This window comes from Patella vulgata, chromosome 9, assembly GCF_932274485.2.
Source record: "Patella vulgata chromosome 9, xgPatVulg1.2, whole genome shotgun sequence".
Taxonomy (NCBI): domain Eukaryota; kingdom Metazoa; phylum Mollusca; class Gastropoda; family Patellidae; genus Patella; species Patella vulgata.
The window spans coordinates 13,492,033-13,624,866 of record NC_065887.2 but is presented as its reverse complement, the minus strand read 5'-3'; the positions used below and the strand labels follow the sequence as shown (position 1 = coordinate 13,624,866).

Sequence of the window (132,834 nt, the reverse complement as noted above, 5' to 3'; positions counted from 1 at the left end):
CCCAAAAAGGCCAAGTTAGGGTGGCCCATGCACCTACTGAAATACAGTCAACCGCTGATAGTTCGAGACTACCACTGAAGCGTGCACATTCGCCGTGTCGAGGCCAACTTTCTGACAGTATGATACTATAAATAGCCATGGCACGTGCAATTCTCTACAAATCTATCAACTATTACAGCCGTAAAAAATTTATTGTTGACGATTTTGAATAGCAGTAAAATTAAGCTTCTTGGTTATTACAGCAGATTTAGAAATTACGTTCGTTTCATTTTTTAAATCGCTTTATCATTAACTGTACCGTTCAGAGCAGCATCTTTTGGTTTAGTACAAATAATATCTCTGAAGCACTCGGGTTAGACAGGAACATGATACTAGCAGTAGTTTCATTTTACTTTTACAAGCTTCTTAAAACAATTGTTGAGCTAGCTAACGTGCTCATGTCTAAATTCAATTTCTTGTTCTAGCTTTCTGTTATGTTTCGTAAAAAAGTAGTCTTGATTATCCCGACCTGTCAATCAGCCCTTGAATGGTCGATAGACTGGTTAAGCGAGACTAATTTCAAAACAAGGGCACGTAACCTATTTTTTACTCAAGAGTGTCTGGATGTTATGGACGACACATGGAACCAGTTTTCAGTCTATTATTTATAGATGATTAATGGTCATAGCTTATTAAGTACAACATGATCGTTTATTTAGTGACTATAATTGTGTGAAACTGATTTGAGGCTTGGCATATATATAAATATTGTGGCGAAATTGTCGAGATATATGGAGATATTTATTTATGGTGGGTCACCCTACTTGCCAAGTAGCCAAAGTGTGGATCGGGTGAACATAAACCTCATACATAGCCTACAGGGCCGGTTTTTTGGTACTTATGACCAATTTAAAAATATTCCAGGCAATCCCTATGGCGAAGTATAATCTACCATTGAACCAGTATTCTCTAAGGTTAAACACTTCAATATGTACTAACAGTAACTGGTGCCAACAATAGAAATAGTTCCACTGCTGACGCCTTCCCTCTTGCCACACTGATCCGCAGTGAATATTTGCTAGGCCGCTACAATCACTGATAAGGATGACATCGATGCGGCTTAATGAGCCAGAAATATTAACTTTTTTCCTGCGACAAATTAAATTCTAAAACATTTTTTTTATGTATTGGAAAAATAAATAAAGGCGGACAAAACACACATATTATAAGTCTGTAAAGTGGGCGTCTGTTCCAAAGTAATTCTTATTAATTTCACCCGCAAAAAGTTGTAACATAAAATGGTGCGCGAATCTATAGAGATCAAATTTGTACGGAGTGAGCTCCCTTTAATGCACATGATTCAATCGACGAAGCTTACAGGGGTCATTGGGAATATTCTAGGCAGCGTTTGTCAACTGTATGAATCTATCGTTTCTAAAAGTTTACCTTGTTAGAAAAAGCAAACTATATAAACAGAAGAGCCAAGATTCAATAATTTGACAAACATTTAAAAAAAAAAAAAATGCGTTAAAACATTTATAAAGGATAATACATTATAGGCACTGGGGCTTAAAGCTTGTATTATATAACGTAGGCCCGTAGCCAGAGGGGGGGGGGGGATTCCTTACCATAGCTGTAAATACCTTCTGTAGACTGTGCCGGGTGTGCCCCCACCCACACCCCTAAAAACTTCACTGCTCCTCAGAAGCTAACAAGCTGGCAACGGGCCTGATATAGCGGCGGATCTAATACCAGAATCCATTCTTCAGAATACATCCATAGTAACGGCTATTTGGTTTTCGTTCGATGATCACATTTTATTTTGCAAAAATACCCCTTCACTATTCGGATGTTTCAGAATTGGATGCCAAGACAAATATAAGCTAATCAAAATGTCAAAATTGATTGTTTTCATTATGAGAAATACAATTCAACTATTTTTTTTTTTATTTAGAATTTTTTTCTACAATTTAAACCCAGAGGCACACATTCGATCGCTACAATTGATCACAAATGAATTTTATAATCTAAATATAAATAAGTATTGATTGTGTTCTGTTTTAAACAAAATGAAGTATTGATTTGCATTGTTTCGATTAGTGAAGGGGGTAGTTGACTCAATGCCATTAAATATGTGTTTTGGGGGATTAAGCGGAATTCGATCAACATATTGTATTTTCATTTTCGGATATCTCATTCATTCGCTTTAGACATAGGCCTATGAGTTTTTTAAAAATGTTTTTCCATTTTTTTATCTTTAAAGTAGTTAAGTCTCTAACTCAATATCATCCTAAGTCATCGACATTGAAAACACGAGTTATTTGTCAATTTAAATCAACATTGATGTTGTGATCTTAAAGGGTAAATATGGACCTCTGATATCCAATATTTAAGACAAAATAAACATTTTACCATTGGTACACGAATCGTGTACCATAATGCGTTTCAGTGCCATTTGTAACAAGGGACTCGAAGGACGAGGCTAAACATGTTCCACAAGTCATGTCAAACGGTGACGGCATATTCTTATCTGGAGAGTATGCGCAATAAATACTACCGGTTTAGACTGGAATAACCAGACTTCTGGAGTATTTCGCCGAAGATAACTGATTTGAAATTAGAGTAAAAACGATTGAATGTAAATCAGTTTAAATACATTCACATTACATTATTATATGCGTTGCTACCCATTTGTGTCAATTCCTAGCACGATCTAAAGGAGGGAACATTTTGGCCCTATATTTATTCTAGTTCCCGTCCCATAGTACTGAGGTACCGGTTTTTATAAACGGATATGCATATTTACCTAATAACAATCTTTACAATTGTTGTATCGTCCAGGGGGGTTGGGTGGCTGAATGGTAAGCGTGCGCGCGCTGTATCATAAAGTCTGTCATTGAGTCGACTGGCGTGGTTTCGAATCCCCGGTTGTACGTGACAAGGAATAGGGTCGTCTGTCCAAGCTCGTGGGTTTTCTCCGGGTCCTCCGGTTTCCTCCCACTGCTAAAGATCCCTACGCGCAAGCGAATTATTGAAATAAAATTAAACCATATGTTAGTCCCGAAATGACCTAGTTTGTGTTGAGTGGACGTTAAACTCTCTCTCTCTCTGTATCGTCCAAGATGCAAGCCTGTCTTGTTTTGCAAAATATTGACAGAATAAAACAATAAAGAAAAAATAGAACAGACTAAATTTAATGATTTAGAAAAGACAATATATTTAAATTATATTTTCTTTCATAAAACTTCTTATAAATCCATAAAAATAGTTATATAAATCCATAAAAAAATATCTCCTTTCTGGGAACATTTACTAAAATAACCATCAGCGAAACACGTCGGTTCGTGACACGGGCTGTAATCTATATTTTATGTTCAATGGTCATGATTGATATTTACATCTCACTTCTGTTGTGTCGTCATAACAAACAATATCTAAGACAAAACATTTTTTAAGGAACTACACCTCGCCACAAAACCAGACAAACAAAAAAACCAGAGAAATTAAATGGTTGTTTAACGTTCTACTTCTCTGCATCGAACGGGAAAATGAAGATGGGAATACGTCATGCAGTGTGCTATGGGGAAATTTTTGCCCGGACAGTGGCATTTCTGCCAACTCTTCGTCGAATTCCAACCGTCCTGGATTCTTTTACGACCTTGATTTTCCATCCTACATCACTGATAAGTGGAAATCACTCTGTAAAACCACGAGGAACGTTCATGGCCAACATTAGGCCATCGAAGTCAAGAAACGTCTTGCAGCAGGCACCCATCGGTTTGGGTGATGGGGGTTGGGTTGTCTAAATTGTACCAAATACTCTCTCTCTTCCTCTCTCTCTCTCTCTCAAAATGAGATTATGAATCTCTAAATTACATTTCTCGTGACAACAAACATCTGAAACATCTCTCTCTCTCTCTCTCTCTCTCTCTCTCAAAATGACATAATGAATCTTTAAATTACATTTCTCGTGACAACAAACATCTGAAACATCTCTCTCTCTCCCTCTCTTTCTCTCCCTCTCTCTCTCCCCAAAATTAGATAATGAATCTTTAAATTACATTTCTCGTGACAACAAACATCTGAAACATCTCTCTCTCTCTCTCTCTCTCTCTCTCTCTCCCCCCCCCAAAATGAGATAATGAATCTTTAAATTACATTTCTCGTGACAACAAACATCTGAAACATCTCTCTCTCACTCTCTCACTCTCTCTTTCTCTCTCTCTCTCCCCAAAATAAGATAATGAATCTTTAAATTACATTTCTCGTGACAACAAACATCTGAAACATGTATAAAGAGAGTAATGTTACAACGTTAGATTGATTGCCTATAAAAAATATAACCCACATAAACAAACAGTCCGATTATTGAAATATCCTTTTCAAGAAAACCGACCTCATTCTTTTGATAAGAAACCAACAGTAATTATTTTCATCCATCAAATCGTTAATTAATCATTAATGTTTGTTCGCGTCTTAGAAGCAAGCGTAAATCATTTTTAATTGTAAATATTGGAAGGCAAGCTAATCGATTTGTCATCAGAAATCGATTATCTCTATTCCCGTTTTTTACAAAAGATATCGATAGGAAATAGATTTTGGAGAAAATTTGTTTGTATAAATTGTACCGTATATAATAATATAACAATTAGAGGATATCTTCATATCTGGTTCACCTCTTCATCAAGATGGTTCTGTTTCAGTATGTCTTGGCTATTTTCAGTGCTGGTTTAGGTAAGTCCTTATGCCATACGTTTTCAGTACCGTTAAATAATCAGCCTATTTCCGTTGCGTGCAGAGACTTGGCGATGCCCGAAGCCAACACCATGGGTATATCACCACTTGCACCAAGACTCGAGTATAGTATAGAACATATTTTGAAATGTGAGAAAGACAGATGGCAGGTTGCTTCTGCGAAAAGATTAACAGCGATAATTTCTAATTTAAAAAAAACTTAATTTTTCTCCTTGTTCGGATGTTAAAATGTAGCCTATGTGTCTAAAAACTGTATCAATCATGATATATAACATCTGGTATAAATTTGGTGGTTGTAAACACTCGGGTTTACTGTCTGGTCCATGCTGTAAAGATATAAGGGAGAGAGAGAGAAATGAGGTTTAACGTCCACTCGACACAAACTAGGTCATTTCGGGACTAACATACGGTTCAATTTATTTCAATAATTCGCTTGCACGTAGGGGTCTTTAGCAGTGGGAGGAAACCGGAGGACCCGGAGAAAACCCACGAGGTTGAACAGGCGACCCTACTCCTTGCCATGTACAACCGGGGATTCGAAACCACGCCAGCTGACTCAATGACAGACTTTATGAAACGATATGTGTGTTTTCATGTACGAACAAACTCACTAAAGTTTCTGATCGTCTTGAATTTGTAATCCCTCGCAAAATACAATATTGTGGAAGTTGACTCTCTAATCGTAATATCAATCCACAAATGGTTCAGTTCCGTTCAGTATGATCCAATCAGGCAGTAGAAATCATATATTATAGCTGTTTATCATGCCCCAGGCAATAGAAATCATACCCCTTTATTATAACCCAGGCAATAAATGAAATGAAATGAAATGGGGTTTAACGTCCTACTGTTCTGCTCCTATGCTGGGCTAATGAAGACGGGCATACGCCATATAGTGTGCGATGAGGGAAATTTTGCCCGGGCAGCAGCACTATCGCCTACTCTTATATCGAATTCCAACTGACAAGGGATCCTTTACGTGCATTCCAATGTATACACGGGGCCTCGGTTTTTCGTCCTATCCGAAGGACTAGACAGCTGTCCTTGTCAGGCCCTCCGTCCTGCATCACTGACAAGGGGGAACCACGCCGGAAAATCTGGATGAACTTTCTCGGTCAATGCAGGGATCGAACACACGACCTTCGGGCTAGCGAGCCAGCGTCTTACCCACTTAGCCACGTGGTCCCCCACCCAGGCAAGAGAAGTCATAGCTGTTTATCATGGCCCACGCAATAGAAATCATACCTGTTTATCATGGCCCGGGCGGTAGAAAGCATATACCTTTGTATCATGGCCCAGTCAGTAGAAATCATACCTTTTTATCATGCCCCGGGTAGTAGTAATCATGGTCCAGACAGTAGAAATCATACCTGTTTTGTCATTTTATTCAAATATGTATTACTGTTTGTTTTTTGGGGTTTTTTTTCAGTTTCTGGACAATACGCCCCGATTCATTTCTGGCCTTTGGATAATGTAACCTATGGGTTTGATATGGTCCCATTTATACCGTTGATGTGGGAAATAGCTCAATATGACGTATGTTTTGAGTTCGGTGATGGACACCCTAGCACAACCAATGAAGCTACGAAATTTGGGGGTGCAGATACATCCTATTTGGATTTCAGAATGTTCCAACGATATTTTCAAACGACGTTTACGTTCGCCTTCTTAGTATTTGTCGAGGAGTTCTCGTCTGGTACAATTCTTCACCTTACCGGAGATTGTGCATTGAAAGCCGTCTGCAACATGAGCCTAGTGCTGGTAGACGACAAACTTCAGTTCACTATATGGGATTCCTCAATTGGCCTTTGCGCAAGCCTTCAAAGCAGCCACGTTTTTTCAACAGCGACCTGGAATTACGTCGCTATAAAAAGATCCACAACGGAAACGACCTTAATTTTAAACAACCTATCCGAATCAGTCCCTGATAGTTGTTCCAGACCGGCTAGTGACTTTGGTCAATCGATTCTCCGTCTGGGAGGCAGCATTGATAATGTTGACGACAGGTTTCGAGGTAGAATGCAATGTGTGGCATTTTTAGAGAGTTATGCTGATTTCGCAACAGAAATGTCTGACTTACTGATCGAATGTAACAAAGCACGAATTCCCCAGTCAGGTATGTAGTCATTCTTTTAGAATTATTGCGAATGTGTGCTCATGTGTATGAGGTTTGCCCCCGGGAAAAATATAGCACTACGCAACAAATATTTAGAAAATCTTAGGGTGGTGGTGGTGGTGGTGGTGGTGTGTGTGTGTGTGTGGGGGGGGCGACATTGTTCCGATTCTAACAGTCAACAGTCATCGGGGGGCCTGCCCAGGAACAGCGTCTAGTTTGTTTGTATGAGAGGAGCAGATAGCAAATATCCTCCATAGCACAATGCATGACCTATGCAAACACAGATCCTATTTCGCAGGGTAAGAGAAAAAAGTTAAGGTCCACTGCAGATTTTCTCCTTATGTCGCGAGATGTAAATATGATTAGGGGACGTGATTGTTGACGGGGTTAGGGTTAGCGCTAGCCCTGTCTACATCTCGTGACCTATGACCAAATCTGCAGTCGGCTTTAACTTTTAGACCTGACACTTCGTGTAGTGGATATTATAGATAGTATAAAAAACGAAACGAAATATTAATCTTTATCTAAATTAGATTAATGTTTCAACTTTCAGATTCGTTCATGTGTAATATTGACGACCATCTACCATCTAAGTCCAGGATGTTTGGACTGAAAGGCGCCGACAAACGACCATCAGTCAACGCTCCACCACTACTAATCCTCACATCAACCACGTTCGTGTCATGCGCGACCGAGTGTTTCCGTTCTGAAACTTGCAAGGCAATCATTATTAATACGTCAGTCACCAACAATAATTGTGAACTTTATGATTTTGTAGAAACTCATGCCTTAATTCCATCCCCGGGAGCTCAGTATTTCGCGATAACCAATATTTTATAAAATAGTGAAACACGTATAGAACTCTAATGATAAAATAGTGAAACAGGTATAGAACTCTAATGATAAAACAGTGAAACAAGTATAGAATTCTAATGATAAAATAGCGAAACAGGTATAGAACTATAATGATAAAACAGCGAAACAAGTATAGAACTCTAATGATAAAATTCAAATTAATTTATTTTATAAATAGTGATAAGAATTGTGACCTGTAATGTGTCACAATTAATTTATGGTCGGACGGACGGACGTCCAGGGGCGACGACAATATCCGTCCACATGAAAATTATGGATAAATTAAATTTTGACGAAACCGGTCTTAATAATTAATCACCGACAAGAACCAACAAAAGCGTTTTTTAGTCAAACTTCAATTATCCATGATTTATTCAATTGTTGATAAAATCATTTAAATTTTGGATATGATATGTAGAATATGCGTATCTATAACGTAACTTTTCCTTGTCAGTTTTTGTCAGTGATTAGTAGCACACGTGTTCATTCAGGTCAATGTAGATAAATAATTATATAAGCACAGACTTCTATTTTGCACTTACTTCTTTCACAGAAAGTTTTGAGCAATATACCTAGATTCCCAGAAAGTAAAAAAAAACCCACCCTTTCCTCCTGTTAACAAATATATGATAATTGTATCATTCAGTGTTTTGTGGAAGAGAGAGATAGTAGTATCAATCGTAAATAAATGACAAACGTGACGTTTGTACCGAGCACTTATGGACTGATTCGTTCACTTATATCCGTCATAACAAATAATACAAATAATTTAACAGGCTATATCTATCCACACGGTATATTAAATTCGTATTCTAAATTTCCAATGTATCACTTGTTTTTTGTTTTTTTCACACGACATTTATTTAATTGAAACACCCCGTGCATAATCTGAAGTTGATTAAGGAATTGTGGGGACCACCATACACTACTCAGAACTCCTGATGGGCTGTGGTTGGAAGGATTAATCCTTTACTGAATACGTATAATACTAACCGGATAATTCACAAAACTCTATTTTCTAAGAACCCTTGTTCCTATAGAGGATGCTAGTAAAAATCAAATTGGGAATCTATAACAATTTCATACCCGTGATATAAAATTATTAATATCGATGCTAGTCCGGTGAGTCCCACGTATATGACATAATATGGGTCAACAGTGCGCTTTGAGGCGATGAATCCTCGGCCTCGCAGCTACAAGTTAGCCATTAGCTGTAGCAGGGCCTTCATTTAAAGGAAGTGCATCTGTTGTTGCCACGGCCCCTGTGTTCCTCCGACGTACCGTAGATAGAACTTTCTTACTGTATATCGTTGACATGACGAAAATCGTTATGGATATCGCTGCTTCAGAAAGAGTAAGATAGCAAAACCACAATGGCGAGAATTTTTCCATGAAATATCCCAAAACAATAGGGTTACAGAGTCTGCCGGTAGCTGATCCCATTAACATAATGGATGACATCTTTCCGCTTACTGAAACAATTGACTTATTAATCCACGCCACACCGATTGGAAATAAGACACCTATAATAAAACCACACGCTGCTACACAAATCCACACCCCAATATGTCCAGAATAAATAGAACTTATTGTCAAACCTGCAATTGATAATAAAAGTATTGCCAGTGAGCCGAATAACAGAAGCGTTGGACTCAACAAGTCTGCGAAGAAAATACCTAGAGCACGCACGATCACGTACATCCCGAAAAACAAGGAGGATAACTGCGCACCTTGGGTCTTGGACCAATTCAACTGTTTAACCACAAAGGTCATGAGAAATGATGAAAAGGCGTCTTCTATTGAGTTGTTGAAAACGAAAGTGAGTATGATGATTATAATAGCTATGATATAATGACGTATAGGTAACTCTCGAACAGCCTCCTGATCTGGAGAAGTTCTCTTTGTAGGTTGGAGTTTCCTTTTTCTGAAAGTCTGATAAAGCAGCGGAAATGACGTTATAAAGGCTAAGGCGCCAGAAATGGCATATGCGTAATGGAGTCGGATTTCGAAGTCTGGAGTCTCTGTTGAGTTACTGCACGCTGAGTCATTGAGGGTGAAATTCGCGCTTAATTCGTACGGCGGAGAGCTGTGTCCAAATGACTCTGTTGAATCTGCAGGGGTAGAGACATTAACATTAGTTCCATTACTACACAGCACATGTGTTGAATTCAAGACACGGTTCACCAGTTCTTTGGGTACCAAAAACGGTTCCGTGACTAGAGGTCCAAACACAGCTCCAATTGAAAATCCAAGGTTGTTTAAGAACAAATATGGCTGACTTTCTAGATCCCACATTCGAACAACTTCGGCGTTAGAACCTGAAAATAAAATGAGAGTATGTCTATATTTTCCATTTTTTCAAAAACGCATCAAAGCAAAATAATGTTAGCAAACGAAATTGAAGTTGGGTGGACAATTTCGTCCAAAGACGATGTTCTGTAGATGTGTAATTTACACGAAACTTTTATTTTATTGTCAGGTGGCAACATTAAAAGCAAATTTGTCGCTGGGAAACGGGTTTTAGTTTCATAGGATCAAACACCAGCCTCAAACCTGTTTAGTCTTTTTGAATAGTTTATATTTGGTTTGTTTCTATGCGTTTGTTAAGGTCGCGGTTGTTGTTCGGTAAGTCGACTTTGACAGCCAGATGTCTCCTCTCTCTCTGAACCTTACGTCCGCGATCCAGGCAAAATCTCTTCAATGGAATTGCGCTGGCAACCATAGAAACAGTCGGTGGCTCAGTTACCAGGAGGTCATTTTCCGGTATCGTTCGAGAAAGTTCGTGATTTTTCTGCCTGGTTTGTACTTATCAGTGGCACAGGGCGAGCTGGCAAAGAATGAGCGAGTGTGTATTCGAGGAGGAAGAATAGTCGGAAACTCCGGGTACGGGACAATTCGTCCCGGGACAACTTGTCTCCTGACAATTCGTTCCCTAGGACTATTCGTACCCGGATAATTAGTCCCCTAGGAGTAGTCGTCCCAAGATAATTCGTCCTTAGAAAATCCGTCCCCTAGGTATATTCGTCCCCTAATTATGATCAAAACTGAGATTTAGAATAAAAAGTAAAGATTAATTCAGTTTTTGATAATGAAACTACCAGTAATTTTGTTCAGGGACAAACTGTCCTAGGGGACGAATTGTCCTAGGGGTCAAATTGTCCATGGGGACGAATTGTCCGGGGGGACGAATAGTCCTAGGGACTAATAGTCCTGATACGAATTGTACGGGGACGAATTGTCCTTAGGGACGAGTTGTCTGGAGATGAATTGTCCGGGGACGAATGTTCAGGGACGAATTGTTCAGCGACGAATTGTCCTAGAGTCGGAAATTCCACTGTCCGGGCATAATTGTCCACATAGCTATTTTCGTCTTAATTAGCATAATTGGTGCAGACGATATAGGACGTCAAACCCCGTTTCATTTCCTTTTAAATTCCTGCGTATTAATATATATATTTTAACAAAAGAAACTAAAACTTACTGGCATCAAAGCCTCCCTTAAAGAAGGCATTACAGAACCAAGCTACTAACATGGCTTCGTAAGCTGTACAATATGGAATGATGACAACAGTAACTGACATGCCGAGTACGGTCAGGTAGAGTAGAAGATTTCTATTAAACTTGTCGTACAATCCACCAAACACTAAAGCCCCGACTACACCACCCACTGCATATGCAGTGAAGAAGAAGGAAGCGGATTCTAAGGATGTATTAGTTATCAGTCGAATATCCAGAAAGGCTGCTCCCTTTTGGGCCGATATAAAGCCCTGAAATAAAGGTATAAAAACATGGATTAATATAAGCAGTTTTAATAACCATCAGTTAAATATTTTGGGCAATAAAGTGTCTTTATAATATCTTTGTATATGTCTGTATCAATTGTAATTTCGGTTCCAACCTGGCTTCTTTTAATTTTTAAAAAACTATCTTTAAATAGTTGATTTTGAAAAATCACACTAATTATCCGAGAATGAGACATTCCATAGAATTTTGGTGTAAAACTTGGTTTTTGGACGCAATAAACAACTGATTTCTCAGAAATGATATCAAAGACTTTATATAAAAAGAGCTTTTTATTTTGTAAATCAAAATTTTGTCATTTGATACTCCCAATGGCAGGCAGGTTTATAGTTGTCAACACTCATGATCTAATTAAACAATTTATATCACAGTAATCTACTCAGGTGGGACATATTGTTTAGATAAGCATACCAAGCAATTAAATGTCAGTGAACCCAACACAACACAAACATCCAAAATTTAGCCCTTGTTCTGGATCTGGTCTACAGACTGCAATAGGTGCACGATAACGAACATTTAAGTGGTTTGGAGGTGGGGGGGCAGTTTGTCGTCCCATCTGATCTACTAGGCGCTGTTCATGCACCATTGACAAGGGAAAAACACTTTATCGTACATTCCGCCCATTTATAACCACCTTGTATCATCATCAGTCAACAGGGTCCTCGTGTCTTCACCAGTAACAGTATAGTAACCCAAAAATGACAAAATATAACCAAAAATATGTTAATAAGCAAGCAAAATGGCCCTTTTGCGGCGAGTTGTTAAGTGTAGGAGATAATCGTCTAATAGATTTTTTTTGCTCGCTTCGCTTGAGGTCAAATAAATGAGCCACATACAAAACAAAACTTATAGAAACGATGCTATGTTAGAATGTAATGTAAGTCAACTGTGTATCTATTGTTATTATAATTTATGTAATAACACGATTATAAAGACTGAACCCGCTTGTGATGTATGTACATTAGGGGACCTTGTAAAGCATCTATAGAACGAAAAAGATGTTAAATTGTAATAACACTTTAATTATTATAATGTGTACTAACACATTAAAACAATGTTGTAATTAACATGTCCGAATAAAATGAAATGAAATGAAATGAAATGGGGTTTAACGTCCTACTGTTTTGCTCCGAACTGGGCTAATGAAGACGGGCATACGCCATACAGTGTGCTATGAGGGAAATTTTTCCCGGACAGCGGCACTACGGCCTACTCTTATATCGAATTCCAACTGTCAAGGGATCTTTTACGTGCACGCCAATGTGTACACGGGACCTCGGTTTTTCGTCTCATCCGAATGACTAGACAGCTGTCCTTGTCAGGCCCTCCGTCCTGCATCACTGACAAGGGGGAACCACGCCGGAAAATCGGGATGAACTTTCTCGGCCAATGCAGGGATCGAACACCCGACCTCCAGGCTAGCGAGCTAGCGTCTTACCCACTTAGCCACCGTGATCCCCTGTCCGAATAAAGATTTAATATTGAGAAAATGACTATACACAACCAAAACGCACCTATTCACCAGTATTTGTTTTTCTTGATGTCTGATGTAAAATTGACTAAATAAAAGGTCAGTTGAGGGCAATCAAATACAAACTTTTAACATACGATAAAATATTGAGATAAAAGATTATCATAGGTAAAAATCGATTTAATGTGTGTTGTGAATGTGTATTGTAGATGTATATTATGAATGTGTCTTGTAAACGTTTATTGTGAATTATGTATTTTGAATGTGTAAACTGATGTGTATTGTGAATGTGTCTTGTGAACATGTATTGTTGATGTGTATTGTGAATTATGTATTTTGAATATGTATTATTGATGTGTATTGTGAATTATGTATTGTGAATGTGTGTTGTTGGTGTGTATTGTGAATGTGTGTTGTTGGTGTGTATTGTGAATGCGTATCGTGAATGTATATTGTGGATTATGCATTGTGAACGTGTATTGTAAATGTGTATTGTTGATGTATATTGTGAATGTGTGAAATGATGTGTATTGTTGATGTATATTGTGAATGTGTAAAATGATGTGTATTGTTGATGTATATTGTGAATGTGTGAAATGATGTTTATCACCCAATAATACATTCTACAGTAGATATCGCTTGTGTGATATATTTCATAATCTACTGCGATATCTCCTAAGAGATATCGTTTTACATGAATTTGATTGGTCAGTTGAAAAGGAACTCCTTTTTATTATTTTCAAAGAACAGTTCATTTCTTATTAAAAGTAACCTTTTTTTTATTAAAAATGAACTATTGTTATTCAATTAACCTTGATGGAAACACTCGGTCAATAAAAAGGACTTTGCAATGGTAGAATTGCTGTCAAAAAATGATGTATCACTACGCCGTAATGTTCAGTAAAAGTTAAATCTACAGCAAAGAATTATATTTATCTATTTGTGCATGTAAGAAGGGATTGGGTGATAAATAAAATCTCCTACTCGTCTTTTTTGATCAAAAAATATCAACACTCGTTGATAAAGTAAAAAAAAAATCGGCAGAGCCTCGTTTTTTCTTACTTTATCAACTTGTGTTGATATTTTTTGATATCAAAAAAGACTGGTAGGAGATTCTCTATATATTGTAAATATGTGTTGTTTGTTGTGATTGTGGGTGTATATTGTACATTTCTATTGTCATATCCTGCGACAACGGGGAACCACGGTCGAAAACCCTGAATAACCTTCTCAGTCAGCATCGGTATATAGACCGGCATGTCCAGTCAAACGTTGCTCCCACTTTATAATCCATAACCCAATTCGATCATCATCATGTTAGTTATCTTTATCTATTGTCACCAGTATATTATTATTGTAAAGTTCTGAAAATAACATCTCACAAACATCTACGTGTAATCCTTATTGATACATGTATTGATATATAAAAGATTGATTTGAAAAGAAATATATCAATCTCCTCTTTCAAAACATTTCACAAACCGCTGCGATCAAAATAAAATTATTTATTTTGAAAGTCCCGAGGGTAAAATAAAACAAAATAACGTTACCATGGCAATATTAGCTACGAGTAGATATATTGTTTGCTTCAGACGGGTTCGATAGCCCGCGTCTGCCCATCTTTCAAACGGAGATTTTCTTGGGCAAGCCACCATGTTGAATTCTAGAAAAAAAAGACAAAAATAAAATAATTATGATGAATGAAGATGGGATGTTGCAGCCCAGCCCCCCCCCCTTTTAGTCTGAATTTACGATCGTGGTTGGAAGACCTAAGAAGTCCTAAAGCCCCCCCCCCCCCCGCGTCTTTTTATTTCATTGCTTTTTATGTCCTCAAAGCATTTTTTAAAAAAATTATCATTGAAATATAGTTAGTAATATGACAATTATGAATTAAATATTCATCAGAGTATGACTAAGGTTGTGTGTGTGTGGGTGGGAGGTGGGCCGTTGGCTTAGTGAGCAAGGTGTCGGCGAGGTTTTCTGATCCTGGTGTTGGAAAAGACAGTTCCTCGGGATGTCGGACGCCTGTCAAGGTATAGTGTCTAGTCGTTTGGGTGGGACGAAAAGACAACGTCAAGTAGTGTCATGCATGTAGAAGAACCATTAGGCTAAAGCTAGAATTCGAAATAGATGTAAGCCGGCTGTTCAAATATTAAATTTATTTTACACACAAACCCGTTTTAGGTAATAAGTAAGGGTTGTAAACGGTATTATGGCTAATGTTTGTTTCTATTGAAAGGGGTAAACATAATTGATGTAGGTCAAAATAAAGTATTGAATGGCCCTGGGTATTATTTGGATAATTGGGGCAATCTTTGTGTAACCCTATCAGTTTAAACGGCAAGTCACTGTTTATTGACATGTCATCGTATTACACCTGTATCGACTGAACGAAAAGGGTCATTGCCTTGTATAATCTTTGTCGCTGCTATCAAAAGGAAAGTCGCTGTTTATTGACATAATATCATAAAGTGTAACACTCGTAGCGTCTAAACGGAAAGGGGCCACTCCCTTATATAATCGTCGCCACACACTGCTATCGAAAATCACGACTTTGTCACCTCTAACTACGGGGATATGGCTGCGAATTTCTATTTCTGGCCTCCCATTCTCGCTCTATACGCTCGAATAGCCCTAAATCACGGCTGGGAGCGGATGTTACCCAGCTAACGAACGAACTTGTTTAAACTTTATCAGTATCACTGAGACATATCTATATTATTAAATTTTTATTTAGAAAAAATTAAAGGGCCAATCTCGATGATATTTTGGAGAATAAAAATGCTTCATTTTGTGTAAAAAGACCATAAAATCCTCTACCCTGGGGCCGAGCAACTAACTCAATATATGTGATACGTTGTAGAAAAAAAACGTAAAATCGCCTGTCTTCTTCTGGAAATGTAGACCGGAGTCCCAAGCTGTATTATACGGTGTCTGGATAAAACCAGACATTTATTTTATAAAAATAACGTGTAGGTGAAATTTACCATTCGTTATCAAGTACAGCACATGGGTCACGCACTGTACAAAACTCAAAAGGAATGGCATTAGATTATCAGGTCACCCAACGAAAAATTGACCCGAAAACTTAGAAGGGTTACGTGTCCGGATAAACGGTTTTGACGTTCACGTCCAAACGACTTGATATTTCGAACTGAAACTTTGAGACAACGCCAATTTCACACGTACAAGGATTATTTATTTCTGAGACTGTTCAAATCGGGATGGAACCTTTACATGGCTGTCGGCACCGACAAATTGGCACTCAAAATCTGCTTTATCAATAGACGTAAATTATAATTCATCAACATAATTTATAATCCGGGAGAAATGAGGTTTAACGTCCACTCGACACAAACTAGGTCATGTCGGGACTAACATATGGTTTAATTTTGTTTCAATAATTCGCTTGCGCGTAAGGGTCTTTAGTAGTGAGAGGAAATCGGAGGAACCAGAGAAAACCACGAGGTTGGAAAGGCGACCCTAATCCTTGTCACGTACAACCGGAGAATCGACACCACTCTAGTTGACTTAATGACAGACCTTATGATACAGCACCCACGTGTTAACCATTCGGCCATCCCCTCGCACAACCCCCCCCCCCCGCACCCAAACAACTAAAGACCACTACGCTGATGCTTATTATTGAATTATAATCGAACTATGTTAATCCCGAAATGACCTAGTTTACGTCAAGTTGACAATAAACCCCATTTCTCTCGCTTTCTCTCTCTAATTAACAGTAGGACGTTAAACCGGTTACCCCATTTCATTTCATTTCATTTTTCTCTAATTAATAATCCAAACATGTCGCAAAGTTTATAGTCTATAAATCAATTTAGAATATACGTTACTAAAAGCCCACTGTTTATCCCCTCAATAACGTCACTAAACAAACGTTATTTCAGAAGCCAACTAATTTAAGAATTACAGTTTTCAAACATTGGGAAATGTGGAGATTTGTAGGGTTCAATTGTATTAACTCGGCGCAAAGACTAGGCGTTTTTGTTTATAACAATATTGCTACTTTCATTTTAAAACAAGAGAAAACCTAAAGACGCCAAAAAACTGAAGTTAACAGACCGTACACTCGAAACCTCTCAATATTAAATCTATGATCCATGGCCAGGAAAACGTGGATTGATGAATTACGTCAAATTAAGTCTGGAATATTTAAATATTCTTACCTTTATAATTATAGTACACGTTGAACTTTGTATTCAAGTGTCTGGTTAGGATCAACTGTGGTTGACTACTAATTTATTCCAAATAGGTGACGTTTGATAGACTAATACCCCATTGTTGTGATTTGTCTAAATTTAACATCGCTCCCTTCACAAGATTTTGAGTTGTATGTTCAGTTGTATTTCAGCGAATCCATCTTTTGTGTTGCTTCATATTCACAATATTTTGGCTTTCCGGGTTTGTAGATTTAAAATGGTGGATATACCCCCAAAGCAACATTGTTTGCGATATCACCTATTGTTGACGTAGACCAGTAAGCATCAACACAAGGCAACTTCACAAACGGCCTGTCCTTTGAGAACCTCGTCCGATGTCATGAAAGGTTTGTGTGTAACTCCTGAATCCACAGTCGACATTAATATACAACCATCCGCGCAACCATGCGTAAATGTCCCGACGCCCTTACCGGTTGTTAAAACATTTAAATACATTGCTACAACACCTACCCTGTTGCGACTGAGTGCTCTTTTATTATTAACAAGCATGGACTTTGCTCATAAAGCTGAAAGGAATGAATACAAGCTTGGCATATATCTTTGTGTGACCTACTTTTGGCAGTTTTGACAGGTAGGGACACAATGTTCTGGATTTCCATTTGTATTCAGATGTAATTTGGTTGTATTGAATTCTTTATGAATTTATTTGACTTGAATTAGAACAATGTAATTCATACAAAGGTGTCTCAACGTTGCGCTAGATAATATTAACTGTGACGCATTTGACACCGATATTATCGGGTCATCAAGTGCAGAAAGCATGTTTTTATTTCGTGTTCCTCCTTTCTTTTAGTAGGGAGCCACGGGCTCGCGGTGGCTGAGTGTGTAAAGCGTTGGCCGTGAAAATACCTCGACTTTGTTTTGTTTGGTGTTCCTCCCTTCTTTTAATAGGGACCCACGGGCCCACGGGGGCTCAGTGAGTTTGACATTAGTCGTGAAAATACCAAGTGCGGAAAGAATGTTTTTATTTCGTGTTCCTTTCTTCTTTTAATAGGGAGCCACGGTGACTCAGTGTGTATGACTTTAGTCGTGAAAATAGCTCGACTTTATTTCTATTTCGTGTTCCTCCCTTCTTTTAATAAGGTTCAGTTAAAAGCCTGATTAAATAAATAGGTAACCTATATACCATTGGCGGCACGTTAAAGATCCACTGAAAGAAAACCTAATACTTCAGACAGGTCAGGCCGAGGCCCACTTTCCGTGTATGTGTTTACGCATTCGATTTTTTGTATTTCCATGTGTACATAAAAGTCTCTAAGAGGTTTGGAGAATTCCACGTAAATGACGTCATAAGTGAATCTGCAACAAGATTGGTTGACTGACTTGCTGGAAGAGACCCCGTGTTTGTAGGCGCAAGAAAGTAAACACCCGGTGCACTTCGCGCGAGAAAAAACGCCGCAAAAATGCGTATTTTTCTGCGTACGTTTTGCCCCGCGAAAAAAAAACCGGTCAAATGCAAATGTAATGGGGGCCTAGTCTTCTCACGTACAGACCACGCCCCTTGACCCAATGACAGACCTTATCTAAAGGGCACGCATTAAATCACTTGGTCACTAACCTCCACGTATATATGAAAGAAATAAACTGACCATAAGTGAGTTTGTTTTCCATGTTGGCCGAGAAAGTGTAACACTATTTTATTAGTGATAACAGATATCAGTTTAGTAAATATATCATTTATTTACATCAGGTATATAAAACAGCTACATAAATACAACAGGAACTAACCTACACCGGGAATATAAACGATAACATGGTACATTTAGACAACCATTCCGTCCTCCTGCGACGGCAGCTGCTACACTCGGGTGAGTCCATACGCCGGTCTCTGCTCCTTTGCTCCTCTCCTCCTCCCGTCTCTCCGTCTCTTTCCTCATCCCCGCTCCTCCTGGTTATATAGCCTCCGACAATAGGGAAAATAGATAAGACTCATTATCATAGATATATAAGGAATTGTCTATTGATCACGTCATGGTATGATTACTGAACAGTCCGTATTCCTTTGAAGTCATGCGAAGCTTGTACACAGATCATATTATGTACTTTGTAAATGACATATGGGATTAATTACATGTTTAATTAGAACGTGGCTAACAGAGTTGAAAAGTCGATATCATCTATTATCAAAACAAGCTGGGGTTGGTAAGTTCACAGAATCCAAATAATAGTTCGTATGTCACAAAAGTTCCTTAGAATCGTGATAAAAATCATATCGTAGCACCTGAATCGAAATACGTATCGTATCGTGACTGCAGTGGCAATACCCAGAACTAGACTCGTTTCCTCTTGCCATTGGAGCAAGACGGAGTGCCTGGTAAGGACAGTGTCTAGTAGTTCCGAATGGGATGAAATTGACGTGTACATAAAAGAAAAATCTAGTACCACATACTACTCTACTACTGTTGTCCGGGCAAAATATCTCTGATAGTACACTGCAAAGCGGAGATCCATCTCAATTTTCCCTATTGCTGACGAACAGTAGAACGTTAAACCCAATTTCATTTGAATAAACCTGGGAATTATCTTTGAAATTGTTTTTTAAATACCTGGAAACATTGAATATGTAGAACAGAACAATGATCTTGGAAACGGTATAAAACCTAGAATAGTCTATAAACGTACAAATCGTTATTCATAACGTCCTATTTTTCTGCATAATTAATAATACAAGATTAAAAGATACATAAATATTAATATACATTATAACCTCTGGTGCTTTTTAAAGAGTTTAGTGAAAGCTCATACAAAATGAATTACTCTTAGTAGGCTAGTGCTTGAATTCTTAAGATATGCTTAATTGCTAGTCTATGGTTACAAAAATTGAATAACATATATATATATATATATATATATATATATGTCTTTTTACATGGATGATAAATGAAGCGATGCCATATTGGATGAATAAAATGAGAATAATGTAGAAATTAATCACCCTTTTAGTATGTTGTTCAGTCATGATGTACATAGAATAACAATATTAAAATAACATTATTATACACTTTTCCAGTTTGACTCCCACCGTATGGGATGTACAGAACAATCATATACAGAGATACCCTTAAAAATATATTTTATGCAAGAGCTAAATCTGTCTATTGCAGGTCTTTCTTTAGGCCTGAAATGTTATCTTAATTAATAATTAGACTTTAATTAACTTATCCAGACCATAATCAACTCTCGATGTCATCGCTAGCCTGCGATGTTTATTGGATTAGGTTCCGAATTCCTGTTCGACTTCCATTCATAATTTAATCATTAAATGGATAATCGAGACTATGGTTTTTATCGTACAGGCTTTAGTAATGATGATCGAGGCTAGGCCGAAAATTCAATCGCTAAAATCTCAGTTCAGGGTGGATCAATTTGACTGAAATTATCTGCAAATTCCTTTTACTTTATCTAGTTTTTTTTTAACTATTGTAGTGAGAACTGCCAGCTCTTTATCTAATCTCCCATTATGTATCTTTAAATAGCAAATGGTGTCTGTGTCTCTAATCTTAATGCTATGCAATTACAGCATTTTGCACAGTTCCCACCTCAGACCCCCAATGTTTTTTGCAGAACTATCATTCCGTTCAATTTCACGGACACTCATTATTTCATATATTTTATACGTAATAAACTTACAGATTTGATAACAAAATGGCGACCTTGGCCACTGTTGACCAGACTCTTTGTATATTATATGACTGTGGGACAAAGTTATTGGGCGATTTGTCTTAAACCTGGAGAGCTTGCGTTGTTCAGGACCAGTTATTCAAAATAAATCAATCATACCACTGGTATGCGTTTAATGGCGATGGCATGGACAATTCTTCAGAAACCCTTATTTATGATATAATAAACCTATATAATCCCCCACAAAGAACAGTTCATATGGCATCGTTTTAGGCGTTATGGTGCTTTTCGTATTTTGATTTCTTGATCTGAACCCCGGATTGTCGGTTAATACGGTCTCTCTTCTTTCGTTATTTTACATTAAACTAGTAACTTTTGGAAAATGAGTCTCCTGGGTTAAGTCATTTCAGATGTCGTTGGGGCGCCATTTAAGGACAACTCGTCTAGAGTTTTCTCGTCCACTGTGATCACAATCTCCGTGTTTCTCCGGCGTACCTTAGCTAATATCTCCCGACCGTATATCGACGCCATTACTACTATTGCTACGGACAACCCGGCTTCAATAAGAGATATATAGCAAAACCACAAAGGTGAGAATTCCTCCATGAAATATCCCAACACAATAGGGTTACAAAATTTACCAACAGCTGACCCTAGTAACATAAAGGAGGAGATCTTTCCGCTCACTGAAATTATTGTTTTGTTAATCCAGGCGATAGCAACCGGAAATAAAATTCCCATAAGAAACCCGCATATCCCTGTAAAAATCCACACTCCAATAAGGGCTGAATAAATGGAACTTAGGGTTATGCCAGCTATAGTCAATACCAGTGCCAATAGCGAACCTAAAAGTAGAAGCGTCGGGCTTAACACGTCTGCGCAGAAGAAACCGACAGCTCGAACAATTACGTACATCCCGAAATACACGGATGATAACTGCGCTCCCTGGGTCTTGGACCAGTTCAACTGTTTAACCGCAAATGTCATGAGAAATGATGCGTAGGCATCTTCTATTGTGCTGTTGAAAACGAAAGTGGAAATTACTATTATTATGGCCACGATATAATGACGCATCGGCAGTTCTCGTACGTCTTTGTAACCAGTGGATGATTTTTCAATCTTTGTTGACTGTCTATTTCTGCAAGTCTGGAAAAGCAGTGGAAGCGATGCCACCAGGGCTAAAACGGCAGAAATAGTGTAGGCGTGATAGAGTCTGATATTGAGATCCGGAGACTCTGTGGAGTTGTTGCAAATTGAACTATTAAGCGAGAAATTCCTGCCGGATTCGTAAAACTGTTCTTCGCCAAATAATGCCTTTCTGCTGTAGTTGCTCGTGGAAATATTAACAACGTTTTCAATACACTCGACCTGTGTGTTGTTTAAAACACTTTCTACAAGATCTCTGGGTACCAAAAATGGTTCAGTCAACAAAGGTGCAAGAAAAGCTCCTACTGAAAATCCAAGGTTGACTAAAAACAAGTATGGTTGACTTTCTAGACCCCACATTCTTACAACGTCAGCACTGGCACCTGTGAAAAGAGAGAGAATGGCTATTATATTTAGACGCGGCGGGTGTAGTAGACAGGGCAGAGTATGCTCACGAATTCTGGTACTACGTCACTGTGATTGGGTTGTTTTAGTATTCCGACATATCAGTGCACCGCCATAGTTGGTGTTTACGTGACACAATGCGAAGAGGGCACGTGGTTCAGTAACCAGGTCAGATCCCGATGTTGGCCGAGAAAATTCCTCGGATTTTTCCGGCTACGTTTCGCATTGTCAGCGATGCAGTACTGCAGATCTATAGTCATTAGGGTGGTCCGAAAAACCCACGTCCCGTAGATACCATTGGCATTTAGATATCCGCTGGCAGTAGGCTGTAACGCCGATGTCTGTACAAAATTGTCCCCACAACGCATGACGTATGCCCGTCTTCATTAGTCCGGTTAGTTAAAGAAAGTAAGACGTTAAGTGACGTAAAGCCTTACTTCATTTCATCTATTAGTGTTTACAAGATGGCTGAAAAATAAACTCATACTCACTGGCATCAAGACCTCCCGTGAAGAAGGTATTACAGAACCAAGCTACTAACATGGCCTCGTAAGCTGTACAATATGGAATGATGACAACAGTAGCAGACATGCCCAGTACGGTCAGGTAGAGTAGAAGATTTCTATTAAACTTATCGTACAATCCACCAAACACTAAAGCCCCGACTACACTACCCACAGCAGAAGCAGTAAAGAAGAAGGAAGCGGATTCTAAGGATGTATTAGTTATCAGTTGAATATCCAGAAAGGCTGAACCTCTTTGGGCTATTATGAAGCCCTGAAAGTAACAAAAACAGTCGATGATACTGAATGAAATGACCACGGCTGCTGAATTAACTCCCTTAATATAAATTAACGGGTGAGAATCTTTGAACGTCGGGAGTTATACTTTAAATGAATTTGAAGGTGAAACTAAAGCGAATTTTATGGTGGATACTCTCACCCACCCACCCACTGGGACTAAAGTATATGATTGTATATAAACTGGCATCGCTAAATTAATTTTAAAATAAACAAAGAAATAATATTTGAAGATGAAACTAGAACTCGGTCTCTTCTTTTAAGATGCATTATGTAAGATTTCAATAAAGAGCTGACAGTTTTTGATATAATAGTTAAAATATAGATAATAAAAAAAAGGGAATATGTTAAAAATTTCATTCAAATTACTTCATTCTGAGCAAAATTATGGCAGTTTGAAGAATGGAGAATAGTATAGTCTCGAGTGTCATTACTACCATTGCTAGAATAGTAAACAAAGTTTTGATTATCCATTTTTTATTTAAAGTATTAACCGACGATCGAGTATAAATCCGTTGAAAATCACAACCATCCGTCTCTTTAGAGAGTTGATTATGGGCTTGGCATGTGAATAAATGTATAATTAATGATTTATATAACATGTGAGGTCAAACGATAGATTTGAAATGGGCAGATTTAGCACTTACATAATGCATCTTTAACATATTGCCGATATTTCCGAAAAATCGAAGACATTAGAGCCAAACCAATGCCTAAATATATTGCCGATATATCCATGATTTACAACTCCGTAGAAATAAAATCACACAACAGGCATTGACTGTTTGCATGCATAGATAGTTTACTTCACACTGTGGGGCATTAACAACTGATAAATTAGGAATGATATCAATATGTCTGCACTTTTATTTCTAAGATATCAACTAATTTCAAAAGTACAAGGCTTTTGGTTGAAACTGTAAAGTAGTTACAAGAATCAATGCGAGATTCTTCAGTGTAGAATGATCGGTAAACACCATACTAATCCCAAAGAAATAGTGAATATAAAAGGTTACCAAGGCAATATAAGCCACAAGAAGATATAGGGTTGGCACCAGGCGGGTTCGATATCCGGGTTCTCTCCATCTTTTACATAAAGATGATTTTCTTGGTGAATCAGCCATTTTCAAACCAGGTTTCCTGAAATAGTGAAGATAAAGAAAGTTAATGATAAAAATGTGGAATAATAATGACGGACCCAGAATTTTTACGTGCAAGATTTGTGATAAAGGGACCAATTAAAGGCGGGTACTACCCCTCCGACCCCACCCTAAAGACAGAATAAATTTACACAAACGTGTGAAAGTAGTTAAACCGCACATTATGTATCAAAGTATTTTGGGTTCCAGTAAGTTTTGGGGAATTAAGTGGGAATGGTTCAAAATGTTTTGGAGTCCAGGTGTTGACCGAGAGCATTTCCCGGGTGTTCCAGCGTTCTTTTATCTGCACGCCAACGTGGGGCCTCGGTTGTTTGTTCAATTCTAACGACTACACCATTCTTTGCCAGACCCCAATCCTGCAAGTGTACGTCGGTACGGTCGAAGATTTCTGACCACTACTGTTTTAGGCTATGGTCACTGTGGCCTTTTCACTAACAGTGCAATGGGGCGCATATTCTGCCCAATGTCCTCACAGGGACACAAATGCAAAATTGTATGTCAATACGGTGACATGCCTAGATATATTTATTTGGCACAATAATATACAACATAATAAATGACAAATGTATCTATGGTACACAATATTTTTAGCACTAATTTGGGGACTCCTAGCGGCAGCCCCCTCCCCCCACACACACACACGAACACACACGCACACACTTTTGTTCGTACCCTGCATGTATAGCATTAGAGGCATCCAGGTTTGTTCCTGTTTTGGTATCAACATTTTACAGCAGGTGTAATAATATAATTAGTATTAATGCTATATGAATTATAACGTTATATGAATATGAGAACTATTGTAACAATATTATGGCCTGGACATAATCAAGTTAAATAGCGCGTAAACCAATGGAAATTGGTAATAAATTAATACATGAAATGACTTATGGGTTGATAAACACGTTCTGTTTTCATGGCCATAAATGTATCATAATAATATTCTCTCTTGCTCATACAAATGCGCCAACGGTAATGGAATGTAAACTGCTTCCATATATAACTGCATACAAGAAACTATTGTATTGTTGTTCCTGATAAACATGCGATTTGGCTGCTGTAAATACGGAGGCCTACATAACGTGTTGTCTGAGTGAAGTCCAAGAATGGAGAATTATAAGATTATCCACGCCAGAGTTCAAACCACTAAACGTTCAACCGATATGTAGAGTACTACACAAGTTATATATCATTAGATGGACACCTGTGTTAGAAAAAAATCTACGATTTAGATTCGTCATAAGTTTTTGAATCATATGTTATACTAGCAGGATACCCGGCTTTGCCCGGAGCCTAAATTCGCCCAGAGCCCAAATTGAGTCGACTCATGACCTAAACCAGTCACGGGGTCATGCCGGTTAATTTCATACCCACGTGGATCGCGGCGACGAAGCGTGATGGCGAACATACATACATACATCTATACATACCATACATACATTCAGACATCATTGATTTTATTTCTATAGATTTCATCGTTGTATAGTCATCTTAAGGTTGCCATCTCGTTATCAATCCATATGACATATAAGTTATATCCTATCTTGACATAGTCTCAAAATAGATCATATTCAATTTATGCTATTTTCACAGTGTACAAATACGGATGATATTCAATAACAGTGGACTGTATAAAAAAAAACATCGAACACTTTAGCAACGGTTGTATTCACGGTAAAGTAAGTGGGCCCTCACGTTAATTCACGAGACTTATATGTCTATTTATATGCAAAAACGAAAGTAGAATAATATGAATATGGATATTATACTGAATAAATTAAGCAGATGTATTCAACTTAAGTATGAACAAATGAATATGTGCGTATATATTTATATCGACGAAATAGTAGGAATGTGGATAGGGATAAATCATCCGCATAAAAAGTAGCCCATGAAATATACAGTCACACTTTGAACCATTTCTTAAATCAGTTGACAACCAAAATAGCATTTGTTTGCATTTAACAACAGGCCACCATCCTATTACACGATTGACAAAAATTCGCCACTTTGAAAAATCGTGAAATACTTTTTTTGGCTAACATCGGAATCGACACCGGGGCATCCTAGTTAGCGAGCCAGTGACTTACTCACTTAGCCGCCGTGGCTCCCCATTGTGTATTAATAATATACTGATAGTGTAATGTATAAAGCAATATCGCTTACCTTTAATCTCACTAAAATTATTTACGTTCACACGTCTAAACTATGATGTGAAGTTCGTCAAAATATTGTATCCGGTGGTCCATCTGAAGAGCTATACGGATTCTGTGAAAGTGAAAGGTCAATTCCATCCATTATAAATTCTATGGGAGGGGAAAATACCAATGACTATATTATATAATAAACGTTTAGAGAGAAGATACATAGCTTAACTTGAACCGTCTTTGATATTACTCATCTGTCGAAGATAACGCACGAATGCAGAGCCGTTATTTTTAAATACTATTGTCCTTGTATAATTGTTTGCACTGAATCAAATAGCTGACTGAATGTTAATTTTACAGATTTGTTATAACCTTTTGTTTTAGACAAAATAAGCCTTATCAGATAACAACAGATCAAGGTTCAAAATTCAAATCATTTCAGTTTAGGTCAGATTTAGACATGGGCTGTGTCCCGTTGCCTGTTACGTCATTAGACCGGACTCTGATAAAGCGTACTGTACCAGATCTGGATTGAGCCCCGATAAAGCGCGCTGTACCGGATCCGGATCTGTTAAATCACTGAAGTTTAGCCAGCTGAAGCAGATATCCAAACTTTCGTTGGGAACTAGGTACGGTTTATATCACAGCCACGGGCTCACAGCCATTAGTATTAGGGTTAGGGTTTCAGATGGGAATTCCCCTATGGCATGCCGTTTTGCACCGTCCTACAAATTCTGACCCCTGCCATGTCAACACAAAGTGGCATCCATACGAGAGACTGTTCGTGTTAGTGGGGAATGCGGCTACTAAACTGTTCTTATAATAGTAAGGTAAATAAACAATAACTCGGGATCACATGAGGTCAATTGTGTTAATAAATATTGTATTCATTTTATCAACCACCCCTTTAAGCTATATCAACGGTGATGGACCTCCCAACTAATATTAAATTCAAACGCATCATTGTAGTAAGGTGCTGACTTGCTAACCAGAAGGTCTCGAGTTCTCATTCCCTCTGACAAGGTTCCTACGGTTTTTTTCGGCGAGATTTGCCCTTGTCACTGATGCAGAACAGAGGGACTGGCAAGGAACGGCGTCTAATCGTTCGGATGGGACGACAAACATTGGCGTGCGCGTAAAAGAATCATTTTTAATTGGAATTCAAAATAAGAGTAAGCCATAGCGTCGCTGTTTGGGCAAATTCCCCTCATAGCACACTGCACTGCGTATACCCAGCTTCATTATCCCGGCTGGTAACGAAAAGTAGCATACTAAACCCTAAAACATTTCCGGTCACGGGTGGCAGAACCTGTATTGGGACAAGGTCACTGACAAGAATTCAACCAAATGAGTATATTTTTGTCCATATGGGTTACGAATGCCTTTTTTTAACTCTGTAGAAGATAACTGACCTTTAAGTTCATATACATTATAGGCTTACGTGTAACATCGGACGTAGGAACACAGACGGTTCATTTTACGCCGTCGAGTTCTATTTTATATACCCATTTATTCTATATAGGTAGTATTTTGTATCCAGATATACTTCCAGTATTGAGAGCTAATTAAATCGGCCCAGGGGTTTCAAAGCCAACCCGTTCAGACGGATAAGATGAACCAGTTTAAAATGAAAAGCCTTCTCGGAGACAGGTCGCGAGCTGGGGCTTTTTGAAACGGGTTTATTAGCCTCACATTTGCGTTCAGACGCTTAAAGCGGAAATTGGAAATTTTTAAGTTATATTTTTAAAATTTATTAAAATAAAGCCTGAAAATAGATGGTATCCATAAACAGTCCTACCTTGTTAAAGAATAATTCTATTAATCCTATAATTCACTATTGTCAGCTGAGAAATTGGCAAAAATATCATTTTCCTCTTCATTTTCAAACGTTTGAATATCGCTACTCCAAGGGAAATAATTGGGAGGTAATTGTGTTATTATTTCCTGTGTAAATGAATCTTAAGTGTGAGAATGACACCTATGATCGTATAATTGTGAGTTGACAACCTATTGAGCAAAAGACAGAAATAATTACGTTTTGACTTTCTTAGAAAATTTGCAATTTCCGCTTTAAGTTAAACTGGTTTAACGATCCCCGGGTTTTTTAAACCAGTTCAACTTAAGCGTCTGAACGGGCTACAAGTTAGTGTAATAAAACAGTTCAAACAAGGACAACGTAATATTTACTGTATACGATAGTAATGATTTTAGGCAAATTGGCAAACCATTAAATTTAATTTTGATTTACTTTATATACAGTTTAAAGGACACAAGTTTTCTACTTGCAATAAGGTGGATATTGTTCTTATCATTCCTCATTTGGGTCGGAAAGTTAAGAACAAAATACAAATTCAAACTACAATATTTAAGAAACTGGTCATTAAATGACCCCATTGCATGTGTAAATCGACAATTTACTGTATAAGTAAGAATATGTAAGTAGGCCATACACATTCCAAAAGGTCTTGGCGGGGTGGGGGGGGGATAACGTCCACTCGGCACAAAGTAGGTCATTTCGGGACTAATAAATGGTTCATTTTTATATTATAACATCGCTTGCCCTTAGAGGTCTTTAGCAGTAGGAGAAAACCGGAGGACCTGCGAGAACCCACGAGGTTAGACAGGTGACCTTATTTGTGTCACGAACAAGCGGTGAATCGAAACCACGAAACATGACAAACCTTTTGATCCAACGAGCACGCGTTAAAAATTCGCCCACCCAAGCCCCCCCCCCCAAAAAAAAATGGTCTTAGTAGTAGTGGTGGATCGATAACTGAGGTTCTGGCTCGATAACGTGGAGGTCCCATGTTCAATCCGAGTGTTGACAGAGAAAGCTCACATCGAATTTTACTACGTGAATCCCCCATGTCAGTGGTGCAGAACGGAAGGCCTGACGAGTGACAGTGCATAGCTGTTCGGATCGGACGAAAACCCGGGGTTCCGTGTATGTACACGCTGTTCGGGCAGAATTTTCCTCTCAGAACACTGTAGGGCATACGCCCGTTTTCATTTCACCAAATAAAGAATTATTGATGGTACGATCGATGTCTAACATCCTCCTCGATATCTCTTACTCGTTGAGAACAAAGTTTAGTCTTCCCGAAACCAAATGGATCCGACTGAATGTAACCACAGAGAGTGATAACAAAACCCACATCATAAACTAAAAAACAGATTTTTAATACTTGAAAAACATGACATAATTAAAAAGATGAAAACCATGTGAAACATTATATTTTATTATATTCGCTGCCCGACCTTCTGCATATTGAAAATATTAACAAAACACCATCCTGAAATGAAGACAAAAACAAGAATTTTATGTTTATAAGAATTTAACTCGGTTAATGTCATGTACACTTACAATAGATGGTATCAGGTGTTCTAGAATTAGTAAGCATACCCTAAATTGAGCACGATACGCGCCACTACTTATTGTTTAAGCGATAGTTTGTACTTGGATTTCATAATCTGAATCTTCTTGGTTAACGGTAATCGGAGCGATAGCTCGTGATAATGACACGAAAATGAAATGAAATAGGGTTTAACATCCTACTGTTCTGCTCCGACTGGGATAATGAAGACGGGCATACGCCATATAGTGTACTATGAGGCAAATGTTGTCCGGACAGCGGCACTATGGCCTACTCTTATATCGAATTCCATCTGCCAAGGGATCTTTTACGTGCACGCCTATATATACACGGGAAATCGTTTTATCGGCCCATCCGAACGACTAAACAGCTGTCATTAACAGGGTCTCTATCCTGTACCACTGACAAGGGGAAACCAAGCAGGTAAATCCCTGGGGAACTTTTGCGACCAACAACAGGTTCGAACCCCGGACATAGTTATTCAGCGCCTTACTAACGAATGCACCGCGGCTCCCAGGTTGCTGATTAGACGGGAATGATTGTGTCCCTTGACCATATGTCGACCGGGTAACCGGAGAATCGTCTAGAGTGTAGTATCAAAGTCTAAGACTGACCTTTATTAAACCCGGAAGTGCCGTCCAGAAAGTATAGTTTGGTACCACCTCTTTACCAGTAGCGTGTCGTGCAAATTTATTTATAGAAACTCCAACTACCACATACACAATAACCAATACCAGAACTCTGATGATAGTAGGAGAATTCATATTAATATTAACCACCAATATATAGAGACGAATTGTAATAAAGAAGAGAATATTAATCATCAATGATTTACCACGAATTATAATTACGAACATTAATCCTAAATATTTACCAGGCATACAGACGAATTAAAATAGCGTAGTCATCACTATTTTTTACCAAGTACGTATTATACAGACCAATTATGAAAACTTACAGAACACCAATATTTTACCACGAATTATTATAACGAACATTAATTGACAATATTTTACCACGAATTATTATAAAGAACATTAATTATCAATATTTTACCACGCATACAAACGAATCATAATAACTTAGAGAACTTTATTATCGATATTCCACCACGGATTATTATAAAGAACATTAATTATCAATATTTTACCACGCATACAAACGTATCATAATAACTTAGAGAACTTTATTATCGATATTCCACCACGGATTATTATAACGTACATTAACCATGAGTATTTTACCACAATTATAATAGAGAACATTTTAAATTATCAATGATGCGTTAACACGTATACAGACAAAGTATAATTATGTAGATAACATTGGGTGCTTATAAATTACGGTTATATATGTGAGTAGTAGGAATTGAGCGAGATTTCACTGTATGCCTGGTGTTCATTTTTAGACTGATATTAAACTAATCATCTCCCCCGCACACACGAACATCTGTATTGAAAGTATATACAATATTAATCCGGGATTCCGTCGCGTAAAACGTAACTCATGTTTATAAATTGTGTACCTGGCCCCATACAAGCGACATGGTAATATCAATTACCAATTGAGGTCACTATATACTATACATTGTGTGATCAAATCAATAAATATTCATACCGCGTGCTATTATTTAACGGAGACCAGAGAGAGAGAGAGAGAGAGAGAGAGAGAGAGAGAGAAATGGGGTTTTACGTCCACTCGACACAAACTAGGTCATTTCGGGACTTACATATGGTTTAATTTTATTTCAATAATTCTCTAGCGCGTAGGGGCCTTTAGCAGTGGGAGGAAACCGGAGGATCCGGAGAAAACCCACGAGGTTGGACAGGCGACCCTTCTCCTTGTCACGTACAACCGGGGATTCGAAACCACGCCAGTTGACTCAATGACAGGCCTTATGATGCAGCACGCACGTGCTAACCATTCGGCTATCCAACCCTCCGACCAGAAATAAACTATAAAAGGTATGTTGACTTGGCATCGCAGCAATGGATAAAGTCAAAGCCAGTAACATAATAATCCAAGTGATAACTATACTTACACTATAAGTATTATAGAACCCACAGTTAAAGTAGTCGATGAACTGCCAGGTTCTGGTTTTTTAGCACATGCATATTTACTTGTTAAGGACATAAGCTAAAAATATTAAACATAATTTTTAAAAATATCACATTTAGGATACAATATTTAATGCACAGGATTAAAAAACGAAAAAATAAACATATAGAACACAGCATTTACTCATCGGTGAGATTCTTTGGATATGGGCAAACATTATTTAGCTTTTAATGCGAATATTAAAGAATTTTACCAATATGATCAAAACACAGATCCAATTTCGTTACGTTTTTATAGTTCAAAATTTCGATTTTACTTGTCTTTACTACACTTGGATCTGGAAGCGTTGTTATTTAACTCGTGTTCTGCTTGAAATGAGGGGTCAGCCAATCAAATGGTCTGTCGAATCAAGCGTTTGACCTTTTTTGCGGGAACTGTGGGTAGAAATGAAATGAAATAAATGGGGTTTAACGTCCTACTGTTCTGCTCCTAAACTTTGGCTAATGAAGACGGGCATACGCCAACAGTGTGCTATGAGGGAAATTTTGCCCGGGCAGCGGCTCTACGGCCTGCTCTTATATCGAATTCCAACTGCCAAGGGATCTTTTACGTGCACGCCAATGTGTACACGGGACCTCGGTTTTTCGTCCCATCCGAACGACTAGACAGCTGTCCTTGTCAGGCCCTCCGTCCTGCATCACTGACAAGGGGAAACCACGCCGGAAAATCTGGATGAACTTTCTCGGCCAATGCAAGGATCGAACACCCGACCTCCAGGCTAGCGAGCCAGCGTCTTACCCACTTAACCACGTGATCCCCAGGAACTGTGGGTAGACATTAGCGGCAATAGAAATCAAAACAAAGCAAAAGTAGATAAAAAAAATACATGGCGGTCGCTAATTGGTTAATCGAATGACTAACGTAATCGGGTCAAATGTCGCTTGCTTGGTACCTGACGTCATAAAACGCGAACTCCTACTATAACTTGTTAGATCTGCATGTAGTGTAGGCCATCGAAAGTATAAAAAACGAAACGAAATATAGATCTTTATTTTAATTAGATTGAGAATTTAACATTCAACATCTTACTGTTCTGCTCGGACTGGGTTAATGAAGATGGGCATACTTCATCGACGTCATCTTGGAATGGTGATATCAAAACCCGAATGCGCAAGTAACCAAGGAAAAAGCAGGTTAGATTTCACACCGATCAAAGGGAGATAACGTAGCTATAAATTCGGGAATTGCATTCATCTAGTAACGTCTAGATGTAAAACTCGCTTTCGTTGCTTCAGGAACATGATGTAAACCAAACTGGTCCTCCAGTTTAGTGAGCCAACGTTACACTCACTGAGTGATCGGGGCTCACCTTTTCATTTTACACCCTATAAGAAAATAATATATGTATTCCCATCTCTTTTAAAAGTTATCGACAAAAGAATTAATTATTGTTAAACATACATTATGCAAGAGCTAAATCTGCCTATTAATATAGACATTTATTAACACCTAAAGACCATAATGAACTCTCGAAGCCATCTTTGAATCCGATCTGCTGCTCAACACTCTTTGATGATTAAATCAAAATATGAATAATCGTATTTGAATTGGCAGAATCCTTACCCTTATTGGAATAGTGTAGCCCACAAGATGAATAACAAGATCAGTAATGCATGGGGACCTCAAAACATTTAAAGGATCGAAAAATAAAACTGACAAAAAAAACCCGAGACATTAATTTTTTTGAACCAGCAAAAAGGTATGATGGCCTACTTCGGACAAATCGTTACGGTTTATGAAAATTTAACCCAATTTGACGTCTTTAATGTTTAACATAAATTTCATCTCGTGAAAAAATATATATAATGTATACTTACATACTTTCCTGAAGCAGGTCCAGATTCACCTGCAGCTGTTAATGACCCTTCTTGACTTTCGTCACAAACCAATTCTACAACAGCTATTCTGTAATTAACCAAGGGGCTGTTAAGTACGCTTTAGATCATAAGGTCGAGTAGCGTGGTTTCGGTACCACACTAGTACGTGACAAGGGGTAGGATCGCATGCCTAACCTCGTGGATTTGTATAAGCTTTAACATCTTTAATACAAATTTAGGACTATTTTATGCAGACTAATATTCGTCGCAGTCGATGCGTGATCGAGACTATACTAAAACCAGCCAATTTGAATTGTAGTAGAAGAGTAGTTGGTTATTGAACGTCCGCTTTAACAGTAGTGATATCGCAGACAATGGTTGAAATGCTACTAGATTCACTCTTTGTACCTACCATTGTTGCTCAACAGAAATATATCAAATATTTAATTGGTTAGTCAAGGATGTTGCTACTGGTTCATTCTTAAATTTGTGCCAAAATTAATAGAAATGATCTCGAGATGTTGTCAAAGCTGGGTTGCTTTAATCTAGTTTACCTTGGTAATGTAGGATCCGGTTTACTGGTATAAGTAACTTCTAAATTTTTCTTGTCGTTTATTTGGAACGCTGCAGAATTCTGGTCACCTAGAGCGAAGTATCGTGTTTTGTCTCCGCCTTTCTGTATTTGACAAGCCTGTTTAAAAAATGGATTAAATCAACCGGTACAATACTGATACAACAATACAATGAAAAATATATTAGATACTTAAATTTCGAAAATGATATAGTGGAGGGGCTAACAATTGTCAAATGACGAGACTCCCTATAGAAAATTTTCTAAAAATTCGAGGCGAAATACGCGATGTGGAAAGGGGCCGAGATAAGAAAACAATCGACAGCAAAATCTTAGCACCAGACAGAAAATGACTCATGAAGATTGGATATAGCTAGTTTCGAATGAAAAAAGTATACAATTCATTCTTTAAATGCCCCCCAGATTGGGCATAAACCCAGTACAATCCCTATAAGCCATTCACGTAATACCCTGTATATTTCAGTCCTAATTTCGATTGGCTACTGACCCAGCTGATGAGCCTACCAGATTCCCCGATCATCGCGAATACCAAGTCTTGCGCTTTCCAGCTAAAATGTCTATCTGTGATAATCGAGTTACAAAGTTCAGGGTTCGTTCAATGTTAAGGTTTCCGTGGAGGTCGCCATGTTTGATTTGAGTGTGTTTGTGTCACAACCCCTGGACGCTATCGTTAAAGGGAGATAACGTAGCTTTAAGTTCGGGAAATACATCTCATCTAGCAAAGTCTAGATGTAAAACTCGCGGTCGTTGCTTCAGGAACATGGTGTAAACCAAGCTGGTCCTCCAGTTTAGTGAGCCAGCGTCACACTCTCTGACGCTCTATCCCAGGATTGGCCGAGAAAATTCATCTGGATTTTGTGACGTGCAGGACGAAGGATCTGACATAGACAGCTGTCTAGTCGTTCGGATGAGATATAGCCGAAAAAGGTAATGATGAAAAATATCTCGTTTAGAGTCCACGGAGCAGCGGCCTGCGAAGCCGATCGCCCAAACAAATAATGTTGATTCACGGAAAAATGTCGTTTGCTCAAAACATATTCTAGTATTCCCTATGGATCAGAGTCTCACAAAATGACTGCATATTATGGTGGTCTCACGCATGGTTTCAATCCGGCCCCGGTAATAAATACAATTTCTGTGTTTGTTTTACATGACAGGTATACACAGTGGCCTATGAAGTAAATATTTATCAATTTGTGTTGCTATATTTGTCCTCTATAATGAGTTTCATTAGTTATCTAATCGCATGTAGACCTAATTATAAAACTTACGGCAACATTAACACAGTGAGTGTCAGCTTTCTCCGTAAAATCTACACATGGATTCCATGAAAACCCATCGCCCGTTGTAGCCGTCACATCAGCAAACCTAAAACGAAACGTTTCTTCAAGTATATCGTCCCATGGAGTAATGGGATAGCTGAAACCGCGTGTGCCGTACGGGACAATATATACGTTTGGATAAAATCGTGCAAAAAGCAGAACAGTAACTTATACTTATAAGAGCTAATTCTCTATTCATTGGCACCTAGAAATGGACACAAATGGGTGGCAACGCATATAATAATGTAATATAAATGTATATAAACTGATTTACATTCAATTGTTTCTGCTGTTACTGTAATTTCTAATTAGTTATGCGTTCGGCGAAAAACTGAATGGCAGTCTTTGGCATCTGGTTACTCCAGCGAAAATTGGTAGTATTCTCCTGTGAGGTATGTTTAGCCTTATTCAACCAGTTACTTCCTTACAAATGGTCGAATGGTGTGCCAGTTAAAAAAGAATTAATTCTGTCTTAAACATTGGATAACAGACGTTTATCGTTTCACGGGAAGATAACAACACCTTTGTTGATTTAAATTAATGTCGTGTTTGCAATGTCGAAGACTGTGGATGATATTGACTTAAAGACTTGCCTCCTTTAAAGAGAGCGGGTTGGATGACCGAATGGTTAGCACGTGCGCGCTGTATCATAAGACCTGTCATTGAGTCAACTGGCGTGGTTTCGAATCCCCGGTTTCCGCCCACTGCTAAAGACCCCTACGCGCAATCGAATCATTGAAATAAAATTAAACCATATTTTAGTCCCGAAATGACCTAGTTTGTGTCGAGTAGGCGTTAAACCCATTTCTCTTTCTCTCTCTCCCTTTAAAGAGATGGTATGTAAGGTTGAGCTGGGTTGGGTTGGGGCCGGCAGACGTTTGTGTATAAATGTCAGAATAAGTAGATCAATAAAAAGGGTGGTAACTCGTGCTAATTGAAACAATCGTGTTCATCCCGACGATCTTCAGTTTTTGATACGAGACCTCGTCCATTTACAGGATATTTTCAGACATGTTGATCATATTTCTGTGATGATATTTGTCTAGTTTAACATGGAATGAGCGAAGGAGAAAGTAACAAATATGACCGACTCGGTATGATAGATGAGGTATCTGCGCCAACCCGAAATCGTGGTATGATCCTTTTCCCATTATTTGAAGAACTTACTTGTATGGTGGCCACTGGTCAAGCCTATACTTCTAGTGACCAAGGTTACTTATGTGGCACAGACCACGATTACTTACTTGCATGGTGGCCAAGCTTACTTACTTGTGTAGTGGCTAAGCCTACTTACTTAGCTTTACCGCTTGTGTCGGTCAATGGGGACAAATCAACTATTAATCCACTGTCCGTTAGACAGGAACAACTGGTCACTTTTGTACATTTTGTATAAGACACTGCCCCTTGCACTGTTATCCAGCCGGTAAATGTAGTAAATATAAAGAGAACATCACCGAACAACTCCATGTTAATTTTCGAATTGAATCAGGAGAAAACGATTAAAATATTTTGTCAAATCCTCTCGCATGGTATAATATTTTCACGATGCAAGTAAATAAATTTAAAATAACAAAGTAAACATCCCATGACCCCTGATTACCTGATAACAAGATAGTTAGGCCCAACCCACAATTGTGCAAAGATCAAATAACAATAACATTGTAACTGTGCAGGTTGAATAATATCTATCTGTTACAATTTATATCTAGAATATTTCAGATAATATTTTAATCATTTTAAAAGTAAAAGTCTTCACATTTTAATCTGTATTCATTTAAACTCTTTTCCGGCGTGGTTCCCCCTTGTCAGTGGTGCAGGACGGGGGGGGGGGCTGACAAGGACAGCTGTTTAGTCGTTCGGATGGGACGAAAAAACGAGGTCCCGTGTACACATTGGCATGCACGTAAAAGATCCCTTGATGATTGGAATTCGATATAAGAGTAGGCCGTAGTGCCGCTGTCCGGGCAAAATTTCCCTCATAGCACACTGTATGGCGTATGCCCGTCTTCATTAGCCCAGTTTGGAGCAGAACAGTAGGACGTTAAACCCCATTTCATTTAATTAAAACTCTTATGACAACGATTATTCTTTCAACCGGTTGATCGTGTATTTGCTATGAAAAGGTGACCCGCCACTCATTAAAATACAGATCTATAATTTCGTTTCGTTTTTTTATACTTTCGATAGCCTACACTACATGAAGATCTGACCAGTTGTTGTGGAAGTTCGCGTCAGAGGTCATACGAGCGGTTTTTTGGCCCTATGACGTCAGACATTTGACTAACCAATCAGCGTTGATGTTTCTAGTTGGTTATCCACATTTCCGTGCACATCACGCCAAAAACTCACCGTAACAGATCGTTTCATTGGCTAATCCCTCACATCATCCAGTACGCGGGTTATATAACAACTCTTCCAGATCCTAGTGTAGTAAAGACAAGTAAAACGAAATTTTAATCTATGAAAAACGAAACGAAGTAGGATATGTGTTTTAATCAGATTGTGCCACGGTTGAAACAATGTCATGTAATGCTGATGCCGTGTTAATTTAGTACAACTCTTTGACATGGTCTGTCTTGTGAAGAACATGTCGAGCGTATGATTAATCTATTTTAAATTATTCTATCAGTGCTTGCTTGTGGCAAACCTTATACTCCACAAATGAATAGACGTGATCTATCCGACTTAGTAGCACCCGTTACTAGTCCGTTATCCGAGACTTTTTATTAAACATTTCCAGTATTAAAGATTGGAGAACCATTCCAGATTCATAACCTGACACAGAATTACATAGATGTACCGTAAAAGGTTCTGGATCGAGATTTTTTCGCGTTCTGAGTAGGAATATCCGATAACGATTTGTCGTCTGATCGTAGAGAATGGTTTGGATGATACTCGATTTTAAAGATAACATGGAGCCGATTTGTTAATAGATCGTTAAGTTAAAGGTAATATTAAATCGTCAATCCTTTCTCAAGCACGAAGGAACCAAGTGTGGACACGTCACGCGAAAAACATTGTCGTCAACAAGGGGTAATCTTAGACTCCAGACATCAATTGATTTATGGATGCATAATTGTAATCAAATACGATCAAAGTACAGCTTTATATAAAGACTGAATAATAATCAATCAGAGTAAAAAAAAATAGTTGTGGTATTAACAGTGACGATATGAATTATAAGCTATTTTGGAAACCATGCAAATCTACAAATAACTTAATTGTCATTTCCATGTAGAATCGTCTTTTGGTGGGGTTGGTAGAGTACCTAGATTTGCTTATCATCAGTAAGAAAGATTCGCAATACAAAGCCAGCACCGAGCGTAGAGCAGAAGATTAGACACTTGTAACCAACAAAATGTTGTTAGGAAGGGGGGAGCGGTCCACAAGACCCCGTGTGTCCCATAATGTAATACTCGTAGTTTCTTGCCAAACGATGAATGTTGGCACTGCCTCACTTCCGTTCTATTTGCAGCATTATACCCGACATTCAGTAGCTGACAATGTATAAAATTCTCACGAGACAATTATGAACCACAAACGTTCAGGATATGGGCGTGGGGTCCCGAAATACCCCTTGTTGAAGCCTTGTATACGCACAAGGTTTAAACTGGAGTAATATGTGATGATATATTTAATTTTCAGCGTTTCAACGTATAGCTGAAAATAGTTGTCTGTTCGTAGGTCATGACACATGAATATTAATTAGATGTGATATGCACGTGCGTGCTTGTCTATAAGTGTGTGATGTGTCATTCTAGCTTCTGTCGTCGACTTGAAAACTACAAGTTTCAACAATGGATCAGGCGGCAATATCAAGTTTTATATCATCTAAAGTTTTAGAATCACAGTCATCTATGTTAGATAAAATAGACAATCTGATTTCAACCAAATTGAATGTATTTCAAAAACAGATTAGCGAGAATCAACGAAATCTAAGTGAATCTCAGGTAGCTCGTATTGAGCAACTAAGTCAGACGTCATATAAATTTAATAAGAAGGGGAATGAAGAGCAACACAAGGCCAACTCAAAAGTCGCCCAGAAATTGTATGAAGCCAAAGATTTACTACAAGATAATTTTGAAGGCGCGATCGCCGATGAATTGAACACCAAGATTAGCGAAGGTATAGACGTCATAAATCACCGTCAGAAACTGATCAAGTTAGCTGATAGTTCACAATATGGATGGATGGCTGCAGAAGAATATGATCTAAATAGCATCGCAGATGATACCGACGATGAAAAGAAGATCCAGAAGGCTGAATCTTCTGCCTTCCGTAAAGTCAAAGCGAAGCAGCGTCGTTTACCAAAAAATCGGTTTACGCCATATGTAGTCCACAACCAGAGATCTGAGCAACTACAGACCAACCATAGAAATTTCAAACCTGGTTTATGTTTTGCATGTGGGAAAGCCGGCCACTGGCGAAACGAATGCAGGGAAATTAATCAGGCAGCCAGCAATAACAGGGCAGATAAGATAAGTAATAGCCCAGATATTTTGGGCGAATCTCTGTTTGATTTCGCACAATTAGCCGGTAAAGTTGGCAAAAAGGGAATAGATAGCCCAGTAGGCCGTCTAAGAAAAGCTATTTTCAAATGGACGGAGATAGGTTGTAATCCTTACATTTTAGAAGTAATTAAACATGGCTATAAACTCCCTCTGCATACTGTGCCATGTTCTGTAGCTTTAAAAAACAATAAATCGGCTTTAAGCGAGCCGGATTTCGTAACCAAAGAAATTCAAAATTTACTGTTTAAAGGTTGCATTTCTGAAATATTTCATAAACCAGAAGTCATTAACCCTTTAACTGTAGCCAAAAACAAATCAAAACTTCGTCTTGTGTTAGATTGTAGACATATTAATCCCCACCTATATAAATATAAATTTAAATATGAAGACGCTACTGTTGCAAAGCAAATATTTGAGAAAGGCGATTTTGTATTTGGATACGATTTATCTTCTGCTTATCATCACATAGAAATTTATCCTGGCCATAGACGATACCTTGGGTTTTCCTGGGATTTTGGCGATGTTATTAAATACTATGTTTTTAATGTACTTCCATTTGGAATTTCTACAGCAGGATACATATTTACTAAAACGTTAAGAGAATTGATTTCCTATTGGAGAAATAAGGGGTTAAAGATAGTCATGTTTTTGGATGATGGCTTGGGAGGGGCAAATAATTTCGCCGAGGCTCGAAAAGTAAGCGACGTAGTAAGATCTGATTTAATAGAATGTGGTTTTCTCATAGCAGAGAGTAAAAGTCAGTGGTGTCCACAGCAAAACATTCAGTGGTTAGGTCTCAAATGGGATTTTTCTGAAGGGAATGTTTATGTGTCTGATTCTCGTATAGTAAAATTAATTCGGAATATCAACATGATTATCGATCAAATTGGTCAAAACGAGTTGATAAAAGTCAGAACTGTAGCAAATATAGTCGGACAAGTAATATCCATGCAGCCTGGAATTGGCAAATTAGTTCTTTTGAGAACAAGAGAATTGTACAAAGTTGTTGAGTCAAGAGCAAGTTGGAATGCTCCGGTAGTAGTTGGCCAAAGCGCCATTAGCGAGCTTAGATTTTGGCAGAACAGTTCAAATTTCGATTTTGGCATGGGTATAAAACATAATTTCGAAATCGATTATAATATCTTTTCGGATGCATCTGGGTATGGATACGGGGGATACATAAATGAGACTAACCAAGAGTTCGTGGGACATTGGTCCTTTTGTGAGAGCAATCAAAGTTCTACGTGGAGAGAACTTGAAGCCATGAAACGTGTGTTATTTTCATGTGGGCGTGACCTGGAAGGGTACACTTTGCGGTTCTATACCGACTGTAAAAACGTGGTTAATATTGTTGAGAAGGGGAGTCGTAACGAAATTCTCCAAAGTAAATCATTAGAGATAAACAAATTTTGTAGGGAAAGAGATATCAAGGTTATCCCTGTGTGGATAGCCAGGGAATGTAATCATAAAGCTGACAGACTGAGTCGACAGTCGGATAAAGACGATTGGCAAATAGATGATTTTATGTTTCACAAACTTGACAACATGTTTGGACCACATACATTTGACAGGTTTTCGAACGAATATAATGCCAAATGTTGCAAATTTAGTTCTAAAGTTTGGTGTCCATATACTAGTGGGGTTGATGCTTTTTCAACTTCTTGGTCCGGAGAAAATAATTGGCTAGTTCCACCTCCATATTTAGTATCAAACACAATAGATAAGATAATAAAAGAAAAACTGAAAGAATGTACTCTTGTAGTCCCCGTATGGATATCAGCACCGTACTGGCCTAAAATACATGATGGGAGTTCTTTTCTAAAGTATATTGTAAGTCAAGAAATGTTCAGTGCAAAGCACATTAGGAAAGGGTATGGAAAGAACGGTATTTTCGGCAGCAAGAAAGTCGAGTTTAATATGATCGCTTTAAAAATTAATTGTATGACATGATCTGATTTCAGGTTTAGGGTTAGAGGAATCTCTCAAACAAGACGTTCGAGATGCTCAGTTAAGTAACCAAACATCAGATAATGTTCAAACATTAACAAGAAGTTTAGCGCATCATTTAGTGGAATCTAAAAGCAAGAATACAGTAAAAAGTTATTACAGTGGTTTTAAACGATGGTCAGAATTTGCAGAAAAGGAGAAATTTAACGTCATTCCTGCGCAACCTATTCATGTGGCATTATATTTAACGAGTTTAATCGACAGTGGAAAATCACCATCGGTTATTCAGAATTCTATTTATTCAATTAAGTGGGCTCATTCAACGCGCAACGAGCCGGATCCAACTGGAAATAATTATGTGAAGAACCTCGTGGAATACGTTAAGAGGCATAATAGTGTATCCAAAAACAGAAAATCGATAGTAACTTCTCAACAGATAATTGAATTGTGTACAAAATATCATAATTCAAATGATTGTTTAATATTGAGAGATTTAGCCTATATTGTTTTATGCTTTAATGGTTTTCTTCGCTTTGATGAAGCCAGTTCCTTGAAATGTAGCGAAATAACATTGCATGATACATATATTTCGCTTTACATAAGAAAGAGTAAAACCGACCAATATAGACAGGGCAATACTGTTGTAATTAGTCAAGGTAATACGGCCGCTTGTCCACTAAATATAATTAATAGGTATATTCATCATTGTAATATATCTTTGACGTCGAATGATTTCTTTTTTAAACCAATGTTTCGATCGAAATTCAAATGTAGACTCGTTAATAGAAATAAACCAATCAGTTATACACGTGCGAGAGAAACCGTTATCTCTCGTCTTAAAGAGGTATGTGGACAAGAGGCCGATATTGGCCTACATTCGCTTAGGTCAGGGGGTGTATCCATGGCCGCGCAATCAAATGTAACGGAAAGATGTTTAAAGCGACATGGGCGTTGGAAAAGCGAAATAGCCAAGGACGGCTATATTGTAGATTCATTAGATAGTCGGTTACAGGTTACCCGAGAGTTACAGTTGTAGTTTTTAGAGAGAGGGAGAGAGAGAGATGGGGTTTGGCGTCCGCTCGGTGCGGACTGGGACGTTTCGGTGCTGGGATGTGGTTTTGGTTTTATTTCAGTGGTTCGCTTGCGCGTGGGGGTCTTGGGGGTGGGAGGAGGCTGGAGGACCCGGAGAAAACCCACGAGGTAGTTTTTAAGCAATAAACACAACCATTCTCACCCGTTCTTTGATTCTAAGCGTTGCGACAGGCTTAATGCATAATTTTTGTTATTTATTGTCGTAGTTGTATATGGGCGAGAACAGACAGTTTTAGTGACGATGTAAGCCGCACGATTTTGATTCCTTGGCAGAACCCTAACCAGTTAGTAAAGAATTACAATAGTCAGTTCTGGAAGGCACAGAGTTTTGAGCTAGGATTGCAGCAGTTCCTTTTGATAGATTAAATGTCACATTTCTTGTGTCTGGTCTTTCTTTCGATAAGTATTAGCATGTTGGATAAGATCCAGAATTTAACACCTTATGAACAACCTTCCAACTTCCTGATGACAATATGTTGGTTAACCCGATTTGATTTGAAGCTGTCAATGAGCCGAGAGTTATCAGCTCAAAAGTGAAGATAATTCGACCTCCTTGGAGACACCGCATAACAGCTGTTGATGACTAGGTTAACTTAGACATGCTGAAAACGTCCAGTGAGACATGATGAAAACTACTTTAGGATTGAATCTAGTTATCTATAGTTTTATTCAAGTCATTGACGAGACTCCAGTTCCTATATGGCAAAATGATGGCATTTTATCCAGACTAACATTTGTTGCCGTCAAAGTGGACATGATGAATTTACCTTGGAGTGATCGAGGCTATGATGGTATGTGCTGAACATTCGGTATTTGGAGTGCTCAAACTTCCGCAAAGCGTCGATGAATGAATCAAGGGAAGCTTCAAATTCGGTCACCAACAGATCCAATGAACGAATTCGACAAAACTCAGCAGTTGATACGTCGGATTGAGTCTGCAGTATTATGTATGTTAGACGCTCGAAAACTAACTAAACAAACTAAACATGAGATTTGTCGTCTAAATTCACATCAACATTCTTTAAATCGTCCATTAATGTGTCCTGGACAAAATGTTCTGAATCAATGTCTATTTCCATGACGGTCCTTTTTCGAACTCTCTTTAATATCATTCTTCCGTAAATCAAAATCAAAAACAGAAAAACGACGGACATGATAGCCTCGATTAGCAACAGATAACAAAACCAAAGGGCAGAGAACTCTTTGATGAAGAATCCTAATAGCACCGGGTTTGTAAGAAGACCAATTGCCCCAGCAACCAGGATGAATGAAGACACTTTTCCGTTTACTGGTATGAGCTCTTTGTCCGCGAGTGCGATTAGTGTTGGAAATAGAACTGATACAGCACTGCCTGCGACACACACAAACACCCAAATACCCGTATGTACTAAATATAGAGCACACATACATAACCCTATTAAGGCACATATTACAAAGCACAAAGCAAATAGTAAAAGTTTCGCCGGGGTAATCAAATCCACAACAAAAATGACGATAATCCGGGTCGTAACTAAACACGCCCAGAAAGCTGACGTTACTAAGGCGCCATCTTTTTTCGACCAGTCCAGTTGTTTCACAACAAAAGTCATTAGAAATGCAGAAAATGCGTCAAAGATACCGCTGTTACATATATGCATACACATAATTAACAAAATCGATATAACATAATATAATGGAGGAACGGTTCGTTGTTCTTCGGCTTTTCTCGAATTATCTACCTTGGCTAGTGTACTTTCGTCCTTAAAACTTTTTACTAAGAACGGCAATGACGCTAAACCGGCTAAAATGGCCGATATAATAAAAGCATGTTGTAATTGTATTACGTAGGCTGTGGGCTGGAATGAATTTGTTTGGTTGTTGATACAAGAAATGTTTGGTGGGTTTTCAATGGACACAAAAGTAGCGTTGCACGATACCCCTGTGTCTAATGTTTGCTTCTCTACTAAGTGTTTTGGCACAAGAAAGGGTTCTGTTACCAACGGGGAGAATAATGATCCCGTGGACAATCCTAAATGAACGATAAACATATACGGTCGAGTCTCTGACTTCCACACTCGGACAACATCGGCTGTTCCAGCTAAAAAAAAAATATGTTTAATTAAAATTCAGTAGCAACTCTCAATTTAAGTCATGCAACGTCTGGCGGTGGTTTCTCTAGTACATGTATAGGCACAAGAACGAGTTCGGTTAGCAATTGAGATACTAATACTCCTATGGGGAATCCTAAATTAACTATGAACATAAATGGCCGAGTTTCTGTACCACCTAATAGAGATAGATTGTCACTTACCAACCAGTGAAACATACGCTCACAGCAGCTAAGTCTCCGTGCAGTCAATAAGTTTGTTTGGGTCAAGAAAATCCCCAGTGTTACTTCGCTACTAAATGTTTTGGCACAAGAAATGGTTCCTTTTTCTAGTGGTGGCGAATAATTGCCCCGTAGAGAATCCTAAGGTCGACTATGTTAAAAATTGATAATAAACACACTTTACCGTATTTAAAATTATACGAAAATCGTTACAGAAAGAATTTTTCCGATCTACCGACCCTGGTTTGGTTTGCGGGGTGGGTCAAATAACCGTAAACACAGTTATTGTTTATTGCTATTTTATTGGCTATGCCCAAATACGAAATTGGCTTTTCCTAAGTTGTCCCAACACCACTATTCAGTTTTTCGAACTCTTGGAAACTAAAGACTACTTCAGCTAAACGTAGATTAATATGCTCTCGTAGATTGCAATTTCTACTCGATATAAACTAATAAGTATCAAAATAAAGCATGTGTTTTGTGGCACTTGAGAACGACCTGTAATAGACAGATTTACCTCTTGCATAATGTATGTTTAAGGAAACGATTGTAATATATATGTTAAAGAATAAAATACACACGGAGTCACGATGGCTCAGTGATAAAGGCGCTGGTCCACTAACCAGGAGGTCCCTGGTTCTATCGTCGTGTTGGCCGAGATTACCCAGTCTGAGTTCTCTCTGTCAGTGCAGGAGTGGGTGTTTTACATGCACAGGGAACCTGGGTTTTCATGTCATCCGAACGACTTATCGCTTTCTATGTCAGGAACTGTATCTGCCAAAACTGGGGTGGAACACAGGACCTCTAGTTTAGTGAGCAAGTGCCACCGTATTCCCATAATACCCCCCCCCCCCCAATAAAAGATCCTGTTGAATGGCCGTATAAATAATGACAGTGGTCTCTTACTTGTTTCTAGACCCCTCATAAAAATAAGGCACCGTGTTGAACTTACTTGTTTTTAGACCCCTCATAAAATCAAGGGACCGTGTTGAACTTACCTGTTTCTAGACCTCTCATAAAAAACCCGGTGATGAACCAGATGAATATCATGAGATGATATTGTCGACATTGTGGTACAACACCCACACATACACCCATACCAATATTAGCCAGAAATATTAATCTAGGTTTGTTGAATCTGTCATATGAAGCACCAATTACCAGCGCACCAATCAACCCACCAACAGCAGCGGAAGTAAAGAATAGAGATGCCTCTTCTACATCAGTATTAGTTAGAAGTTGGAGATCTAAAAATGAAGGTCCTCTTTGCCCGCCGATAAAACCCTAAAAAAAGCAAACATTATATCTGGGTCAGGGTCGGATTAAGACCAAAAGAGACCCTAAGCACGCAACAAATCTCACCCGTCATCCCAACAGGCATCCAAGTCACCTTCTTCAAAGGACGAACCCTAAACGATATCCTGAAAGCCAATGGTAAGCACCCTTCGAACAAACCCCTACCCCAGATACAGTGTGTCTATAAGTAGCCTTCTCCTGTCACAGCACATATATCGGTTAAACCAGACAGGTCCTTGATATAAGAATAAGCCACCACAAGCCCAAGTCCTCCATCAGTAACTCGGCTATAGCACAACACCTCCAGCCCAACCCTGGGACACAGAATCCAGTCATATAAAACCTTGGCAGCTAATCTCCCAATAGAAAAGACACTGAAAATAATGGAGGCAATACATACAAGAAAGGACAGTCCAGATCTTAATCGTGTTTTACAGGGATATTCTTGCACAACGCGTAAGACTAATTAATTTAATAATATTATGTTTTCTACTTTTCCTCATTACTGGACATTTGTGCTGTGATTTTATCCTTTGATTCGTTATTTTTATTTACTACCCTGCATAGGCGTACGAGCTGGGGGGGGGGGGCTGCCCCCCCCCCCCATTTTGGGCACCAAATGCTGGGAAAATTTGGGCACACAGTTGTATAAAAAAAATATTGTGTTCTTGAATGTGTCCAATTTAACAGCAAATTTATTATTATCATGTAACATACTAAGAACCTAACTACATTTTTTGGGCACCAACCACCACCGCCCCCCCCCCCAGTCAAAAATTTACCCGTACGCCTATGCTACCCTGTTATATTCATGATTATAAGTATTCTATTGAATCTATATCTCTATTAAATTCCCAATTATCATTTTATCATATAATTAGATGTTATTAAATAGTCATATGTAATTAAATACCAGTTATATTTAATCTAGCCTTAAACACCGTCATCATGTTATATTTATCTATTGAATATACTCTGATAATATGTCTTAATTATATTAATCACTCCCTGAATTCAGTGGCCTCATGGATCTTTAAACAAACTGGCTCCCTTTTCTTGCTTTTGTATGTTACCTATTGTGTTATAAGCCTTTGATCTACTTGTTTTTAGGTATGGGGGTTGGATGGCCGAATGGTTAGCACGTGCGCGCTGTATCATAAGGTCTGTCATTGAGTCAACTGGCGTGGTTTCGAATCCCCGATTGTACGTGACAAGGAGTAGGGTCGCCTGCCCAACCTCGCGGGGTTTTCTCCGAGTTCCCCGGTTTCCTCCCACTGCTTAAGACCCCTACGCCTGTTTCTATTTTTGTTGTTAACTCGTCCTCAAGGGGCATTGAATCTCAAGTTAGTTAACTCCCTCATCTACTCATTGTATAGTTTCATTGGTGCGTTTCATCCCTGTGATCTTGTCGTTGTCATGTATGGTTTCTACTACGTTGTTGTATTTTACTCTAGGGGGGTTGGGATGGCCTAGTGGTCACCTCTGACTTGCGGTTGTGGTTTCGATCCCTGGTGTGAGCGTAAGTGGCTTGGAAATAGTGGAGCCTTCTCAACCTCGTGGGTTTACTCCGGGTACTCCAGTTTCCCTCCCACAGGAAAGATGCGTGCGCTAAGATAATAAAAATGATAAAGCGGACGTTAAACACTAAGAACAACAATGTATTACTGTATTAGCTGTAGAATCTTTTTTGTTTAAAACTTTTGGTTGTTTATATTTGTGTTAATATAAATGACTATTTTGCTGATAGAACATTGGGCTTTAGGTTTAAGTGATTGACTTCGACTTTGATTCCAATTTTTTTTGTACATCTCTGTATCATTGTTATTGTTGTTAATTTTGTAGTTCTTATTAAAATTTCAACAACTTCTGAATTAATTACTCAAATATAAGCCTTTTGTCATGCAAACCATGGGACTTAAATCTGAAAACACTGGTAAGAAATACTCCTTGTAAATTTGGGTTCAAATATGTATGGAAATCGGCATTTATACAAGGGAAAGTTTGGATTAATTTTTTACCAATACTGAGTAGCTGATCTAGACATTTTGGGCCAAATAATTGTTGACGGTAATAATTATAAAGATCGTCGAATCTATTTGTATATTAGAACATTTAAAAAACCCCAACAACGTTTTATTGAAAGAAACCTCACACCCTATACTGATGGTAATACGGTAAATCTAGGTAGATATTTGTAGTGTAGAAACGGATTTGACCGTAAGAATATCCGTAAGGGTAATCCTATCACGGGGTCTCAATGCACACAGCGTCTTTAACGGTGTGAGATAACTCCTACAACTGCGCATGCGCTATACGATAATCACACACCAGGGATCATTCCACACCGTCACATCGGTGCTGTGTCTGAAACAATGAAATGAAATGGGGTTTAACGTCCTACTGTTCTGCACCAATCGGGTTGATAAAGACGGACCGCAACGCCATGCCATGGCCTTGAGAGAGATATTTGCGCAGACAGCGAAACTACGGCCTACTCATATTCCAACTGCCAACAGTCCTGACAAGGGGAAACCACAGCCAACTTTCTCAGCCAACAAGGTGAGCGAGTCTGAGACGTCCAGGCTAGCGAGTCAGCTTCTTACTAACAGAGCCATCGCGGCTCCTCTGAAACAAAAAAAAAACGAGCCTACCGAATTTCGGATTCTCTACGACTAATGCCGTGTTATGGGGAAATTTTGCCCGGACAGTGGCGCTGTACTGCCTACTGTTATATCGAATTCCAACTGTCAACGGTTCATACACATGCACACCAAGGGAAAACCACGCCTAAAAATCCCGAGGAACTTACTCAGACAACACGGGCAGTGAATCCGAGAGCCCAGACTATCTCCTCTGAAACAAAGAGAGAGCCTACCGAATGTTGGATTTCCTACGACCCAAACAGCTGTTCAAGTGTATTCAATTTTAATTTGTATAGCTCGTGTATAGTGGCTTGTCCCATAAAAAAACACGTGTATTACATCCATGCCGTCCTAGTTTGTGCCAAACTGTGGAAAAATCAATATCGTGGCAAAATCAATATCATTGTAGTAATTTAAGGACTATAAACGCTGTTGTTGAAAGAAATTATTGGTGGTCCCTATCCATACGGGGTACTGGGTAACCGGGTACATATTACGCGCACGCTTAATCGTCTTGGAGATTTCTTAGTGTATTCTATGAAAGATAAAAATAGCCATGTTGCGTGTAGATGTCTGGCCCTGTGACTTGCCTTCCTTCGTAACTGGTACTGGCGAGATAGTACTGGGTAACCGGGTACTTATCATGCACGCGCCTGTCTTGAAGATTTCTGTAATATAAGTTAATGTATTCTTACCAGTGAAATGAAAGATAAAAACAGCCATGTTGTGTGTAGAAGTCTGGCCCTGTAAGCTGTATTCTTCCATTTTGCCAGAAATCCACGGCCATTTTGTTTATCGTCTGCTTCTTCCACTCGTCCCTGCATTGTGAACACAATATATCGACCATCAATGTCGGTGTAGCTGCGATCGCCTTAAGTTACTTAAAGCCAGGTTAACACTGTATGTCATTTATTGCCATTATATCAATATGCTTTAACGGTTTGAAGTAGTCTATTTGCTGACAAAAAGTCGATAGTCGAGTCACTGGGAGTCCTTTAACATTTGAAAAGACACAATTCATCAAGCTATACCCAGTTGAAATCGGTAAATTGAATCCAATTTGACAGTGTAAGCAGGGCTTAAGAATTAGAACTTTAGACTTGAGCCAATATTAAGTGATAGCCATAACACTACGTAAGACTTGTGGTAATATAGCTATAGCCTATTGAAGTACTAGAATGGAGAGAGAAACTTAACTTGTAAAACGGGGCCATGCAGTAAGTTTGCGAGTACAGGTCGATATTCTTGTGTCATGTGACGTTATGCCTCTACTTATTTACTATTGCAAGGAATTTTACAAACGAAAAATAAGATGTTGCAGAATTAAAAAAAAAAAAAAATAGTTATAGTGAAATCGTTGATAATTAGTTCGCTCATATATTCTAGTTTTTTTCTCAACGGTTTAATTCATACTTGATCAATGTCAGCCCGGAGGGGTTTGAGTAATTAGCTAATTAATAAGTAAAAAATTAAGTAAAATCCCTCCCTGGGGCCACAAGTTTTGTCCTGTTCAGATGAAACTTTACATATATATTAGGTATAAAAAGATCTTAGATTCGAGTTCCATTATGGCGGATATCAGATCGACCTACTACCGTTCCGGATTTATCCCACCTGTGTTTTACACAAATGTGAAATATCAGTATGTACACTAAACAATTAGTGTTTTCCGATTCGAATAAAAATGATTATATATGTTATAGGGGTTGAGTGACCGAATGGTTAGCACGTACGCGCTATATCATAAGGTCTGTCATTGAGTCATTTTAGATCTATAAAAAGATGAAAGGAAAGGAAATGAAATGAAATGGGATTTAACGACCTACACAACTGGTGTGGTTTCGATTCGCCGGTTGTATGTGGAAAGGAGTAGGGTCGCCTGTCCAACCTCGAGGGTTTTCTCCGGGTCCTCCGGTTTCCTCCCACTGCTAAAAACCCCTACGCGCAACCGAATTATTGAAATAAAATTGAACCATGTGTTAGTCCCGAAATGACCTAGTTTGTGTCGTCTCTCTCTCTCTCTCTCTCTCTCTCTCTCTCTCTCTTTTATATATGTTGATTATGAAACGATCATGGACGAGTTCAATTTTTTTGGGTGTTATGCCCGGGTGCTGTCACCATTATGCATGATGACTGTTTTTTGTTTTGAGAAATGTAACAAAGGGGGAATTAATATATTGGTGGGCTAGACCCGAAGCTCTGTCATGTAGCTTAGCAACACAGCCATATTGATTTCTGGGATAATCAAGGCAATTGTTGAAAATTGTAGAAAAAGATGAATAATATGTTTTAAGTCCAGGAAAAGTCACCAATTAAATGTGAGTTTTGACTGTTAATTAAGTAGACCATTCTTTTTTAGAATTAAGGTTATAAGGTAAAATTTTGTAGAAAAAACTGTAAAATATCAAGTTGCCGGAAAGTTCAGCTATTTAATCTCAGTTATTTAACCTAATACCCATGCAGGTCCCTTTTACTGTGGAATACCAGACAAAACATGGTTTCAAGGGAGATAACTACAAACAATAATACATCAAAATCCTTGGAATTTGTAATATTGTTTTAATGGCATTTAGTAATTGAATTGGAATATCAAGCTTGATAATGACAAAAGGGGCCCACTCTAGAGAAGCCTAGTCGAAACGTCGCTCAGTAATAAGCAGTAATTGTATTCCATAGAATTGTGAACTGTATAATTTGTAATATGGCCAAAGATCACTAACGATTTCCCAGCACTGACTTTAATGTTAATTCTCATCTCGTAGACCGGCTCTAACTTTTTCCGAAATTTTGGTATTGTCTATTTGATCTTTACTCTGATAGGATGGGGCTTTAGATATTCTAACAAACTGTTATTAGCAATCGATTAAAATAATTTCCCAAAGGCATTTGGAACCATATATTTATTTAATCGGTTACAATCGACATATGCTCATAAATGATCGTCATTGTGGCGTCCACATCCCACAGTAACACTCCTTCTGCTAACTGGATGTTACCCCCCACCCCGACACACACACAACCACCATCTACACCTCTCTCCCTCACCCGCTCTCGCTCGCTCACTTGCCCCTCTCTCTTTCTCTCTCTCTCTCTTTCTCTCTCTCTCTGTCGTTCTCTCTTGAATTAATCAAGCATTAGTTACCAATAATATTTACGACTAAACCGAGACAGTTGTCGAATTCGGATTATCGACAAAGATCCCTGTCCGCACTTTGATTTAATTTATAATTCAACCGGGATGAAACTTTTGACCGGTAAAAGTAAGTTCTCTGAGTTACTCCAGGAATCAACAAGAATTAAACTGTTAGACGAACAAATACTAATTATATTAAACATCAGATTTGTCCTCTAATCCTAAAACAGTAACATTATCTGACTCGTCCATTAATGTGTCCTGGGCACCATGTTCTGAATTTCCATGACGGTCTTTTTTCGAACTCTCTTTAATATCTTTCTTCCGTAAATCATAATCAAAAATAGGAAAACAACGGACACGATAGCTTCACCTAGCAACAAGTAACAAAACCAAAGAGCAGAAAACTCTTTGATGAAGAAGCCTAATATCACCGGGTTGCTAAGAAGACCAATTGCCCCAGCAACCAGGATGGATGAAGAAACCTTTCCGTTTACTGGTATGAGTTCTTTGTCCGTGAGTGCGACTGTAGTAGGAAATAGAATTGATATGGCACTGCCCGCTACACATGCAAATACCCAAATACCCGTATGTACTAAATATAGAGCACTTATCCATAATCCTATTAAAGCACATATTACAAAGCACATAGCAAATAGTAAAAGTTTTGCCGGGCTAATCAAGTCCGCAACAAAAATGACGAGAATCCGAGCCGTAACTAATGATGCCCAGAACGCTGACGTTACTAAGGCGCCATCTTTTTTCGACCAGTCCATTTGTTTCACAACAAAAGTCATTAGAAATGCAGAAAATGCGTCAAAAATGCCACTGTTACATATATGCATACACATGATTAACACAATAGATATAACATAATATAATGGAGGCACATTTCGTTGTTCTTCGGATTTTCTTGAATTATCTCCCTTGGCTAAATTACTTTCATACTTAAAACTTTTTACTAAGAACGGCAATGACGTCAGAACGGCTAAAATGGCAGATATAATAAAAGCATTTTGTAATTGTATTACGTAGGCTGTGGGTTGGAATGAATTTGTTTGGTTATTGATACAAGAAATGTTTGATGGTTTTTCAATTGACAAAAAAGTCGTGTTGCATATCACAGCTATGTCTAATTTCTGCTTGTTGATACAAGAAATGTTTGAATTAAGGGTAGCATTATTTGTGACGTTGCATGTGATAACTGTGTCTTGTGATTTAATATCCGAGTTTTGATTCTCTACTAAATGTTTTGGAACAAGAAACGGTTCTGTTACCAACGGGGAGAATAATGATCCAACGGAGATCCCTAAATGGACGATAAACAGTATACGGCCGGCTCTCTGACAAGTTTTTTTTCTCAGTAAAGCTATCCTTGTCAAGCCCTCCGTCCTCCACCACTGACAAGGGGAAACTTCGCCGGAAAATCCCGAGCGAATACGAGACCTCCAGACTAGCGAGCCAGCGTCATATTCACTAAGTCACCGTGGCCCTCCGATTGTAATTGATATATATTGTCTGCCTAAAAATAATACATTCCCTCTAGCAAAAGCGATTTTCACTTGACATTGATGCTACCTCATTGCTTATTTGTGTTGTTAAAAAGTAGTGCGTCAATTTTGTTTTCAGCAGTTTGCTAAACATCTTTCAAGTCCCTTGCTAAAGAATGGTAAACTTATGTGGTGGTCATACACGAAATTCAAACCCAGTCTTCTTATAGACCATTAAAACTATAAAACTTAAAAAGTGTTTGCAAATTTGTTCAAAATTTATTTACTTAATAATATATACATCTACACCTTTAAAGCAAGCTTCTTTATTTCCAACTAAAGACAATAATTACTACCAGTATAGCTATAATAAGACAATTTTATTGTAGGTAAAGCGACATCCTTAACATCCGGTAAGAAAATCCGAAATGCGCAATATTATGAAATATGGGTTGGGGGCTCATTAAACTAAACAAAACAGCCGGTTTCTTACATGAGCTTTGTATTTAACTCAACATTATGCTCCAAATTTGAAATTAAAAAAAACGAAATGAATTAAATATGAGACTAATTCAATAATGTTGTAATATTGATCTTACTGTGAAAATAAGGCCCCCTCAGTATCCTCAATTACCGAACAACAATTTATCAGAAATAGATCGTTGAATTATACTTAAATAGAGACACCTTAATCAGCTAAGCGCAAACGGACTCTGTTAATTGGATGCCTCTTCGATATTACAGCAAACTAATCTTTTTGTGTGAAATAATTAGAAAGTAATGCTAAAATAGTGATATTCAGTTAAAAGCGTATAATGACGTCATAGCTGCATATACTGAGAAACGATAGATAGTTACGCAAAGAATTTGCATTTAATAGTTCGTCTGTTTATTAAGGTGTCGCCATTTTATTGTTTTGAAGTTTTGATAATAATTTCTAAAAGCTGGCGTCGCCCTAGTTATGTACGAGACGGTGAGCTAATAAAAAGGCCAATGGGTGGCGACTTTAGATGATTGGAAAAGATGCGTTTTCATTGTACGCTTCCGATACGCAACTAACTAGACCTAATGTTAAATTTGTCATTAAATAAAATTTAGCCAGATAAAATATAATATATGGAATCAAAAACGAATTGACATACATTAGATTGCTAATCTAAATACACAACTACCGATTGTAAGTGAAATTAAACTACCGGAAAAAAAAAATACATTTGTTGCCAAATCCAATATTTTCGTACTGATTCGTCAAGTCAAGCACATTATTTATAGTAATATATTAGTAGCCCACACCAATATACTGTGTGAGATACTTTAGTCAATATACAAATATTAGTACAGGTGCCGTTATGAATGAAACATTATTCTTTTTGTCAGACAACACGTCAATAAGTAGCGATAGCCGTGTTTACCGAGCAGCGTGTTATAACTTATAGCTGAAAGCACTTATAAACAAATAGCCAAACAGTGGTATGCAGTGGGTGATATTTATTTTCTCTTTTCAAAACTAAATGTAGGATTTTGTTAATGAGATTTTTTATGATTTTTCCGAGTTATTAGAAATATACTTTTAAGGTACCATCACATCAAACTAGTTCTCACAACTTTCTAGAAAATGCTGCCAAACGGGCTCAATAAACTGTGTCAACAGAGTGAAAATAGTACTGGTTACGACCTGTTTAAGAACGCCGTGGAAGGGTAAGGATTGGCTTGCACGGGAAGGGTGCTATAGAACTTTAAGCCTGTCCAAAATTGTCCCCGCCCTGCAATTAGACGTAGTGACAACGTACGTAAAACGAGATGGACACGAATAAAATTGCCGTACTATGAACGGAATTGTACTTCTAACTTTACTAGGGACGCGTTACGTGACGTGATGAAGCATCAATTATAGGCCAAAAGTATTTTGTTAAACATGCCTTTGGCTTGCTCAGGGATGAGGTGGGTGTGAGTCTTGGTTTTCTGGATCAATTCCCTGAATTTTGTTTTATCGTCTATAAATTATTCACCCCCCCCCCCCCCACATCAAGCATAGAGGCAGAGTGTGGAGATCTACATGGTCCAGTTTCAGGCCCCGGAGGCTGGCCTTCAGAGGACCTTGGGGATCTTTGGGCACGACTAGTAGCTGCCCGGCAGTTCTTCTGGTACGTTTCTTTGGGGGCAACTGTAGTAACACATTGTAATGTTTTGATATGCACAGCTTAAAGCGTTGAACGGGAATGAGGAATAGTAAAAACGACCTGGATTTTTTATTGACCTTGAGTCAGGATGGGATCGCAAACGCACTAGGAGCTAGTTTGAACACACCAAGAACGAGACGAGGGCGAGTTGGAATGTCCCTAAACAGGGTGGTCGGGTTACAAATTAGTTAGAACCAGTTGAGGACGTATGGGGAACGAGGAAGAACTAGTTACAAACGGGTTTAGTACGGACGGGCTTGGACTGCAACCCGTTTTTCGATTTTCTAGGGCGGGGTAGGGTGTTTTGTTTGTGAGAACTTGTTTGACTTTGTGTGGTGGGGATAAATAAGAGAAAAATAAGATTTAGTCTAAATACGTTGGAGTAATATAGCCATTTCCAATCAATACTTGGTAAATGTGCCCAGAATCCTGGCCAAGAATTTCAATTTTTTATTTCTTTTGGAAGTAGGATAACTCAACTCGTTTATACGGATTCTCCACGGGAAAAGGAGATGACTGTACTTTGTTTCTTTTCTTTGTCCTAAATAAATAAATTAAATTAAGTCATTGTTCATTTTGAATATGAAATCACAAAAATCGTAAACAATATTACAATTACAATATCTAAACCCAATCAGAGGTCAGCTCAATAACACCGGCGGTCCGGGGTTCGATCCCAGGGTTAAATCTGGATTGGTGCTCTCTCATCTGTGATGCAGGACGGTGGGACTGGCTTGGGAAAGTGTCTATTCGTTCGGATGGGTCGAACAAAACGAGGTCCAATGTGGACGTTGTAGTACAAGAAAAAGACCCCTTACAGAAAGAAATCGACGAAGAGTAGGTGGACAGGTCACTAATCTACTCCATTGCACACTGCATGCAATATGTCTGTCTTAACTATCCCGGTTTGTGCCAAATCAACCGATACTGGTGCATGTGTAATTTGGTAAGAGAAACAACAGTCATCAGTGGTGAATGAGCGATGCTTGGATCGATAGATATAACAACGATTTTCTCTTAGGAGAACATGATTTGATGCATTCTAATACTTTCCAGTGAAGAATCATATGTTTATACCGTCTTCATTAGCCCAGCTTAGGAGCAGAACAGTAGGACGTTAAACTCCATTTCATTTCATTTCATATGTTTATAGTAATATATATATATATATTATCACCCTTTCCATCGATCCAGAATGTTTTCGTCGTTGTCGAAGCGGAGAAAATATAGTATGAATGATCGAGAATATTCATTGATCTGCTTAGTTTGCATAGTCGATACATCATCCCCTGGTGTTTTAACTCGGCACTTAGCCAATATAATATCGTATACCGCTCAATGGAGCATCGAATAAACTTTTCGGAAATAACTAAAAACTGACTGCGAATCTGCGAGTTGAAATTCCAAGGCAACTGTATACATGCGCATGGAACGTTAAGACAGTTAGTAACTCCTTTAGAGCACTCACCTCCAAATTTTCAATAAGTGACCCCTTTACCGCTACTATTAACGTACCGTGTACAGACTGGGTGTGTGCGCTGTATCATGAGGCCTGTCACTGAGTCAACTGGCGTGGTTTCGAATCCCCGGTTGGACGTGACAAGGAGCAGGGTTGCCCGTCCAACCTCGTGGGTTTTCTCCGGGGCCTCCGGTTTCCTCCCACTGCTAAATACCCCTACGCGTAAGCGGATTATTGAAATAAAATTAAACAATATGTTAGTCCCGAAATGACCTAGTTTGTGTCGAGTGGACGTTAAGCCACATCCCTCTCTCTCTCTCTCTCTCTCTCTCTCTCTCTCTCAGACTGGGCTATGCGGTAATCTAAACACAGCGAAACCCTGCAAATTATATTAAACATATGTGGGAGTTATTCCCTGGGCAATTATAAATTGGGATTTATCCTTTAAGCAATCATAAACACTACTGTACAAACCTGTTTCTCTTACAGACGTAGTATATTATAAACCCAAATATAGCCACAATGACAACACAGACCACACCTGAGCTTACAGCTATTATCAAAGTATTGGGAGTGTTGTCTTCTACATCCGATTGTTCATCTTGTGACCGTGTGGTTGTGGTGGTAGTGTCTGATGAAACTGAAGTTATACGGTGAAAAATATTGAAACCATAGCAAAATTCTAACTAAAATTTTAATTAATTACACAACTAAAATCTTACTAAAGGCATAACTAAAATCGTAATTAAATCATAATTAAAAGAATAACAAAATTCAAACTAAAAGCATAACAAAATTCTAACTAAAAGCAAGAAAACCTTTGCTACCATACCTGAACAGCTAGATTCGTCGACAGAACCAATATATTGTGTTGTCCATCCAGAAGGACATTGTTTACATTCAACAGTTCCTCGTTCGTCTTGATAATAACCATGCTTACAGTCTATACACTGATTACCATTTTCATAGGTGCCTTCTGTACACACACCTGTACAAGAATATGAAAACGTTTTAGAAAACACACCATAATTGCAGGATCAAAAACACGATTTCTTAATACTGTAATGTATAATCATCCTCATAATACATCTAAATATTAACTATATTCTCATAACATACAATGAGTAGGCAACACGAAAAGTCGTTCTCCATATAAATTAATTCACTCCAATGAAAAAAATATAGTCCTGTTTTATCATGTTGTAAATTTATTTATAAAATATGTACAGTGACCCCACAGCTGTTGGTTTCGAATCAATCGAGAAGATATGAAAGAGACAAATATATTTACCACACACACCAGCTTGTCCAACAGATCCGGGTTGACACATTGTTTTACCATTAACATTTACAGATGTAGCTTTATAAACAACATCATTTACCGTCACTGTAAAATTCTCTGTTTGATTCTGTAACATCTGACCTGATAATTCTAATATTTCTATAGCTTCTACTGTAGCTTTTAGCTGTGGACTAACTGAATATATATCAATATATGGCATTATTCAGTAATTATATAGCTTCCAACTGTGGATAAATTGAATAAAGAACAAAATATGTCAATATTCAATATGACATCTAATCTAGTGGATTAACTGAAGATATTAACTAGAACTCCATACGAGTACTGAAGGCTTTCACCACACAGAAAGTTCACGTTGACCTCAGATAGCATTCTTGACGACATTTTGTAATCGAGGTTAAGCTTGAAAGCGAAGACAAATTTAGAGTTTAAGCCGAAAAACTAAAGTCGTGGTCGACAACGAAGTCAAGGTCAAAACCGGAATCGAAATGGGGTGTTCCCACTTAGCCGGCAGGCTTTGATGTCAAATTTTGCCGCTAATCCAGAGTTAATCCTAGAACAATGGTGTTATAAACTATAGACCATAACTTTTTTAAGACTAAAACTGTATTGATTTTAACAAATTTAACTTTTATTAAATAACATTAAATAGCTTAAACATATAAAAATATATTGATTTTAACAAATTTAATATTTATTAAATAACATTAAATGATTTACACATATAAAAATGCATTACAATTTACACATTTAACTTTTATTAAATAGCATTATATAATTTATAAATAAATGCCTTACAACATAACAATCATTTTACAGCCCCACTAAATAGGAAATATTTGTTCCATACCGATTTACACTTAAAGAGCCACTTAGTAACTGTGTTTTCAAATGTTCAATTCTTGTATCAAGTTGTCGATTTTTCTTAACTCGAGGCCTTTTGGTACCACCAAATAATATCTGTGAAATGGTGATTTCGACATAAGATTGTTCTTGTTTTATTAAGTTAATGAACTTGTAAATATTAGGGGAGATTAAGAGCTCATTAACGCTGAACACTAGTGAACAGTTCTTGAGTGACTACTTTTGAACAGACTATAGTTTTAAGATCAATCAAAGGATTAACAGTCTGCCGGCTAAGTGGGAACACACCATCGAAATGTATATCACCATAAAGGACAATATTGGTGTTAGTCATTGTGTGTGTGAGAGAGAGAGAGAGAGAGAGAGAGAGAGAGAGAGAGAGATGGGTTTAACGTCCACTCGACACAGTCTAGGTCATTTCGGGACTAACATATGGTTTAATTTTATTTCAATAATTCGCTTGTGCGTAGGGGTCTTTAGCAGTGGGAAGAAACCCGGAGAAAACCCACGAGGTTGGACAGGCGATCCAACTCCTTGTCACGTACAACCGGGGATTCGAAACCACGACAGTTGACTCAATGACAGGCCTTATGATACAGCGCGCACGTACTAACCATTCGGCCATCCACCCCACCCCTCTCACTAGATAAGAGAAAACGAGAAAAATAGAAAAAGTCCGTGCATTACCATGTTTTTATTAAGTATAGAATGAATAAAAACAAGAGAATGTACGGGCTATTTCTTTTTTCCTCTTTTTGCCTTATCTAGTGACATTCAATTACTTTTTTGAATTATCAAACATCCTCTTCCAGCCTCACATAACAACTCAAATATGTAACTGGTTCAAAAATTGATTGTATATTCTATGAAATATCGCCAATTTTTTGGTTTCGTGCACGTTAAAGATTTGACGTCACTAACATGTAAAAAACTTAATAATAATTACAGTTAGTCCATGCTTAAGCATCATCAGGATTTCTATCACAAGTACCATATTCGAAACTTGTGATCCCGCAACAAATTTGACTTGCTTATAAAATACCAAGCCATCGATTCGGTCTAAATGATTTCGGTTATGAGATAATTTTGACCAAGAAGCAACCATATTAATTCAAAGACTAATTATTATACAAAGAAATCAACTATTTCTGTTATAGGGTCATCAAATCCTTTTTTTGGGTAGAGGTAAACACTCATAGTTGAAATAATTTTAGTTCAAATACCGTCACTGTGAAAGAAAAAAACACTCTTGAATATGCTCTATACGTTGACAAAACGTACAGATTTGATCCACCCTTAATGCATGTTTCTCTTAACAATGAAATGCGTCGTTTTCAATTTTCGATCCCTTTGTTCTCCCGCTCCTGATATTTGGGACTGTTGTAGAATGGTTTCATACATAAGACTACCGATTAGACGGCAACGTGAAGTTGGCACGTTATTCGGGATTCGGGATTCGCGAATCCCGAATATCGTGCTGGCTCGTTATTCGGGATTCGCCAATAACGAATAACGAGCCAGCACGTTATTCGGGATTCGGGATTCGGGACTAAAAGAGAACAATCTATCTTGCATCCGACCATTTCCTCGTTGGGTGACCGATTAGCACGGAGACGACCGTTTCTAAAGCACCCTACTCGCTTGAGAAACGGTCGTCTCCGTGCTAATCGGATACAAGATAGATCGTTATGTTTTACTGGCGAATCCCGAATCCCGAATAACGAGCCAGCACGATATTCGGGATTCGCGAATCACGAATAACGAGCCAGCACGTTATTCGGGATTCGGGATTCTTCAATAAAACAGGTGATTTCTGGAAATGACTGCCCCGTGCACTCTAACAAACCAGTCAGCACCCTACTCGCTTGAGAAACGGTCGTCTCCGTGCTAATCGGTCACCCAACGTGGAAAAGGTCGGATACAAGATAGATCGTTATGTTTTAGTGGCGAATCCCGAATCCCGAATAACGTGCTGGCTCGGTATTCGTTATTGGCGAATCCCGAATAACGACCCAGCACGTTATTCTGGATTCGGGATTCGGCAATAAAACAGATGACTGCTGGAGAGGACTGCTCAGTACACTATAACGAACCAGTTAGCACCCTACTCGCATAACAAACGGTCGTCTCCGTACTTGTTGGCCGCGCAACGTTCACTTATCCCTACGGTCGGAGGTAGTGAGGAAACGTTCGGGTGGTAGGTAGGCCAGTCTGTTTTACTATCGACAATAAAACAGATGAGTGCAGGAGAGGACTGCCTAGTGCACATCAACAAAGCAGTCAACACTTTGTTCGCCCAACAAACGGTCGTCTCCTTGTTAGTCGGTCACCCAACGTTCACTTACCCCTACGGTCGGGGGTAGCGAGGAAATGTTCGGATGCAACTTAGGTCGGTCTGTTTCAGTGGCGAATCCCGAATCCCGAATAACGTGCTGGCTCGTTATTCGTTATTGGCGAATCACGAATAACGAGCCAGCACAATGTTCGGGATTCGGCAATAAAACAGGTGATTGCTGGAGATGACTGCCCCGTGCACTCTAACAAACTAATCAACAACCTACGCCCTTTAGAAACGGTCGTCTCCGTGCTAATCGGATGGTCGGATGCAAGATAGATCGTTCTCTTTTAGTGGCGAATCGTTATTCGTTATTGCCCGATTAGACTCTCTATAGAAGTTCAAAAAAAATATTTGGTTGACTTTTTGAGAAAAAGGCGCCTAAACATGCTCCAAATCGTGAAAATACACCGTTTTCAATTTTCGATCTCGCTTTTGGGGTACCTCTTATATTTTAGACTGTTTAACAAAGGTTTCATACCCAAGAATACCGATTAGACTATCTATTGAAGAAGTTAAAAAAAATTAGATGGAGTTTTCGAGAAAATGGCGTCTAAACTTCCTCGAAATCTTAAAAAACCTTACTTTTCAAAGTCACATAACGTTTTGATTTTTTAATAGAAACTTGTCACTTTAGAACCATCTGAAGGACAATTCAATTGGCTACCAAACGATATACAACTTTAACTACTCGGTGAAAACAAAATTGATACATCGTATTTTCCGCACAACCACCCATTTTTCCGAATTTTGTCAAAGTTCGGATACTTTTCTTGTCTACTTTCGGTGTTTCATTTTTTTCATTTATAGTTTAAGAACTGGATTAGACATTCGACTTCATATTCCTGAAGTTTCAGAAAAATCGTAGGCATCGTTTTAAAGTTATTAAATTTTGACTAAAACTCGAATAAAATCAATATCCGTAACATTTGTTTGATAAGCTGCTAGACCGAGATCGCCTTTTGGTAAATATTGAGTTAATATAACAGAACCGATACTATACTTGCTGGTACCATTTATCCGATAAGCTGCTAGATCTAGATCACCTTGTATTACATATTAAGTTAATATTATGGTACCAATAGAATACTTGCTGGTACCATTTGTCTGATAAGCTACAAAATCGAGATCATCTCGTGGTATATATTTAGTAAATATACTAGTACCAACAGTATACTTACTGGTAATATTTGCCTGATAAGTCCAGATCGAGATCACCTTGTGGTATATTTATATTATACTATTCAAAAAAAGTAGGGGATATTTGATTTTGGGGGCATAATACTAAAATATGCAAATGACTACGAAAAAAGTCACTATAGAACCTAACAGAAGAAACATTTCCAGTTACATGTGACGCCCAAACGCACCAATAGCTACCGCATGGAATGCAGGTGATGCTTGGGATCATCATGGGGGTCCAACCCAAGATTTGCGCGACTCTGACTTTGAATGTTACAGTCATTGTGGCATTGAATTCCAGGGTGGAAACATCAGTTTAATTGTTTTAGTGACCAGAAAACAAATTTTGATATGCGTCGGCTTACCCAAAATGAAAGGTTACGTGCCCTTGGCATGCTACAGATCGGCACAACACAGGCGGTTGTGGCGCGGACGATGAATGTTTCTCAGTCTGTCATAAGCAGGCTATGGTCCAGATACCGTAATACACAATCTGTACAGGACAGACCACGCTCAGGTCGACCAAGGGCGACAACTCAAGCCCAGGATCGATTTATCCTTACCTTGGCCTTGAGAAATCGTGTCATCACAGCAAATCAGATCAGCGCTCGTCTTCAAACAGACACTGGTGTGAGAGTGAGTGGCCAGACGATTCGGAATCGACTGCATAGGGATCACCTTCGCGCCCGACGTCCTCGCATGATCCCTTGTTTGAGAGATCATCACATCCAGGCAAGACGTCGTTGGTGTAGGGATCGTCAACACTGGGATAATCGACGCTGGAGCAATGTGATGTTTTCAGATGAGTCAAGGTTCACTGTTGATTTTTTGGACAGACGTAGGAGGGTGTGGCGTCGTCGAAACGAGCGCTTCCAAGACGTTAACGTCATCAGACATGATCGATTTGGGGGTGGTTCTGTTATGGTGTGGGGAGGCATCACTGTTGCTGGAAGAACGGCTTTACATGTTGTTGCAGGGCGTGTTACAGGCCAGCACTACCGGGACAACATCTTGGCAGTCCATGTTGTGCCGTTCGCACGACGTCATGGCCGCCGTTTCATCTTCCAGGATGACACCGCAAGATGTCACAGGGCCAGGATCGTTACAGGTTACCTCCAACAACAGAACATCACCACATTACCTTGGCCAGCACTGAGTCCCGACCTCTCCCCCATCGAGCATGTCTGGGACATGCTTGGACAGAGGTTAGGTCAACGTCAACAACGTCCTGCCAATGTCCAAGAACTTGCTGCTGCGTTGCAACAGGAATGGGACAATCTGGACCAAAATGACCTTAGACGTCTCATTAGGAGTATGCCACGTCGGATCAATGCTTGTTTGGCAAACAGAGGAGGATTTACCCGTTACTGACTTGGTTGTGATGCTGTGGTAACTTTGCTGTTTGACCCCGGGTATCATTTTACCCTTATAATGGTCAGTCTGTGCCTTACTTAGTCTAACGATCATTTGGAATAAATCGATGAATGTGAACTTCATTTCATTTTGTCATTTGTTTCTTCGTCAGTTTCATTAAGTGACTTTAATAACACTTAAAAATCAAATATCCCCTACTTTTTTTGAATAGTATATATAGTATAATAGTACTAACAGGATACTTACTGGTACCATTTGTCTGATAAGCTGCCAGGCCGAGATCACCTTCTGGCAAATCTTTGGTTAACATAATGGTAACAGCAGTATCAGCATCTCGTTTTCTTCTATTTCCTTGAGAACATTCTGGTGCTATAACTTCATACTGACATGTATTACTTCCAGCACAGGTATCTTCACGAATTTTATTGGATATCTGATTTCTGAATGCCTCACTATGTTCGCATATCGCTGGAGATGGGAAGTTAACTGTTGCTTCTATTTGGACGGATATAGACTGTGTTACCTCTGAAAATACAAAGAGATTATAAACATGTGGTCAAAAAATGTTGTTTTCGAGATCTCGGATGGTTGACAAATCGTCAAGTAAATTTTCACAGTAAAGCTTATTACAGTATAATTACGAAAATGCAAATACGCATACAAACAATGTGAATTTAATTATTGTAATCTACAATCGGTCATAGTAAACAATAATCTTTTAGGGGCATTTAGTAACTGGATAGAGCAATGAACTATAACACATACTTTTAGAAGAACAATTACTGATTTATTTAGGCGACGTATCGAAGAGTATTGTCATGGTATACATATATATATCGGATGGTCGACAAATATCTTAAAGGGACAATAACACTCTTGCTGACTTGAAAGCTCCAGAAAATAATATCTCTATCTAAGTACTAGATCTTTAAGTGTCCTACCTGTTGTGTAAATTATCCATTTCATCCTATTTTACTTGTCCAGAGGGTTCGAAAATATTTTTAAATCGAAGTTTCATTTGAAAAGGTTTACGTTAGACGTTTCAAACCATTATGTTGAATTTTTCAAAATTTTTAAATAAGGTGTGTTAAGATGAAATTTGTATCATCAATTAATTGAAATATTCTAAAATAGTACAATTTGTTGACCAGAATAAAGATTGGGACATATTATTCAGTTACAACAAGAGTGGTATTGAGTCTTTAATATGCAAAAGTATGTAATATTTTAGACAGAAGAATCTTCGAAACGTCGCCTAAATAAATCAGTAATCTTTCTTTCAAAAGTTTGTGTTTTAGTCTATTGTCATAGCAAACCTAAATATACCTGATGGTCGACAAATATCTAATATGCAAAAGTATGTAATATTTTACCATAAATATTTACTAGAATCTAATAAATATGCATGACTTGTATTTATCTAATCAATAGAAACTCCTAACTTCTGATTTATTAACTTTGGAAAGTATGTATCATCTTATGCTTTGGTACATTCGGAAATTAATAGGCAAATTAGTTCATACCTCGGTAGCCACGATGGCTCAGCAGGTAAGACATTGGCTTGCTAACCTGAAGGTAACGTGTACGATCCCGGCATTGGCCGACAGAGTTTATCTGAATTTTCCGGCATGGTTTCCTCCTTTCAGTGGTGTAGGACAGAGGGCCTGTCAAGGGATAACGTATAGTCGGAGCAGAACAGTGGGACGTTAAACCCCATTTCATTTTTTTTTCAGTTCTAAACTCAATCAATATAATAGCATACACAAATATAGACAGGCAATATGTACAAACAATATTGTGTACTAAACAATGTCCCAAAATAAGATTGATGTTCTATGTTGTTAACACTACGATAATACCTACCTGTACATGGTAATAATTTCCTCTCTGGGCGCCAAACACCATCTATACAGGTGTAATTCGGAGTTTCATCTCCATTATAAAGCGTCCCTGGCTTGCAAATCATTTCACAATCCAGTCTGGACGTCGTTCCAATACATTGAACACTGGACCCATGAGCTCTTGCTAAATCTGTAGCCTTACATTCTAGAATTGATGATATGTATAATTGATTTAACACTAACACTATTTAAAGGAGCTAAATCGCTAATATATGGGACATAGAAATTGACACAATTGGGTCGCAACCCATATAATAATGTAATATGAATGTATATAAACTGATTTACATTTAGTCGTTTCCATTATTACCCTAATTTCAAATCTGTTATGTTCGGCGAAATACGCCAGAAGTCTCAGTCGAATGGCAATCCCTAGTGTCTGGTTATTCCAGTCTACACCAGTAGTATTTATTGTGCATGCTCTCCATACATGACTTGTGGAATATGTCTAGCCTTGTTCTTCGAGTCCCATGTTACAAATGCCACTGAGACGTGTATAAATATTGCTAGAATTTTTGCTCTTATAATTAATGTTAGCATTATATTGTACTAATTAATATATCTGGCAAGTTAGTAGATTTGTACTTCAATCAAGTTAGGGAATGAGTGACAGATGGTTAAATAAAAAAAAGATTTATAATGTGGTAAAAATTCAATTCTAGGTTGATAACAGATATCTCATGGGAAGTTTCTCCAGTAAATTTCCATTACCACATAAGGGTGGGTTTCGACGTCATTTGGCTCAATTAGCCAATCTCTCTAATTATTAACATCATATTTGACCAATTGGATAATTGAACGTCAAAACATAAGCTACAAAACTATCATATTTGTGAGCAATCGCCAGATAGCAGCTTGATTCCAGAGGGGAAAAGATTTAGCAATTTCTATCAGCTGACTCGCCCATCGAGTCTGGCTGGCTAGTGTTTGAGAATGACTTTAGTATTGTAATCTATACTATGCTTGTATCTATGTATCCAGCTATGATATATAAAATATAAAAACGAACTGTTGCATTGTTATTCCTGGAAAGACAAACGTCTTAACTAACTAAGAAAACAGTAAGAAGTAAATACACAACATGAAGGAGAAGCAAAGACAGCTAGAGACAAATTCTAGACGATCACAGGGCTACTAAAATATGTAGTAAGAAAAGATGCATGTGTCGTACGTAGGATGTCGCGACCGAAATCAATGGCCCGCTTTCCACGCCTGCTACAAACGCATTATGGTACACGATTCGTGTACCAATGGTAAAATGTTTTTTGTCATAAATATTGAATATCAGAAGCCCATCTTTTCACGTTAAGATCACAATATCAATGTTGGTTTAAATTGACAAATAATTCTTGTTTTCAATGTCGAAGAATTTTTATAATATAGACTTAGCTACGTTAAAGTTTAGTAATATTATACAACCCGTGGACATTTCCATTTACACTGAAACTATTACATATTTATAGAGCAGTATCCAAACACTGGGCCATCTTTTAGTAAGACCATAATTATTTATAGAACATGATTATGCTCTAGACCTTTAATAGATCACATATAACATCATAATTCATGAGCATTGCTATATGGATCATGTGTTATACAGTCTAGCAGTTATACGTCACATCACACAACACTCCATACCCGGGGCATTAAAATATAAGTCGAGAGTAATAACACGTCACATATAACATCATATCAGGAGGTATACATTATAGACGCAATAACACGTCACATATCAGTAGCTATACATTATAGAAGTAATAACACGTCACGTATAACATCAGATTAAGAGCTATACATTCTAGAACTAATTACACGTCACATATAACATCATATAAGGAGCTATACATTATTGAAGAAATGACACGTCATATAACATCATATCAGGAGCTATACACCCTAAAAGTATAACAAAGTATATCTAGACTTACCAGGACATGTATCATTATTACATGGTTTAACTTTTGTATCATAACCTTGACACGGTTCACCATCTTCATCAGGTGAAGGATTATCACATAATCTATGTCTAGATGATGTACCTCCACCACACGTAGTACTACATTCACTCCAATATGTCCAATTTCCCCACCCACCATTTACTGGTTAATAAAGTTTAATTCATGAGTTATAAATTCATCTCCCTTAAGAAATTATTTACAAAAGAAAAAACCCATAAATACACAGTTTAACATTATAATCGTAAACTAGAACTGCGATGCAGTACCTTACTGGCGGTTTTCACCGGTGCCATGTTACCCTTGAACTTATTTCACTTCCGGTGCGAGAGAGAGAGAAATGGGGTTTAACGTCCACTCGACACAAACTCGGTCATTTCGGGACTAACATATGGTTTAATTTTATTTCAATAATTCGCTTGCGCGTAGGGGTCTTTAGCAGTGGGAGGAAACCGGAGGACCCGGAGAAAACCCACGAGGTTGGACAGGCGACCCTACTCCTTGCCACGTACAACCGGGGATTCGAAACCACGCCAGTTGACTCAATGACAGACTTTATGATACAGCGCGCGCACGCTAACCATTCAGCCATCCCCCCCCACTTCCGGTGCCACGTTACTCTTGAACGTTTGTCACTTCCGGTACCAATAAAACCGTTGAACAGATTTCCATATAAACATTGCACACGTGTTATAAAATGGACGTTTATACATTTGTTAGCGTGTGTTACATAATATGTCAAAAAAGTGATAATGACAAAATCTTTTACACACTTAACGCTAAGCTGACTTTCTAATGGGAAATTAAAATGCGAACAAAATCTTAAAAAGTGATCCTGGCAAAATTGTGTTATGAACCGTTATGATCCATGTCTACTTTTGGAATTAGTTAGTTACCTTTTACATCATGTTCCATTTCATAATTATTATCTAATATGTACTATACTATTCAAAAAAAGTAGGGGATATTTGATTTTGGGGGCATAATACTAAAATATGCAAATGACTCCGAAAAAAGTCACTATAGAACCTAACAGAAATAACAAATCCAGTTACATGTGACGCCCAAACGCACCAATAGCTACCGCATGGAATGCAGGTGATGCTTGGGAACATCATGGGGGTCCAACCCAAGATTTGCACGACTCTGACTTTGAATGTTACAGTCATTGTGGCATTGAATTCCAGGGTGGAAACATCAGTTTAATTGTTTTAGTGACCAGAAAACAAATTTTGATATGCGTCGGCTTACCCAAAATGAAAGGTTACGTGCCCTTGGCATGCTACAGATCGGCACAACACAGGCGGTTGTGGCGCGGACGATGAATGTTTCTCAGTCTGTCATAAGCAGGCTATGGTCCAGATACCGTGATACACAATCTGTACAGGACAGACCACGCTCAGGTCGACCAAGGGCGACAACTCAAGCCCAGGATCGATTTATCCGTACCTTGGCCTTGAGAAATCGTGTCATCACAGCAAATCAGATCAGCGCTCGTCTTCAAACAGACACTGGTGTGAGAGTGAGTGGCCAGACGATTCGGAATCGACTGCATAGGGGTCACCTTCGCGCCCGACGTCCTCGCGTGATCCCTTGTTTGAGAGATCATCACATTCAGGCAAGACATCGTTGGTGTAGGGATCGTCAACACTGGGATAATCGACGCTGGAGCAATGTGATGTTTTCAGATGACTCAAGGTTCACTGTTGATTTTTTGGACAGACGTAGGAGGGTGTGGCGGCGTCGAAACGAGCGCTTCCAAGACGTTAACGTCATCAGACATGATCGATTTGGGGGTGGTTCTGTTATGGTGTGGGCAGGCATCACTGTTGCTGGAAGAACGGCTTTACATGTTGTTGCAGGGCGTGTTACAGGCCAGTACTACCGGGACAACATCTTGGCAGTCCATGTTGTGCCGTTCGCACGACGTCATGGCCGCCGTTTCATCTTCCAGGATGACAACGCAAGATGTCACAGGGCCAGGATCGTTACAGGTTACCTCCAACAACAGAACATCACCACATTACCTTGGCCAGCACTGAGTCCCGACCTCTCCCCCATCGAGCATGTCTGGGACATGCTTGGACAGAGGTTACGTCAACGTCAACAACGTCCTGCCAATGTCCAAGAACTTGCTGCTGCGTTGCAACAGGAATGGGACAATCTGGACCAAAATGACCTTAGACGTCTCATTAGGAGTATGCCACGTCGGATCAATGCTTGTTTGGCAAAGAGAGGAGGATTTACCCGTTACTGACTTGGTTGTGATGCTGTGGTAACTTTGCTGTTTGACCCCGGGTATCATTTTACCCTTATAATGGTCAGTCTGTGCCTTACTTAGTCTAACGATCATTTGGAATAAATCGATGAATGTGAACTTCATTTCATTTTGTCATTTGTTTCTTCGTCAGTTTCATTAGGTGACTTTAATAACACTTAAAAATCAAATATCCCCTACTTTTTTTGAATAGTATATTTATTTGACTTGTCATCTATAACATGCTTCGGAAATCATAACAGACAAGGCACCGCTGACCGCGTGCATATGACTGTCAGGTAGTAGGCGTGGTTAAGCTGTCACGTGACTCATTAGCATATAAAAGTACGTTTGATCGGGAACTGAAAAGAAGTCATCATGCGTCTGTGGCAGTAACACCTTGCCAATAGACGGACTCGTGGGATTGGCGCGTCGGCTCGAGAGAGAGTTGGAAAGAGAGAGAGAGAGAGAGAGAGAGAGAGAGAGAGTTAGGGCTCAAGAGAGAGCCGATCACTGTAAATAGAGAATATATAATAAAGAAAAGAAAAAGTACAAGTCGTTGTTCTTCGCCACCTTTTGGCTTGCCAAAATGACATTACTTCCGGTGATAATGAAAATGTTAGACTAGTTCTATGAAATCATAAATGGCATAAGGCATCACATGATGAAAATTGTATGACAATCGAATAACAATTGACACTTTTATAGACCAAAAACCTTGAAAAGTGACTTATTTCTATTTCTCTGCAAATGTACGAGTTAGAAAACATTTTGTGGTATCTGTATGATCGGATGGGTTCATCCTTTTTGTTGATCGGAATCAAATATATATCATAATTTTAAAAACTTAACAAAACTTTATTCATTTGAATAACATACCTGTTTTGAAGGCTAAAAATACAGTTTTTGACCAAATCACGTCATTTCCGGTGACAATGAAAATGATAATTTGGTTTGACCTAGTCAAAATGGACATTAGACATCAAATAGTAAAAATCGAATAATAGTTGACTATTTTACAGACAAAATAACGCGAAAAGTGACGCATGCAAAATTGTCTTTTTCTCGACAACTGCTCATATTACAAGCTATTTTTTGCATAAATTCTCGAAATAGCCCGAAAACGAAATCGAAAACTGATCTCGATGTTTTGCGCGTCTTTCAAGGGCACATCCTTTCAGTTATACCAGATTTGAAAAAAAAAATAGTTTTTGCATAAATTCTCGAAATAGCCCGAAAACGAAATCGAAAACTGATCTCGATGTTTTGCGCGTCTTTCAAGGGCACATCCTTTCAGTTATACCAGATTTGAAAAAAAAAATATTTGCTTTCAAAAAGTGGTACCGATCTGTCAAAATATAGTTTTTGGTAAAATTACGTCACTTCCGGTGCCGACAGGAAACTTTATCGGTAACAAAAAAAAAAAACATTTTGGAAAACGGAACATAAGAATTTTGTTTTATACAAATCAAATAATAAATAATTAATCTAGGACTGAAAAACTGAATTAGCCAATGGCGGCGAACGCAAATTACTGAAACAATTTTTTTTCACATTTTGCTCCATTCAGAGGACCCTTTAATCCTGTGTAAAAAAGCTATAAGAAAATATTCATAAATAAAAAAAGTTTTTCTTTTAAAATTTAAATTTTCGAAACTTGGCGCCTAATATCTATAAAGATTTGCCAATAATCAAAAATCAAAAGTAACGTAGCTGTGTGCACTGTCTCCGGCTATGCCAAAATGTATCGAAAGTTAAAATTCGACGATTACGGCACTATTTTTTCAAAATGACAACTTCGGTGTTTTCGGACATTTTTCATTTTTGCAGAACGTCCAAAAAAGAGTTATATCCTCTAAGTCACACCCACTTTCCCAGTAAAATCAAAGACATCATCAGGATGCGACAAGCAGTTGCTGAGATCTAATCAAAACAGAAAAAACAAAAAGAATAATAATAATAATAACTAGACCTGCAAGCAGCACTGAACCGGCTTTCAGGAACCAGACAGGAGGAGTGTCATATAATAGCCCATTCATCGAGCTACAAAATCATACTTTAGTTGTTTTGATCCGGTGACACCCGACGGAGAAATCGAAATTTCACGCAAGAGTACCTATTTTTTTCAAGTATCGAAAAATGTAAGTAAAATTTGAAAATATTGAAAAACAATTGTCTTGTAAACAACGTGATTTGAATTTTTGAACGATAGAAGTCAACGACGAGGTTTCGAAATTACAAAATCAGAGATTGCTATTGTCTCGGAAATGTGATTTATCTGAAAATAGGTAAGGAATTGACGAAACTATGGCCAATTTTCAATTTCAGGACAACGTACAAAGTTCGGCCACTTCCGGTGTGCGCAGAAGTTTCAAAATAGTTGATCAAGTAGCCACCACATGATTTCAAGATAGAAAATATGGTTCCATATCGATATCTGTTTTCGATCATGGAGAAATAGGTTCCCGTGGTAAATAATAATAATAATAATAATAATAACTAGACCTGCAAGCAGCACTGAAACCGGCTTTCAGAAATCAGACAGGAAGAGTGTCATACAATAGCCCATTTGTTTTGATCCAGTGACACCCGGTGGAGAAATCGCGATTTTCGCAAGAGTAGTTATTTTTTTTACGTTTTTTTTTTCCCGACTACTTCCGTTTTGCAGATCATTGTCGGGACAGATTTTCAAAGATTGGGACCCTTTTTTGACCCTTTATATCATACTGAGGCTTTTAAATTTGGATTCACACCATACACCAACGATAGGACTCTAAGTAACCGAAGTTTAGAAAAAAATAAGAACAGTTTTCGAGATAAAAGCGTCTGAATAGGCTCCCATACACACCATGCACCAACGATAGGACTCTAAGTAACCGAAGTTTAGAAAAAAATAAGAGCAGTTTTCGAGATAAAAGCGTCTGAATAGGCTCCCAAAAGGAAAACACTAGATTTTCAGCGTCCCCTAATCTATTGCCTTAAGCATTGAAATTGTATCATTTGTATCGTCCATTATTCGGACTATCCATTGACACTTTAGTTGTTTTGATTCGGTGAAATCTGGCATAGTAATCACTCTTTTCGCAACATCACCATATTTTTTTTAACTTTTTACATTTTTTTTTTCAAAATATCGGATATTTTGTCGACTACTTCCGATTTTTGGATCATTGTCAGGATAGTTTTACCAAGATGTTTGGATACTTAACTTTCTGTACCATAAGTTTCAGAAACATCCATTGAGCTTTTATCAAAAAAAGAAAGAAAAAGAGCATTTTCAGTAATCAAACGATTTTTCAAATTTGTTCAAGAAAGGCGATAAGACTCTGGGTAAGAAAAATCACAGGTGTCGTTTTCGAGAAAAAGCGTCTCAAAAGGCTCCAAAACGGAAAATTCTATATTTTCGGCGTACCATAATTTATTTCCTAACCATCGAAATCGTATCATTTAGATTACATTAATTAATGATCACATGAAATCACCATGAGGAATCTCATGTTCAAATGTGCCATAAATGCAAAAATGTCAAAAAATCGAAAATTATATCAGCTATCTTAATATATAAACTTTTTTCAAATAAAAATAATAGAGCATTTTCCAAAATTTAACTATTTTCCGACTTTTTTCGACTTTTAGCCCTTTTTGTTCTCCTATTCCAGAGAAAGTGTACAGGCGTCCAAAAACTCTCCAAATCAGAAAATACTTGATTTTCAGCGTACCATATTTTGCTACCTGGTCATAGTATCATACGACAGCCCAATCCTCATGAAAACCAACGATACCATAATTTGTTTAATCCGTTGATATCAGACCGAGAAATCGCGTTTTTGTTTTTGCATTTTTTTCAAAATATCGGACAACATTTCAACTACTTCTGATTTACGGATCCTTGACGGGATAGCTTTAACAGATGGTTTGAGAGTATGCCGTCATGATCCAGAGGATTCAGAAACATTAATTCTGGCTTTCAAAAAATATAAGGATAGCAAAATGGGTAGAAAATTCGAAAAAAAAATATCCAAAAATGAAAGAAACTAATATGCCTGGAATCGGTTGGACTTCAGGTATTCAAAAATGTAGGTGAAATTTAAACCAGCGGCTGCCAGGCAGGATACGCCCACATTTTGCAAGAGATGAATAGAGAACAAGCTAAAAACAAACGGGATTTTTTGTACAGTCAAGGGCCATAATTCAGAAAGTCATGGTCTGAAATGCGCCATAATTCAGGAAGTTACTATCCGATATGCGTGAATATCGAAATGAACCAAGATCTTGGGTTATAAAATTACATTTTAAGTTTCAACAAAATCGGATAAAAATTGTGACCTCTATAGGGCCCACAACCATGATATACTATAGTTTTACGTATTTGAGAACGAAGGGGGGTCATTTTGTCTGAGTTTTGGGCCGATCTTCACGAAATTCGAACTCAGCCATCCTTAGGGTGTAACGGTGATATATTAAAACTTTTTTTTCAAAATCAGATAAAAGATTAAGACGTCTATGAGGTCCACAAGCTAGAAACGCGATTTTTCGTACAATCAGGGGTCATAATTCAGGAAGTTACGATCCGATATGCGCAAATAACGACAGGTACCTAGATCTTTAGGTTATAAACATGCATTGCAAGTTTCATCGAAATCAAATTAAAAATTGTGACCTCTACAGGGTCCACAATTCAGGAAGTTACGTTCCATGGGCGCAAATCTCGAAAGGAACCAAGATCTTTGGGTTATAAACATGCATGTCAAGTTTCATCAAAATCGGTTCAAAATTGTAACCTCCGAACCGATACATGCCAATATCGACAGCAGCCGAGATCTTTTGGGGATAAACCTATATTTCAAGTTTCGTCAAAATCGGATAAGAATTGTGACCTGTACACAAACATTTGTGAACGGACGGACGGACGGACTGACGGACGTCTAGACATACGGACGTCTGGACGGACAGTGGCGACGACAATATACGCCCACATGAACATGTGGGCGAATAAAAATTCAAAAAATAACAAAAATTGTTTCTTAAACAACATATTTTCATTTTTCGAACGCTAGAAGTTAACGACGAAGTTTCGAAATTTCGGAATTTTCAACTACTGCTGTCCCAGAAAAGACTGCGGGTTTCCGAAAATGTCATTTATATGAAAATAGGTACAGAATTGACGAAGCTACGGCCGTTTTTCTACTTTTTGGCACCATACCAAATTCGGCCACTTCCTGTCTGAGCAGTAGTTTAAAAAAAATCTTCAAGTACCCACTACATGGTTTCCCGATAGAAAAATAGGTCCCAGATCGGTATCTATTACAGGCATCGAGAAATAGGCTCACGGGATAAATGTTTTACATGTACATGCAAAATAACGTGAAAAATGAAACTTGCAAAATTGCTCATTTCTCGGCAACCGCTCAGATTACAAACTAATTTCGACATAGATTTTCTTCGCACAGATAGATTCTACAAGTTTTTGAACATTAAATAGAAATATCTTAAAATATAAAAAGCCTGAATGGGTTGTAAATTGCTTAAATTTACCCACTTTTTCAGCTTAAATCGAAAAAGCGCAAAAACAAAAACCAAATAGTCCAGGCAAGATAGCAAAAATGCGGACAGTCGCTGCAATAGAAATGCCGATCACGGTTTATGGTCGGTTTAGACGTATATTATGACCAAAAAAAAAGTCCTAGTCCGAAATGGGTCAAATTGGCCAAAATCAAAATGGCCACCGGCCGCTTTTGGCTTGTAAATTCCAATTTCCACCCAATTATCACAATATGATCGAATTTGGTATCAAAATATACCCTTTGGGGGGTAACTGAATCCATTTCCATACACATTTTTGTGATAAGTGTTACCACTGAGTCAATATTAGGGGTTATTCAAGATGGTGGTCAGTTTTGGCGGGAAAATCGAATTTTACATAAGGATCAAGTTTGGTGTCAAAATATATGTTTTCGGGGTAGCTGAATCTATTTTTGTACATATTTTAGTGATTAAGTGATTCCCAGTGTCAATACAGGAGAAATTTGGGATTTAGATTTCCGATTAGGGAATGGAGATTAATAATACTCCTACCTTAGACGTAATACAATGACTTTCATCCAGTATCAACTAAATTTCATTTAAAGTGTCTCCCAGTTCACTGCGGTAGCGGCAAAGGGGTATGTCGACTGGGGTCACTCTCGGGTCACTGCGGAAGCTGGTCGTGCCTTTTGAAGCAGGTGGCACAAAATGATTCAGATGTTGAGACACAAATGGATACAGTATCGCCTGTTTGTCAGATATGCAGTGAACCATTTAACAATGAACAACCCATAGTTATTGGTCAATGTTTTAAGGTTAATGAAGTGGAGGCGTCTGTATCAAGGTCTAGAGGGTCCGCGGTGCCAAAATTCATTTTTGCGGACCGTTGTCTTTTACATGGTCTGTAGGAAAGACTAGCAGACGGTCCATTACAACATATGTAATCGGTGACCGCTCTGTTACAACAGTAAACAGTAGAACTCGCAATGCCTATTTTTTGGACAAGCCAAGACAGTTCAAATGACGACTTGACATTAATCTAGTTGTATTTAATAAATCAGCCCTCTCTTCCGAAAATGTGCCATCGAATATTGTGCCCTTCCCTTGTTCCAACTAACTGCAGAGATACTACAATGTCCGTTTTTCATTGATGATATAAGGGCCCCATACAAGCTCAATCAGACCATGATTTCCACGGATGACTTCCATAATATTCAGAATCAACTAATTTGTCTTAGTTTTATATATATATATATATCTAAATGAATTTAGAAAAATTGCAACAAGGGCGACGGGAACCATTATTGCCGGTTAGCATACTCAGGGCCCATACGCAAACCGTCACAACAAATGACATTTAATCTGTCACCAGTAACTTCCTTGGCCTGGCTTAAAGTGTATTTTGATCGTCGTCTCGTTCTTGGGGTTGTCAGTCTACTTTCAATTCTACCTCCCTACCCCTACCCTCATTAGGGAACAGAATCGAATGAAACTTGGCAGGTACCCTTTGTAAGGAATACCAGTCCCTTTTGATGCTTGTTTTTCTTTCCTCACAGGTCGTTTAGTTCTTGATTGCAGCTAACTATGTTCATGTTCGGATCTTTGTGACTTAATCCTAATCCCTTAACCAAGTGTCAATGTATGGTATGCCATGGCATATACGCCAAATCGCTTCTACCATGTGCCACCGAACTCAAATTTTCCCCGATCCTCGGATATATCACGCTTTGGTACAAATTACTTAATACACAGATGTAATATGGGTCTCGTCAAATATGTAAAGATTTAAACTACGAAGGAAAAATGTAATATCGGACTCGTCAAGTTTATCTGATGATATTGATAGTAATGGAAGGTTATGCGAATCTAAACTTTAAAGACCAGAGAGAGAGAGAGAGAGAGAGAGAGAGAGGGAGAGAGGTGGGGTCATTTCGGCACTAACATATGGTTTAATTTTATTTCAATAAAATATGGAAATGATCCTCGTTTTTCAGGGGCTTATTATCAAATTGGAATTCGATTATCTGATATATATAGAATTCTTGTTAGACCACTGTTATGATAAAAAGTTGATTAATATTACAATGATTACAATGGTTACAATGCAGAATAAACAAATGACTACCAAAAATGAAAAATTATAATCTAAGTTTAATTAGATTGATGTGGAACAAACTTGGTAATCATACAAAAACATCTTGTTCCCCAACTAGAATGCGGGTGCCGTGGTGGCCCAGTGAGTATGACGTTGCTTCGCTAACCTGGATGTCCCGTGTTCGACCCCAATGTTGACCAGAAAAGTTCCTCGGATTTTCCGGCCTGCTTCCCCCTTGTCAGTGGTACAGGACGACGGGCCGGGCAAGAGACAAGGTATATTCGTTACGATGGGACGAAAAACGTGCACGTAAAAATAAACCTTAGAATTCGAAATAAGAGCAGGCCGAAGCAACGCTGTCCGGGCAAATGTCCCCATTGCACACTGCATGGCGAATGTCCGTCTTCATCAACTCAGTCGGTGCAGAAAACCCAGACTGAAATACATATAAAAGTCATATGTCGATATAACAGGAGGGTTTAAACAGGAGGGTTTAAATGACGATTGAAATAAACTTACCAATATTCACATCACAAAGTGTTCCCTTGTATCCTTTAGGACAAGTACATGTAAATGTTTTATTGGTAGAAATACTGTTACATGTAGCACCTGTATTACAACCATTTGATAAACAATAATCAGGTGGTATATTACATAGATCACCAGTATATCCATCAGAACATTTACATTTAAATCCTGATAATTCATTTATACAAACATGTTGACCACAAGGTGATGATAAACATTCATCTACAGCTGTAATAAGTTAAAATAGATACATATACTAAGCAGCAAAAGAAACGTCAGGTATGTTACTCTGAATAGACGCATTGCATACAACTTGCCAACTGTTTTTATTGTATATTTGTGACCACATCTCCAACTTTACCTGAGCAATAAGGCTCCATCCCAAACACAGAATTGAACCCAGGAAATGTTCTCAAAAACCCAACTTGACTTCTGAGATGGTAATGTGTTCTCCATGATTTTCATGTAACTCACGTGCTGTTCACCGGCACCAGCCCTATAAAATGCACCCCCATACCTCGTTGAATCATTCACACTACTACGTCAGCAGCATGCCACGACTCACGACAGCTCAAAGGAACCAGGTGCTTGAAAGACTCGACGTTGTTTAGTATATTATATCTTTTAGTATATGTTTGTATCATAGTTGAAACAAACCATCACAAGGCATTGTAATACTTAAATTACTGCTGTTATCTGTTAGTATTATAGTCGAAACAAACCAACTCAAGGCATGACATTACTTAAATTACTTTTATAATCTGTTTGTACTGATGGAACAAACCATCACAAGGCATAACAATACTTAAATTAGTTTATATTATATGTTTATACTATAGAAACCATCACTGGGCATTACATTTCTTGAATTAGTTTAATTGTCTGGTTGTATTTTAGATGGTACAAACCAACACGAGGCATGATAATACCTAAATTAGTTTTATTAAATCTGTGTATTATTGTTAGTACAATCCACCACGTTTAGAAGGCATTAGTTTATGTTATCTCTTTGTATATAATTTATACCCAGATTCATAATTAGTAGACGTGACTTAAATTAGTTATAATATAGTTATTATTTTTTTGTATTTATGGCCAGTACAAACCATCACACAGGGAACTCTTGAGTTTTTATTATTTGTTTGTACATAGCATGTACTTACCATCACAAGTAGAAGGCATGACAATACTTAAATTAGTTTTATTATCTGCTGTCATACTGTTTAAGGAGGTAAGAACTGTCCGTGGTGTTGTCATGTCACATGTCTGAGAACTATCTTCAACAGCGGCATCATCGAATACAATGGCTCGTCTGATTGTCACTTCTGTAAAAAGACAATAATTTATTTATCTTTAAAACTTGCGAAGTCTTCAACATAACTTAAAAATAAGGGTGGGGGGGTCACGGGGGTGGGGGTGGTTCACGGTGCATTGATCGAGAAAGTTCATCCAGATTTACCGGCGTGGTTCCCCCTTGTCAGTGATGCAGGGCAGAGGACCCGACAAAAACAGCTGTCTGGTCGTTCGAATATGACCAAAAACCGAGGTCACGTGTACACATTAGCGTGCACGTAAAAGATCCCTTGACAGTTGGAATTCGATATAATAGTAGACCGTAGTGCCGCGTATGTCCGTCTTCATTAGCCCAGTTTGAAGCAGAACAGAGCAGAACGATTTTCACCAGGCCCTAAGCCGATTTGCTTGGAACTTTCGGGATTTGTGTTCCTGGTGTTATAAGCTTACCAAAAATGTACAGTTTGTTTAGCAGTGAAGGCCTTGTAGCGGAACTTCACCGCTTGAAATGTCTATTATCAGTAGCCCGATTGGTGTAGAAAAGTAGGAAAATGAAGTGAAATGAAATGGGGTTTAACGTCCTAAAGTTCTGCTCCGACGGGCATACCCTAATCAGTGTACTATGCCGGAACCATTACGTGAATAGCGGCGGTATGGTCTACTCTAATATTGAATTCCAGTTGTCAGGGGGTCTTTTACGTGCACGCCAATATGTATACGGGACTTCGGATTTTCGTCCCATCCGACTATACATTATCCCATGCCATGCCCTCCGTCCTGTACCACTGTCAAAGAGGAGTTTTCCGGCGTGATGTGCACGCCAATGTATGGCTTGCGTTTTTGTCCCATCTAAACAACTAGACACTGTCCTTTGTCAGGCACCTCGTCATGCACTACCGATAGGAAGAAACCACGCTGCAAAATTCCAGGGAACATTCTTGAACAACACCAGGATCAGTGTGCATAATTATACTGTATATGGAGAGGAGCATGGCCGACAACCAGACAACCCGACATCACGACATTTTAAAATGTCGTAATGTCGGGGTTCACAACATGATACCAATCAGCCATCATACCTTTGAAACATGTTTTGTCTCCCCTCCCGATGGCAGGGGTGGCAATGGAACGAACGTGGAGAAGCAACATTGCACGGATTTCGTGGAAGGAGTTGTCTTTCTAGCGAGCCATTGTCGTCGCTCGTCACATACATGACATCCCGGGATGAGAAAGGGAGATAAACCAGTGGCTGCCAGGCAAGATACGCCCACATTTTGCAAGAGATGGATAGAGAAAAAGCTAAACAAACACAATTTTTCGTACAATCAGGGGCCATAATCCAAGAAGTTATGATCTGTAATGGGCGAATATCGAATGGGACGGAGATCTTTGGGATAAAAAGTTATATATTAAGTTTCATCAAAATCGGACAAAAATTTTGACCTCTAGAGGGTCCACAACCTTCGTATTACATACTTGTACACAATTTGCGTACAAGGAGTGGCCATTTTGTCGGGCAATTTCGGTTAGCCGTCATTAGGGTGTAACATTGATACATTAAAATATTTTTTAAAATCGGTTAAAAATTGTGACTGTGACCTCCTAGAGGGTCCACAAGCTAATCTTTGGATTAAACATACATTTCAAGTTTCATCAAAATCGGATAAAAATTGTGACTTCTAGAGTGTCCACAACCTTGCTTTTACATACATTTACACTATTTGCGTACAAGGAGTGGCCATTTTGTCCGGCAGTTTCGTTCAGATTCTTTACGAAATTCGAACCTTTATTGATGTGTAACGGTTTTTTTTTCATTATTTTAAAATTGAATAACATTGATACATTTAAACAACTTTGATATACCATAATATTTTTACATTATTTACGAACGAGGGACGGCCATTTTGTCTGGCAATTATGGTCCGATTTTTAAGAAATTCAAACTAAAACATCATTAGGGTGTATCGGTGATATATTCAAACGTTTTTTTTTTTTTCTTTTGTTTTGTTTTTTAAATCGGTTAAAATTGGGACCTCTAGAGGAACCGCAATCTAAACACGCGATTTTTGGTACAATCAAGGGCCATAATTCAGGAAGTTACGATCCGATATGCGCGAATATCGAAAGGAAACTCGATCTTTGGTCTATAAACATGAATTTCAAGTTTCATCCCGAGGGTCTACAACCTTGATATACCATATTTTTTTTTACACTATTAGTGTACGAGGGGCGGCCATTTGGTCCGGCAGTATTGGTTCGATTTTCACGACATTCGAACTGAACCGACATTACGGTGAAACGATGACATATTTGTCAATGTTGGTCAAACCAAAGCCGCACCTACTCCGATCATAGAATTATTATTTCTTAAAATAGAGTTTAATAGAAATTGCACTTTTACATGTATTGTTACAAATACAGCTGTATGCGCCAAACTAAACTATGACGTCACTGTGTCAAGGCGAAACTTGAACAAACACGTCATGGGTCATCAAGTACAGAAAACCTGTACAAGTCTTCATATTATTGATCAAGTACAGAAAACCTGAACAAGTCTTCATATTACTGGTTTTATTCTTCGCAATACTTCGTACGTTTTGAGACTAAAATATAATAATATATATTGCAATGTTGGCGTGTTGGGTGAAGGGACTATAACCCAAACAGCTGCGTTTCCTCCCGAAACATTTCCGAGGCAACGCTTGTCTTTTTTATTGATTAAAGGAACATTAAAATTCACCCGGCAATAAATTGCGGACGGGGGAAGGGGGGTGGCAGAATGGTCTAACGCTTGCGCTTTAGATCATACGGTCTGTCATTGAGTCAAGTGGCCTAGTTTCGATTCTCTTCTTGTACGTGACAAGGGGTAATATCGCCTGTCCAACGTCGTGGGTTTTCTCCGGGTCCCATGGTTCACTCCCACAGCTAGAAACCCATACATACAAGCGGATGATTGAAAAAAATAATGACGTAGTTTGTGCCGATGGAACCTTAAACCCGATTCCTTTCTCTCCAGTAAATACCATTTAAACAAGTAGGGAAAATATCATATGCTACGAGTCCCGCACTAAATGCTTTCAACATATCATTTTCGATTCGGTGATTCGGCATTTATTATATTACTAAATACAACACTTATGAAGGTGAGCGATATTAATCAGTTTTTGCCTTTAATTTTGGTTGGAGTGCTGAATATGTCATACATATTGGGCGCATAAATGCAAAGGTATAAAAAATGAATTAAGGACCTCTTTAAAACATAAGCTACATGCCTCGCATTATCTTATTCCAGTTTTGTCTTCTTAAAATATATAATCTAGATTACTAACCGTTTCCCTCTGTCAGTTTTATCTCCATTGAAGCATTTTTCAAGAGCTCTGATTCTAGGGAAGACACTGTTTTTGTAGATACTAATTGACCACCAAGATACATTTTTAAACTTTTGTTGATGTTCAACCATGTTAGCACGAAGTTGGTCCAGACACTAATTGTAGCCTGGGAGGTGACGGCAGCACTATATATATACACAATAGCGAAGGAATTTAATTTTAAAACTGATTAAGCTATCAGCATAATAAACACTGGATACCTTGAATGTACCTGTTAGATCAATTAATATTCAAAAGTTTCATATATTGGTAAACAAAAACACAACTGTTAAATGTATATGCGTAAAACACCGTAACACAACGAGGTAGGTAATGGATAGCAAAATCCACCTTAATAGTAAGTGCAGGAGGACCGCACTACACGTAAAGCCAAACTATATACATTGCAACAAATAGAGAACAAAGATCAAACCATAAGCGTCTACTGTAATAATTCAGACTTGATTAAAAATGAAAAAAAATATATAACCATTATATAACCATTCGGGAGTTTAGAAAAATCTCCATCAATTTCAGTATACTGTCACTGTCACATAACATACTACTTTATTTCATCTATAGCATAATTTGATGAATACAATGTAATAGAAATGTCACTTTACTTAAAGCTGTGGGCAGAGTATTTTGCAAGGAACTGCAGACACGGGACGAAAGGACAGTACCTATACACTGAACACTAAATACATAAATAACAGTAGTTTCTTTCAGAGAATGTTTATGTATATTAATTAAAAACGAGGTGACTAGACTTACCCATTAATATTAATATTGATCTCACTGGCGAAATTAATGAGAACTGCAGAATTTCCTTCCTTGATCAGACTGATAGTGAAATTAGACTCAGGTGATTTATATTTGAACCAAACAGAAAGGGTGAAATTGTCCATATCAGATTCTAGTGGCTTACTGGTTAACTTTATTGGTCCAGTTAATATCATGTCAAAACCTTAAACAGAAATGAAACGAAATGGTATTTAACGCCCTAATGTTTGCTGAAACCTTAAATAAATAAATTTATAAATTAATATCGTACATAATAAAAGATATTTGAAATCCTCAACATTTTATGATGTTCTAGAGGTGGGTTATATACCGCATTCTACATGTATGCTCACATCTCCTCAACTGTAAAGCTTCCAACTTTCAACTTCACAAAATTAATACTATAAAACCGTTAATCAACTCTTTGGTGACCGCGCGTCTCGACTACTGCAACTCGTTACTCTACAACCTAATAGACTACAAAAGGTTCAAAACAAAGCAGCAAGAATTTTTACAAGAACTAAATTATACGCCAGTATTACTCCCGATTTGAAAGAACTTCACTGGCTACCGATTAAGACCATGACAGAATCGATTTTAAAATTCTCATGCTGTCATTCTGTGCTTTGTCACGTGATGACTCCCTTCTATATATTAAAGAACTAATTCAACCCTACAAGAAATCTTCGTTCTGAAACTAAGAACCTTACTGTTCTTTCAGTAAACGCTCATTTGCTCTTGCGGCAGCAGAACTGTGGAATTCTAACGATTTTCCTACAGATCTCAAGCGCTGTGCATCAATTCACAGAGCAGTTTGTCGCAGTGAGATCTGGGAGAGATTGGTATATGTATAAGATACCATTTGAACTATTATTTGAAATAATTGGTTATATCTTTTATAACTGTTTAAAACGTGGATACTATATCTAGTTTTATTGACACACCTTTACAGTCTGTTAGAGATGTTGATCCCGTTGCACTCGATTTGTCCGCTGGGCATTTCTTACAAGTTTTACTGTTTCCTGTATCTTGGTACGATCCTATTTGACATGGTGAACATGGCGTTAATCCAGTTGGAGAACTCTCACCAATACCACATATAGCTAGTAAAACATAACATATCTCATACAACACAATAGCTACTAAAACATAACATAGCTTCAGTATATTAATTAAACATTACTGCGTTGACTAATACCGCATATAGCTAGTCAAACATAGCATATCTTTATTATATTAAAGAGTAAAACATATGTTCGTTACTAGGTTGACCAATTCCCTAAGTTGGTAGTAGAGCACGACATAACTTCAAGAAAAAAACCTTGTCATTTAAAATGTAACAGCACATATACTATTACTACCCAACGAATTTCAGTTGAAAACCATATAGGTATTACTTATAATAATAAGGAATGGTATTAATATCCACAAGCAAAACCAATCCTAAATACTAGACAAATTCTCCAAAATCGGGTAATGACAGCCAGTGCCCCCCCCCCCCCACACACACACACGTGAGAGACACGCCTTCAATCCCATCATGACTGCTGGTGGGGTGGAGATTATGCCTAAGCCCATAAATAAAATTAGCAATATTGTACAACACATAACTCATTGAACAAAACGCCTGTATCTCAGCGATAGATTGCAAAAGGTTTCTGAAATCTAATTTAAACATATCTCTGTTTACTATGTACTTTTAATCATATAATTGCGTCAAATGGGTTTTTTAACAACCAAAGAGACCCGCAAATCACTAATGCCTCTTTTTAATTCTAATAACCACCATTTATAATAAAATGTCTTGTACAATATATTTAATGTCTATATTAATTGCTCTATATAGCATTTTGTTTATTATGATGTATCAAGTGTTCAAGTAATAAACCATTACTTTACTTACTTACTTGTTGTAAGGTGACCGCAGGGGCACTCACCATCAGTAGAAAGTAATATACTTATAGTCACCAATGGGACATAAGATACGACTGGCATTAGCCAAACTCTGGGCATTTATGTTTATTAAAGTATGGACTAAAACACTGGCACAGATGAGTTAACAGATTTAAACATCGAGACCGTAGGCCGAGTTGCTTAACCTGTTAACGAATGAAGCGTGCTATAAATGACTTGCAATATTGACCCCTGCTCAACATGCTTGTTGTTATTGCACAGAAAACCCACCCCACTTCGTTATGTGATTTCTACTAAAACTAGTGTAAACAAAGAGGGCAATAACATTGAACATGTCTAGTTATTGCACGGTTAAGCTCCACTCAATCTACTAGAGGGAAAACAATCCGCTTATTCAACGAAAAAAAAACAAACGAAAATTTCCCGTCCATGTTACAAATTATATTAACGAATAGACCACAAAATTGAACTACACAAATGTAGTATTTCAATAATAAAGATACACTGTAGCACAAATTAGATTGGTCGAAAAGTGTGGTCGAATGGACAATAAACCCCATCTAAATTATCCAGTAGAAGTGGTACAAGGGTTAATCAGCGAACTGGATGTATGAGATGTGTTGTTGACGTTTGGGAAAGTAGGACGAGGGGAAATGTGTAGGGAGTGAAGTGCTGTAAAGGGATAGTTAGATGTATTATGAATGGTTAGAGTGGCTGTGGTGTTACGGTGAAATACTATGCCGCCACCGTAACACCACAGCTTTATGATTTGTTAGACAGGAGTGATGTAATGGGTGTCAACAACTGGGTATGCTGGTACCGTCGCAACGTAGCCGTGAAATATATATTGTGGGGGGGATGGGCGGAAACGGAAAAATATACAATGTTGACAGTATGTGCCAGGCATGAGGCTGCGATGACCGAGCGGCAGCTCGATAGGGAGTGTGTGGGAGGGTCACCCTCATAAAAATTTTTTTTTTAAATTTCAGTTTTCTGTAAGCAGTGAAAACACTATTTTGGCATTGTTTGCGGGGTTAAACCTAAAAATCACATTAATACACCTATTGCACGATATTGTGAAACTAGCTGACGAAGACAGCTCGGGTGGCGATTGTTCGACTCGGGGCTGCTCTGTCAGTATCTAACAAACGCATTTAGTTGGCGTACAACTTTTAAAAACCGAATGTCAGTATGGTATTTCTCACATAATTGGTTATCGCAAAAACAGAGTAAACTGAAAGCAAGTAATCTCGACTCAAACCTATAGTCTATAGCCTACTTACTACACTCGTCTCTAGGCTTCCTATATTATTGTTTGTGGACGGTTTACTACTCAGTGATAAGCCTGCGCCGCAAAAAGAGGTCTCGCCTTTTATTATTAGTATAATGACTTCCTCATGTGCGGCAGGTTAGTTTGCTTCTAAAAACACTGTTTTCCGTTTCAAAAAATACAAAAGTAATTTTCTACCAGATGACCATGGTTCTTTTCACCGAGACTAGATAATTTCTCTCGGTGTAAGGATATAGCTATGGATAAGTTCATACAAGGTCAATAAATCCGCGGTCACTATTTGGCATTGTTTGCGGGGTTAAACCTAAAAATCACATTAATACACCTATTGCACGATATTGTGAAACTAGCTGACGAAGACAGCTCGGGCGGCGATTGTTCGACTCGGGGCTGCTCTGTCAGTATCTAACAAACGCATTTAGTTCGCGTACAACTTTTAAAAACCGAATGTCAGTATGGTATTTCTCACATAATTGGTTATCGCAAAAACAGAGTAAACTGAAAGCGAGTAATCTCGACTCAAACCCATAGTCTATAGCCTACTTACTACACTCGTCACTAGGCTTCCTATATTATTGTTTGTGGACGGTTTACTACTCAGTGATAAGCCTGCGCCGCAAAAAGAGGTCTCGCCTTTTATTATTAGTATAATGACTTCCTCATGTGCGGCAGGTTAGTTTGCTTCTAAAAACACTGTTTTCCGTTCCAAAAAATACAAAAGTAATTTTCTACCAGATGACCATGGTTCTTTTCACCGAGACTAGATAATTTCTCTCGGTGTAAGGATATAGCTATGGATAAGTTCATACAAGGTCAATAAATCCGCGGTCACTTCGGGTCACACTGTTGAGAAAATAAACCGATGGGTTTGTTTAGTAGCAAATCGAGCGTGAATCAACTGAGTTTGTACTGAAAAATTTTTGAGTGATATGTATGAACTGTCTTCACACATTCGGTTTATAATTAGCGATACACAGGTACAGTGGCAAGTGTTGTACTTCACAGACTGTTTACCTCCGAACTACCTCCGCACGAAATCCCCGATTTGGGTACTTGTTAAAAGAAAAAGAAATAGTACCTGTGCGCATGACAGTAAAAAAAACCTAAGAGTTCGCGCATAAAAATGCCCGAACGTACCAGGCGCCAGGTCATCCAGTAGACGTGGTACAACGGTTAATCAGCGAACTGGATGTATGAGATGTGTTGTTGACGTTTGGGAAAGTAGGACGAGGGGAAATGTGTAGGGAGTGGAGTGCTGTAAAGGGATAGTTAGATGTATTATGAATGGTTAGAGTGGCTGTGGTGTTACGGTGAAATACTATGCCGCCACCGTAACACCACAGCTTTATGATTTGTTAGACAGGAGGGATGTAATGGGTGTCAACAACTGGGTATGCTGGTACCGTCGCAACGTAGCCGTGAAATATATATTGTGGGGGGGAAGGGCGGAAACGGAAAAATATACAATGTTGACAGTATGTGCCAGGCATGAGGCTGCGCAGACCGAGCGGCAGCTCGATAGGGAGTGTGTGGGAGGGTCACCCTCATAAAAACATTTTTTTTTTAAATTTCAGTTTTCTGTAAGCAGTGAAAACACTATTTTGGCATTGTTTGCGGGGTTAAACCTAAAAATCACATTAATACACCTATTGCACGATATTGTGAAACTAGCTGACGAAGATAGCTCGGGCGGCGATTGTTCGACTCGGGGCTGCTCTGTCAGTATCTAACAAACGCATTTAGTTGGCGTACAACTTTTAAAAACCGAATGTCAGTATGGTATTTCTCACATAATTGGTTATCGCAAAAACAGAGTAAACTGAAAGCGAGTAATCTCGACTCAAACCTATAGTCTATAGCCTACTTACTACACTCGTCACTAGGCTTCCTATATTATTGTTTGTGGACGGTTTACAACTCAGTGATAAGCCTGCGCCGCAAAAAGAGGTCTCGCCTTTTATTATTAGTATAATGACTTCCTCATGTGCGGCAGGTTAGTTTGCTTCTAAAAACACTGTTTTCCGTTTCAAAAAATACAAAAGTAATTTTCTACCAGATGACCATGGTTCTTTTCACCGAGACTAGATAATTTCTCTCGGTGTAAGGATATAGCTATGGATAAGTTCATACAAGGTCAATAAATCCGCGGTCACTTCGGGTCACACTGTTGAGAAAATAAACCGATGGGTTTGTTTAGTAGTAAATCGAGCGTGAATCAACTGAGTTTGTACTGACAAATTTTTGAGTGATATGTATGAACTGCCTTCACACATTCGGTTTATAATTAGCGATACACAGGTACAGTGGCAAGTGTTGTACTTCACAGACTGTTTACCTCCGAACTACCTCCGCACGAAATCCCCGATTTGGGTACTTGTTAAAAGAAAAAGAAATAGTACCTGTGCGCATGCCAGTAAAAAAACCCTAAGAGTTCGCGCATAAAAATGCCCGAACGTACCAGGCGCCAGGTCATCAAGACGAATTACTGCGTATAAATATAACAGAGTACTTTTTTTCATTTTTGTGCTCAATGATCTTCCTCAACTCAAATCTTTATTGACAAATATCTTAAGAAAATCAGCACATATGACTATCACGCCATTTTCAAACATCATCTTTTATGAAAACACATCCCTGAAATACATAAAACATTAGAAAATCAGCCATAAATTAATTTAAACCGTTTTCAGGTATCTAAATAAATTCGTAACTAGGCAGTGACAGTATAGAAAATTTTGTTTTCTTTTTTGTTAGGCTAGCTTCACTCACCAATGTTTACTTTATCGGGTGGAATTTTTTTAAATTACGCTTTGATCAAATTCTGACTAACATGAAATTACTAATCATATTATGCCAAAATTGACAATTGTTGACAACACGTCAGAAAATAGATAAGAAACCTCATCTCTCAACCCTCCGTGTTTCGAGATAAAAGATGGTGCTATATAGTTCCATCTGGCAAAAAACAACGGGGATCACATCGGGCCTCGGTAATTGACAACATTTTTCATCAAAACATTCAACTACAATTAAGCATATAATCCTACCTGAGACAGGTACAAAACATGTCTTTTTAAATCTAAGCGATAATAGCCTGGCTGTCTGATATTTAAAATTTGACATTCTTGGCGTCACAAAGGCGGAGCGTCGTGTACAACAGCCAATCAAAGTACTAACCTGATATGAGTAGCGCAGGAATAATACCCCGTAATATGAATGTCCGTATTAATTTTGATAACAACAACACTTGATTTAATTTATTGACCATATTTGCAGATAAACCAAAGTTGTTTCACTAGAGTGGGGTGCGTATGTTTAATGAGTCTTAATAGTATGAACTTATTTTCAAGATGTTACATGCATTAATAATGAAATTAAGTTTGCCAGGTGAAACTAAAGGAACCCAATCGTAGCTAAAAACAAGCACATCAGTTTATCTTAACGTTTTTCGCTAAGTTCTCGTAGCTAGTCAGAACAGTATACATAGCAACCGTTAGTATCGTAGGCTAGACATCATTGTCTTAGTTTTATAGGGTATTTTTGAGGATGTAAGTACGAACTGCAATTGTGTGAACAAGAACTAGATACAAAATTGTGCTAACAGTCTACAAATAAAATAATAAAAACTGAAAACTTACATGAAACCCCCGAAGTGAAGTTATCTTTGTCGTCAAGAGTTACTCCTACTCGGAAAGAAGGCCGGAATTATTTCAATCAGGGCTGACACCGTCGGCTCAATACACGGTAATAAGACTAATTTCCTGTTCTTTTAAAAATCTCCAAACGTTAAAAAAAAACTTTGCAGGAAAGCAAGGACGTACGGTGGCTGATTTAGGACACGCAAAAAAAAATAATATCTCGAGCGCTCGAGATACTAATTCGAGCGCTTGAGATAATTAAATTATACAGCTTAAAAAATCGGTTGAGACGTGTTCGATTGTATTATCTCGAGCGCTCGTCTTAACTATCTCGAGCGCTCGACTTAGTATCTCAAGCGCTCGACTTAGTATCTCAAGCGATCGACTTAATATCTCGAGGGCTCGAGATATATTTTTTTTGCGTGTCCTAAATCAGCCTAAATCAGGACGGCCTAAATCTATTGAGAAATTTTGAAAAATGAACGTAAGCATGTGGCCAAATAACGACTTTTTAAAAGGGGTGTAAAGATGTTTTCCAAATAGTTCCGAAGAAAATCCCTAATGAGCTACAATATCGACAAACACGTTCCTGTTTCGTATTTATCGGGAGTTAAGTGTCCATTTAACCATTCATGAATTATCAATTAAAGGTTACTTACCTAAACAATTATTTGCGTTACGAGATCCTTCACGGATAGTTGAAGTATTTTCAGGACAAGATTTACAGGACAGAGAAAAGTCTTCATCTTGATAAGTTCCCCTAGGACAATAAGTACAGTTTTCAGTTGTTCGTTCATACAGCATTCCAGTTGGACATCCACCTGATCAAAATAATTCAATCAATCAAAAGCGAATTTCAATTTCAAAGTTTCTCGCACACCTGTATTCGCTAAAACCGTTCGTAACCAATTTTGTTGTATTTCTAACGAGAAATAGAGTAAACGTGTTTCAGATTACTAATACTTACGACATGAAACTGATGCGTAGTTGGAAATCTGTCCTTCTGGACATTCAAAATCTTCCCAATCAAACTTCACAGATTCATTCGTTATTGTGAAGCCTGGTGCAACACTGCTAAAAACACCATTTACAACATCACGTTTAATACCATCGGCAATACTGTTAAGTTTTGCTGCACTAATATCCCTGGCATTTTCTTTAGATGTCCCATTAACAGAAAATGGTATAGCAATTTTGAAAATTATCAATAATTCATTGGCCTCTCGCTTATACCTGTGTTGTTCTACATTCTGAAAAGATACCATGTTAACCATGATCAGAGAGACATAATTGCACCATATTTCCGCTTTATTATAGATGTAATATAATTTGATTTAATACTAATTCGCTATTGTTTAAAATCTTCACCATTTAGACCTTGAATGCAGCTTTTGTAGATTGAAACGTATTCATCTTTTAGACAACCACCTTATAATATAGGACAGTTATGCTAGAGGAGACGAGTCGTTGGAGGACATTATGCAATTGAGAAACTTTCATTTGTTCTGTGGGTAAGCAAGATATAATATAAGTATGGTATGTTACATCATTACAAGTTTATAATACTTATACCCTGTAAGCCAACAGTAGGACGTTAAACTCCATTTCATTTCATTTCATTTCCCTGTAAGCCTATATTATAAGTAAAATCGACACAGATAAATAACTAACTAATACACTTTAAAATCAGTGATTTAGACTAGAGCGGTTCTTTCTTATTGAAAAAAATCACTGTAGCAGAGAGTTGCATAACTAATTATGAAAGAACAGGATTTATCTATTCTCCGCTGATATAAAATAGGTGTCATGATAATGAATACGGGTAACCATTTAGATGTGTAATCGATGTGATTACTCTATACTCATTGTGTTATTTATGACGTGTTGTTAGATTTATATAATTAACAGACTTCAGTAACATTACCCTTTTCTTTCGACCTGATGTGGGACCGCATTTAACATCTACATTTTCTGCTGTACAATCCTCTTGAACAGGACAAACTTGTGACCATGTAGGTGAGTTTTGTAGTGCTTGAATAAAATTGTTCTTAATAACATCAGTGCTTGTTGTACAGTCTCCATCAAAATAATAAAACTTAGAAGGAAGAACCATTTTCTTAGGTCCTCTGTCTTCTCTGTCTTCTGTGAATTTAGATGTACATTATAAATATTTGGTACGTGAATGATAAAATAAAATGCAGATAAAGCATTGATTGATTTTTCTCTCTTTTTGGGGGGGGGGGGGTGTCTAAATCTATCTTTGGGCAAAATTGTACGTCCTTGGATAAAGCTCATGTTTAGATATATTTGTTATGTATTCCTGTCGATACAGCATACACCGCCCCTCTCCCCACCGCCTAAATGGCAAATTGTACCATAGTTTTTACTCCAGAAAAAGTATATAATATGTCTGACTAATTATCTTTATATACCCACGTCTTTGAAACATCAATAAAATATTTATCTTACCTGTACAATCAGGAACGTTATCCGTGGGAGACCACTGTCCTGATGTCAATCCGCAAATAAAACGGTTACTTGTGTCCATAGTTCTTGGTATATCGAAATTTGAATTACACATCATATTACAAAATGTACCAAAAGCCCAGTCATCACAGACTAATGCACCATTCAATGGAGCCGTTAAATTTTTACACGGTAAAGCTGCAAAGGTTTAATACAAGTAATGTTGTGATCATTGAACTTCTTTCCCGTTTTGGAAGTTTTAGACATTCATTTGTGTCTCAGAAACTATACATACTAGAAACAGAATTCTAATGCTTACTGCAACTGGTGAGTATATCCGACTATTAAAATCCGCTTACAATAGCCACCACATTGGATTTTAAGATGGCCACCAGATTTTATACATTGATTTGTAACTTTAAAAATCTATATCCGACTTCATACACTGTTAAAATTCGCTTACATTACCGCCATGCCGCTTTTCCGATATTACGTCGAGAATTAAAATAACCAACTCTTTACGATTTTATTTGTGCATGTATATAGACAAAATACGTTTTGACATATACACAGATAAGATGTAGCCGCAAAATATGGAAAGGCCAATTTCGAAATTAACTAAGCCTACCTCTACAAAATGGCCGACTATCAAGGCTAAAATCCCACGATGTTTTAGGTGGGTCTGAATCATCTTTTTCACATGTTATTTTGTTTGATCCGACTAAAGGTAGCCCAGATATACAACCAATGGAACATTGTGATCCCAATGTGTAACCTGACGGACAATCGATACCCATATTTACATCACTGTAATCAGGAACCCCGCACCTTAAGACTAAAAGAAGGAATAATCAGCATTACACGATAGCAAGTTTGATTCAAATTCAATCTATTATTTCGTATCGTTTTTAATAAATACTTATCATAAATGAATTCTAATATTATGTAAACTTTGATTGGCAAAATATGTATTTAAATTTAGTTATTTCTGATACACAATTTAATAATTCTAAGATAATCTTACCTTGAACTGACACAGAAAAGAAACAATAAGCTCTATTTCTATCTTGATCTTCGGCATTCATTTGTATGACATGCGTACCTCTTTCAAAACGTGACCCAGACGGTAAGCCTTGCACTAGTATTAGATTTACCGTTCCTGAATTATCTGTTGCTGTTATCGGTTCATATGTGAATGTTGCTGATGTTAAACCTGTATCTGCATAAACTATGAATGGGTTAACAGGACAGTTATCAAATACAGGTGCCGTATAATCTGTTAAAGAGAAATATTCAGTAGTTTAGATAATAATTTGAAGTGCATTCGTGGTGAATGATAAGAAACATGTTAGAATAATATCAGGTATTCTAGAACACCAAATTGCTGTATGTAAATATAAGATAGATTAAAGGTGATTGTAGGAAGATAAACCCGATTTCATTTCACATCTGTGGGTTAGTGGGTTTAGTTTGGTACTTCGTGGATTGTGATTGTGTTGTTGTGGAGGGCTTTGGATTTGTTGGTGTACTGTTACATACCCTTATATAAATGCAAGAACAGTAGTAGTACACATTGTGCACTGTTTCTCGAAAGGAAAAATTACATTATCTTAATAAACTATAACACATACTTGAAAACGTTGAGAGAATACCCTTCGAAACGTCGCCTGAATAAATCAGTAATTGTTCTTCCATAGGTATGTGTTATGGTTTATTGCTCTATCCAGTTACTAAATGCCCCTAAAAGATCATTACATTATTTTACTTTGTACGCAAGCGAGCAATCTCTATATCTGCTCATTTATCATCACAAAAGACTTTATTTGAGCTCTACCTTCACATTGTGGTAGAGGTTCTCTCCAATTACCCGACTCTGTACAAATTGTATATACCGCTGAAGTTGCACGGTAACCCTTTTTGCATCTAATATAGCATACACTTTTATAATTTCTACCCTCAGGGCAGTCGTATTCAATCCCATTTGTTGGAGGAGTTAGTACTGGACATATCTTAGCTGAAGGTAAACAATTAACATTAATTAGTTTGTTTGGATAGTACGACATGCATTAGGTTATCTCTGGCACGACCAAAGCAGCAGAAAAATGTTTGTTTCGCCTACTCTGCCAATGGTCCTTTTACGTGTGCATGGGGGTTTTCGTTCCACCCGAATGGGTAAGACGCTGGCTCGCTAGCCTGGGGTTAGGTGTTCGATCCCTGCATTGGCCGGGAAAGTTCATCCAGATTTTCCGGCGTGGTTCCCCCTTGTCAGTGATGCAGGACGGAGGGCCTGACAAGGACAGCTGTCTAGTCCTTCGGATGATACGAAAAACCGAGGTCCCGTGTATACATTGGGATGCACGTAAAAGATCCCTTGGCAGTTGGAATTCGACATAAGAGTAGGCGATAGTGCCGCTGCCCGGGCAAAATTTCCCTCATAGCACACTGTATGGTGTATGCCCGTCTTCATTAGCCCAGCATAGGAGCAGAACAGTAGGACGTTAAACCCCATTTCATTTCATTTCATTTCCGTTCCAACCGAATTATTTTAGTTGTCTTCCCAACGTACTACCACGGAACACTATTGCTGATAATCCAGTTCCCTTACAACTCGACTAAAGTTGAATGTGAATCATAATTTTGTAATAATGAGAGTGGTGGTGTATCCCGGTTTCGTAGCTTCTCCTACTGTTTAAGTCCCTTGTACAAATATAATAAACAGCCGACTATGAAGAATAATTTAAATAGTTTTGCTGGGCTGTTACAAAGATTAAGAAAAAAAACATACACAACCCAGTCTAACTGTACAATATGGCTATGCATATTGCAAAAATGAATTTCTGTATACCTTTACAAGTGGGGACGACATATGTTCCATCCTTTCGACATGTAACACGCTGGCCACCTTGTAAATCATAACCTGAATTACAACGTACAGTACATGATTTTCCCCAAATCATTTCTACACCATCACAATCTTTTATTCCATTTTCTGGCCAAGGGACTGTCGGACACACATGAACTGAATAAGATAAATACCGATATGTATTGTATTTTCATACCACATCATAATTATTACCAGATTAAACTAAGCTAAATAAACTCTGATGGTAAACGCTGATGAATCACAATAGCTTAGCATTTACAAAATCACAAATGCTAAAATGTTTTGGTTGGTTATTTAGGGCAGTGAAAAGGGTACATGCAACTAGGTGAAATTTTTTGAGAAAAAAAGAATACTGCAGGTGAGTTTCTTCAAATCCTGGAGTTTGGATGGCCGAATGGTTAGCACGTGTCCCACTGCTGTATCATGCGGCCTGTCATTAAGTCAACTGGCGTGGTTTCGAATCCCCGATTGTACGTGACAAGGGATAGGGTTGCCTGTTTAACCTCGCGGGTTTTCTCCCGGTCTTCCCGTTTCCTCCCACTGCTAAAGACCCCTACGCGCAAGCGAATTATTGAAATAAAAATTAAACCATATGTTAGTCCCGAAATGACCTAGTTTGTGTCGAGTGGGCGTTAAACCCCATTTCTCTATCTCTTTCTTCAAATTCTGGTATTCAAAAATACTGTGACAAAATATACTCTCGTAGTGGTTTTTTAATGTGGATATTAAAAAAATTCCAAAGAATTACTTGATGGTTTACAATCTAGATCACTTGCTTCAATCTCATCTATACAAACGTTTGACTTTTCTACTTTGTACACTATAATTCCCCATAGTAAATTAAAAGCTCGGTTAAAAGACATTATTCACAGTGTTTTTTCATCTAAATGGGGAAATGTTAGATATCAATATTTAGTTGTTAATTACAACTAAACATATTTTGTTAAGAACCATAGTGATTCCAAAAATAAATTCACCGCCAACAAGATAATTCAGATGTTGGATTTTTTAATTGATAATATCTTTGTTGAATTTGGAGGGGAAATTTATCAGCAAGTGGCAGGTATCCCCATGGGCACCAACTGTGCACCTTTGCTTGCTGATTTGTTTCTCTATTCCTACGAAGCCGATTACATACAGGCACTCGTAAAATCAAATAAACGATTAGTCAGACATTTTAATTTCACTTATCGATATATCGATGATGTTCTATCACTGAATAATCCAAAATTTAGTGATTATGTAGAATTCGTATATCCTGATGAGCTCGAAATCAAAAAAACCCACTGACAGTGACAATTACGCTTCCTACTTGGATCTGCGTCTCGATTTTGACAATTGCCATAAACTTAGTGTTAAATTGTACGATAAACGTGATGACTTTGACTTTCCGATTGTTAACTTTCCATTTATTAGTAGTAACATTCCAATATCACCAGCTTATGGAGTGTTTGTGTCTCAACTAATTCGTTACGCGAGAGCTTGTTCATTTTATTCTGATTTTTTAAGTAGATCGAGGCATTTGTCATCTAAGCTTCAACTACAGAGATACTTGCGAACTAAACTTATTAAAACCTTTAAAAAGTTTTATGGCCGTCATATTGACTTGATTGGTAAATATAACATGCCTCTCTCGGCTATTATTCTGGATATATTTAATTGACGCGTATAATTTAATTGACACGTATAATTCCCTGATAATGTCTGTCTACTACATCGTTAACACTTTTCATCACGTGCATTTTGCATACCGATAGTCCATTGGCCAATCACGCTATTTTACCGAGATTTCGTCTAATAGTTTGGATGCAGCTATGGCGGGTGTTGGGCCAGGCAGGGTAAGCTTACTCTTCCGGACACCTGTTACCACTGTTTGTCGTGTATTTTGTACACGGTGAACAGTCCATATGCTGATTACACTATTTTGCCTTATTACACTATTTTACCTATACCGTTTTTTTAGGACTTCGAATTTCGTCTAATGGTTTGGATTGTTCGTACTTGGTTTTATTTTATTATCTCCAGAAATCTAATCAGACATATCGCCATGATGTAAGTATATATTTCAGCAATTGAATTAGAACTTGATGCTTCCAACAAGTTTGATTGAACAACGTGGAAGTATGGCACAACTTGATATCAAATATTTGCAAGAAGTTGTTGACAGAAAGGCGGATATCCAATTATTTGCCAGTTATGCCCGTTAGAAATTATTGATGGACGGGCGAATGATATATATATATATAGTTCGTCCAATATTTAAATCCGTATTACACGACAATCCAAATAAAACTCACCAGCTACTTCAAACGTAAAGAAACAGTAATCTTTAAATCCTCTGGAGTCTGTTACAGAATACGTTATCGTATGATGACCTCGTGGAAACGAACTACCCGAATCTCCAATACCATTTATCAGTCTAGGTCTAGAAAACAAACCCATTAAACATGAGGTTAGTTTATCCTTAAGAAGTATTAAAAGATGCTTATTGCATTAAACCCGTAAGTTTGTATGGCTTTGTACGATATTAAAATATAGTTATGATTTCTATTATTCTTTTCTATTCAAAGTATTATAAGCACGGTGGGGCCGTGGTAATGGAGCGCATATGTAATGGATTATCGGCTAGAATGTTCCTGAAATGAATCCGACATTTTGCCTGGAAGAATTTACAAGTGTTGCCCAATCGTTAGGTTCTGCACCATGCAAGTTAAAAGAACTTTCCACTGTTGGAATTTACGGAAACATACAGATCTAAGTATTATATTGACAGGCGAACCTCGCCTCCTTCCGTTACAAGCAAGAACCATGGAACATTTATATTAACTCGTCGTTGGCATCTCCCCATTGGGAAGTCCGTTTACTATTGGCTAGATTGTGCGTTTCGTTTTGAGTCTTTATTACGTACCTTATCTATATATTACAAATTCGTTCTTTAGCTTTACTTTTGTTTACTCACAGCAAATTATTTCTTATCTATTATCTTACATAATATGTCTTGTCAGTGGGCTTTGTTCTGTTGTTGTGCGTGGTGTGGGGCTTAAAAGGTGCTTAGTCAAGACCCATAACCCGTCGTCATTACCCCGGATGGAGTAAAAAAGTAAGATGTTAAACTCCATTTAATTTCATTTCATAATTTCTAAACCCTTTATTCGTATTTGAATATGTCACTTTTCACTGTCGTTTTAATCTTACAGATTTCAGACATACTCGTGTATTGCCCAGGAATACCATGGAACAATATTGAGGACATTCCACTTGTAGGAATAATTTTGTTTAAAACTTGGTTACCTTAGCGCGTTTCCTTTTCCATCCTTACCAGTTGGCATTGACCAGGTAACTACAGAACTTGTTGAACCTTCAGGTGCATAGATAGGTGTTGATGGTAATGAACATTGTATGCTTGGTGGATGATAAACTGTAATAATTATATATAAGAATAACTGTTCGAGCGATACGAAATACTTATAGCGAGCATGTAGATACGAAATACTTATAGCGAGCATGTAGAATCACCAGTCCAACAGTTTAAATACAAAAATACAAAAGGCATCCAAAAGTCTCCAAAACGTAGCGACGCTATACTGCGCGTGAACAGGATAGCGTGACAAAAAAATTATAACGAAATGTATGTTTTACAGTAGATACTATTTGGAGAAATAAGAAAGTGGCCTCTCAGGATAATGACTTTGCAAATACAGTAGAATCTGCATTAAGCAGCCACCCAAGGGAATTTTCACAACTGACCGCTTAACGGGAGTGGCCTCTTAATAAAATCTCATTGCTTTTTGTGCTGACATAAATATTAAATTAAATATTACGCTTGGAAGCGGTAAATTTGGCCGTCGCTGAATCTTGCGCCGAACGAAAATTCTTTACTCAAATCTCGGACATAACTTAACGGGAGTGGCCTTTTAATAAAATCTTGGTGCTTTTTGTGCTGACATAAATTAAATATTACGCTTGAATGCATTGGAAGCGGTAAATTTGACCGTCGCTGAATCTTGCGCTGAATGAAAATTCTTTACTCAAATCTCGGACATAACTTCTGTAAACTTGTCATTTTGTACCAACCTTCGATACTACTGTCTACCATTGTGATGCATTCCATAATATTTATCCATTTTTGTGAAGAAAATCGATGAATTCATTTTATTTTATCAAAAAAGCACATGGACAAAAAAAACATCGCTAATTTCATGACCTATTTACAGGGGGTGTAACTCTGTATGTAATATTATAGGAGGCGCTAAGAGAGATACTAGATGATCGTGACAAAACTCGGTACTTTTATTTTATTCAATCAGTATCAAATAATGTGTCGTTACGCGTGAAAACAATGATCAGGTTAGTCGTTTAATAAAACAAAAGATTAATTAACAGATAATCCCGGGTTGATTGTTATTTTTACATTTCTTTTTACCTGATCAGTGGGGGTCTAGTTAATTAACTACTACTCACGGGATTAGCGGGGGTGTTACAAAGAACAACAAGATGATATCATTCAACAATGGCCGTTGAATGGGCTATGTTTTGTTGAATTTATTAGTAATATAGTGACCGCTGGCCGCGTTAGAGGAGTGACCGTTGAATAAAGAGATGAAACAACAGAATTTCTACGGGGGGAATTTAATTTGACCGCTTACAAGGAGATGTCGCCGAATAGGAGTGGCTGCTCATACAGATTCTACTGTAATTAATAAATTGCGCTTTACAATCCAAAATTTTAATTTAAATGATAATGCTCAATTATGAAAAAAACATGATATATCTGTAGTAAAGAATGGACGCTACAGCGAGTTAAACGTGAATCATTTTGTCTAATGGCAATGGACACACGTGACACAGTAACAATTTATCCCTGGCTGTTTTAATAAAACGAAATTCACCAATAACTCTAAAGTGGTTGAACCTGACATGAATATCCACGAACACGAGTAGTATCCTGTTCGTAGAGCCTACCCTACAGTGTCGGGGAATGCAAGGGAGTTAAGAGAATTAACAGGTTCATCTGATGAATTGCAAGTGACACCAGAGCCCGGTTCCTAGAAAATTCTTAAAGTAAGCACAAAGTCATGCTTCACTTTTTCTTACGTAAGAAACATATAAAAATACCGTCCCTAGAAAATTCTCATGACCATTCTTACGAAAGCACAAGTCCAGTATAAGTCTAAGCACATTGTGACTGGTAAAGTTTACCATAAACTGAGACTACGATGGTTCATTTCGATGCATTTGACATGTCCCCTATTCACATATAAAATGTGCCACAAGATAAAAAACGCAGACGCGTACAAACTAACTGAATAATTGTGAGAGCGCCTGATCTTAAAGTGGTTTATTCCCACGAAGGCGCAGTTATTGACCGTAACGGATTAAACGAGGTCGTTTGCGACGACTTCGTGGGAATCCAGCTCCTAGGGATTAAAATGGATTAAAATCGTAACAATGGTGTTATAGATTGTTATGATAAGAATTTACACTTTCATAATCCCCAACGTAACTAATTAACCAACATTTTAGCATCATTTTTGGCATAAGAAATGAAAACATAACTACACTATAACAAAAATTAATTTAATTTCGCCAAATAAGACACCCTGTCTAAATACTCGACTAAGGTCAATTCCTCTTCCTCGTGTCTTCCTTTTAATTCCTGGAGCTGGCTTTGGATTTGAGCATATTTATATATTCCTTGGTGGTTAATATTTTGTTCTTGTTGTAAGAATGTGATCATTTCAAAAACATTCGGATGGGATTTTCCAACTAGCTTCTTGATTCTTGCATGCTATCCTTCCAGAGTGTTGTTGGTTCATAGTGAACATAAATTCATAAAATCTTTAACACCGTTAAATGGGTCCTAATAGCAACATGCCTCTCTTCAAACGAAAGCCGACAAGTCGATATCTGCGCCTTCGTGGGAAGGATTAATTTTGGTCACGCTCTGTAACTGCGCCTTCGTGGGAATACACCCTTAAAGTAGCCTGTGTGTTTGCAGCCTATTGTTTACTAATTGGCAAATAAATAAAATGGTTTCAGGGTAGGCCTAGAAGCGAAATTTTATATAGCATTCTTAATTTAAAATTTCTTCTGGAGAAGGATTTTCTCTGTCTTGTAATTGTCTCTTTGGTATCAAAAGGTGTCGGAAATGCCGTCGAATAACTAACTCTACGGTCAGCCATCTTTTTGAAGCAGAAACAGACTTATGGTTGGCAAGCCAGCCGCATACCTTGCTTGGGACTTGTGGTTAGATTGACTATGTTTAAAGGCTCAATTACAATCTTGTTGTAACAGAATAATATGTCCCAATCTTTATTCTGGTCAACAAATTGTACTATTTTACAGTATTCCAAGTAATTGATGAAACAAATTTCATCTTAACACACCTAATTTAAAAAATTGGAAAAATTCAACTAAATGATTTGAAAAGCCTAACGTAAACCTTTTCAAATGTGACTTGGATTTAAAAATATTTCCGAACCCTCTGGACAAGTAAAATAGGATTTAATGGATAATTTACACAACATGTAGGACATTTAAACATCTAATACTTAGAATAAGGCTATTATTTATTTTCTGGAGCTGTCAAGCCAGCAAGAGTGTTATTGTCCCTTTAAGAACGAAGTTGTGCTTAAGTTTTTTTCTTGGAACGCATATCAACGTTCTTGTGCTTACAATGAAGTCTACTTAAAATCTAAGCACAAGAACGTTCTTAAGAATTTTCTGGGAACACCAAATAAGGTAAGTTTACTTAAATGCAAAGTCTACTTAAATCTAAGCACAAGAACGTGCTTAAGAATTTTCTAGGAATCGGGCCCAGATGACTCTTTAAGTCAAGTATTCCCACGTTATGTTAAAAGGTTTCACACTGGCACTTTCACTATCAACTCTCATCATTCTCATGGAAGTAGTTGTTCAAAGAGTTCCATAAAAAAGCAGGATGGTTAAAGAACAGGCCAAACGGAAAGGTTTAGAAGAGAAATTAAAGCTAATAGAAAAGGAAAAATTACTTGCTGACCGGAGACTTCAATTACGTTCTTTAGAGTTGGTGTTGAATAGAGTTATTAAAGGTTAGAGGTGAATTGTTACAAGTTCATGTAAGGGATGAGGTATATTCTGAAGCAGTAGAAGAAAGTAAGAACCAGAAAAGGTCGGTATTTCCAAGGATTAACACAAGAACTCCAGTATTTGAAACTGAAAATATCCGTTTCGGTTCTAACTTACAGAAATAGCCCCTTGACATGGTAATCAACAAGGAAACAGCATTCCAGTCACAAGTAACCCTGAGTCTGCTGATATTCCAAGACAAGAAGATCCGGGTTCTCGTATGAGCGAGGTTCCCCAAGCTCGTGAACAAAATCATGTTTCCAGGTTGACTCAAATTCATCTTTAAATGAAATTAACCAAGCTCGTGTAGTCAGACTCGCGTATGAACGTAGTTCCCCAAGCATACGAATTTCGAGGATCGCCAAGCTCAAAATACTAAAGAAGATCATCCTTCGCGTATGAAACATATTCCCTAAGCTCGTGAAGTACTACAAGAAGTTACTTCGCGTATGAATGCGGTCCCCCAAGCTCGTGAAGTAAATGATAATTTTCAAGAAGATAATACCGGTACGCTACAATTAATGTTGCAAGTTCAAGAAAGACAAATGGTCTGTCATGAGCGAGTTCACCCAGATTTTCCGGCGTGTTCCCCCTTGTCAGTGATGCAGGACAGCTTTCTAGTTATTCGGATGATATGAAAAACCGAGGTCCCGTGTACACATTGGCGTGCACGAAAAAGATCCCTTGACAGTTGGAATTCGATATAAGATGTAGGCCCTAGTGCCGCTGTCCGGGCAAATTTTCCCTCCTAGCCCAGTTCGGAGCAAAACAGTAGGACGTTAAACCCCATTTCATTTCATTTCATTTCTGTCATGAGCGGATGATAACAAATCAAAGTTAGAACTCCCTGTCGTTAATGATACGTAAGGCAGAAATCTCAGTGTTTGGAGGCGAACCAACAGAATACTGTAATTTTATTAGAACTTTTAAGAATTTGATAGAATCCAAGACCTGTTGTAATAGTACAAGATTAAACTTTCTCATTCAGTATACAACTGGTGAAGTGCAAGAACTTATGAAGGGTTGTTTGGTTATGAATCCAGATCATGGTTAGAAGGAAGCATTAGAACGAAATGCTTCGGAAACAATTATAGAATTGCAGTGTCTTCTGCGGAGATTACTAATGGTCCACCGATCGGGATGGAAGATTATAAAGCCTTACTTAATTTGTCCACTGCATTAACTTCTTGCAAAAAACACTCTTTCGGAGATTGGATATTTAAATGAGTTAGAAAACCCTAATTGCCATGTGATCTCCGCAACAAGTGGAGAGTGACAGCCGATTACAGTGTACGATGTCGCCAATTTTGTAGAAAAAGAAGCCAGAATCTCTACTCATCCTGTGTTTGATGATGTCATCAACACTCCAAGCGATTCAAGTCATAATCCATATTCCTGAAGCAATGGTCCTAGAAATCCCTCTCTGGCCATTGCTGGATTGGCTTCTGATAATTGAGCTTTTGAGGGAGTTTGTCTATTCTTCCCGTTCAATCAAATCTATCCCAAGTACAGCAACATGACAGCCATTCGTTTAAATTGGGTCTTCTCTAAAACTTTGGACGGTGATTTAAGGTATTAAAAACGGTGAAAGTATGTTTATCTCCAAACAGTATTGTTTACATTGTTTTCAATTTGATAGCCTCGTTTGTGACGCAATTAGTTTTTCTGCAATATTCTTCTATGCACTGGTTAATTGGGCATAATAAAATCGTGAGTCATGACGTAACGTTATGTAAACATATTTGGTCCAATTTGGAAATGAAATGAAATGGGGTTTAACGTCCTACTGTTCTGCTCCTAAACTGGGCTAATGAAGACGGGCATACGCCATACAGTATGCTATGTAGGGAATTTTGCCCGGGCAGCGGCACTACGGCCTACAGTTATATTGAATTCCAACTGCCAAGGGATCGTTTACGTGCACGCCAATGTGTACACAGGACCTCGGTTTTTCGTCCCATCCGACCGACTAGACAGCTGTCCTTGTCAGGCCCTCCGTCCTGCATCACTGACAAGGGGAAACTAATGCTTTTGTAACGCAGTTAGCTATTGGTATTGGAACAGAAATCCGCTTTCGGTAAAGCAGTGTTTAGTGGGATTAGGTATAATCAAACGAAACACTGCGATGAGTATGGTCATAATCATGATCAATTTAATCTAAATTACAATTAAGGGGAGATAAATCCAGTTTCTATAAAAGGATGCAGACCACCATTAATTTCCCCATTGACTTCAATGTTAATTCTGGCCTCTTTGCCCACCTCCAACTTTTCCCCAAATTTTCGTTGGGCTGAATGCTTTTCACTACAGACAGAGAAACAAATTGTCATGTCTTTGCACTAAAATTTGTATGAGGTTGACCACCCAAATTTTGAGATACACAAACTTGAAGAAGCATACTTCATCCATTCTAGACCAAAAAATCAACGAAAAATGGGTATGCAAAAGGGGAGAAAAGAGACAGAGAGAGAATTGTTATAAATAGACGAACTACAATTTGTGGGTACCGAGATGGTGAAATTTAATGGTGGTCTACCTCCAAAAGCTCCAACGTTGGCACTCAAGTTAAAAAGTCAAAATAAACAAGAATCAAATGAAGGTAAACATTCTCAAGAATCAAGCAACTTTTCTTCAGAAGAAAATGGTGATAAACGCATATTGAAATGTTTAAGATGTTCATCAGATCAAAAGCTTTCTGAATGTTCAATGTTTTTAGAAGGAAATTTGCGAATGAGAATAGAGTATGTTATAACTGTAAGAACACAATTCATCAAGCTAAATTTTGTCGTTTCACGACTTCATGCAATGTCTGTGGTAAAAGGCATTCATATTTATTTCATTCTACCACAGCATTAAGTAGTGCATTTATAAATTCCAAAAGGGCCACTAAAACTATTTTAGGATGGATAATCAATGGTCCTCTGTTGAGAAATAAAAGTACAAGTGGTGTAAATTCCAATTTCGTGAAGACGGATATAGATTTACATAGACAATTTGAAAGATACTGTAACATGGAATTTAACGACACATCTGTCCAAGAATTTGGAATGTCAAGATCAGATAAGAAGGCACTGACAGTATTTGAATATACTATTAAACTCAAGGATGGGCATTATGAAGTTTCACTGTCCTGGAAGGAATACCAACCTAATATGCCAAACAATGAAAGCCTAGCACGACATCGACTACAACTTCTGAAGAAAAGATTTTTAAAAGATAAATACTTATTTCAGAAATATTCTAAGATTGTTGATGGTATGTTGGAAGATAAATATGCTAAGGAAATTCCAAATGATGAAATCGATCGTTGTGATGGGATGTTATGGACTTTACCTTATCATCCAGTCGTGCACCCTAAGAAGCCTGACAAATTGAGGGTAGTCTTCGATTGTGGCTCAAGTTTCCTGGGTACATCACTGAACGAAAATCTCCCACAAAGGCCAAGACCTCACTAATTCATTATTCGGAGTACTGACCAGATTCCGTCAAGAACGTATTGCTTTAACGAGTGACATCCAGTCCATATTTCATCAAGTACTTGTTACACCATACCAAAGAGATGTCTTCAGATATCTATGGTGGAAGTCAAGCGATTTAACTCAAGATCCAGTAAAGTTTAGGATGAAGGTTCACATATTATGCACTTCTGAAGACCGCAGAAGATAATATTAAAAATTACAAGCCAAGTGTCATCGAGACAGTCAAGAGAAACTTTTATGTAGATGATCATTTAAAGTCATTGAATACTGAAGAAGAAGCAATAGCCCATATTCAAGATATAACTTCGCTACTTAGAAAAGATGATTTTCGACTGACGAAATGGAACTCAAATTCCCCAAAAGTCCTAGAAACAGTTCCTTTAGAAGACAGAGCAGTTCTGGTTAAAGACCTTGATCTAGACAATCTTCCTGTTGAAAGAGCTTTGGGAATTTTATGGGATATGGAAAACGACTCTTTCACCTTTAAAGTTGATTTGAAGGATAAGCCGGCAACCAGAAGAGGGATTCTCTCCATCATGTCTTCAGTATTTGATCCTCTAGGATTTGTCGCCCCATTAATACTGCCTGCAAAGATAATATTACAGGAATTGTGTAGAATACATCTAGACTGGGATGATGTAATACCAGAAAAATACTTAACTGCATAGTTAAAGTGGTTAGAAGACTTGCGGAAGTTATCAAATATCAAACCTTCAAATACTGTAACACTCAGTAAACATTCAACTGTACAACTTCATCACTTTTCAAGTTCTGAATCCGGCTACGGGGCCGTAAACTATATTCGTCTTATAGATGCCAATGGTAATATTCACTGTTCGTTTTTTGTTGTAAAATCAAGAGTAACTCCTCTGAAAGTTATGACAATACCAAAACATGAATTACCTGCAGCGACCCGGTCTGTTCGGCTTAATAAGATAACTAAAGAACTGGGTGTTAAGTCAACCTATTGGACAGATATAGTTCATCTGTACTCAAGTACATAAATAACGAAGATAAACGTTTCAAGACCTTTGTAGCAAATCGCACCGCCTTCATCGACGAAGGGTCAGGTCCGTTAGACTGGTCTTTCATTGATGGTGCTTTAAATCCTGGCGATGGAGCCTCAAGGGGAATAACTATAGAAACCCTTCTAGGAAACACACGTTGGTGGTCCGGGCCGGAATGTCTATGGAGACCAGAGAAGGAATGGATGGAGCAACCTAATCTTAAGAACCAAGAAATTAAAGACGAAGATCCAGAAGTTTAAAAAGAAAAGAAAATCTGTGCTGCTTTAGTAGATGAAGATTTTGTATTACAAATTACTGAAAGAGATTCATCATGGTATAGAACTAAGAAAATTATTGCCTGGGTTATTCGCTACAGATCAAATCTACAGAAAGCAGTAAAGAAGAACGAGAGCATCGCTAACGTTGCAATATACGTCCACATTCCTGCTTTGATTGATATGGTACTTTTTAAAATGAAGAGAATGAAATATGAAATGGCTGTACAGGACTCGCACTATTTGCGACAAAAATATGAAAGTGGCGATTAAAATTTGATTTTGGCGATCATTTTGGCAATAATGTTTTGCGGTACTGGCGATTGTTTTTAAGAACTGGCGGAAAAATCTTAAAATTCTAATCGTATTTATCCTGGATTAATCATTATTGAGTGTCAATCACGTGGCGGGATACTATAAATTAATCAGCTGGCCGATAATACGGATCGCGTCAATGAGTAATACTACACTGTCAAAATTATATGTATATTTACAGTAATAAGTATAGTAAAAATACATTGCCTGATTTGTCAAATCACATGGTTTGTTAACTTACATTTAAAACGATGTAGATGCATATGAATACAAGGCGTATAAGGTTACATCCAATTTAGTGTAATAATACAACCATATGCCAGTTTACATCACGGGAGCTGTATATTAACAGAAATGCCGTTTGAAATAATTATTATTTTTACAGAAAAATGTATATTTACTGTCAAATAGTGGTCACATTGGTTATTCCTCCCTTTGACAACATATCGAATTTTGGGCAAAATATTTACTGTTCTGTCTGTCAGTTTAGTCCATTTTAGAGAAATAGGTTATTCAAAATAAGAATGCTCCGAACTGGCTAATAAAGACAGGCATATGCTATACATTGAGTTGTGAGGGACATTTTGCTTAGAAGGTGTCATACCACCTACTCTTTCCATTGTAAGGAACAGAACAGTAGCACATTAAACCCCATTTCATTTGATTTCTTTACATTATCGAATGTTGCGTTACATGTTGCGTTATTTGATGTTTCGTTCCGTCTTTAAAAAAATGATAAAACATGTAATCAAAATGGCCGACAGTTCCTTACGAAGAGAATTAAATATTTTGATCGCTGAATTCGTTTACAGTCGCTTCATATACGTTATGTAAAAAATACAAGCATGCCTATCGGATATCATTATTTCAAATTATAATATCACCACTGGTCGAAAACGCAAGAACGAGTTGAATAGTGACGATTCTTGAGCGAGAAAACAGTTCGCCATTTGTATCATATTACCGTCGCCAAAATGCTCTAAAAGTTAACGACGAGTATATTGTAAGCATCTTTTAACAAATATAATTGAAATTAAAATTTATATCATTCTATCAAGGATTCAGATTCTGATACCTTTACGTTACCTGAAAATAAAAATAGACCCATTGTGCACGCAACACATAAATTTATAGAACATTGGCAATCCTTGGATGAGATTTGACGTGTAAATACTGAAAATATATTGTGCAGTACGATGTTCAAATAGATTAAAGTCACCAAAAAATAAAATCTGATCTTATTAAATCCAAACTTTGCTAATCTATTATGTAAAGAAAGATTTTTAGAGTTTTTTTATATATTGTACTGTATATATCGGTAATTGTTTTATAATAAGCCTATCTGAGACATAAAATTGTTAGGTGTTGTCTTTTTTATCACACATTTTTGGCAGATAAAATATTCCAGTTGGCGGAAAAAAATATAAACATTTTTTCCATATAAAAATTATCATCCATTTGGCGGAAAAAAATATAAACATTTTTTTTCATATAGACATTATCATCCATTTTGGCGGAAAAAAAATCGAAAGCCAGTGTGAGCCCTGTTGTAATATGACAAGAGGCAAAGAAGGCTAGGCGTTGGGTTTCTTTTGCTAAATTTTCAGACAAATTATTAACAAAACAGTGGGTGAGACACTGCACCAGGGACCAAAATAAATAGTTGCTGTCTTTACGCTATAAGGAATAATTATGCAAAGTTCCAAGATGATCCATTCAGAGTTGCAGTCGGTAGACGATAAAATAAAAAATTGGGCATGGCTCTGCCGCTCGGGGTTGGACATGGACCAATATATATAGATACAACTCTATGCTGGATCATTCGAAATTGGATCCAAATCTGTTAATAATTTCAACCTGTATATCATTTACAGACAAACTATCAACAAAAAATGGGTGTGGCACCGCCGAAAGGGCATGAGGTGGGGGCGCAGGAGGTTTGGAGGAGGGGGTCGTGCATCAACATCAATAGTTGTCGTCCTTAGAGTATAAGGAATAAGTATACCAAGATAATCCATTCAGAATTGTGGCTTTTGGGCGCTAAAAGCAAAAAGTGGACGTGGCTCTGCCCCTCGTTGTTCGGGGCATTCACCAAAATCAATAGTTGACGCCCTTAGACTATAAGGAATACATATGTCAAGTACCAAGCTGATTTGATTCAGAATTCCGGCCTTTAAACGACAAACACAAAAATTGGACGTGGCTCTGTCCCTGGGGGTCGGGACATGCAGTTGTCGTCCTTAGGCTATAAGGAATACATAACCCAAGTTCAAAGACGATCCATTAAGAATCGTGGCCTGTAGGCAACACACACAGACACAACGATAAAATGGGTATGGCTCTGCCCCTGGGGGTTGGGCAATTACCAAAAAACAATAGGAATACACACAAACACTGGACGTGGCTCAGTCCCAGGGGGTCGGGCATGCACCAAAAATAATAGGGGTCAGCCTTAGGATATAAAGAATAAATATAAAAAAGTTTTCAAGACGATCGATTAAGAATTGTGGACTGCAGGCGACACACAGAAACACAAAGAGAAAATGGGCGTGACACTGTCCCTCGGGGTTGGGCATGCACCCCAAACGATAGGAATGTTCCTTAGGGTACAAAGAATAAGTATGCAAAGTTTCAAGATGATACGTTAAGAAATGCGGCCTGTAGACGACAAACAAACAAATATAAGAAATGGGCGTGGCTCTGCCCCTGGGGGTTGGGCATGCACCAAAAACAATAGGAATGTTCCTTAGGGTATAAAGAATAAGTATGTAAAGTTTCAAGATGATCACTTAAGAATTGTGGCCTGTAGGCGACACACAGACACACAGAAAGAAATGGGCGTGGCTCTGTCCCTGGGGGTTTGGACATGCACCCCAAACGATAGTGGTGTTTCTTAGGGTACAAAGAATAAGTATGCAAAGTTTCAAGATGATATGTTAAGAAATGCGGCCTGTAGACGACAAACAAACAAATATAATAAGTGGACGTGACTCTGTCCCTGGGGGTCGGGCATGCATCAAAAACAATAGGGATCACCCTTAAGGTATAAGAAATAAGTAAGAATTGTGCCCTATAGGCGACCCACAGACACACTACCCCCCCCCCCCACACACACACACACACACACACACGCACACACACATAGGGGCGACGGCATAATACGTCCACATTATGAATGTGGATGTATAAAAAGGGCAATAATGATGAATTAAATTTAAGTCAAGAGATTATCGGTTGAAGAATTAAAGTCAGCTGAACTCCAAATTATTAAACAACACTTTTCTCATGAGATTTCGAGCTTACAAACAGAAATGGATTTTGAGAAGAAAGTCTTTAAAGGAAGTTCTATTTCTAAATTGGATCCCATTTTGTTACATGGTATTTTAAGAGTATGGGGAAGACTACGTAGATCTGGATAATCGTTTGAATCCAAACATCAGATAATCTTGCCCAAGAAAAGTCATGTCATCATGCTGATTATTTGTCATTATCATGAAGTGTCTGCACATTCTGGTAGATCGTATATATTATCAGCCATTAGGAGACGTTTTTGGATAGTCAAAGGTAACTCAGCAGCCAGGAATGTCATATCAAGAGACTTACCATGTCGTAAAAGGCAAACACTTGTTGGCAAGCAAAAGATGGCAGATGTCCCTAAGTCAAGAGTAACTCCTGATTTACCCGCTTTCTCGGCAGTTGGAGTGGATTGTTTCGGTCCATTCATGGTCAAGAGCAAGAGCGGAAGGAGTGAGTCGAAACGCTGGGGTTGCATATTTACGTGTCTTGCCTACATACGATGGTTACAGACTCCTTCATTAATGGTTTTCTGAGATTTATTGCTCGTAGATGGTGTCCTGTCGAAATCAGAAGGGACGAAGGAAGTAATTTTGTTGGTGTAAACAAGGAATTAAAGTCTGCAATTAACGAGTGGAATCAGCAAGGCATACTACAACAAGATATAAAGTGGTCCTTTAATCCTCCAGCTGGATCCTATTTTGCGGGTACACGGGGGCGTTGTATCCGGACCCTTCGAAACGTATTAAGCGCTCTCACTAAAGATTAAACTATGGATGATGAGACTCGGAGTACTTTATTCTGTGATGTCGAAGGAATTATTAATGGTCGTCCAATAACTTCAATCTCGAGTGATGTTAACGACTTGGGTGCGCTGATACCACAACACCTATTACTTTTGAAAACGGGGCCAGAGCTACCACCTGGTAAATTTAAGAAAGGGGGTTGTTATTTGCGTCGTCGGTGGCAACATGTCCCGTATTTATCTGATGTGTTTGGCGGGGATGGACTCGGGAGTATGTACCCTTACTACAAGAGCGTCAAACTTTCGCGTTGGTGACATTATTTTGGTTGTAGATCACGAATTACCAAGATGTTTGTGGCCTTTAGTTCGTATTCTCGAAGTGTATCCGAATGAGCAAGACGGCCGTGTTCGCGTCGTGAAAGTTAAAAATAAAACACCTGTGTTAAAAAGGCCAATTGATACATGTAAATGTGTTTATCTTGAAAGTGCACCCTTAATCGATGATGATCAGTGAAAATCAGTATAATATAATTATATCACCAATGTGTTTGTGAAGTGTATTAAAGGGTGAATGTGCTTTAATATCAGTCATTTTGTGAATTCTTACAACAGTATTATTATTATTAAAACAGTTTTGGGCATTTACATTTGTTTTTTATTGTATAAATTGTTAGATTCATTTTTGATTTTTATTAAATGCTCCGCTGCACATTTAACGGGTCCGATGATGATGATTCTAAAATAATTCTAGGTTTTGTTTGATAATTTTGGTGGTTTCATTCCGTTGCCAAGGGACACTTGTTGAGAGGAGTTGTCTACCTTGGCTGGGTTATTGATTTTGGGTCATTTCTGGTGGGGATGAGGGAAATCAGTCTTTTACTGTCAAGCCTGAAGACAGAGTGAGGAATCCACGTTTAAATGATAATGCAGGCTGTATTATTGTTAATTGTTTAGCAATGTAAAATGTTCAATTATGATTAAACATGATATATCTGTAGTACAGAATGGACGTTACACAAGGTTTCTTAGTGCTGGTCATGTGATCATGAAACCAGAGTTATCAACTCAATAAATAACTTAAAATGGTTATTTCTCAAGTATTTCCTTTCGAAGATATAATCGTTGAAATGATTACCCAACAGCATATCAAATATTCATATTATATAATATTATAATATATTTTAATTAATACGATATTTATAGTAAAATCCCCAAAATTATTCTATGGACAGCGGTTCTCCTACCTTCTGCACGGCCACATAAATAATAACAAGCGACAGCACCGACAAAAAAACCCACAGCAGCCACGAAAAGGTCAAAAAATCGTTTATGTCTATGAACATATAGATCTGAAAAAAAAATTGCGATGAAAATTACAAAACTAGAAAACAGGATTAAGGGACCAAACTGTAAAAAGGCATGAATGACCAAACTAATAAAAAGTATTGCAGGACACAGCCAGAAAGGTTGCTTAAAGGGTTGCAATCTATTAATCTACAACCAGTTGAATTTGAGTTGTGTAAATTTGAGCTGTATTATAGATTATTGCTATCTTTTTCGGTCCTTATATTTAATGCTAAAATAATCTGATTTATCTAATATAAAAACTCAAAGAATGTTATTCATGAACATAAATAGGAAAATAATGTCACTATGCTTGCTTAATTAGCCGCCATAATCATCAAAGTTTCAACTCCTCAATCGAGAAGTGTCTAGAAAAAGAAGAATAGAGTAAATATAGTTTATAATAGTATTTACCATCATCACAAGATGTTTCGTACCATCTGTTTTCATAACAACCTTTACATACAACTGGAGAGTTGTCCATCTTCAGAGCACATTTTGTATTTTGAGGAAATGATGCGAAATCATCTTGTAATTCAGTCATATTTAATCCTGTTGGCATTGTGCACCATTCTATGACAGCGCTGGTAGCTTTAAGTTGACATCCCTGGTCTCTCTGTGTTTTACTCTGTAGATCATGTATCTATATAAAACAACATTCATGGAATATAGTTAATCAACAATATCAACAACACATTATACCCATTAATAGCTGACAATAATAACAAAGATACATATTTTCATAGCATATAACAATAATAAGTACATATCAATGTAAGCATACATATAATCATAGCTGATATCGGTATGAAAAGAAATGAAATGGGGGTTAACGTCTTTCTGTTCTGCACCCACCGGGCTATTGAAGACGGCTATACTCCATAACATGTATTAGTACAATGCGTATGTCTAATCTTCAGACATCCACATCTATTTGATTGGCATCATTAATTACAAGAACAAATGGCAAGCTCTTTCAGGATTTTAGAAGGACTTCAAATGATACTAGCACGCTTTTCAACTTCACTAATAATTTCTTTAATAACGACCAAACCAGATACATTCATTTCCGTCATATAATAACTTGGAACTTTAAAAAACAGAACACAGATAAAACGAATGCAAGTAATATGGGTGTCTTCTATAGGTCTTATACCATATCGTATATTTAATTTATATAGACGAAACATTAACCCATATGTAAGAATAACGTGTATCTGCACATCCATCCCCGGGATTCAAACTTAGCCGAGGGCCGGTAACTAACCAGTCATCTCTAGCGATATCTTAAGTTTAAATCTCATTCTTATGACCAATTGCCAGCGCCACAGACCTTGTCCGTCTTTGGTTACCTATTACCCCATCAAACTACACCGTTCTCTAATACTCAGATATTGCGTATATTGTATTACCACATTTTCAATGATATTATTAATTTTCAACCCTGTCACTGGGCTCAACAGCAATACCAGCAAAATGGCTACTTTATACACCAACACAACCATTCCTGAAATAGAATGGATACCTTATATTTCAGTCGTAGATAAATTGGGACCGATAATTGAGCTGAATATTTATCAACAAACAGTCTTTGCATTAAGTTTACTGTCTTTTTTTTATAAAGGTTTAAAGAAAGTGCTGAACTTAGTTGGATAGAGCAAGCACTGAATAATTAAATTTACAATTTTTGGCATAAGTCGGACTGTTCAGAAGAAACTGATCAGCGGAAAAGCAGACATCTTAATTGGACAAAGTTGTGACAATATTCCTGGAGATGCAGTGGAGCGGATGTGCTTATTGATTAATAAGTTAGGGATAATACTTTGCGAACTGATTCAGAATACGTTCACGGAACCTTTCCTTCTACAAAGAATTTAATAACGGGTCGAATCAACACGTTAGACGTAATTAAAGGAACGCTTTCAATTCCAAGAAGCCACAATTGACATTAATTCATATGCAAAACGAACTCGGTTGAATAGGCCTTAAATCTGAACGTTGATTTTTTGTATAAATTACATTCAGTGCTTAATGGTGATTTTATGTTTCGGTGATTTTATGTTTCAGTGAAAATAGTATAAAAGTATCAAGATAAGTTCCAAATAATTCTCTCCATCACACACACACGCGCGCAACCTTTCTAAAGTGTAAGGGATTCACTAAAAATATACTGAACTAGTCAAAGCAGTCAGGCGTAAGTCTATGCACCATTAAACTTTACCATTGTGAAAATGCCCCACGCCCAGTTTCTCACAAACATGACTTACTAAATATTATCGTCTAGGACTTAATATCGTGTATCTTTCCTCTTTATCGTTTAGACAAAAGTATGGTGGCTGATTGGTATCATGTCTGGGTGTCGTGGTGTCGACCTTCATAAGGCGAAAACCCGACATCACGACATTTTAACCCGACACCCCGACAACCCGACATCACGGCACAACGACATTTTAACCCGACAATACGACATTTTCATTAAAAATGTCGTAATGTCGCGTAAAAATGTCGTATTGTTCAATATTTTAAGACGTGGTTTCCCATTGTCAGGGGTGCAGGAAGGAGGACCTGACAAGGACAGCTGTCTAGTCGTTCGGATGGTACGAAAAACCGAGGTCCCGTGTATACATTGGCGTGCACGTTAAAGATCCCTTGGCAATTGGAATTCGATATACGAGTAGGCCGTAGCGTCGCTGTCCGAGCAAAATGTCCTTCATAACACAACGAAAGGTGTAAGCCCAGTTGGAGCAGAACAGTAGGCCGTTAAACTCCATTTTATTTCATTTCGTTCAGTTCCGACTGGGCTAATGAAGACGTACATACCCTATGCAGTGTACTAAGATGGAAACTTTACCCGGATAGCGGCGCTACGGCCTACTCTTATATTAAATGGGGCCTCGGTTTTTCGTCCTATCCGAAAGACTATACGTTATCCATTGCCAGGTTCCCCCGTCCTGCACCACTGTCAAAGAGGAATCACTCCGGAAATGGGGTTTAATGTCCTACTTTTCTGGTAGTCATGGTGACCCAGTGAATAAGACATTGACTCGCTAACGTTGAGGTCTCATGTTCGAACACTGCGTTGGCCGATAAAGCTCATCGGGAATTTTCCGGTGTGATTCCACTTAAAAGTGGTACAGGACGGAGGGCCTGGCAGGAGATAACGTATAGTCTTTTAGATTTCAATATAAAAGTAGGTCGTAACCGAGCAACGTTTCCCCCACAGTAATGCCCGTCTTCATTAGCCCAGTCAGAGCAGAACAGTAGGACGTTAAACTCATTTTCATTTCATTCAATTTTCCTAATTATCTGCACCAATCGGGCTATTAAAGATAGGTATACGCTATGCAGAGTGCTATGATGGAAATTTTCAATGAACCGTGGCATTTCTTCCTCGAAATCCAACTGTGAAGGATTCTTTTATGTGCACGGCAATGTGCAAACAGGAGCTTGTTGTTTGTCCCATCTACACAACTAGACAATGGACTTTGCCAGACACTTTGTCCTGCACTACCGACAGGGAGAAACCACGCTGCAAAATCCCGGGGAACTTTCTTGACCAACACCACGATCCGTGTATATAATCATAGTATTGAGAAGAATATGGCCGATAACCCGACACCACGATAACCCGACATCACGACACCACAACCCGACATCACGACATTTTTACGCGACATTACGACAATGTTGATGTCGTGGTGTCGGGTGAAAATGTCGTGATGTCGGGTTGTCGGGTTGTTGTGGTGTCCGGTTAAAATGTCGTGATGCTAATCAGTCACCTGACTTCAAGTCAGGAGTACACCACCACACACTCTGTCTTGTAATGGTCGTTCTTGATTCCTGTGGTAGTTACAACTTCCAAGCAGTTTTAGGTGGTACGCACTTCGGATAATCTAGCCTAGTTGGGGTGGGGGCGTGGTGTTTTGGGTATGTCTGTCAGGGGTAACTCACCACACAAACTGATCAATTTCCAAGCTGTTTTTGGTGGTACAGATTTCAGCTAATCTAGCCTAGCGTTGGTCTGGAAATTTCATAACTCTGTCAGGGGGTACTCACCACTAGGACTGTTTGTCAGGGCGAATTTGTAATACTTTAATAGTAAGTGCAGGGGGGGGGGGGGCTGCACCACACATGATTTACACAAATCAAATCTACGGACACGACAACATACGCAGAAATCGAACATATCAAAATAAGTGAATGGATCAGGGGACTAGCCATAAGCGTCCACTGTGCTGTACCATTCTCATGTGGTGCACTTTTGAACCGTGGTAAATTGTAAACGGATTTCGTCGATTGTGAACAAACTACTGAATAATTGTTGTTAAAAACTTGCCTATGTGTTTGAAATCACCTCCGGTTGAATAAAATCCATTGCACAATTGAATATCCCAACGAAAAAAAAAGTTCTCTCTTGAAAAGTCAATGTTTTTGCTTGTATTTTCGACTAAGTTCATCACAACATTGCACGTGTCACGTGATGTGCTAAACCATCTTAATATGTTGAAGGGGGCAATGGTTGACAAATTTTGACAGTCACGTGCGTTAAAATCACAACAACGCGCGACCTTTCCGATGAGTTTGGACAACAAAAATGGCACCTGAAGACAATAAAATTAATTGGAAACAATTGATTGTCAGTCTACTAAATTTAATTCACAATGAATATATCACCGATTACACGAATACTCGTAAATATTGCTTTTCACATCATCATCACCCCATAATTGTAAATACCCTCTATGTTATATATATTTTAATAAATTATATTAGGTCCATACCTGTCAATTATATGCAACTCTGTGGCTAACATTTCTATATAAATACACTTTATTTCATAATTTTAATTAATAATATTTCATAACGCGGCATCTAATCCCAATGCTATGTGGTTATTAGTCCATTTTCAAAGTTTTATAATTACCGCAAAAACTATGAAAAAAGTCCATCGATTCTCAATAGTTTCCATATTTAATTCACGTTCCGACTGTTCATGTTCCTGATTAAATTACGTTTTTTGTTTTTTTCGACAGATACTGAAATCGAAACATTCATTATAAGAACAGTTCGGGATGTCTAAACATCGTTATCGTCTTTATAAAAATGTATTTAAAACAAAAATCAAATGTCAGAAGAGGTATATCAGATTGCACGTATTATTCGGTCTTGTGTGTTAATTATGCAGACTGTGGGAAAAACTTGGGCAAGTTTCGCGCTAAATTTAGCATACAATAGAATTCAAAGCGTTGATTGGCTGAGGCATGATCGCGATCTACGAAATGCCATCAGAAAATTCCATTTCAAAATGGAGTTGTACTTGTGATTAATATATGCCTGTAGTTAATAACTGAGAGTAGAATCGTATGCATACATTGCCCTGTGGATTTCAAAACGAAGCCGAGATTTTCGGAAATTAATTGTGTTACCGAGACCCAAAATTCTGAACAGTTTTTGCACAACGGAAATAATAGTCAAAGAGAAATAGAAAGACATAGAACTATCTACCGATAATTAAACCGATGCGCGGTAGGATTTGTTGTTGATAATAATTTTTGGTATTTATAAAAAAAATAAAATAATAACGTTATATAGCTATTCAATGATTTAATGGCCTCGCCTATTAATTTTGCCGAGGTAAATGTAAAATACATCGGCATTTACGGATTTACCCCGGCTACAGCAGATTGCCGAGGTTCGGCAATACTATATACCGGAAACACCGAAAAACAACCGGAAAACGCCATTTTATACAAAATAGTTGAAAACACCATTTAATACTGAATATCGGAAAAACACTAGATACCGGAAAACACACTAAATACCGGAAAATACCCTAAATAGGAAACCCGGAGACTGGCACCCTAAATAGTTAAACCGGAGCCTGGTCCTCTAGCTGTGTGCCGGGGTTAAGGTTAGTTTCCGGTCTATAGTATAGCCCTTCTCCGGGTTACCTATTGAGGCTGTTTTCCGGTATTTAGTGTGTTTTCCGGTATTTAGTGTTTTTCCGGTGTTTTCCGGTATTCAGTATAACATGGTGTTTTCCAGTGTTTTCCGGTTGTTTTCCCGTATTTTTCGGTGTTTTCCGGTATATAGTATAGCCCGCCGAGGTTAATTGACAGGACATATTAAAGGAATGTCGTTCTTTTTGATCTGCAACTGTGTTCAAAAGAAATAATCCCACCCAACTCTCTAACCAAATAATAAGTACAAGACGGAAACAAAAGAACGGAATACGGGCGTATTTATGTTTGTAAACTCTCAAACTCATTACTGGGTCCGAGAGCAAATAGCTTATTCATACACAAAATTTGAATTGTCGTAAAAGAGCCAAACACCGTTACGATAGACAAGCCTTGCTGACTCTGTCCCGATAAGTGACAATAATTCATGTCCATAATTACAGCCCTGACAGCCACACCCACCACCAGATACCAGATATGCATGCATTGATAGGATATTATAGGTGAAAATTGGTATACTTTTCAGCTAGGTGAACTCCCCTGGGCTCCTGCTCTTTTTTATGGAAGATTAGTGCCAGACTATCAGTGCCCTTTCTAAACTATGAAGGGCATCAATAATATAAAGTCACTCTTCTGAGCTCTTGTAGCTTTCACGAAAACGTTTATTCGGGGCATTTGGATTGATTACCTAAAAAATGGGCACATTATGCTGAACAGTTTCCTTTAAAGCTACAATTTCATATTTTCTTAGAAAGTCAAAACATAATTATTTCTATGTCTTTTGCTCAATAGGTTCGTTAACTCACTAATATACGATCATAGTTATCATTCGCACACTCAAAAATGTTTCTCGCCGGAAATAATAACACAATAACCTCCTAATTACACCCCTTGTTTTTCTATTCCCTACCATGGAATAGCTATCTTCAAACGTTTGAATTTGAAGTTGAAAATGATATTTTTGTCAATTTCTCAACTGGCAATAGTGAATTATAGGATTAATAGGATTATTCTTTATTAAGGTAGAACTGTTTATACATAGCATCGATTAATACATTTTAAAAATATAACTTAAAAATATGAAATTGTAGCTTTAAAGTCTCTGTCTAGTTGTTCGAGTATGACAAAACGTCGATGGCACATTTCCAAACTGGCTGTGCACGTAAAAGATCCCCGTGTATTTGGACAGCCATGAAAACTTGCTTAGAAAACTGAAAGAAGAAAAACAGATCTCTGAAGATCTCTATTACAAGCTCAGACCAAACCACCCTCGACCGCCTTATGCCAGGACTATTATAAAAATCCACAAAAAAACCCACGAAATCCCGTCTGCTAGTGTGCTCTTGAGATCCAGTCTTTTACAACACAGCCCAATACTTATCAAAACTACTTTCCTCACTTAGCACAACATCATCGTCCTTCATCAAAGATTCGGGTGAATTCTGTGAGAAACTGCAGAATATTCAAAACCCCGGTAAGATGGTCTCATATGATGTTTTAGATTTATTTACAAATGTACCTAGGGTAGAGACTCTGAGGATTCAACGCAAGCGCATAGATAGTTTTGGCAACCCACTGGAGACCACCCTATCAACAGACAACACCATACTCTGTTTGAAACAATGCATCAATTAAACCTATCTCTCCTGGGGTAACGACTTTTACGAACCGAACAATGGACTACCCATGGGAAGCCCACTCTCTCCCTTAATCTCAGAAATATTTTAACTGATTTAGAAGAGAGGGCGCTTCAAACGTCCACCACAACGCCAACATGTCATTTTAGACAAGTGGATGACACCTTTGTTATTATCAAACTACAGGATGATCCAGAAACACTGTTACAACACCTCAACAGGCAACGTCCACGTATAAAATTCACAATGGAAACCGAAAATGATAATCAACTACCTGTGTATCCAAAACCAACAACTCAATCCAAACCAGTGTCTACAAGACACCCAATCACCCGAATAGCGTTAAATCGGTCACAATTTCAACTCTGGTGAACCGAGCGAAAAAGACATGCGATCCTTCACAAATTTCAACGGCTATCCAGAGAATTGTGTTACAAACACCATCAATAAGACCCTGTCGGCCAGTGCAGCTAAACCCATAACCCCGACTGCCCCAGTCAGAATCTTCCTTCCTTTCAACAGCAAAGTCGCCTTCCAAATCAAACGGCTACTAATGCAACAACCAGAAATAGATGTAACTTTCACATACAGTAATGGCACTAAAAATATACTAAGAGCCAATGGTAAACTAAATCTAACACAACCACCACAACCAAAGAAATGTGTTAATCAAATAGAGTGCAATTGTGGAAGCACATACGTGGGGGAGACAAAACGCCCATTAAATAAAAGGATATATGACCACACTAAACCACTATGCAAGAATATAAGCAGCAAGAGGGTGCGCCGATTGCATGAAGCCATTCAAATACGAAGACGCATGCCAACGATGAACAGAGTTCAAGGATTGTTCCTCTCCAGGGCGTATGATACTCTTATTACATAACCATCTAGGCATAATAATTTTTATTTAATCACATTTAAAACTTAACAATATTCTAGTAATAATCTAAGTTTGTAATAATTACTATAAATTGTAAAAAATGAGAATTAATAATTGGCTACTATTTTGCTCTTCGGGGCTGTTGTTATCGAAATTCAATGCACTTATTAGTTCAAATCCTGCCTTTCTAAATCACTATAGCATCCAGTGAAAATACTACTCACCAATTTAAATAGTCGGCCTTCAGAGGACCATTGATCATTTGTGCAGTCATTGTTCCAAGGGTTTTTCGTATATTAGTGGAATCACTTACATCAACATGCATATATCAACATTTATGGTTACAATACCAATCAAATCACATCTTTTTAGGGTGTTGTGATAATAAAATCCTGATCAAATCATTGTGAACAGTCCATATGCTGATTACACTATTTTGCTTGATTACACTATTTTGCCTATACCGTTTTTTTAGGACTTCGAATCTTTTCAAATGGTTTGGATTGTCCGTACTTCGTTTTATTTTATTGTAAATACTCCACAATAAGCTATTCATTAATCATTTTTTTTATTTCAGGAAAAGTGGTCGTTAATAACATTTTATCAAATTTCATCATTCTTTGATCGTTTGTCATTATTAAAACCTAAAAAATCATTGTATATACTCCATAACAAGTTATCCATTAATCAATTAATCAATTTGTGTTAATTTTCAGGCAAATTGGTCTTATTGAATGTTGTTATTAGCATTAAACTTTATAATCCTTAATTAAATTAGATTCCCTTTAGGTACATGTAATTAAGGGTTATCTCTGGTTGGTCAACATTAACTAAGTATTGTTGTGTACATGTATATTTTGTCTTATCATATTTTCATATTTTATCATTGCTTGATAATGACTAGAGAAGCCTAGTCGAAACGTCGCTCAGTAATAAGCAGTAATTGTATTCCATAGAATTGTGACTTGTAAAATCTAGTTCAAATACTAAATGCCATTGAAACAATGAAGTTCTAATGTTTATGGTCCAATAAACAAACAGGAGACCCACATAAAATCATATTTGAGAAATGGTATCATGATTAATAATCAACTTAACTGTATGCGCTGTGCTGTGAGCATGCCTCTGTGCATGGAGTACTAGCGCTATATAAATGTACATATTATTATTATTATTATTATTATTATAATAATACATATAGTTATGATTTTAAGAAATTATCACAAATGAAATCATTGAAATTATGTATATCAACAAAGCCTTTAAAAGGACCATAAACATTTTGTTTTTAAAGGTACATTATGGGATATTAGATAAAGACCTGGTAGTTCTCACTATAATGGTCAAAAAAGGGAATTTGCTGAAAATATCACAGGCTAACGATGCCATCGAGAGATGATTATGGTCTGGATAAGATAATTAATGTCTAATTAATAATTTATATAACATTTCAGGCCTAAAGAAAGACCTCCAATTGGCAGATTTAGCTCTTGCATAATTTATGTTTAACATTTCAAGATTACGGGAATACCCATCAAAATCCTACATTATGAACCGATGAGTAATTGGAAAACATTTATGGTTTTATATAGATATATGTGCTTACAATTAGGCTAATCGTTGGAACTTTTCCAAAAATTTAATATTTCATGAATGTTTTATGGTGAAATTCTGCAGAATATTCACGCACATATTTAAAAAATGGACTGTTATAGTCACTTAGTATATAATTAAGTCCATAAGACTACACAATTTTTTAAATACCGAATGGACTGACTATGACAAAACGCAAACCACAATTATTATTATTATCATATTGGTCTAAGATATATGAAGATAGTGGTGTGAGATCAATATCAACCGCTGTAAACTTAAAAGGCGTATGGCTCTATGGACAAAAATGGTTCTAAAAGCATATATTAAAGTAATATTTTTATTGCTGAAATTTACATAACTTATAGCAAATACAATAAATAAATAAATTATGTAATGAATAAAACAAGTAGAGAAGAATAGCTTCTAGAATAGGCTGACCTTTAATAATGATAAATGTATATATTTTGCTAATGAGTTTAAAATAACTGTTGATGTGGAAGACATAATACATGTATCTATAAATTTTTGGAGGGAAAGGTGATTTCTATAATAAAAAGGAATAAGCTGTTCTCTTAAATCTTTATATGACGGACAACAGAGTAAAAAAATGATATCCATCTTCAAAGTATTTTTATACTTAATATGAGGTTTGCGATAGGGATTACTTTGATTTTTTTTGTGGAACCAATAACGTCATAACACAAATCAAACAAATTTGAACAAACACTATTGTTTATATTATTAATAATATATTGGCTTGGAATAAAACACCATTTGTTAAGCACATTATTAATTACGTTCAAATTATCTGTTTAGGATGTCCAACCTCGTGGGTTTTCTCCGGGTCCTCCGGTTTCCTCCCACTGCTAAAGACCCCTATGCGCAAGCGAATTATTGAAATAAAATTAAACATTATGTTAGTCCCGAAATGACCTAGTTTGTGTCGAGTGGACGTTAAACCCCATTTCTCTCTCTCTCTCTGTTTAGGATGACCGCAAGACATCGAGCTTGCCCTGATCCTATTTAAGACAAGGGACGTAACTCATAATATTCTCGGTTATACATAATGAGGGGAGGGGCCTTTTTTACATTTAAATAGAGATAAAAATGGAGCGGGATCAGAAAATTCCCCAAAAAAAATCCATTACACTGAGATTATTAACATGCCTCAATGAATCAGCATTTATAAGAAAATAATCAATTAAACTACCATTTCCAGTACAACCAAGCTCTAACCGTCCATTTAATATATAGAGTTTCGTGTTTATACATACTTGTAAGAACCTTTTCCCAAAATTATTTAATACTTTATCGTGAGAATTTCGTTTGGGTAAGATTAACTCTGTGTTCAAATAATCGTACACTTGATTATTGTGGCTAATTGTAAGAAAGTCGCTGTTAGTAACTGTTCTTGAGTTTAAACCACCACACACAATGAATATTCCAAATCTTGAGTAATAGGATTGTAACCGTTCTATCTCATCAAAGAAATCAACATCGTATGATTTATGATTAATAGAATTACGATCGTTCGTGTGGTATGTACATACGACAACTAAATATATCTATTTCGCCATGATTAGTATTTGATATCTTGATGTTTGCTAATGTTCACAAGTTTCAACTATCTATATACGATTTAAATGTTCTTTTATAAAAATCACAATCCCATCGCTTCTTTTGCATTTATTTCTAGTCACAACAGTTTTATTATATCCGTTTGGTTTAGCGTTGACAGTGTATTTACCAGTATGAAGTAACATTATTATGTCATGCTTGGTTAAAACGTTAGTGAAATCGGTATCTTTTTATTTAGAGCATAGACCATTATTTATATTCCGTGAGATAATTGAAAGCTCTTCTTCCTGTCTGTCCTATTATTCGACATATAAACTATCATTCATATACAATTTATCTCTTATGAAATACACGTTTGAACAATTTTTCCGTTTTAAATCGACACCCTAGGGGAATTGCTGGCGTATGCCTAAATATGAATGTATGTAAAGTGATTTATGTTCAATTTTTGAAAAAAAAATATTGTAATTTCTAGTCAATTATGTTCGGTGAAATACGTGAACAGTTCAAACTGAAGGGTTGTCGTTTACGTTTGCTTAATGCATTATACGCGTTTTTTAAAATTATTATTTTGCCGTTTGTGAACCAGTCTTTACTAATTCCACATTGGGTTTTATTTGTTCATTACAAAATGGCACCCGAAACCATGGGCACACGACTCGTGTACTGATTATAAATTGTTGATTGTGTCTTAAATATTGGATATTAGGATCCTATAGTTTCACAGAAAGATAACAAAATCAATATTGGTTGAAATTGTTCAATATTGAATTCTAATTCGTGTTTTTAATTTCGAATATTATGGAAAATATTGAGTTATGGACTTAACTCCATTAAAATAGCCATAATCGCAAAAAAAACAATATTGCTAGAACACGTACTTTTAAAAACTGTTAGAAATTCTTGATTAGAGAGAGAGGGAGAGAAATGGGGGTTTAACGTCCACTCGACACAAACTAGGTCATTTCGGGACTAACATATGGTTTTTAATTTTATTTACATAATTCGCTTGCGCGTAGGGGTCTTTAGCAGTGGGAGGAAACCGGGGGACCCGGAGAAAACCCACGAGGTTGGACAGGCGACCCTACTCCTTGTCACGTACAACCGGGGATTCGAAACCACGCCAGTCGACTCAATGACAGACATTTCTTGATTAATATGACTTAGTATGATTAAAGACTAATTAATGACACCAAATTATTAAGAATAATATGGACTCATGGATTTTAATACGTTTTGGACCACTATAAAAAGTACTTCTTATTGTGTGTCGTCTTAGACTCTGTATTTAACCTTTATTTGGCATCCGTTTTCATTAGCCCAGTCGGGGCAGAACAGTGGGACGTTAACCCCAATTTCAGTTCAGTTTTATTTGGCATGATGGAGCTTCTATATATTCTATTCGTCTAAAAATGTATTGTGCAGTTTAAAAATTATTTGTCGTTACTGATTTGCTCTATTAAGTTACTAAATGCCTCAAAATTGGTGCAATGTAGCCCGGTTGGGGCTGACGTGCCATTAAACAACATTTAATTTCATTTCAAATGCCGCTAAAGGAATGTGACAAGGAGTAGGGTCGCCTATCCAACCTCGTGGGTTTTCTCCGGGTCCTCCGGTTTCTCCCACTGCTAAAGACTCCTACGCGTAAACGAATTATTGAAATAAAATTAAACCTTATGACCTAGTTTGTGTCGAATGGGCGTTAAACCCCATTTTTCTCTCTCTCCCCTCTAAAGGATTCGGATTAATTGAATTAAAAAGCACATCGTACTCTGGTTGATTATAAAGATTGCAAATTCTGTTGGGGGAGAAGCATAGTATGATGCATGTGATCATGTTGTGTAAATTTGTGGCATTCGTGTAATTAGGTTGTGTACAGGTGTAGTATTCGTGTGATTAGGTTTCTGACTTAAAACAAAATGTTTCGAGTGTCAAGCCAAGTTATCAACATAGAAATGAAATGAAATGAAATGGGGTTTAACGTCCTACTCTTCTGCACCTAACCTGGGCTAATTGAAGACGGGCATACGCCATACAGTGTGCTATGAGGGAAATTTTGCCCGGGCAGCGGCGCTACGGCCTACTCTTATATCGAATTCCAACTGCCAAGGGATTTTTTACGTGCACGCCAATGTGTACACGGGACCTCGGTTTTTTGTCCCATCCGAACGACTAGGCAGCTGTCCTTGTCAGGCCATCCGTTCTGCATCACTGACAAGGGGAAACCACGCCGGAAAATCGAGATGAACTTTCTCGGCCAATGCAGGGATCGAACACCCGACCTCCAGGCTAGCGAGCCAGCGCCTTAATCGCTTAGCCACGTGATCCCCCTAGCAACATAGACCATTTAGTGCGTTTAGTCGTTCGGGTCGGACAAAACACGGAAATAGGTAGTGCGTGATAAATCATCTAAATATTACAACGGGAATAGAGATTTAACATAATAAATTATGTGCAAGGAAGTATCACCGCTTAAATATATCGGGCGACAGTTGCTTTATCATGTTTCTTCACTTTTTTCAAGATCTCTATAAAATACTCGTTTGGAGAACTATTCGGCAACCCGGTTATTCATTTTTGGTGTAAATCTTTGATTTAGTGTTGTATTTGTTATTTTCCGTCATGTTTATCTTCTTTATTTATTATATTGGATTACTGTTCAGGTGGGGCGTCGGGATGGCCTAGTGGGCTAGAGTGCCGCGCTTCGACCAGTGGCTTGCGGCTGTGGCTTGGAGATAGGAGCGCCTTCTCAGCCTCGTGGGTTTACTCCGGTTTCCCCCCACAGGAAAGACCCCTGCGCGTGCGCTAAGAACGACGAAGATGTTCTGGTCTATTCATATATTATATATTATGTATACCTTCAAATGTTAAGGCTTAGGTTGTCATATCGCTCGTTCGGGAATATGTTTAAAATATGCTCGCAGAATTGTGTCACTTATATAATAAAGTAAAAGATAACGATTGTGATCAGTCGTTACAAATAATTGTACAAAGTACCAGACTTTTACACTGTTCTGCCCCGACTGGGTTAATGAAATGACGTGGGGTTTAACACCCTACTGTTGTGCTCCGACTGTGCTAATGACGACTGGCATACGCCATGTAGTGTGCTATACGGCTTACTTATACATGTATATCGAATTCCAGCTGTCAATGTGTACACAGGACCTCGGTTTTTCGTTCCACCCGAACGACTACATGTTGTCCCTTACTAGGCCCTCTGCCGTACACCACTGACAAGAGCCTCGTTTAACATGGTGACTAGGCGGCGCACTGGCCAAACTGTGCCGCCTACTGAGCCCAAAAGTTGAAGACTGTGCGGCAACATGCACACGATTTGAAAATCGCTGACAAGGTTTTTCCCATGTGCCAAGCATGCCTGAGGCTGATAATCTGCCATGTCCCTGGCTGGCCGAACCAGTCAGCAGACGGCGCAGCGAGGTTCCCGTGATCTCACTTTGGAACGAGTGTCCTGTCAGCCGCAGCAGTGTTTTGATCTCGATTTTACAGGGTATTAATCAATCCATGGTTTAACAAGATTCTAAAACTAATAGTGTATCAAATCTCCAAAACTATTTTTTAAGTGCCCAGAAATCTAGTCTAAGGGAGTCAATTTTCAAAATTTTCTGGGGGAGGCCCCCCCCCCCCCGATCCCCCGCCCGGGGTCTGACACCTGCGGTGTTCGCGCGGTTCGCACCTACGGTGCTCACGACCAAATACTTTGACGAGGCACTGTTACTCACTGAACCACCGTGACCCTTTTACCGTTATAATCTCTAGGTTACCGAACCAACGTCTTACTCACTGAACCACCGTGACTCTTTTACCGTTATAACCCCAAAGAAAAATGTGAACCACATGCTCTAAGTTATGAATCATAATTTTATATATTTACACAATCATGTATTTAATATTTTTTTTGTGCAGTGTACGTGTTTTGATACAAAAAAAATAAACTAAATAATATAGAGTTGTATATATAAACACACCGACTACGTAAAAAATCTTCGCTATGTATATCTAATTTCGAAAATATATTACCATATTCCTTATAAAGATAAAGAAATAAGATTTAAATAATACAAACCTGCCTTTACTGTTTTTATAGTCGCGCCTGATTTATCGTCTGGCAGACGACTGAAAATTATAACCTTTTATACCTTGAATATACTTGAGTATAAACATATTATAGATTTTGATCAATTATATTGGACATGTTTAAACTGCGTGTATTTAAAATGGCGAGCGTTATGCTGTGTACAATATTAGAGCTTGTTATTGGACTCGTTTTTTCTACAACAATCAATGTAGTGGTATGTAGAATTCTGTTCTGTATCATTGCTGATAACAGTTTTAAAAATATGTCATCGTATTGTTTTATATAATACAAACAGTAGACATGAATATTATTTGTTATAATGACATATTATGTATATTATTATATATTTACACCTGTAAAATTGAAACGGTAACAGATTCTTAACGGTAAATGTACGCCTCTGTACATGCATGTTCATGTGCTACATACTTTCCAGTAAGGAAATAAAAATGAAATGAAATGGGGTTTAATGTCCTACTGTTCTGCTCCTAAACTGGGGTAATAAAGAGGGCATACGCCATACAGTGTGCTATGGGGGAAATTTTGCCCGGGCAGCGGCACTACGGCCTACTCTTATATCTTTTACGTGCATTCCAATATATACACGGGGCCTCATTTTTTCGTCTCACCCGAAGGACTAGACAACTATCCTTGTCAGGCCCTACGTTCTGCACCACTGACAAGGGAAATCCATGTCGGAAAATCTGGATGAACTTTCTCGGCTAATGCAGGGATCGAACACCCGACCTCCAGGCTAGCGAGCCAGCGTCTTACCCACCTAGCCACGTGACCCCCTTTCCAGTAAGGAACCATTTTATATCTTTTTACTAATTTAAACAAAGACTTGTCATTCATGGGATGTGAATTCGAAATAAATAGCTTGTGAATACGAAATGTCGAACAAACATACAACTCCATGGAACACATTGCACATCACAGTTTTGCTTGAAATCTGAAACTTGATAAACCATCGATGGTATGTTTTGGCACCAAATATATCTTTATAAACCAAAATTTCTTGTTGATTTCTGTTTTAGAAAGATCCGTGTCCTCTACAAACTCTAGAGATTAAAGGCATTCATTTAGTCGATTGTTCATCTGAACCTGCAAGTACCACCAATTCTTACGTGGCCCACGGGATTACATGTAGAGTGACCTGTAAATCTGACTATTCTGGTGTAACACAGATCCAATGTTCTGAAGGTCAATGGCAAGGCTCACCCATACAATGCCCAGGTAATTACAATTCAGATAAAACATTTAATTTTCATGGCATACTTTTTATTGTATTGTACTATCCTGTCGTTTGTATTTATGTATTTTGGAGTCCCTGATTATCCACAATATTAGAATTCATTGGTCCAATTCCTAGAAAAACAAACCTGGGACTTACGATAACTGTTTTCCAACCATATTTTGTTATGAATAGTTTCATTCATTCATCCTTTCATTCATTAATTTAAATTTACAGTGCAAATAAATTACATATTTTTTTTTTCCTTCGAGGACGCAACATAACGTTTTATTTTCAGACAAACAAATAATATATTAAAACTTGTGTAAGTAGCGACATCACTCTATAATAGTCATGTAGATCGGTAGATGTTTTTGGATTTCTGTGTTGGGGTCGCCTTCGATAACGAGTACATAAGGCCCATGAAATGATTCTGGGGTAGTTTATTGTGTTATTGTCCGTGATTGCTCATAATATTATTATAATCTTATACAATATCATATAAATTATAAACATTATCAAGTAATTTGTTCTTTGTAAAGAGGCTAGTATACATATATAGACTCAATTTAAAGCTTTAATTATACATTGAAGTATTTATATTGAATTGTATTGGTCAGACGTCGGTTGTTAAGAAGAAATGGGTTGGGAATGTTTTATCAATGTGTTGTGATGTTACAGATGCATTATGGAAGGTTTATATAAAGCGCAATATTCTTACAATTTCAGTTAAAGTACTTAATTCCGAAAGATCTTTATGTATAAATAATAATTTATATAAAATTTGAAACCAGATTTAGCGCTTACATGTACATGTAAATTATAAGTTATCCTAATAATCAACTTGAGACATGTTGAATATTAAATATATTAAAATACGATGTTGATAAACACCCGCGCCGATATCTATAGTTTATATTTATTAATTTAGAATGACAACTCAGGTGGTTTCTAGAAAATAAAATCTTTTGTAAAAATCAAAATATTTTCGAATTTGATCCCTTTAAAAAAATATATTCAAAATCTCTCAACATTATTTCAAAAGGTTAAAACTTTGTAAATTCAGCATGGTAGTAGTAGTTGCCGGGACGTTTTTTCTTCACAGACACATGGCTCGACGGCACATTGGTCCGGTGCCGTTAGTTCTGACGAGGCTGTGGTTGGGGTCATTAGACCAAGAGAGTATTACTTGATTACACATGTATATAAACTAAGCATGTTTATAAATTACGCATGCCACATATTAGTTTTGTAAACAGATAACATTATAATTTACTACGAACATGCACTTTAATGTGTTTGTATACATTATTACATTATTGGGGTTGTGGGTGGGCACATAGACGTACAGGCCAGGCGCGAGGTGGGGAAGGGCAGATTTCGGGCAATCTGACTTTTCGTGCAGACGGGTAAAGTGAAAAAAAAATTATTTTATCTGGTTGGCAAAATAAAGTGCCCGAAATCTAATAAAACACTAATTTTACTTTTCTTTTAATTGAATACCACGAATTTGTACTGAATTGACTATGGATTAAAACATTTTTTCTGC

General features: G+C 37.8%; 6 protein-coding genes and 2 long non-coding RNA genes across 14 annotated transcripts in view; 2 read left to right on the top strand and 6 right to left on the bottom strand.

Moving 5' to 3' along the window:
- The first annotated feature begins 4,575 nt into the window (after positions 1–4,575).
- LOC126831917 (uncharacterized) lies at positions 4,576–7,690 on the top strand. Its single transcript, XM_050562590.1, has 3 exons — positions 4,576–4,713; positions 6,164–6,850; positions 7,404–7,690. The coding sequence occupies exons 1-3, from the start codon at positions 4,668–4,670 to the stop codon at positions 7,688–7,690; spliced, it is 1,020 nt and encodes a 339-aa protein (XP_050418547.1). The 5' UTR covers positions 4,576–4,667.
- Positions 7,691–8,479: 789 nt separating this feature from the next.
- On the bottom strand, positions 8,480–17,656 carry LOC126831912 (sodium-dependent glucose transporter 1). Its single transcript, XM_050562581.2, has 4 exons — positions 17,165–17,656; positions 14,528–14,640; positions 11,187–11,472; positions 8,480–10,023 (listed from the first exon to the last, which is right to left on the bottom strand). The coding sequence occupies exons 2-4, from the start codon at positions 14,630–14,632 to the stop codon at positions 8,906–8,908; spliced, it is 1,509 nt and encodes a 502-aa protein (XP_050418538.1). The 5' UTR covers positions 14,633–14,640; positions 17,165–17,656; the 3' UTR covers positions 8,480–8,905.
- Positions 17,657–20,096: 2,440 nt separating this feature from the next.
- On the bottom strand, positions 20,097–25,977 carry LOC126831909 (sodium-dependent glucose transporter 1A). Its single transcript, XM_050562578.1, has 4 exons — positions 25,781–25,977; positions 24,207–24,330; positions 22,882–23,167; positions 20,097–22,368 (listed from the first exon to the last, which is right to left on the bottom strand). The coding sequence occupies exons 1-4, from the start codon at positions 25,789–25,791 to the stop codon at positions 21,236–21,238; spliced, it is 1,554 nt and encodes a 517-aa protein (XP_050418535.1). The 5' UTR covers positions 25,792–25,977; the 3' UTR covers positions 20,097–21,235.
- A 3,679-nt stretch (positions 25,978–29,656) lies between these two features.
- Positions 29,657–50,355, bottom strand: LOC126831911 (sodium-dependent glucose transporter 1). 7 transcript variants are annotated; one of them, XR_008789197.1, is made up of 8 exons: positions 50,212–50,355; positions 46,577–46,862; positions 35,670–35,766; positions 34,361–34,497; positions 33,807–33,894; positions 31,913–32,007; positions 30,486–30,612; positions 29,657–29,790 (listed from the first exon to the last, which is right to left on the bottom strand). XR_008789197.1 is itself a non-coding variant. In XM_050562580.2 (3 exons), exons 1-3 carry the CDS (start codon positions 50,338–50,340, stop codon positions 44,251–44,253), a joined length of 1,512 nt encoding a protein of 503 aa, XP_050418537.1. In that variant the 5' UTR covers positions 50,341–50,355; the 3' UTR covers positions 43,444–44,250. The 7 variants fall into 7 exon arrangements, 1 of the variants encoding a protein (XP_050418537.1); XR_007684415.2 differs by lacking the exon at positions 35,670–35,766; XR_008789198.1 differs by lacking the exon at positions 46,577–46,862 and having other exon boundaries at positions 50,212–50,353.
- A 1,473-nt stretch (positions 50,356–51,828) lies between these two features.
- On the bottom strand, positions 51,829–53,974 carry LOC126832664 (uncharacterized; the record flags this gene model as incomplete). Its single annotated transcript, XM_050563526.1, has 2 exons — positions 51,829–51,845; positions 53,023–53,974. Coding segments are annotated over 2 exons (969 nt in total), but the record flags the coding sequence as incomplete, so codon positions are not given.
- Positions 53,975–58,239: 4,265 nt separating this feature from the next.
- Positions 58,240–100,146, bottom strand: LOC126831900 (sushi, von Willebrand factor type A, EGF and pentraxin domain-containing protein 1-like). Its single transcript, XM_050562554.2, has 21 exons — positions 100,024–100,146; positions 99,030–99,157; positions 96,694–96,867; positions 95,683–95,862; positions 94,873–95,124; positions 94,477–94,683; positions 93,852–94,046; positions 93,307–93,524; positions 92,350–92,632; positions 92,042–92,203; positions 85,484–85,642; positions 84,531–84,723; positions 83,718–83,902; positions 80,259–80,420; positions 79,087–79,323; positions 68,666–68,836; positions 66,700–66,882; positions 65,083–65,361; positions 59,070–59,255; positions 58,611–58,766; positions 58,240–58,418 (listed from the first exon to the last, which is right to left on the bottom strand). Exons 1-21 carry the CDS (start codon positions 100,059–100,061, stop codon positions 58,240–58,242), a joined length of 3,927 nt encoding a protein of 1,308 aa, XP_050418511.2. The 5' UTR covers positions 100,062–100,146.
- A 14,029-nt stretch (positions 100,147–114,175) lies between these two features.
- Positions 114,176–115,797, bottom strand: LOC126831934 (uncharacterized). Its single transcript, XR_007684434.2, has 3 exons — positions 115,711–115,797; positions 114,713–114,941; positions 114,176–114,303 (listed from the first exon to the last, which is right to left on the bottom strand). It is a non-coding gene; the product is annotated as an uncharacterized LOC126831934 (long non-coding RNA).
- A 14,343-nt stretch (positions 115,798–130,140) lies between these two features.
- Positions 130,141–132,834, top strand: part of LOC126831938 (uncharacterized) — a 10,895-nt gene continuing 8,201 nt past the window's right edge. The window contains exons 1-2 of the long non-coding RNA XR_007684438.2: positions 130,141–130,265; positions 131,089–131,287. This is a non-coding gene — a long non-coding RNA (uncharacterized LOC126831938). The remainder of the gene's footprint in view (positions 130,266–131,088; positions 131,288–132,834) is intronic.

What these genes read in the sequence shown, in the direction of transcription:
- LOC126831917 (XM_050562590.1), top strand. Translation starts at nt 4,668, where the DNA reads ATGGTTCTGTTTCAGTATGTCTTGGCTATTTTCAGTGCTGGTTTAG. An exon ending in TATTTTCAGTGCTGGTTTAG is followed by an intron (nt 4,714 to 6,163) that starts GTAAGTCCTTAT and finishes GTTTTTTTTCAG; the next exon opens with TTTCTGGACAATACGCCCCG. An exon ending in AGCACGAATTCCCCAGTCAG is followed by an intron (nt 6,851 to 7,403) that starts GTATGTAGTCAT and finishes TTCAACTTTCAG; the next exon opens with ATTCGTTCATGTGTAATATT.
- LOC126831912 (XM_050562581.2), bottom strand. Translation starts at nt 14,632, where the DNA reads ATGGTGGCTTGCCCAAGAAAATCTCCGTTTGAAAGATGGGCAGACGCG. An exon ending in TCGTAGCTAATATTGCCATG is followed by an intron (nt 11,473 to 14,527) that starts GTAACGTTATTT and finishes CCTTTATTTCAG; the next exon opens with GGCTTTATATCGGCCCAAAA. An exon ending in TAAGGGAGGCTTTGATGCCA is followed by an intron (nt 10,024 to 11,186) that starts GTAAGTTTTAGT and finishes TTTTATTTTCAG; the next exon opens with GTTCTAACGCCGAAGTTGTT.
- LOC126831909 (XM_050562578.1), bottom strand. An exon ending in TTGTGGCTTATATTGCCTTG is followed by an intron (nt 23,168 to 24,206) that starts GTAACCTTTTAT and finishes TGTTACTTTCAG; the next exon opens with GGCTTCATAATAGCCCAAAG. An exon ending in CACGGGAGGTCTTGATGCCA is followed by an intron (nt 22,369 to 22,881) that starts GTGAGTATGAGT and finishes CTCTTTTCACAG; the next exon opens with GTGCCAGTGCTGACGTTGTA.
- LOC126831911 (XM_050562580.2), bottom strand. Translation starts at nt 50,340, where the DNA reads ATGCAGGGACGAGTGGAAGAAGCAGACGATAAACAAAATGGCCGTGGA. An exon ending in TTTTATCTTTCATTTCACTG is followed by an intron (nt 46,863 to 50,211) that starts GTAAGAATACAT and finishes TGCTTTTTTTAG; the next exon opens with GGTTTTATCGGCGGGCAAAG. An exon ending in TATGAGAGGTCTAGAAACAG is followed by an intron (nt 45,348 to 46,576) that starts GTAAGTTCAACA and finishes TTTTTTTTTTAG; the next exon opens with CTGGAACAGCCGATGTTGTC.
- LOC126831900 (XM_050562554.2), bottom strand. Translation starts at nt 100,061, where the DNA reads ATGCCAACTGGTAAGGATGGAAAAGGAAACGCGCTAAG. An exon ending in TAACGCAAATAATTGTTTAG is followed by an intron (nt 85,643 to 92,041) that starts GTAAGTAACCTT and finishes ATGTTTTACTAG; the next exon opens with CTATATGTGGTATTGGTGAG. An exon ending in TGGACAAGCTGGTGTGTGTG is followed by an intron (nt 58,767 to 59,069) that starts GTAAATATATTT and finishes ATTCTTGTACAG; the next exon opens with GTGTGTGTACAGAAGGCACC.